The 123885-nt window shown below is 39.4% G+C and overlaps 3 protein-coding genes across 5 annotated transcripts; 2 read left to right on the forward strand and 1 right to left on the reverse strand.

The window, feature by feature from the left end:
- The first annotated feature begins 22379 nt into the window (after positions 1-22379).
- Positions 22380-36818, forward strand: DDX18 (DEAD-box helicase 18). 3 transcript variants are annotated; one of them, XM_074910839.1, is made up of 15 exons: positions 22380-22566; positions 22703-22869; positions 22969-22970; positions 23860-24003; positions 24513-24648; positions 25124-25224; positions 25340-25539; positions 25626-25740; positions 27273-27412; positions 28279-28440; positions 29435-29587; positions 30293-30406; positions 31106-31162; positions 32512-32689; positions 33329-36818. In XM_074910839.1, the coding sequence occupies exons 1-15, from the start codon at positions 22444-22446 to the stop codon at positions 33469-33471; spliced, it is 1935 nt and encodes a 644-aa protein (XP_074766940.1). In that variant the 5' UTR covers positions 22380-22443; the 3' UTR covers positions 33472-36818. The 3 variants fall into 3 exon arrangements, with proteins under 3 accessions (XP_074766940.1, XP_074766939.1, XP_074766938.1); XM_074910838.1 differs by lacking the exon at positions 22969-22970 and having other exon boundaries at positions 22380-22561; positions 22686-22865; positions 23854-24003; XM_074910837.1 differs by lacking the exon at positions 22969-22970 and having other exon boundaries at positions 22380-22561; positions 22686-22865.
- Positions 36819-42721: 5903 nt separating this feature from the next.
- Positions 42722-53368, forward strand: LOC141962547 (5-hydroxytryptamine receptor 5A-like). The gene is made up of 2 exons (XM_074910841.1): positions 42722-43568; positions 52456-53368. The coding sequence occupies exons 1-2, from the start codon at positions 42786-42788 to the stop codon at positions 52786-52788; spliced, it is 1116 nt and encodes a 371-aa protein (XP_074766942.1). The 5' UTR covers positions 42722-42785; the 3' UTR covers positions 52789-53368.
- An 8072-nt stretch (positions 53369-61440) lies between these two features.
- On the reverse strand, positions 61441-109963 carry CCDC93 (CCC complex scaffolding subunit CCDC93). Its single transcript, XM_074910912.1, has 23 exons — positions 109789-109963; positions 108528-108641; positions 106684-106778; positions 104074-104185; positions 99912-100010; positions 98506-98562; positions 93727-93827; positions 92007-92046; positions 90563-90655; positions 90045-90095; positions 88875-88961; positions 84087-84203; positions 79690-79752; positions 79423-79496; positions 78786-78867; positions 77392-77463; positions 76226-76297; positions 75855-75963; positions 72525-72607; positions 67868-67905; positions 66397-66481; positions 62816-62929; positions 61441-61621 (listed from the first exon to the last, which is right to left on the reverse strand). Exons 1-23 carry the CDS (start codon positions 109828-109830, stop codon positions 61568-61570), a joined length of 1854 nt encoding a protein of 617 aa, XP_074767013.1. The 5' UTR covers positions 109831-109963; the 3' UTR covers positions 61441-61567.
- Between the last annotated feature and the right edge of the window lie 13922 nt (positions 109964-123885).

Here is a 123885-nt window from a genome sequence, read left to right on the forward strand (position 1 = left end):
TAGACAAGCATCCCTTTGAAGTGGGAAGAAGTATAAATAACAGAACTTTGTATTTTTTACCCAGCCCCAAACTTACATCCCCATAGTCAATTTGTCAGCCATTCTATGGACACATCTGCTAATCCCACAGGCCCACACCACAGGGGTCTGGCTGCATTTGACTGGAGGCACTTCTGAATTCAGAGGGTATCACTGGGCCCTGAAAGACTCCCAGCCCCTTGGTCAAACAAGCATTTACCAAGGAGCTAAAACTGATGTAACCAGTCATTTCCTCCCCAACGTGCTGCCTTTGTGTCACCTCTGACTTCACTTCTTCCCTAGAAGCCCTTTAATACCTATCATGGCATCTACATCACATACCACACCCCAGCCATTAGCACCGGGAAAAGTTCCAGAGACTTCATTTAATTCTTATTTGAACTAAATTATGTGTTTCTGTGACAGAACAGTCTTGCTATCTAGAAAGGCAGAGATCTAAACCTTACACTGTCTCTTTATTTCTTGTACGACATCATCATCAAGGGGGGAGGCTGTGTAGGTCAGATGCGGTGCCCAGCTTCACCTGTGTAACATTCTGGCTGTCAGTGTATTTGCACAGCTGTGACTTAGCAAATGGGTCTAATGTTGAAGAGGGACGAGGAAAAAAGTGTTTTTCTTTGTGGTACTGGCTGAGCAAACCTCACAGGCACTCTGCTAACAGAGTAAAAAATCATTCAAAGCTTTCTCCTGTCACACGAGCCAGTGAGTATTATTCTCTGACTGCAGCCTTGTTGAGAAGGAAGAGGATATCCTTACATAGATACTTTTTGATCTACAAATGCATTTTAAGGTAGAGGTATATATTTCAAAGTGAGGACACAGAGACCAGTCAGAGAAGAAAGAAATGCAGCATGTGCTAGAATGAAACCAGCAATGGCAAAAAAAAAAAAAAAAAAAAGACAGGACTATGATGAAATACTTTCTTTTACAGCATGGATATCCTGCTGCAGAATGCCCTGCATAAAGCATGGAGGGCTGACCCAGACCTTACTGAAATGAACAGCAGACTTCCACACAGAATATTGACAGTTGCACCCTGACTTGACTGCAGGTATTTATACATTTCTTGCAGCAGACACAGTATTTTGTACCTACTGAGAATCAGCCATTGTCATTACCCAGCCTGTGGGTGGTTGACTGCTTTTTCATTATATATTTTAAAAATGTAGAACTAACTAGGCTGTGATCTGGCTGCTTTCACTTACCTGTTTATCCTCATGGCAGTGCTGTATGACTGACATCAGACAAAAAACAGTGTAGGATGATTCCTAAGAGTGCTTTTTGCCAAGTCTCTTTGTTACAATGGTGCAGTTGCCCTCCCCGTGGTCCACAAGAAAGCGTGTATAGGAATGACCCTGCAGGTCTCCAGAATGGGCTGTACCCAGCCTTGTCTTTTGGTTTCACTCGCACAGATGTTAAAATGAGCATTGCAGCTTCTTATTCTATAAAGTCACAGTGATCAGACAGGCCACCCTCCTGAGGCAGCAGGAGTGAGTGGTAGAAAGACTTTTTGACCTATGTTGGCATTATATATATTCTTCCTCAAGTTAAATGTAGAAACTAAAGAAAGAGCTGGAAAAGTATAGCTGCACTGAGCAGAAAAATTGACATTCATTTTACACAGTCGTGGTTCCAGTTCAGTCAAGTACAGTCTTATCTCCCTAGAAGAGTCTCCACAGTGTCAAGGATAAAAAGATCACTGGAGTTCCAATCTGCAACGTGCAACTTCGTAGTGCACCAAAAGCAGATATACAGTCAACATACACAACGAGTGGAAAAATATTAGTAGTTAGCATAGAGTTTCTTCTCCTAAGACTGGCATATTTTAAAGTTTTCTCTAGAAATAGAGAGCTCTAGCTCCTGCTCTAGCAGGATCACACTGAGAAACAAGGTAAGTTTAGCCATTTTCCAAAAAAAAGTTTTGATTTAACAAAGTAGATTCAACACTAAAATGAACTACGTTTTCTGTGATTTTGAACATATTTGCAAAAATATACTAGTGTACTCTTTTTTCCACAAGAAGCAGTTGCTATGTGCCAAAATTTCCATTTCTCTGTTTCCAATAGAGAAAGCATTTCATGTGTCATTTCAGTGCCTTCATTTTCGGGTTTTCAGCTTGTGACACTTCAACGAAGTTTACTGCTTTTCAAGGCAGATAGTGCTGTCAGATGGACACTTACCAATCAAAGCACCAACTACCTCCTTTCTTTGGAAAACACAAGTCATGGTTTTTTATAGTAAGAACAGAGCTACAGGAAAATGGCTGTGTCAGTTGCCCCACCCTAACAAAATGTTTGATTTCTTACAAAAAAAGACTTGAAATGATGAAAACCCACTATGACAAAGTATATGAGGGTGATGGCACAGTAAGGGAAGAGGTGCACACCTGCTGTGTCTCCCCCACACTGAGATGCCATGGGAGCATTCTGACTCCTGCCACCCAGCGCACTCTGCCATGGGTTAAAAGTCTATGAGTGGACTCAGGCTGCCTCTGCAGCCTCTTTAGGGTCTGCATATTTTTCATTTCTTAGGCAAAAGTTACTTCTTAATCTTGTTTCTGCAAATATAGCCAAAACTAAAAGGATTTCAACAGACTACCTATTTGAGAAATACAGTGTCATTTTTTATATTTAAAAAGGAATACATATGCAACATAAATATGAAGCCAGAGGGTGCTCTTTTTATTTACAGTGTCCTGGTTAAGGCTGGTTTCTATGGCAGCACAAGAGAAGGTGATTTTTTTCCCATACACACACCCCCCAGAGGAACTATTTGGCTATTGAATTTAGGGAGATTCACTTAGCTCATTAAAAATATTTTTTCTTCTTTGATGATATGCCAGAAGTGATTAAAGATCAGCTACTTACATCATATCCCACTTTAAATATTTCCTTCGATGTATCTGCAACTATATTTTCTTATTGCTGTTCTGTGTTTCAAAAGAAGCATTTAGAAATGCAGCAAGGGCATTTGATTATTCAGCACCAGTTGAGATCAGAAAATCACACTGATTAATGATATTAAACTGAGGAGAGTCACAAAATTAATTATAACTTTACAAGCAGGTAGCTCCAGGTTCATAAGAATGACATTAGGTTTTGGATAAACAGCTATATAGCTGAAGATAATTTCTCCTATTAAAAGTATATGGATTTACAATTTCTATTCTTATGTCTGATAGCAAAAGCTATAATCACCAACTCATTATGCAGATATCCATTGTGTAAAGTTCCATTCTAACATGTTTGGGTTAGGTAAAATGTTGCAGAAAAAAAGAAATACAGTCCATTTTAAATTACCACCTCACAGCCATGCATTAGTAGGCAAGTTCGAAGACTGTGGGCTATTTAGACTGCTATGGAAGACTAATATACTCTCAAAGGGCACAATATGTAGATCCATGGTAGAAAAAAAAAAAAAAAAAGAATACAGCCTGGCATTCAACAGTGGTGAACAACTACAAGGGCAGATTTAGGATATTGGATCAGGATTATTTAGACTGTTAGGTATTTGGAGACTGATCTTATTTCCACTGAAGTCACTAATTACATTTCTGTCCACATCCATGGTAGAGATTTGACACCTTGACTAAACAGTTTCCCTGTTGTTTGATACTCTTTTACAATAACATATATCAAGTTGCACAGCTTTCCAGCATCAAAGGTATGCCTGTATAATCAGCATCTGGTCAAACTTGTGCTCACTCCATACTACCACTGTGTCCACATTGTGTGGACACAATTTTGGTTTAAGTCTACATAATCCCTTGATGTGTATTGAGGCAAGACAATGAGAAAATCTGGATCCCAAGTGTCCCTTGGCCCACATGCAAATACATCAATATCCAGTGTGTGTAGGACAGATTAACCTGGCTGCTACCACATATCCCACTTGCTCTTGCAGCAGTGTCTCATGGCTGAGGTCAGGAAGAATTATCATCTGCTAGGTCTTTCCTGGGATGCTTTTGTTTGTACATAGCAAATATTGCAAGGACTCCTGCACTCCAAAGCAAGCACTTGCTATAGGCAACAACTTACATATACAGCATATGTACAGCTCTAATTTTACCTTCCTTTTAGGTGTCTGCATGTCAAACTCCCTTAAATTCACAAAAGCACCAGCTCTGATGCAGTGAAGATTATCTATGCAGATCCCTTCCACTCTTCATAGGACTCCTTCCATTTTCTCTGCAGCACCAGACTACCTTCTGGGACACAGCAAGTAAATAAAGGCCATATAATTTCTTTGGTGTTTTCAGGAGGATTCAAAGAAAAATGTTAGCATTAGCGTGAACTCGAGTCAGATAACATTGTTTTATGGAATTTGTATCCTGTATTTGTAATTCTCTGCAAACCTGACCTTATAACCTCCAATTCTGATGTCAGAAATATTTATACAGATAAGCAGTTTCTGAGATAATCCAGTTTTGCTCCAAATGCAAAATCCCACACATGGAACACAGTTCAGCTATCTAAATATATGTGTAAACAAATATTGCTTAGTTTGGAGCACTACCTTTACCATACCACTGTACTTAGCACTTCTTTTTTATCCCAGGATGCCATACTGCTGAAACATGATCTATGTTTGTTTCAAAAACCCAGCACAGAGGAGGAGGGGTTTGGTTCAGATCCTGCCATCACACACGTTCTTTCATTGACCTGAATGTGAGCTGCATTGAGCCTGACAGATACATCTTCCACTGAGAAGTTCTAGTGGACAAACAGTTTTCCTTCAGTGTCCTGCGAAGACTTTCAGTTCTGCAACTGCTTCAGTGCAAGACTCTTCAGGTACAGAGAAGAGTGCCACCTCACTCCCATTGACTACAATATGAATTACACTTTATTCCTTTACAAACCTCTCTCTTCCCTCTCTCAGATGGAAACTGTCCAATTTATAATGGAGGGTGGAGAAAAAAAAAAGGCATTAAAAAGGCAGCAAAGTGTATGGTGATTGCCTTTTTCCCTATCTAGTGAACACTGTCCCAGAGATGTTCTCCTCAAGTCAGATGAAACTGAATAATATACTTTAATATCACTGCAGGATAAGTTTGACCTTTAAATATTAATATTTAAATATTAATGAAATAGCAGGAGGAAAGCAGACTGACAGGTGTAATACAAGTCATACAAAATAGCGAAGTAAAATTATATGCTGCATTGAAATTCTCATTAGTGATAATGAGATATGCACATATAATCCATGATCTGAAAATGTACTCCAGAAAATCCGGGTAGAATAAATGATCAGAAATTTTTGCTAATAGTAATTATTCTTATTTCATAACTTTAGGGGTAATTCTTTGAGAGAGAAAAAGTCAGACACCTGTACTTATGCATGTAAATGGACTTTTTTCTTTAAATTGGACCTTTATTGGATTTGTTTCCTAAAATAGAGCTAAGGGTCTATTTCCATTCCAACAAAATTGGAGAATCTTAATCTTTACACAGTTCTTCATATTAGCTCACTAGTCTGTCCTTTATTAATCAAAGTGTATCTCTCAAATGCGCCAAGTACTGCTTATACCACAAAAGCTGTCTGAGATCAGTAGAAAATTACATGCTGAAATTATAAACATTTTGCCATTAAGTGCAGTTTAACAAGATAGAGGCCTAGAGACATAGAGAGGTGCAAAACTCAAGAAGCTCAACAAGGCTAAGTGCAAGGTTCTGCCCATGGGTCAGGGCAATCCCAAGCACAAATACAGGCTGGGCGATGAGTGGATTGAGAGCAGCCCTGAGGAGAAGGTCTTAGAGGTCCTAGTAGATGGAGAACTGGCTATGAGCCAGCAATGTGCACTCACAGCCCAGAAAGCCAACTGTGTCCCGGGTTGCATGAAGAGCAGTGTGGGCAGCAGGTCGAGGGAGGGGATTCTCCCCCTCTGCTCCGCTCTCGTGAGACCCCCCTGCAGTGCTGTGTCCAGCTCTGGGGGCACCAACATCAGAAGGACATGGACCTGCTCGAGTGGGTCTAGAGGAGGCCATGAGAATGCTGAGGGGGCTGGAGCACCCCCCTGTGAGGACAGGCTGAGAGAGTTGGGGGTGTTCAGCCTGGAAAAGAGAAGGCTCCAGGGAGACCTTAGAGTGGCCTCCCAGTACTTAAAGGAGGCTACAGGAAAGATGGGGAGGGACTCTGCATCAGTGGTTTAGGAACAGGATGAGGGGTAATGGTTTTAAACTGACAGAGGGTAGATTTAGATTAGATCTGAGGAAGAAATTCTTCCCTGTGAGGGTGGTGAGATACTGGAACAGGTTTCCCAGAGAAGCTGTGGCTGCCCCCTCCCTGGCAGTGTCCAAGGCCAGGTTGGACGGAGCTTTGGGCAACCTGGGCTAGGGGAAGGTGTCCCTGCCCATGGCAGGGGGTTGGAACTAGATGATCTTTAAGGTCCCTTTCAACGCAAACCATTCTGTGATTCTATGATAATTCTGAAGTAGGATCAGTTCTTCATTCAGCACCTTCACTGCAATACAAAAAGGCAAAAATCACAGAAGTGAGATAGGGACACTAAGAGCTTTCAAATTATTCACACTTAAAATCATGTGTGCAAATCTACAAGATGGTTTTAAAAATGTGACTCAAAGAATCTATCTTAAAACCAATAAAACCAAGATATTAATAATGAAGGAGAGCTTAACTGATTCACAGCTGCTGCCTCACAGGTCTGTGTCTCTGCTAAAGCTGTGCTGTTTAATGGAAAGATATGATGTTGGAAATTATGTAATTAAAAAAATTATTTACAATTACCTTGTTTATCCTTTCTGAAGATAGCTACCTACAAGACGTAAAGTTGTAAAAGTCATAAATGTGTAGAAATGTGTGGTGGAGGTGAGGTTTAACTCCCTGGAAGAACTAAATATTCTACAGAAAAATCAGGCTGGGTAATGTCCCTCAGCATCACCTGCAGGGACAGACTTATTCAATGCTTTATCTTCTTCTGTCAGAATAAAAAGTGACTAATTCTAATTCTATGGCACAGCACAAATGACTTTACTTTTGCAGGTAAATTATTATCCTGAGCAATCAGACTACAGAGAAAGTCTCACAGCGGCCAACAAATAGCTGTACAACACCAGCCAATGTGAGAATACTGCAAGACCATAAATGTAGAAGAAAACTGAAGAAACTGAAAATGCTGTTTTCACAAGGCATGTATATTCTGAGGAGGCCGAGATCTGTGCATGTCCTAAGTCTGAGCTGCCAGCATAGCAAGTTTTATTTAAAATAGCACCTGTATCTCCTACTCTGTCTTTACTGAGCTTCTGACATAGCCCTTCCAATACTTACGTCCCCACCACCTCACCTGCACTATGCACAACTCCATGGATCAACACACAGCCCAACAAAGTGTCCTGCCAGGTCTTTACTCTCCCTAATGATTCTTCCTGACTTTATTGTGCCAGAATCCTGTAACAGGCTCATGAAATTCACAGAGAACAACTGAGGGAGCTGAGACATGGCATCCTGCTTATCCCAGACACTACACTGCCCAGACCAGTGTGAAATATGGGCCTGGTTGAGGCAGCCTCTTAGCGCAGGGAACATGATTGACCTCATGCCAAAGACATCTCCACTGTCCTTAGTAAGCACCACCCATCAGCAGAGATGCTCATTGTCCTGATGTGACATGACCAACCAGGAGCCATAATTTCAGGATGTAACAGGGCTCTTGAGAAAACACAAACTTATCTTTGAGGATACACAACATATAGATGGTAGCAGCTGAAATGTGGCATGTGCTTGGATGTGAGACACTGCATTTTTGCATCATCAAAGGACTCTCCCACTTCTGTTGTCAGGGTCAGTGAAGGAATGTGGTCTTTTAGAAGAGCACACTCAGGGGAATCTAGGGTATAGCAAAACCACCTCTTTTTGCTGAAGTCAACTATCAGGTTTTTTTAATCAAAGTTTAGTTCTATGGCATTTGAAATAGCATTTTTACAACAGAAATTTTGCTCTACATTTGGTATCTAGACAGAAGATATTTTTTGAATGCTTATGTTTGCAGGGGTGTTAAGACTTAAAGCCTAAGTCACACAGAGATCTGCTTCATTCATCAAAACCTGCTGCATATCTGCAATATATATATATGACTTATGCTCCAGGTTTCCATGTGTATCCTTGCTTCATTCTTCTTGAAATGTACAAATCCCAGCTCAGGATTTTTTTTTTTTTTTTTTTTTTGGCATTTTGCCATCTACATCAGTTAGACATCTCTTCTTTTCTTCCTTTCTTTTGTGAAATTACATAATTACAGATTAATGTCATTTGCCATTCAAGGTTGAGGTAATTCAGGTTTCATTTAAAGCCCTAAATTGCCCTTTTACACACTACACAGTGAGTACATTTGCTCTCTGCCTGGAGCTCACCTATACTGATTTGCTGCCTCCTTCTCTCTGTGTTCGATTATCTTCATTCCTTATGGACGTGGATGGGAAAGGGTACCTATTAACCCAAAGGATGAGCATTATACAGAAGCAATGTCATTCTGAGACTCAAAAAACCTAAAAATCCTAAAAAAAAACCCCTCAAACTTGAAGAGATTAGTTTTCTCTCCATACCCTCCAGAAGAGGAATGAAGGCATAGACACAGAATCACAGAATTGTCTAGGTTGCAAAAACTTCTGCAAAGCAAACTGAATAGCAGGACTCCCTCATGTTTTGAGCAGAGAGGACTGAGGGAGAACAGATTCTCTGAGAGACCAAGGGCTCACCAGAAGGACAGAGGAACAGCCCTAAGCCAGACCCTCTCGATTCCTACAAATTTGATTCCCTGAAAACCCTGGACCTGGGGTATTGTTATTGTAGATAGGCAAGATTGATTGTTATCATGGATAAGCAAGCATAAGTAATTACTGAACTCTATACAAAAGGGTATAAGGGACTGTCTAGGGAAATACAGCATTTCAGCTCAATCAGTTAATATTTAGAGCCTACAAACCCAGATAAACTTTCAGCACTATTTCCAAAACTGCATTTCAGGACCTTGACTACATTAAGAGCCTATTCACTCTGTACTTCCAACAGTCAATGAAGAGAGACAGACACCACTACAGAGCTCATGTGACATTTGAACTGCTTCTTGAAGTGAGTGTTTGTCCTGATTTCAGATGGGATAGTTTTCTCCCTAGCAGCTGGTATAGTGCTGTGTTTTAGATCTAGTGTGAGAATGTGTTGATAAGACACTGATGTTTTAGTTGTTGCTGTGTAGCGCTTATCCTAAATTAAGGATTTTTCAGTTTCCCGCGCTCTGCCAGTGTGCAGCTCTACAGGAACCTGGGAGGAAGCATGGCCAGGACAGCTGACCCGAACTAGCCAAAGGGATATTCTACGTCATAGAACATCACGCTCAGTATAGAAACTGGGGGGGGAGTTGGCCAGGAGGGGCAGATTGGTGTTCGGGTATCGGTCAGCAGGTGGTGAGCAATTGCGTTATGCATCACTTGTCTTTTCTTGGGTGTTATTTCTCTTTTTGTTATATTCATTTTAATTATCATTATTATTATTAATATTGTGTTATTATTTTATTTTAGTTATCAGACTGTTCTTATCACAACCCACAGGTTTTACTTTTTTTGTTGCTTCTCCTCCCCATCCCACTGGGAGGGGCAGGAGTGAGCAAGTGGCTGCATGGTGCTTAGTTGCTGGCTGGGGTTAAACCATGACAGTGCTTTAATACAGGACCTCTGTTAATATCCATAGTTAGATGGACATCATTTCAGTCATGCAGGATGTCTGTGGCAGAGGTAGAAGCTCCATGTGTATTTTCTGAGTCTCAGTCCCATAACTGAGTGACACTAAAATACTTTTGTTTATATTATTAATGTCATTTCTTTACACCTGCCAATTTACATGAGAATAATTTAAGCTGTCAGAGTATGGGGGAGTGTAGAAACTAGACTGTATGCCCTGGCTGAACACTGTTTCAATCACCAAATGCTTCCTTCCTCTACTAATACATATTCTCTAATAAGGCTCTGTTAATTCCCTTCAAGAAAATTCCAATATCTGATGTGCTGTTGCACGCTTGGTAAATGACCTGTGTTTTACCATTATGTAAGTAAAGACGGAACATCTCTCTTTGCACAACTCAGTGATTTAATAATTATTAATGAGAAATTATGCCTTTAAACGTTCCTGGCAGATGATTAAGTGCAAGCTAAATGTTTAACATAGCTTTTAGAAGCTTGTATTATGATGTTGCATATCAACTGAAACTTCATATACAAAGCTAAGGTAAATTCCATTGTAGCTATCTGAGAATTGTTGCTGACATTTTGTGAAGCAGACTGAATAACAAACTTTGGTCAATATGTTCAGTGACATTTGTATATCAAGCAGTTTTGCCACACCAAGGAGTTGTGCGCTCTCAGTGTATCCATATTCCAAACCTATATCCAGATACTCCTTACCTCGTACATGATTCTCACCGGCAGAATCCCAGCTTGCAAGTCCAAAGACATTTGCCTTCTGCTAGATGTGAACAGCTCGTCTTCCTACATGCCAAGTTAAAAATAGAGCTCTGCTTTGGGAACCAGTCATCTGCAGAATGTCTACAGGCATGAATGCTCAGGAAAACGGTGACAAGACATTGAGTAACGTGCATTAAACTGAACATGGTGAGGTGCACAAGAAAGGTTGAGGACCTTTACACACAAACATGACATGGAAGTCTGTTACCACTAACTTAAAAAACAAAAAACCTTTCCCTTATAACACTGACAAATATGACAAGTGAGAATATAGCTGGATCTTCAGAACAATTTATTGTTTTCCCCCTTTGCTTGGTTCCGCAACAAGCTCAGGTAGCAACCAGAATACTTAATAAACATAGCTAGTTTATACATCTGCTCATCTTATTCAGCATTGCCTAAAACAATTTATTATTATTATTATTATTGTTATTATTGCTATTAGTCAGTGAAGGGTTGTTTAAGACTGTCTGAAATGGTTGTAAAGTACAAAGCAAAAATTTCCCCCAATAGAAGACAAACTGTTACTCCAAACAATGTATAAGCCTGATGTGGTCATAAATAATATGTGCTCTTGGTCTCTATACACTTGTCATTCCCATGCACCTTACTGCAGTTTGAGGGAAGGAGTGGTAACACTGAGAAGCAGCTTTGGGAGTCCAAAAGCCACAATGCCACAAGGACTATGGAGATGAAAGATTGTTAGTTTGTTAGAATTAAATCTATCATTTGGTTCTAGTAAATATAATAATGGAAGGAACACCATGCTTTTCTTAAGATCTGTTTGAGTTGGACTGTGACAATAAGGACAGAGTCAATTTAAGCCACTTTTACACTTTCCTCGGAGTTTCTGGCACTTACTTTACAGAAAAACATATAGAAAGGTAAGAAGTTTTTGTTCATGCTTTGAACCAACAGCACAGAGAAACTGATATCTAATACTGCCATACAGCAAGTATTTCTCTCGTAAGAATAGACAATCATGTATCTTAGTACAGTGATATCCCACAGAGTTATAAGATGATGTGACACCACCTTTTGTCAAGTTACATGAACAAAAGCACCACAGCCATTTAAAACCATCTTGATCCCCTATGGAGGCTCCAAGTTGTCCAAGAATGGTGACAGATACATTAAGGAGCAAATTAACAGAGACATAGAGTAGGTCACACAATCTCTGGATTACTACATTTTTGTTGATTAAACATACATGAATGAATTCTGTTTTGTTTCTAAGATAGTTTTCTCTGAAATAGCCTGCTTTCAGATGAAGTACACAGCCTTAGGAAGGCAAGCTGCACTTCTATGTGTTACCAGAGAGCAGAGAACTGTAGTTCAGGTATGTTGAAACAGCTGGGTAAGAAAACTGCACTAAGGCCAATGTGAAGATTGGGAAGACCACAGTTCCCTCTGGATTTATGTGATTGTTCTGACACCTGAAAGAAAAGGCTCTGGAAGACAGCAGAGGGGTCAAGCACGCAATGACTTGCTGTGCCAGCAAGACAAGAGGTGTGGCTCTTCCTTCGCTTCATTTTAAATTTTGGCATGTTCTGGGGCACAAGAACAGAAATTGTGACCAGTAGAACTTAACTCTGATCCATTAAGAAAGACTGCCATCTCCTGGTTTCTTCAACAGTCTTCCTTAGAAAAAAGGAGTTGGCTTAGTTAAAGCTTATGGCTGATCATAAAGTCATGCTTGCTCTGAACCTTTAAGGGAAAATGTCACTGATAATAAAGGACGGGCAAGTGAACATGGGAAAGGCTAATACATTATGACTGCACTATATAGGTTAAGCCAATATGTGCAATAATTATACCTATCACAGCTTGACACAGTTTATAAAGGCTTGAACCATAAAAGCTCAGAGTCCAATAATATTACAAGCTATTGAGCATTCTCTTGTGGAGTGCTAACTGTCTAAGCTCCCACTGAGTTTCAATCAAAAAAAGCAATATTATGTAACAGACTAAGAATTAACCACTCTTATTCTCAGGAATATTAGAACTCCTTTAAATGGCAGCCTGAAAGAGTCTTAAATCTTTTAAGATCTTACTTACTTAAGACATTACTTAAGAACTTACACTGATTTTAAGGACATGAAGAATTATGCAAAACAGAAGAGTAGCATAAAACTATGGATGTAGGAGCATACTAATAATGTTAGTCAAGGGAGGGGTAAGCCACTTCAAGGAAATCACGAATAAGTGTATTTCTAACTGCAGCTTGCAGAAAATGTGAGAATTATCTGATATTTTCTTGAAGGTATTCTGTTATTCACCATGGGCTAAAAGCACACTCAGGCAAAGGTATCACAGACTACTTGACATGCTCTCTGTTCACTATTTAGATTCCTCTTCTGTCCAGGTTGATGAGAATCTGCTTCCCTAAGATGTATACTTTGTAACAAAATAGTATTTTACTATCACTTGTATATTTAAATTTTGGTGGTTAAGAGTAACACACTTTTGCTTAATCAGTATTACAGTAGTGTCCAGAGCTCCCTGATACGTACAAACATTCTCTGCTATAGGTCCCATACAAACATATTTTTAAATTAGTCTTTGCTTTAAGGGCTTTCTATCTAAATACAAACAGGCAATGTGAGTAAAGAAATATAGCTATCCTCATCTTACAGATGAAGATATTCTCACTGTATGGATGAGATAAATGACATGAGAATTATCATCTAAGGTAACATGAGCATCTACAAAACAACAAGGCATTGAGGTCTGTCCTCACAAGTCCCAGACAGGCATCTTCACTACAAAAGCTTTTTTTATATATACAGGAAGAAGACAAACATCTAAAGCATAAATGTCATTTTGAATATAGGCATGCTGTCTGCATTACTGAAATCAGGAACCTGATGTCAAGGAGTTTAATATCTAACGTATCCATTCCCTATCCATAATCAGAAGGAATGTTAATATCATTGCATTTTCACATAAATACCATTGTATTTTCAATCTCTTCTTCCTCGAAGGAAGAATTTTACATTGTTTAGCGTAAAGGTAAAGGATTTTCAAATTGTTACATAAATAAAATACTACTCTTCAGCACAAAAAAGGTTTAAAAGTTTTAGGAAGAAACATAACAATTTAACTATGTGATGGTATCTGAAAGTTTTTCACAGTAGTTGCCATTGCATCCTCCTATAAGATTTTAGGGTTCTAGGTAAATGTATGAAAATGATTGAGACTCAAGAAAATTCAGAAAAATATTGCACTCTGTTCTCCGTCATCGGACAACTTAAAAAAAAAAAAAATGTAACCTCAATCCTTCATTCTCTTTCCTTGTCAACTAATGGCATTTTTGGGTTGGAGCTGTCTCACAGCTAGGGTGACATCTTGTGTTCATTCCATCCACAAAATGCCACAGACCTGTCTCCATCCAGCAGCCATGCACCCAGAACATCCAAAGCTCTATCTCTCCTCTTCAAATTTTATCTTCAAAATAGTTGCAAAGAATTTTAGCTGACCCTACGTATTTCACTTACTGTCTCAGATTTCATACTCTGAGTTTAACTGTGACTTTATATTATTTGAACAGAGCTATTTTAAATGACGATATGTAAACGATAAGGCAATATAAACAACACATTCCTTCAGAAAAGGAGGCAGTAATATATTTGCTAGGATTCTTTAAATTAATGAAGGCACTGTAAAAGGAAAGCCTTTTATGCCTGAGAATATTATTTTAAAGATTATGAATCTGTCAGTCTGTAAGTTATAAGCTAGCTGCTATACCTGCAGTTTGATTAATCTGTTAATTAATCACTTGATCCTACTTGTAGCCTTTGCAGTATTTTGAAAAACCTTCATGAAGTTTGTTAAAAACAGGAACATATTTAAAAATGGATCTTCATATGTTAAAAAAAAAATCATTAAATGTTATCTTAATAAAAGTGACAGTACTTACTGTCATGTGCAAAACAGGCTATTGATCAACACTTACTAGAGATGGTGCAACAGTTGAAACAAACAGTTGTAAACAGCCTCCTAAAATAGAACAGAAAATATTTGATTATTATTTCATCCAATACAGAAAAGCAGTTTCTGAGTACCCCAAAAGTATCTTGTAAATTTAAATTACAAATGTCAGAAACAACTTGTTCTGCATTGATAAAATAAAACAGAATTTAAACTACTCAGCTCTGTGCCAAGCATGCTTTTACACTGCAGTTATCCTCATGGTACTCTCCTGCCTGCCAGTAGTACATTACAAATTTTGCACTGCTCTTGTATTATGTATTAGTTGTTCTCTCATTGCCTCTGTGAGGATAAAAGTGTGTATAGCACCTTGTTTTCCTAGCGGATTTTTCTGTTTGCAGTGTGTAAGTGTTAAATATAAAACAACTATATATTTATCTTGGAAATGGCAAAGTTTTCTTAACAAAAAAGGGTTATACAATTATAACAGAAAGTCGTAGTGTGACAACAGTGCCAAACAAAAGGGAGGTGATCCTTCCCTCTTCTCAGCACTGGTAAGACACATGTGAAATACTTTGTCCAGCTCTGGGATCCTGTGAGAGTCTGAAACCTCGAATGACTGTCGCAAAGCGTGCTTGTGTCTGTGCAAACCTCAAGGACAAGCTGCAGCCTTTGGATTAGTCTAAGGAATGTCATCCAAGGAAGCAGGAGTGTATCGAAGGATGCATCCCCCACTCCCTTGCAGCTGCATTGTCAAACTCCTTAGACAAGCCTCAAAGGGCGAGACATGGACTGAGTGAAACCAAATGTTTATCACTGGCTCCATCGGGTAGCCATTTGTGGCTCTATTGTGTAGGCCAGACCCCATGCATGCATTACTAATTAACTGATCAGAGGTGAGCATTTCTGCCCCAGAAGCCAGATGATTGCTCAAGAAGCATGAAGTCAGCAAAAAACTGTGGGACCAGAGGAAAAACTAAAGGTGGTCAGATATGCTAATCAGCTGATATCCTGGTTCAGCTAGGATAGGGTTAAGTTTCTCCCCAGCAGGGGGAAGGGATCTCCAGCCGGGTTATTCATACCATGCTGAGCTTTCCTGTGTGGCTTTTGTCGCGGGAAGCACGTGTGACGGGCTGGCTGTGTTCGCTGCGGTATTTCTCTGTATATCTTCTGTCTTGTTTACTGTTATTACTGTTTATTGTTGTTATTATTGCTATTGTTGTTGTTCAGATTGTTTAATACACTGTTGTATTAAATTTCCCCTTATTTCAACCCCGGGGTTTGTGCATCATTTCCAGCCTGTCCAGCCTGAGGGTGGGGGAGGGACCACAGCAATGTGGTCTCTGGTCCTGGCAGGGCTTAAACCAGCACAGCTGATACAATTAACTTAAAAGGCAACACAAAACTTCCCTGTGTGTGCACCCACCACTGAAGAACTGAAGACTGAGGACCAATGGGATGCTTCTGGATCCATGGTGGTGACTACTCTTGCAACTCTATTCTGGATGCTTGCTTTATTTCTGTCTTTTCCTTCCATTCTGTCCTATCGCTACCCCTCTTCCCTTTTAATAATAGGCAATCTCCAGAGGTGCCTTGCAATCTCAACCATTCTGTGATTCTATGATAGCAACTGTCTTCCTCGTTTCAGAGAGACCGAAGTATATTTTAGAAAAACTGGGCCCTAATGGTGATATATTTTGGAGATGAGGACCAAACAGTGACTTTAGCATAACTTTCTGTGGAAAACCAATGCATAATACCTCTTACTACAGGGAAGAACTACAGCATTTTATACTAGGTGTGTTACGTCCCACTGACACTTCCTAAACACTGAAGATCTTTTGCTAATAAATGTCACATATTCTAGCTATAGTCACATCTATATAGCTCACTTCAGTTTAATTAAACTAATTTCACAAGATTAACTGATCATCTTGGTAGAAGCAGTCAATGATGTAGTCACAGATGGTAATGAATACAGACAAACAGGTATTGCCTGCAAATTGCTAGCCTCTGGGTCCAGCTGCCAATGTGGTTGCATTCCATTGCTAGAAAAGGATACAAGGAAATTGATTTTTGTGGGTTTCCAGCCATTAAGAGTCAAGTGGAGTAGGCATGCAGCTGATCATCACTGTCTTTTGGGTGCATCACTTCAGGAAGGGTCCGGACTAGTACAGCCATCCAGCTCATATGACATGCCAGGATTTCAACATCAGCCATGTTAAACTCTGCAGAGAAGTCTAAAAGAGTGAGACTAGACTTTGGTCCTCTATTAGTATAAAAGAGGAGATCATTCATTAGAACAATTAAAATGGTTTCAGTTCTTCACATGATCCAGATTATTCCAACTCTAGAATATTGGCTCCCCTTTTATGAACTAATAAGGGCAATGGTGACAACCTAACACTGAGATGTTGAACTGCTTCTCAGAAACACCAGAGAAGTTTTAAGCTCCAGAAAATCCACAAGAGCAATGCAAAATCCACAAGGTCTTCTATAAAATGCAATTCAACCCATCTCTACTTTCTCATCCTGGCTACAGGTCTGCACTGGATTTGAATTGGAACACATTCAGATAAATGTCCATCTTCATTTACAACTGATACATTGAATAGCTTCAGTTGTAAAATACAAGGTAAAGGAGAAAATTCCTAAAAACCTCACAAATGTGATTTGAATCCATGTATATCCCACGTGTTACACAAGGTGTTGATGATGTCAGTTATAACTGAGACAATACCTTCATATGACACAAGGGAGACATTATTTGAATGTAATATTAAACAAAAAACTAAAAACCTGTGATTATAATAGCCTACCTTCCTGCTTTTTCAAACACAGATATCTTACACTTCTTGTCTTAAACCCAAAGACATACTTTCAACTCCCTTACAGATTCAGTGATATTCAATGATATCCTGTGGAGGTATGATTTACCCCAGCAATTTCTAACCCCTGTTAAACATTAACATGTTCTATAAATCAATAGATTTTAAATATATCTTTTATATATATATATATAAAGATATATATTTATATATTTAAATATAAATAGATTTTAAATCAATCATCTATTCTCTATGTGACATATCTGGATATATCTGTATCTACAGAACTAACATCAGTTCAGGTGTGAGTAACTTTTCTCTGCCAAAGTCCAGATTTCAGAATTATATGTCTCAATTAAATTGGATAATTGATTATTTCTGCAGACACCTCTGTATCCATCACTTGCATACATATACAGATTTTTTTTTCTTACACAAGTTAGACTTATTTGCATAAGCTCATATCTATTTGATACTTGATTTTAAACCAAGTCCCTATCCAGAACTTATTACTGTCTGACAGAAAAATTTGATCTAACAGGGAAAATTACAATCTGTTAATAATGAAAAGACAGCTCTGAAAGGTTTTCCAGTTTGTGGCTGTAAGCAATAAAAGCTCTAGTTTTCTAGTTCAAAACTTTTAGCTTAATGGTGCAGAAGTTCATAAATTACACCAGTGGTGGGTTTTTTCCATGCCCAACCTAAGACGTCAAAAAAGCATTTTTTCAGAGATTGTGCTTCCTAAAAATAAAACTTGCCTGCCTTAATTCAGCTCTGTACCACAACTCTAGTATCCAAAAATGACTACACTCTTTTGTTTCATGATCTTTTCTGTATAAGATTTTGATACCTTTTGTATAAATTATCACCATCTACCCAAAATGATACAATTTAAATCAATGACCACTTTTGTGTTACATTGTTAATCAACACACATTAGTTAATGGTAAGTAGGAGCAAAGATTTTGAATTTGGCTTTAGTGATGAATTGACTCTGGGAGACAAAATACTGAAATTGGCAGCCCGTTAAAAACATCAATCTTCAGAGATAAATTCGGAGTATCTGATATGGACTTCTTCAGCTCTATAAAGTCTTTGCTAACCCACAACATGATTCCCTACAAACCCTCCTGCAAGATCACGTGTAGACAATTTGAGACACTTTGACAACAACTCAATAACCATTTGAGAAAATCCTATTGTTAGTAACGATTGCCTGATAAGTCAAGCAATTAGGAATGAATCTATTGGACAGAAATGAGACATGTACCGGGGGGAATTCATATATCTATGAAATGCCAAACTTCAGAGAGAAACTATTAACATGAGTTAGTGGTTTAAACTATTGTCTAGACCTGTCACAATAAAATTTTCATTATTGTCTTCTGAGTTTTCTTTTTTTGTGACTTCCTACAATTGCAGCTTGAATTAAAAACAAAGACAAAAAGAAAGAAGCTCATAAAACATGTTTTGAAATTTCCAGAGAAGCACACTTATTTGCTAGCTCTAAGCAACATCTTTTACAAGATATTGAGACAAAGCAATGTTGGAGCACGTGATACTTTGCCACCTACTGAAATCTGTAATTTCTGAATTCCTATACATAATGCCATGACATCTGTTTACACAAGTGCAAGATCATTATTTATCTAGAAACACAACAAAGTTTTCATTGTGTGCCATGCTGATAATAGCCAACTGACACAGTAAATATTCTCTGCCCAGTGGGATCTAACATAACTCAGCACAGTTTATAATTTTGGGCCCCGTGCCACACTAATGCAATTTCACGAAGACTTGCCAAGTCAGCCAGGACCCAACATGGACACGGAGGTGAGTTCTTTATTTAGGATTTTACCTGACCAGGGTTTCCATGTCCTAATTCTTGACAGATCTGGCAGTGTGATGACGTGGGTGAAAGCAAAATAATGATCCTGGCACTATCAGTTAAGATAGGAATATGAGGCCCAAAGGACATAATTTTCTCCTCCCTCAACGTAAGTATTAGTGTCAGCTCCCTTCTGCCCAAATTTTTAATTCATTCTATCTGCACAATGACCGTATTCCAGAAAGGAGCACCACCTGGATTAAATCTGGATCCAAACAGAAAACCTAGTTACATACATATAAATCAGTACAGACTAAGAAAAGGAAACCTGTATCCGCTTAAAAACATATTCTGCAGACACAATATAAGGTAGCCAGGGAGAAAATATGTCCAGAATCTAAATTACAATGAGTTGCAGTAAGGAACTTTTACCTGCTTAAAATTCAGCCTTGAACTGGGTTTCCCCAGAGTGTTGTACCAAAAGCCTTTCTTGTTGAGGATGGTTCAGTTTATTTTCAAATGCAGCTGATAGAGATGGCAGTTATCCTGTCAACTTAGTACGTCAGTGGCCAGACCTGTTATCCAGTCTGTGAAAGTCTGGACAATATCATGTGGTTCATGCTCCGCAGTTCTGGCAAACCAAATTTAATTCTCATCCTGGTGATCCATATGACCTTTGCAAGACAATTACAGCTGGTGAGAATGACTTTTGTTTCACCTCTAACATCAGCAGCTCTAAAAAAAAAAAAAAAAAAAAAAAAAAAAAAAGTTGTATGCCATAAACACTTCGTAATTAATATAGTAATAGTTCTGCAGTTTATTCTGTGATACAGCGAGGTAATGCAGGCTGAACCTAACACAATTCATAGTCATCCAGATTTCTAAGAACACGGGGGTTGTTGGTTTAAAACAGCAAAGCAATCTGCAGTAAATTCCTGTACTGTTTGTGCCATCTGCTGGCCAGGAAAGATGTGAAGGGCGCTACACGGCGGCCTGCGGGAATCGCTCTTGGGAAGAGGAAGCAGAGCCAAAAAGCAGGAGGACACGGGAAAGAAAAGTCACACTGCCTGTTCCTGGAATCGAGGTGGAGCTGGGAGCTCCAGCTGGAAAGCGCTGCCTAACAGAGCTCCAGGAAAACATGCCCTGGAAATGCCGGGCTCCCAGATTTGGCCCACTCCCTAGAACTGGTGAAAACCCAGGGGAGTTCCACGTTCCTTGAATCCCATCAGGAGGAACAGGCAGCAGACCAGGTGGCTGCTGAAGATGCAGGACTTCACCGAAGGCCCAGCCGTGTCTTTTATCCCCAGGGTCGGTGCTGGGGATTTTGCAAGCCTGAAAGTTTTATGCCTGCAAGCTGATGCCTGCAAGCAGTTGGTGCCTGCAAGTTGAAGACTGTAACAATTAGTGATAACTGTTCCATTATACCTTAAATGTTAAGAAATTCTTTTACCAAACAATGTTTAACTTTGTATTTAACAAGACCTGAGTGATTAAAATGTACAAAGAAAATTTCCTAACCTTGAGAATAGATACATCCTGGCAGATTTCTGCCAAAAGGTAGATAAGAAAGATTTCTGTGCAAAGGTGGGTAAGAAAGAACAGCTTGGCTGGACAAGACTTGGGAAACATCCAAGAAGAAGAAATTGTCCTCAAAAGGCTTGTGACCATAAACAGGAAAAAGGAGCAGGGGGCTAACTCCCCAAACAACCACCAGTGACTGCCCAAAACCCCCACGCAAGTGTAGTGCAGTTTTGCAACGCCAGTATTTTGTATATGTAATAGATAGGCATAAAGGTGGAGGCTTCTTGGAAAACGTACGAATATTCATGTCTTTAAGGTACATAAAGGATGAACTTTTTCGTGTATGCACGTTAGGTGGAATGATCCCCGCACATCCAGCGCTGCAATAAAGAACGCCTGCTTTCTAAAACTCCAAAAGGAGTCTTAAAAGTTCCTCTACTGGCTTTTACGGGAAGAGTTTCACCAGCTTCGGTGCTGGAAGTCGCCACGGAAGTCTGCACGGCGGCGCGGTGCCTGCCCCGGGGGTGCCAGCGGAGCGCACAGCCGGCGGGAAGCCCCGCTGCGGGCTGCTGCTGCGGGGGCACCCCGCTGGGCCGCCCGCCCCCGGCCTGCACACGGGAGCGGGGCACGCAGGGCGTCCCCAGAGCCACCTCTCCCGGAGGTGCTAAATTTGGAACGGCACGGGTGGATGCCCGGGATGGTTCCTTCCTTCCGTTGGAGTCAGGACACCTGTGACCGTGAGGGGAGGCACCACCGCCGGGCTAACGGGCGCTGTGGGGCAGCGGGTGTCTGTGGCGGACATGGCGGCTCCCTTCCTCAGGGAAAAGGAGGCGTTTTCCACACTGGCTGCCTAAGCTACAGGAGCCGGGCAGGGGGGGGACAACGTCCCGCGGCAGGACAGGCGGTGGGGCCCCCCGCCGTGAGGGACGGGCACACCGCGCCGTGGGGGACGGGCACACCCCGCCGTGGGGGACGGGCACACCGCGCCGTGGGGGACGGGCACACCCCGCCGTGAGGGACGGGCACACCGCGCCGTGGGGGACGGGCACACCGCGCCGTGGGGGACGGGCACACCCCGCCGTGAGGGACGGGCACACCGCGCCGTGGGGGACGGGCACACCCCGCCGTGGGGGACGGGCACACCGCGCCGTGGGGGACGGGCACACCCCGCCGTGGGGGACGGGCACACCGCGCCGTGGGGGACGGGCACACCCCGCCGTGGGGGACGGGCACACCCCGCCGTGGGGGACGGGCACACCGCGCCGTGAGGGACGGGCACACCGCGCCGTGGGGGACGGGCACACCCCGCCGTGGGGGACGGGCACACCGCGCCGTGGGGGACGGGCACACCCCGCCGTGAGGGACGGGCACACCGCGCCGTGGGGGACGGGCACACCCCGCCGTGGGGGACGGGCACACCCCGCCGTGGGGGACGGGCACACCGCGCCGTGAGGGACGGGCACACCCCGCCGTGGGGGACGGGCACACCGCGCCGTGGGGGACGGGCACACCCCGCCGTGAGGGACGGGCACACCGCGCCGTGGGGGACGGGCACACCCCGCCGTGAGGGACGGGCACACCGCGCCGTGGGGGACGGGCACACCCCGCCGTGGGGGACGGGCACACCCCGCCGTGGGGGACGGGCACACCCCGCCGCCGCCTCCCGCCAAGAGGCGGCTCCCGCCCGAGCGCGCGGCGCTGCCTCCGCCGGGCCGCCAGCGGCCGCTGCGGGCCTCCCGTCAGGCCTTGCGGCGGGGGGCGGCGCTGCCCGGGTGTGCCGCTCCGGGTCCCACGTGTGGCGGCGGCGGGAGCGGGGCGGGCGGCGGAGATGTCCGTGTCGGTGTCCGCGAGCAGCTTGCCCATGCGGCTGCTTCGCAGGAAGATCCACAAGCGCAACCTGAAGCTGCGGGAGCGCAACCTGAAGCTGCGGGCGGCCGAGGCGGCAGGTACGGCCGGACCGGGCGGGCGGGCGGGCCTGCGGAGCCTCTCCTCGGCGGAGCCGTCACTGACGTTGTGGGGTTTTTCTTCCTTTTCTTTCTCTCTCTCGAAACGTGACTCCGCGCCGTGCAGTGCCTGCGCCCGACGAGGCGGCGTCGCAGGCCCCCCCGGAGGAGGAGGCGGAGGAGACGGCGGCGGCCTCCGAGGTGGACGCGGCCTCGGAGGGCGCGGATGCTGCCGGCCCCCGCGGCGGGGAGGTGAGGAGGAGGAAGAAGAAGAAGAAGAGGAAAGCGGCGGCTGATGCGGGAGGTGGTACGTTGTCTTAACAAATACAGCTTGTCTCCCGGGGCTGAGTTGTTCTTGGAGATGCTGTCTCCCCTCCCTGTCCGACGGAATTTGTCGGCTGGACTGAGAGAAGTAGCAGGGGTTGGCCTGGGCTACGTTTTAACGCCCGGGAGGTTTTCAGTCTTACCTGTTTTTTTATTCCAGCGGTAACATTTAAATTCTAATATGTACTAAATCCCTAGCAACCAATGTAATTGTTACATATATACTGCTTTGTAACATTAAATTTAGATGTTTTGCTTTTTCTTTATACAGATTATATAGACTATTTTTCAAAGTAGAGCTTTGACAGGTGGATGGTTTCTGTCCCTGCATATCCCGCCAGTATGTCTTGTTAGTAACACATCCAGCCTTTAGCAACATCTGTATATCATGAAACAAAAGTATACTGGGAAACTACCTCAAAAAATTGCATCCTGCAAATATTGCTGGATTTTTGTATATTTTCATACATGTATATACACACATATATATTTCTATATATTGGAAACTTCTCTCTTACATGTTTGATCTCTGTGATGTATCTCATAGTTACACAAAAAAACAGGTGTTTTCATGCAGCTCTTTGAGGATTCAGGTACTTAGAACAGAACAAACATTACATTTCACATGACCCGAGTGCAAACCATGTTGGTAACTTGATGTCTGCATTACAGATAGGAAAGAATTTTGTAAATTCTTTCTCATTTCAACAGAAAATCTCATATCCTGTACATTAATCTTCACTGTTTTACTGTACAAAGTGGATGGTGTACAAGGAACTTCAGAGTTTTTTACTCCCTGCCTCAGAAAGTTTCATGGAAACTTTGTCTGCCCTTCTTTCACCCCATGAAAAAAGCATGACATTTGTGAGTGGTTTACAGAGTGAAGGAATTCACTCTCTGCAACAGTTTTTAGTGGTGAACATGTCCTTCATGTCTCTAACTGACTTGTCTTCTGTAAAATAACACTCTAAATACAGAAACTAAAAAAGCAAAAACTGAAGAAGATGAATTTCTGGAGGTAGAAGATGAAGCAAAGAAGGAATCTGGAGAGAAAGTAGAAGAGGAGGAGGGGGAGGAGGAGGAGGATGATGAAGTGCCCAGTTTACCACTAGGTGTAACAGGTACCTTGTCTTCTCTTTTTCATGTGTGCAAAAATCCAAGGTCTAACGCTTTCTTCCAGAGCAAGTTGCAGTTTTCAAATCAGCTTTATAACTCAGGTGTGTGAATTTAGGTGGCATGAAGCTGGCAGCTATACAGCTATTACTGAGTTACTGTTCCTTGAAATTTTCATTGTGTACACACTCCTATTAGTCTTAAAATTACTAGTGAAAATCTCTTTTAAAATATATACACACACGTGTTTGTAGAGGAAAATCCAACGAAGAGCAAGGTGGAGGTGTATGACTAATAAATTTGGCAGGAGAAACAGTTCATTTTTAACAGCTCTGTGTAGAACTGTTAGGAATGCATTAATACAGAATATTTTGTTGGTATCTTCAGATTTTATGGTAGGAAGGAATAAGAAAAAATTCTCTGATTATGTTTTTATCTGGGTCTGGGTAATCTCAGAGGACAGCTGGAATTGAAGACATAAGTCTCAACATTTTTTTATTTTCCCACCTCACTTCAGGTGCTTTTGAAGACAATTCATTTACTTCCCTGGTTGGTCTTGTCAGTGAGAATACACTGAAAGGCATAAATGACATGGGTTTTACACACATGACTGAAATTCAGCATAAAAGTATTAAGCCACTTCTGGAAGGCAGGTAAGAAATACATCTTTTTAGTCTCTATTGACCCCAAATGTGTAAATTTTGCTAGCAAGCTAAATACATGAGATGTGACTTTGTGCAGCTAAACTGTTTTTTTTTAAATATGTTCTTGTATGGTTTATATATTTTGTTTATAAGCATTAATACAAGTTTATAAAGTGTATCTGTGTTACATGCAAACAGATACTTAGGGTAAGCTCATGGAAACTGCTTTGCATTTGCCTTAGAAGCAGGGAAGTCGGTTTTCATTGGTCTTGTCAGTGTGTCTCAAAGACTGTCTCACAGTCACTGGAGATGTAGTGACCGATTGCTGTGGACCCCATCTGCCACCAAGCTCTTAATACCAACTCTACTGGTTTCCTTTAAGCCGTGTTAGTGTTTTTACATTGTCAGTGTTGTTCAAAATAGGATTGCTCTTTTGTCTGTGCGATAAACTAAATCCTTCTTTTTCTAACTTTGCTGCATACAGGGATATTTTAGCAGCTGCAAAAACAGGCAGTGGCAAAACACTTGCGTTTCTTATTCCTGCAGTAGAGCTCATCTACAAGCTAAAATTCATGCCTAGAAATGGTAAGGCTCTTCATTTCACAGTTGAATTTTACTGTGGTGCAGCCATTTAGGGATCTGGCTATGAGGGGGATTGGACACGTTGTGACTTATTCTTGTCTGATTGATGTATTTTTAGGAACGGGTGTTATTATTCTTTCTCCTACTCGAGAGCTTGCTATGCAAACCTATGGAGTTCTGAAAGAACTTATGAATCATCATGTTCACACCTATGGTCTGATAATGGGAGGCAGTAACAGATCAGCAGAAGCACAGAAACTTGGAAATGGAATCAACATCATTGTAGCAACACCAGGAAGACTGCTGGATCATATGCAGGTAGATAAAATATTGATGTCTAATCTGCATTATTAAAACATAATAAAACTCCTGTCCTTGTCTGACTGAATTTTTTAATCTTCTAGAACACTCCAGGTTTCATGTATAAAAACTTGCAGTGTTTGGTAATTGATGAGGCGGATCGTATCTTGGAGGTTGGATTTGAAGAAGAAATGAAACAGATCATAAAACTTCTACCAAGTAAGAAAGAAAAAAAGTCTTTTCTGGAAATCACTTGACTAACATTATGTCTTCTTCATGACTCAATTATTATAAGAGAACTCATTAATTTTTATAGTTCTGTAAATGCACTTCAGAGTGATTGTCTTACTCTGTCCTTTTTTTTCTGATCGCTAGTATATATTACTTTATTTAACATCATTTATCTGAAAGACAGGGTTTTCATATGCACTTTAGGAATATAATTCGGTTCATATAAGATCCTTCTAGTTTAACATCTGTGTTCTCTCATTCATCTTCCTCTGCTCGTTTATTTCCTACAATTCATTATTTCCTAATGAGGCTTAAATATAAAGAGGAAAGTCTTCTGACTTCAGTTCGAATTTTCTTCATACCTCCAAGAACAGTATCTTAAGGAATTTTAAGTATTTACCTTAAAATTTTCTTTTCCTAATTTTTCATTTAGTTATTCCTTGTAATTGATGTATTAAACACATTCTCAGAGTCAACAAGGCTCTCCCTTTAACTTTCAACATGCAGAAACCTCTCCTCCGTGGAAATAGTATATAAAAAGTCAGTGATAAATATTTTGAGGTTCCACATCTTAAATATTCAGATCTGCATGTTTAGATTTATATATCTGCATTTTAATAAATAACATCCTGTCAAGAGTGTTAATAAACAGTGCTAAAACCTGAAGGGGAAGGAAGAGTGGGGAAAATGACATGTTTATCATAAGGTGGAAAATGCTAGATAAAAAAAATTTTAATTTTGTATAAGTTTGATTTCGTTTTGTCCTGTTAGAAAGGAAATTATATTTTAAAACAAACACTTCAAAATAGGAGAAAAAAAATAATTTAAAATGGTGGCACCGGTTGTTCAGCAAGAACAATTGCTACTGTTCTTGCAGTTGTGAAATGGAACAGGCTAAGTGCATTTTTCCATGTACTCATGTAACAAGAAAATGCTACAGGATCAGGATATATATTTGAGCTTAGAGATGACAGTCAGGCAAGAGATTTCCTACCCCTGCTCAAGGAACATCGAAGTCACTGAGGCTCAGTACAGATGTACTGCCACGTGACTAAAAAAAGCATGCACAAACGTGTATGTTCTAGACTGATTCTGCACGTTAGTTTTGGTGTTTTCTTGCACAATCTCTAGCATGATTCTTTTTCTAAACAAAAACATCGTAATATTCATGGGAATGAAGTCCATTTATAGTTAGAATTTACAAGACCAGTCTCTATTTAAATCATTGTTTTGTGTCTACATTGGAGTGCAAGTGATTACTAACATTTTCCCAGGGAGAAGGAATACTGTGTTTTGATAGCTGTTAGGACTTCGGGGGTGGAGGCAGCCTAAATAAACATCCTGTACAATCCCTAATACAAATACACCTGTCTGTCAGTAGTAGTATGTTTGAATTAGAATTTAGTTGAAAACAGTGGAAGGCTTGCTCAGGGAAGTTTGCAGCTAGAGATTTTATGGACTTGCTATTTGAATTCTCCTTTAAAAAAAGAGGTTGTCTTTCAAAATAAATATTTTTTCAGAGCGCAGACAGTCAATGCTTTTTTCTGCCACACAAACCAGAAAGGTTGAAGATCTGGCAAAGATATCTCTGAAGAAAGAGCCACTATACGTTGGGGTTGATGATAACAAGGAGACAGCAACAGTAGATGGTCTTGAACAGGTAAAACTCAAACGTTATTGAAAGGACACACCAAGTTCTATGTGTTTTTAACTGGGTTGTACAAACGCTATCTTAAAGGGTGTCTACCATCCTAATGGACAAAAGCTATCAGTTGCTTAAAGGGCTTTTTTCAGGCTGCTAACTAAAGTATGTTACAAGCATCTAGTCAATGTTTGCTGGACAGATGAAATAAAATCTCATGAAATAGTGATATAGTTACTTACAGGTGACTATTTCTATCTGTATTACATACCTAAGCTCCAATATATATTACATACATAAGCTCCAGTTGTCTTTCCAACTTTATTTTGCACATTACTGACTAGATATATACTTCAGATAGAATTCATTGTTGCTGCTTCAGACAATAGCTAAATCAGTTTCTGTGTTTTGTACAGTTGACATGATGAGTCTTGTTACAAAAATTACTAGTAGCTGTATATTACCTAAAAAGAGTAAACCAGTAGCAAGATCTGCATAAAATAAAATTCTTGAAATCATAAAAAATTTTAAGAACCCTATGCAGTTTTGTTCATGACTAACATCAGTAATTCAGAGTTCTTGAAATGCATTTTTATTGTATAAGCTAATTACTTTTCACTGAACTTACAGTAGTTTGGAGACTTAATTAAAAATTACTTCTTCAAGTTAGTATAAGTTTCTTGCTAAGCTCATAATCTTGCAGAGTTTCATATACCAAGGTGAGGTACAGATGATAAATCAAATGGTTTGGCCCAATACAGCTGGAAAAATTAACTATCTGGCATATTTGTTTAACAACATAACACTTCCCTGATTTAATTGTATTGCTGAAAGAAAAGTTTGTTCCATACTACTCCATTTAACATTGTTTAAAAATTTTCCAGGGGTATGTAGTGTGTCCATCTGAAAAAAGATTCCTTTTGCTCTTCACATTCCTCAAGAAGAACCGGAAGAAGAAACTAATGGTATTTTTTTCTTCATGTATGTCAGTGAAGTACCACTATGAATTACTCAACTATATTGATCTGCCTGTTTTGGCCATTCATGTAAGTATTTTATTCATTGATTTATTTTTAATTAATCTGATAGTACCTGTAAGTTGTTACCAACCTTACATTTGCCTTGTTTATTTCAGTCCAGTTTCTAATAAACAGACACCTTACTCACAAATTGATGGTGATCTTGATTAGTCTGTAGAGGAAGGGGACAAAGCAAAGATGCTAATAACAACACTTCAGTATTGTTAATCTTGGTATTTTCCAAATCAAGGCAGAACAGTGATATTAGTTTATGTTCTGTGTGTAGAAACTTTCTGTCTTCTTCCAAGGGGTTGCCTTTCACAAGCACTAAAACTCGAGTTGTGGAGCAAATATTGTCAGAGGAATCCAAGCACTCTGATTCCTGAAGTGGTGGGTGCTTTTTCTAAGGTTAGGGTGTCTTTGGTTTTATTCCAATTCTTACCGTTTGGATGAGTATTTTAATTTTGTTGTCAAAACCACAAAATGCATAGTTTAGGAGAAAGAGTTGACTGCAAATGTATAAAACGGTTAGAACTGACTACAAATGTCCTGTTTTGTTCTTTGGGGAATTTTTTGGATTTATTTTGGTAGAACTGTTACAAGTACGGTGTTGGTTGTATTTTTTTAATTTGTAATCTAACATATTACTAGACTTGAAAATGTCCTTTTACTAAACGTCAGGCATTTATGCACCCCTCCTGAGAATAATGCTTATGCAACGAATTTTTAATGCTTTGCAAAGTACAGTGTAACCTCTGAGAGATTCCACTTAGGTAGCCCTGTGCTGTTGGCTGTGGTGGCATTATTTCTTCACTGCAGAATGGTCCTACTTGGTCTGTACTAGTCCATGATATGGAAAGATGCCCCAAATTATTTGGTATTTTTGGCAGTGATATAATATGTGAAATGTGAAATTAGATTTAAGCTTACAAATTGGCAGATTTTTTAAAGGTAGTTTGTTTTTTGTTTTTTTTTTTTTTTAGTTGATATTTCATCCTTAATGTGTTTGTTTTCCTTTTAGGGCAAACAGAAACAAACCAAACGTACTACAACGTTTTTTCAGTTCTGTAATGCAGAATCTGGAATACTGTTGTGCACTGATGTAGCTGCCAGAGGATTGGATATTCCTGAAGTTGACTGGATTGTCCAGTATGACCCTCCAGATGATCCAAAAGTAAGTTAAGGAAATAAAGAAACTTCACAGCAACAAATCAAATCGTATCTATAAACATAATTGCAAAGAAAAGCTGAAACTGCCGCTTGACAGCAGTCAGGATTCAGCTGTGTTCGTATCTAGCCACTGATTTCTTCCACTTCCCTTCACCAGCTCCTAGGACATGCTACACATAGCCAAGACCTTTGTTACCTTTATAGAGTTGCTTTTTAAAACGTTATTCTTTGTGCTGTTAATTTAAAATCTAATCAGCTAAATAACAAAACACTTCTCAGGAGGTTTGTGAGTTTATGTATGCATCTGTGTGTCTCCTAACAGCTTTTTCAGTGGAAATCTGTTTTTTATTTAAAACACGGTATTCTTATTTGAATGTGTCCAGTGTAAACAATCAAAACTCAGAAAACTCAGAAATATACACAGCAAATATATCAAAAGCAAAGTTTAATTTTCATTTACAGCAGACTAAGAATATTTTCCTTTGATAGAAGATAAAATACTTTTATTCAGGGGTTCTGTCTCATCTAATTATCCATTGCATCTTCAGTACTTGGCTTCCCTCATCTATTTGTCAGTAGTAAGAAAAAGTCTTAAAAAATCATGGATGATGCATTACACTACATTAATATTGGATTTGGGGTGGGGCTGTTTGATTATTACGTGTTTGAAAGACTGATTGGACTTGCTGTTTTTTATTCTTTCGAAAAGGAATATATTCATCGTGTTGGTCGAACTGCCAGAGGCATAAATGGTAGAGGACATGCTCTGCTCATTTTACGACCAGAAGAATTGGGCTTTCTTCGTTACCTAAAACAAGCCAGGGTAAACTTAACATTTAAATCTTTTTTTTTTTAACGGTGCAACAGGTTTATAAACACAAAAACTGTACTCATTAATCACTTTAAATTTTTTAGCAAAAAACATTCTATTGCTTAGAAAATATTTAACTGAACATCTGACTTTTAAGTCTAAAGTCAGCAGCATGAAAGTAAATGTTGAGTGTAATTATAATTGTTCTGCAACTGTGCAACTTGTGTTACTGAAGAATAAATAATATCCTATGACCTCCCTGTGGAAGGATACTGGGAGTTTGACCATCCAGAGAAAATTGAAACCCAGATGTTGTGCAGTTTTTATTTTTTCTACACAAAGAGTCAATTGCATTTTGTTCATTTCCAAAAGAAGGGTAACCTTCTTCTAAATGTAATCATTTTAATACGATAGGACTGCACATAATTTCTTGGTTGCTTTCTTTATGGGCTTGTTCACACTCCAGAGTTTTGCCACTTTTAACTAAAGTGGTGTAGCTTGTAAAGCAAAAGCTAAAGTGTTAAGTGTCATAATGAGCATCTTTATGACAAGCTTACTGGCAATGCACTTTACAGATACAGCTGTGGTATTAAAACAAAAATAGCTGTTACCTAGCAGGTCTTTTTCTATTTGTCTTAGGAAATGCATTCACTATTTACACAGTGTAAACATTTTTGATATTTTCTTTGTCTTTTTTTTTTTTTTTTAAAGGTTCCATTAAGCGAATTTGAATTTTCTTGGTCAAAAATTTCAGACATCCAGTCTCAGGTATGAAATGACTACATACTACAGCTACTCAGAATATCCATATAATAATTTACATGGAGAATGTGAGTCTATAACGATTGCAGTTTAAAAATATATATGCTTGTTTGGGAAAGTTCCTGTAGATGAGTACTGTGCAGTAAATTCTCCTGTCATATTGTTCCTTGATGACAGTAAATTGATAAAATATTTAGAAGTTAAAGATTAATATCTATTACTAAATTGTCATTATATGGTGCAAATTTTGCTGGTAAGACTTTTTTTGCATTGCATCATAGAACCACAGTGATGTAAACCTTCTTTCAGGTTTTGAACAGAATGTTCTTGTCTGGCCTAGCAAGGGGAGTTTGGGTAGCTTTTATTGAATAGTTACATATGTTCAGATTAATTGTGAATAGCATATGTCTTATTAAGTGATTTACTCAGACTTTGGTGTGCAGAAAGACATCCAGTACCAACACTTAGAGGTGTTAGTATACAGTCCAGGTGTATTTTTAACTATCTGGTGTTAATAAAGCCCAGAATTGGCTAAACCTGTTTTGTGCTCCAGTGCTACAAAAATAGCTGTGGAGCACAAAGTAGAAAAGAACAGCACAGGTAGTTCTTGTAGATGTGAATTTCTATTATTTAGTTCTGTGAATCATTCTTTTGATAAGAGCTCTATAAAGCTTCTTTGCAGTAACAAATTTGAAGTACAAGAACCAATGAAGACAGTCCTTCCAGAAAGAGGTTCCTAGTTAAGAATAATTAGGAAGTAATGATACCTAATGTAACTTATTTTTAGTATGCTGATGTTAAACATCAAATGAGACGCTTGAATCTGAAGAGCGTTGGGAACTTAGCCCACAACACATAAAATGTCTCAGGCTCCACTAGTGCATCTGCATTTTTGTCTTAGAATTAATACTGCTTATTTTGCAGTGCATTTGCACCATAATAGATAAGACTATATGTAGAATTACATGGAATAGTACCGTTTAGATGTCTGACTTAAAAGTATAAGGTCATCGTCCATTAATTTTCAATGCATGTAGTTTCAAGGTGTGGCTGCAGCTGTATACACCTTCTTGATTAACTTGTTTGGGACAACCCAGTTTAATAGTTCCGTAAATTTTCATATTGCTGAGGATTTGTACTGTAATTCAGCTTTGGGCTTTTTTGTCCCTCTATTTATAAAAGCACTCTGATATATGTATGTGCACTCTGCTGTCACAGGGCAATTTTTCTGAAATGAATATCACTGTAACTCTCACAGTAAATAATCTGCTTCAATATAATTTATACACTTGTTCTAGCTATAATTGGATATGTCTTTTGTTTTGTGTTTTTCTTATTTTATTTGCCCTCACCAGCTGGAAAAACTGATTGAGAAGAACTACTTCCTTCACAAGTCGGCCCAGGAAGCATACAAAGCTTACATTAGAGCTTATGACTCCCATTCTCTGAAGCAGATCTACAATGTCAATAACTTGGATCTTCCCAAAGTCAGCCTTTCCTTTGGCTTTAAAGTTCCTCCGTTTGTTGACCTCAGTATCCTTTTACTGCAGTGTTTCAAAGCTGAATTTCTGTGTTACAAATGTTAAATGAAGCTTACTGAAGCTCCTATGCTACTTCAAATTCTGATTTTTTTAAAAAAATTTTTTTGGCTGTTAATCACAAACTATTGCTGGAGCATGATGTATTTATCAAAGAAAATGTTAAAAGCAAATATTAAAACTGCAGAAATTGCCTACAAACAGCTACGTTCTAGTGCACGTACATGCTGTATGTGCTTCTGTTGCTGGAATGCATATATGCATACATGTTCTAGAGTACTGTTCTCCATGCAAAATTATTGTCATTAAAAGGTAGGTGCTTAAGTTAATAATCGTGGAATACTGAAATAGAGGGGCAAGAGCATGAAATAGAAGACTGTACCTAATTACTGCCAAACCCACTAGTAGATGGAATTTGAAGTGATAGTACTTTGGCCAACTTAGTTGGACAGCTGCAGGAGTAAAAGCATTATTTAGAACCACAGGCACAAAGTTCTAGTTTTGTCTGTAGTTAGCACCTCAACTTTTTGTGTAATGCTTCTATTTTTTCCTCACATTAATAACCCTTACAATACCTAAAAAAGAAACATTTCGTATTATTCTTTTTTGAGTTCTTTAACCAATAAAATTTCAGATGTGCACAGCAATCATGGCAGAAGACTACAGAAAAGAGGTGGAGGTGGGGGATTTGGTTACCAGAAATCGAAGAACGTCCACAAAGCTAAAATCTTCAAACATATTAGCAAGAAATCAGACAGTCGGCAGTTTTCTCGTTAATCGTACATTCATTAAAATGGCTTGTGGCATTGGAATAGACTACCTTGATCAAAACCATCTGGCAATTACTTCCAACTTAAACTGCTCTGCTCACATTTTTCAGGGTCTTTATGGTTTTGTTTCTAGGAGCATCTTTTATCTTTCAATTCAGAAAGACTCTGGAAGGGAGACTAAAAATAGAAAGGGAGAATATGGCCAGCTAGTTTTGCCATACTTGTAAGGAAAAAAGATAGTTGAATATCTTAAGTCAATACTATGGAGTTTTTTATTAAAGACAAAATACTGGTTTTATAGGATAACTTGCTTTACATTTACCCTTTTTTCTATGCACACCTCTACAGATTGTTGGAGTAGACAACACAAGGACAGATCACAGTGTGAGATAAAAAAAATCTTGCTCACATGAATCACTGCATGGGTCTTTAGTACTTCAGAACTCTGGTTTGTCCATCTCATATGCTGAAGAACATAGAAAGATTTCTTTAAAACAGAACATATCTGTGAATAACTAAGGCTGTATGAACTTGTGATTAATTTCAGTCATGGTATCTGTATAACGAGTATAGTGTCCCAACATTGAAAAAAAAAAAAAAAAAATCCCTTATGCCACATCTGGGATATATTTAGTACTGTTTCTTGTAATGTTGTGATAAAATGGTAACACGCTAGTTGAAATGTGTGGGTTTTCTTCATGTTCTCTTTATATCAGAATTTATCCATCTGATAATGTCTAGTGTACCATTATGAATAGGCAAAGAAAATTAACAAAAAGCAGATTACATAAATTGAAGCACTCAGCCCAGATAATGTTTTTAAAAATTATAATGTCGATGCTGTGAGAATTTTTGCAGTTGTATCTTGTAAATTACAAAAATTAATTGCTCTTTAGTCTTAATTTATCAGATCAGTGATGGGCAAAGCCAAAAATACTACCACAGGACTGAGGGGGTGGAGAGACTTGATATGTGAAAGAGTGAAATGGGATATAAATATACTAGAAGGATATTTTAAGGGAGAAATATAAAAGCCTGAAATAGAAGAGGGTGGAATACATATAGCAAACAGAACAAACACAGAGACTAAGTACAAAAAGAATACAGAAGTTGGGCAAAAGTAGAATAACTACATTATGTATATTAGTTTCATATCTCTTACCATTTTAGTAGGTAACTATTCTTATGAGGCAACAGTGGTGGTGGGCAATAGTATTTCAAAAATGTACATCTGTCAATGCAGGGAAAGACTAAAATGTCACAGAATCCTGAAATCTGGGCCCAGTGTGATTACAGTAAGACAGCTTTTAATTTACATCTGAAATGTAACCCAGGACCAACTGTGAATCCAGAAGCATATGTAATTATTCTGATATAAAATGGACTGTTATTCCTTAGGTCTTTTGAAGTAGCATGTCAGATTTAAAACTATGATACCTGCACTGAAGTATTGCAAAAAAAATTGGCAAACTTCCTTTTCACCTTTAGAGAAACAAGATCTTTTTTCTGAGAAAACAGTACAACCATTCAGAACTGAGTGTTGCCTTTTTTCCCCTTTTTTGTGAACCAGCTGACTTTGAGCCCATTACGGACTCTTCAAGATTCTTAATTAACATTAGTCAGATATTAAGAACTATTGATATGTCAAAATATTTAGGTAGATTAATTTTGTTACTAGGATTTGAATGTCTCATGCTTCCAGGGTTGCAATGAAAAAGCAAAATCTGCTCTGAAGGGTAAGCAGTGCTAAGTACATGATGCCTGGCTCATTAAGTTCTAATCTTTGATTCTGGGTTTGTCTATGTATTTATAAATAATGGATATCAAAATAGTTCTCGTGTCTGTTCACTAATAGCACATTTTAAGAATTCTGAGATTACAACATCATATAGTTGAAGGGTTCTGTCTACACCTGCAGGCTGTGCAGTTACTTAAACAGGAATTAATTTACATTATAGTGACATTAACTCTGAGACTCGTTAGATGAACTGCAAAGGTGATTACTTGTAAAGAGATGTATGCAAAGCTTCCTGGCTTGTTCAGATGCAGTTACCTTTTTCTTTGTTTATGGAATCACAAATGAAAAATACTTTCTGATTAAATACCTGTGTGTATTGGGCAGCATCTGTTCTACTGTGGTATTGCAAGAAGTTTAAAAGATTGTCAGACTGATTGGAAATCTACGTTTCCTTTGCAACTTACCCTGCTATCAATCTTGTGAGCAGTTAATAGACCTCAGCCATCAGACTCTCAAGGCTTGTCTCATAACGGTGACTGATAGGTTGGGGACCAATATTGTGTGCCTTGAGAAATTGCCTTCTTTCTCTGAGAACCTTGACAAAGAAATTGGACTCTTTAAACCACTTAAGGGGGTGATCAAAACTGTCCTGCTTGAACTGGAAGATTTTTTTGACAGTTCTTGGAACAGACCCATAAAGGAGAATTCCATTGCTGAGCTACTGCTCATAATCACGAAAAATCTTGTCATGAGTTTCCTGTGCTATAACGCTGCCGAGTTACAGACAAGCACAAGACTAGTCAGAAAGTGTTGCCATCAAATTTTTCAGGGTGAGTGTCACAGATAGAGGGCATGTTTATTGACGGTGTAGAGCAGGAATACTGTCTACTTAGGTCTGCTATAAAGAAGCATGTTTGTATTTAATAGTCATTAGCCTTTATGTTTCACATATGAGTTTGCTCAAAGTAAGCTACCAAAGCTTTAGATAACGCTAATGATTTGCTTTCAAGCCAGTAATCTAAGGCTCAGGGGAAGCAAGCTCTCACAGGAAGGGTGAAAAGGACTATGTGATTAAAAATAAATAACATTTTAGTAGAGGTCTCCAATTTCTTACCCCTGTGAAGGAAAGAAGAGTACTGACAGGATACAGCACAGGTCTGTGACTTTTTGTTTTTAGTTCTACCACTGTCCTGTTAAGGAGATAGTTCTCCAGTTACTGCAACCTGCCAGAAGTTAGAGGGTCTTTACAGAGATCTAAAAATCTAACAACTGAAAAAGTTAGTTATTGGCCCTCAAAAGGTAGGTTGTTTCAGGTTTGGGGTTTTTTTCAAACTAAAATAGCAACGCTGAAAGAAGCCTAGAATAAACTGGCCAGGCATGCAGAATAAAATGTCTCTGCTCTTGACTTTTGCTCTACTAGCTTGATTTCCCCTCAGGATTTTAGCTGCTTGGTTTGACAGGAGAATTCATGCAACTGTTCCCAATGCTTTTGTTTGCTCTAGATTTATAGAAGATGTTGAACTGTGAAAATAAGAATCCAGCCTCTTGAACTGGAATGCTCTTTGCTTCTAAAAAATTTGCTGGCTTGCATCAAAGTCATAAATACTTTAATGCTGCTTGTGTCAAATCTCTTTATTGCACAGCCACGTGGGGAAGAAATTACCTTTTTTTTTTTTTTTTTCCTCCTCTTAGCCACCACAATAAACTGTTGATACGGCATTGTGAGGAGAGGTAGAGGAAGGATGCTGTTAAGAGACTGGAAGACAAATGGAAAATTGGGGTGCTGTCTAGACACACATTCACTTTGTTATATTGGTGTCATCCAGCTTAAGAACTGCATTCACCTTTCAAAAAAATATCTGAGCGTATTCTACAATAGCAGTCCATCTTCCCAAACACTTCTGTAAACTACAACACTGAAAAACATAGCCACCTACTATTTTTTCCCAGTTGGTCAGAATTTAAAATGAGAAAATCATAGGCTCTGCAAAGTCTTGTATAACAGTTCCAAAACTACTTCCTATGTTCTTCTCTATCTTGGCTGTCATCTGAAGATACTTAGCCACTCAGAGCTTTCTGAACTCACCTATGAATGTTGACAATTACAAGAATATTAAATATGTTACTCTGCATAACCTAGATGTTTACTTACAGGGGTTAACAGACCATGTGAATTTGTAGGAGCTATTTAGTCTTCCTTACAAGCTCTGGATAGGTGTTCCTGATATATTGTCACTTCTAATTAATAAAACTCTGTATGGGAAGAGAAAGCAGACTTGAGAAGGAGGTAAGTTCTGCCCAGCACCTTCTAATTGTTAAGGGACCTGAGAATGAATTTATGAAGGTACATAGTAACACTAATACCTACAAAATGTAACTTGAGAACATAGATGTAACTAAAATGACATTGCTTTTTTTTAAAAAAAAAAATAAATAATAAAAAAGCAACTTCATCTTTCCACTGAAGTTGTATTCAGTGATATCTTTATATTCCTCTCTTAATTGTGGTAGAATAAAAGCTAGGTAAATGGCTTGTAGTGCTAAGAGACATTCTTTCATACTAGGAAAAGAATCCTTGACCTGTACTAAGCCCTAGCTGCTGATGGCCTGTAACAAAACTACATGAAGTGCTAAATGAGTATTTAAACACTGTATTTTTCACTTCATTGCAAAATTTCATGAATCTTCTTCTGGTGCTTTGCAAGTATATGCTACTGTAACTATGTAAATTCTTCATAATTTTTTGTCCCACTTTCTACATAAATCCATCAGGGGATTATTTGTAAATAAGGATACTTAACAGCACCAATGCTATTGCAGGTGCAAACAAATTAAGGTGTACAGGTTTTAATTAATGTTAAACTCATTCAAAGAATTCTTTCTATGGCTATGAAACTTGTCTATTCAAAAGTATTGCACAGAGAAATAAACCACACACATACACATTCCAGACTTGTACTCATGGTAAATTCATACAAAGGCCTTGCTTTATGTTCAGATTATAATGGCAGTGGAGTTAATTAGTAGTAATAGGTGGCCCATATGGGGAAGGTTTTGTGAACACTGTCCAAGGAAAGAAGGATGTTTCTACCAAACTTAAGTGTAAAAAGAGTTGCTGTGCAGATTTGATGTGAGCTGGAACAAGAGTCAGAGGCATTTGGGCACCGCAACTTTCTTGGACACCAGTTAGAAATCAATGGATGTGTATTCCTAAATAACTTTGAATCTGACACTTTAAAATATTAAAATCCACAAGTGGAAAACCCATGTCTTGTCAAAATAATAATTAAAAAGAAATAAAATCTGACTCCTCCTCAAGATGGTTAGCAGTAGCAGAAGCCAATAGTCAAGATCAAACAAATCAGATTTACTCAATTATACACTATTACTCGAGGGGTTTTTTTATGTGGCCACTCTAACAGGAGGAAAGCCGAATGTTAGCAAATCTGCTGCTGTATAATTCATTTTGTATTCATGTGTGTTGGCCTTAGCTGTACTAGGACTTATTATCTGTTAACATACCTGCACATGCCCCTGTGGCAAACCTAATTCAGGCAGGTATACAGATCTCTGCTGACTTCCCCTTGTGATTGAAAACCTTGCGCTTAGTGCCTCACATCCTCATAGGTTACATAAAACTGATACTTGAATGGAAATTATCCTGTCAGAATTTGCTCATTAATAAAATCAGTACTAGCTAGTATTTATGTGACATCTAGATTCTCCATCACATTTTCAATCATAAAATTATGGAAACAGCTGTCAAAGGGCTTTTGAGGGCTTGTTTTTCCCTTGAGCTGAAATTTTTTTTAGATATTTACCAAATTAATTGCAGGATTTATAGAACTGATTTTTATGAAAAATACCTTATAGAGGAGGCTGGTGTTCTATTAAAGAGCTAACAGAGATGAGAGGATGGACTAAAACTACAGCCACTAGAAGCTCTCATAGGACTTTTGTATCTAAAAAACTGGAAAATGAGTCAAAACAGTCAAGTTCAGTGTAGTTCCTTTATAACAGTCTGAAAATAATCTGTCTCTATCTCCAACAGATAAAAGCAAACTTGAAAAACGTAAACTATATTTAAATGTTATATATTTGCTATAAAAAATACAGCATCCCTTCACATAATGAGCTGAAATTCTGTTATCTGGATGAATCATCATGCTCCAAAGCTGTTCCTAAGCAGCATGCTGTCCTTGAAAGTGCTTGAAAACAGAGAGCTCTAATGAAGCTGGCCTGGGTAGCTGCTGTCTGGTGAAGACAGGCACTTCTTTAGCACAGCTGTACAAAGGGGAGCTTGGACAGGAATTGTAAGGATGTGGGGAGGGTTAAGCTAAGACAAGTACTTTCAGACTGACAGAAAAAAAAAAAAAAAAAAATTATGATGAGACTGAGTCTGAGGAGATTCATTTCAACAGCTGCAGCCAGAAGAGTGAGTTTTGCAGGTGGGGTTTGGAAAGGTGGTAAGGACTAGGAAATAGGTTTTGCAGTTCCTCCCCTCTGTCACAAGTCCTTTTCTCAGCAATTCGCAGGTCACCAGGGAGAAGTGAGAACAGGTGCAAGGGAAGATGTAAAGTATTTCTACTCTTAGACTTATAAGCAGATTACTATTTTCCAACCTTTTGTGTTTTGCATCCCTCAGCCCACAAAGCTCCAAACATCCAGATGGAAAGATGATATTTTTTACTTACTGTTAATTCTATCATCTAGCTCCAAGTCCTTAGTCACATATTTATTTACTTATTTTAAGAGCAATGAAACAGTTGGTGATATCAGTTATCTTTTGAGGATACACACTGCCGTACCTTGTTGAAAAAAGAAACTATGAAGATGCAAACTGTAGTTTCTGGAGTCATTGAAAAATATCAGTGAATGAAACAAAGGATTTTCAGTGCTTTCATTGCACTTTGGCATGACAGCAATTTGTAGTACTCTAACTGTACTTAAAGTAAACTAGGTTTAGTTTTGTCTCTTTCTTGGTGTTTGGTTTTTTGTTTTGTTTTTTTTTTTTTGTTAATAATGCAATATTTATTTGCTTTTATATTATTTAGAATATGTGAATATATGCAAGTCTCCTCATTTTTTAAAATTCCCTCTTCTCTTTTTCAAAGTGTACCCTGGTTTCTGAGACATTGTAATCTGTTGCCATAGCAATCTTTGAGGAGCACTAAGCCTTTGCATTCACAGGACAAGACAGCAGTGCGGTAATTATCAAGAAAAAATAAACCCCTTTGAGACTTTTCATGCTTCTGTGCTATAGGACTAGTTTATTTCAGCCAAGCAGGAGGAAAAAGGGAGATTTCAACACATTTGATGTGTGAACTGGAATGTAACTATCCAGATGTGGGACATAATGTACACATAATAAATGGGAGTAGAGGGATGGGACATATGGATTCCAGGAAAGGAGGATTTTGAGATCATCTAGGCTGCTTTAATGGTGGCCTACACATAGTCTGCAACTCACAAATGAAGTACCCTCACACAAGAAAAAGACAACTTAATTTCCTGCAGGAGCAGGAACAAACAGATCATATCCTGGCCCATTTGGGCCCCTAAACATGAAAGTTTTGCAGTTAATCTGAGTTGTGTCTGTTGTCCGCAGGCTTTCTTTGATACCTGAGTTATTCAAATGGTGATAAGATTCCATTATTCCTTTATTAGGTTCACAGAACTGGACTGACAATTGTTGAAACATGTAGAAGTGAAAGGGCTTTTTTATCTCTTTCCCTTACTGCTTTTAGGTCTGGGTGCCTTTTAAAGGAATAAAGTGTTTTTCAGTAATTCTTTAGGTGTGAAGTGGCATTAACTAACAAAGTGAGACACAAATTAGAAAGGAGCAATATGAAGACAAAGCATGCGAAGCTGCTTGTGAAGCAGTCACATGCTGTCTGACAACACTGACACATTTTTACCAACGTGTAATTGTTTCAGATGCTGCTTTAGGCTTAATCTGCAGCAGTAAAATGAATACATTTATTTGCTTTATTGTTCATCTGGTAAGTGAGGCGGTATCCAACAGTTAACCATAAAGCAGCCTGGTTATTCTGATTGCAGCCACTGTCTTTCACTTCTGTAATATTTCATCATTGTTCTAGCTTTTGAAGTTGGATTCCCTGAGTAAGGCAAGCTGGACCCTGCTTGCTGTGGGTAACGGTGCTGTGAGAGGTTTGTGTTTTGTCAGATAGTGCTGTTTCTTCAGTGAATGTGAATGTAAGTGGAGAACATTGATTTGAGCAGTATTCATTTAGGCAGGAGTATTCTGACCCAGAAAGTGCTTCTTCTCTACCTCAAAAATGAGCAACAAATCTTCTGTCCCCAAACTCTGCCCCATTACAGTCTGTGACTGTAGGTGTGCTGCAGTTTGCAGGGAAACAAGCTTCACTGACCTTCTTATTTATTTGCTGACCCTCAACAACGTCAAACCCCTTTTGAGAGTTCTCAGCAGCAGGATATTACCTGGTAAGGTAAAAGAGTCTGTGTTTTGTCCGGTAACTCCCACTGAAATAGTCCTGGTAATGGACTAGAAGGGGAAAAAATGGGGTGGAAATTCTGGGGTAAACGTGTTGTAAAGGACCTCAGGAATGAAAGCAGGCTGGGATAAAGGATACCTCCCAAAGATCTTAAATATAATAACTTAAACACACCTTAAATATAATGCCCAGGTTGCTATATGATCCCGCCACCCTTTTACTCAGGAAGTGTAAAAGCTCATTGCTGTGTCTCCTTTATGCCTACCACCCTGTTAACTTCTATTACAGATTTAAAAGATGTCGCGTAACAGGTTTAAAATAATTTTTGAAACATCTTGATTTTAGGGTGGTTACTGGACAGGGCCAGGAGAAAAGTGCGTTTTCAGAGGCTGGGCACATGCCTGTGCCATAAACAGACGCGAAGATGGAGATGTTCCCGGCCACGTAAAAAAAGAGAATTACAGAGATTTTTGTTGTTGTTGTTTAACTGGAAAAATTCCCATTTGAACGCTGCAGCCCAGAAGTAACTCGTGCTCAGCACAGAAACCGTCCCGACCCGTGCAGGCAGCGCCCGGCGGCGGCGGGCAGGGGCCGCTCGCCCGAGGTGAGGCCGCGCTCCGGCGGGAGCCGTGGAGGGGGGTCCCGCCGCCCCGCCGACAGGGGAGAGGGGCGTCCCGTCCCCTCAGCGGGGCCGCGGGCAGAAGCCGGCGGAGGCGGCGCCTCCCGCCACGCCGGAGCGGGCCGGCGGCCGCGGAGGGGCTCCGCCACCGCCCCCGAGGCGGCCGCTGGGGCGGGGCGGGAGCGGCGGTGCCGCCCTCCCCGTGCCGGCCCCTCGCCGCGGTCCGGGCGAGCCTCCCCGCCGGCGCCGCAGCCGCCCGGTATGGGCGTGAGGAGCGGCGGGCGCGGGCGGCGGCGGGCGCCCGGCGGCGCCGCGGGGGGAGGCGCGGGCCGCGATGAGGCGGCGGCACATGGCGGGCGGCCCCTGAGGGGAGGCCCGGCGTGCGCGCCCGCTCGCCGGCAGCGACGGTGCCGGGGCTGCAGGCGGCCTGGGAAGGGGGAGAGCGTTGGCGTGCGGGAGTGGTGAGGGGCCGAGCCCCGGTCCCGGGCATGGCGGAGACCCTGAGCCCCTGCACCCCACGGGGCCAGTGTCAGGCCAGCATGGGCGCCAACGCCTCCGCGGCCAGCGTGGATGCCAACGCCTCCTTGGCTGCCTCCGCGCTGGGGGGTGGCAGCGCGTGGAGGGGCCGGGAGCCCTTCTCCATCTTCACCATCCTCATCCTGACCCTGCTGGTGCTCCTGACCGTGGCCACCTTCCTCTGGAACCTGCTGGTGCTGGCAACCATCCTGCGAGTGAAGGCTTTCCACCGGGTGCCCCACAACCTCGTGGCCTCCACGGCGGTGTCGGACGTGCTGGTGGCGGCCCTGGTGATGCCGCTGAGCTTGGTGAAGGAGCTGTCGGCCGGGCGGCGGTGGCGGCTGGGCCGGGAGCTGTGCCTCGTGTGGGTCTGCTTCGACGTGCTGTGCTGCACGGCCAGCATCTGGAACGTGACCGCCATCGCCCTGGACCGCTACTGGTCCATCACCCGCCACCTGGAGTACACGCTGCTCACCCGCCGCCGCATCTCCAACGTCATGATCGCTCTCACCTGGGCGCTCTCCGCCACCATCTCCCTCGCCCCCCTCTTCGGCTGGGGGGAGACCTATAGCCCCGAGCAGGAGCGCTGCCAGGTCAGCCAGGAGCCTTCCTACACCATCGTCTCCACTGGCGGGGCTTTCTACCTGCCCCTCTGCGTGGTGCTCTTCGTCTACTGGAAGATCTACAAGGCGGCCAAGTTCCGCATGGGGGGCCGCAGGAGGAACGCCGTGGTGCCCCTGCCCGAGGCTCCCCAGGTAAGGAGAACCCCCACTGCCTCCCCCAGGCACCAGCGCTCCCGCTTCTTGTCTGCTCCTAGCCATCACCCCTGCGTCGGTGGTTTCAGCACAGCGAGAAGATTGAGTTGCGCCCTTGGGCTCTCGTGAGAATTTAGCTCTCTTACAGCCCGGATGGGAGTGGTAATTAGCCAGTCAAAAAGCACCACTCTTGGAGAAGAGTTTTATTCACATTTGTTTCTTAAGTGTGCCATAAGAGCAAGTGACAGGTGCATTCGCTGCCGGTCTGGAGAGCCATTTAAAAATGTCTCTTTGGTCTGAACTTGCCATTCCTTGGGGTTGTTTCCTCTTTATTTTTTTTTCCGTGTTGATGGCGTAAACAGACAGAAGCAGATCCCTAGGTCGTGTACAGAGTAAATGCATGCACGCTTATCTACCAGCACAGACTTTGTGTGGAATTTGTCAGTGTCTAAATTGATTTTAATACGCAAATTATACACTTTATTTATGTGCTTGGGCTATTTTACCTTGACCTTACTGGGAACATACTGCTCACTGCATAGTACTGAAGCAATGAGCAATTAATTGTTTCTATTTTAAAATTTACAGCTGTCTTAAAAAAAACATCCTCCTCCTTCTTACCCCAAACATTGCCTGTAATCCTGCAAAGCCCTAGTCATGTGGGAGCTCTCGTTCATTTTGGGGATATGCCTAGCTGACAGGAAAGCTGTGTCCCTGCAGATGGGTTGGGGTTGGCCCCTCGTGTCCCATTAAGTCAGGCTCTCTGCATAGCGATGCTGTCACCCATGCCATGTCGCCAGGGTGCTTGGTAAGTGCTCTCTGTAAACTCTCTCCACTTTCTGTCACATACTCTCACTCCTACCTGTGGAAATGATTCATTGTTGTGATTGCATGTTGTACTTGGTGAAGTCCAGTCCTTCCCCAATAACAAAAGATGAGCTGTGTGGATGTTAGAGATACCTAAAGAGACACGGAACATTTCTGTTCAACTGGGGCTAATCCTGCAGAGCCTCACTCCTCTGCTAAATCCCTCTAACTTTGGAGTCACAGTAGCAAACACATTATTATGGTCACAGATAGGTTGTGTCCCCTGATTCTAGGAAGAGGTGACAGCACTGGCAATTATATGCAGTCAGACTTGCAGGTTTGTATCATAATGTCTTGTAGATGTTTTTAATATCAATTGATTTAGGAAGCTGTCTTCTATGCAAAAGCATAGAATGTGTGAGGAAAGATGAGAATGTTTTCTCTGTTAGCATCCTTGCTTTTTTCTCCTATGGCCTTAATCCCTGGTTTGCACCAAATTTCTTTCCAAGTTGTTGTAAGTATGATGAATGTGTTGCTGGGAGTTAATGTATAATCATTCCAAGCACAAAAGCTAACAATATTTGTAGTGGGTTTGCATGCTTTATCTTTTACATACACACATACTCATACAGGACTAGTTTTTTGAAATCTAGTATTCTGGGATGCTAAATGAGCTGAGGCATTGCTGCTTGAGTTTTAAACTATACAGAGACACACTGTTGATATGTCACTTTTAACATGAAGAAAGTCTGGCTCCTAATTGTCACAGTTCTGTCTGCAAAAGCCCTTGCGTGGGCACAGCTAGGCTGGCAGGTGAGTGCTTTTTGCTGATGCAGTGTCTGGGAGCTGGTCTAGGCTACACTGACAAAAGAGCTCCTGTCAGTGTGAGCTGAATACCCATTCTGGAGGGGTTGCCAGTATAGCTGTTATTGGAATAGCAGCAAATCCTCGAGCCAGCAATTCTTCATCTTTCTTATATTTGCAGTGATTGACATATTGCCTTCTTTTATAACAGTGATTCTTGAATCTGCAATTGATAGATAGTGGCAACCATTGTCCCAGCAGCTTTGTTTGCTGGCTTAAATGAAAATACTTTTGTGATGCACATGCAAACCTTTCCTCATCATCTAAAGGAGGAGCTGATGCCCAGCTGCACACGAGTATGTTAAATGAACCTGTGGATCAAGGAAGCTGGCATTTGGGATGCACTTCTCCTTAGTTTTGTTTCTAAGAAGAGACTGAGACTTACTCATAGTTTTAGCCTGATCTCATTTAGGCTTATAAGAGTGATACCTCTAACCAGTATAAACCATGACAAAGATCCATCATGTCCCCAGGAACAGTAGCAGTTCCCCAGTGAATTCTGGAGAAGAATCTTCAAACACATCATTACTGTTCCTTTAGCAAAAACTTTTTTTTTTTTTTTTTTTAACATGCAAACACAAAGATAACATTACCATGGTATGTAGCAAACCTGGTGAGGTGATCCAGCTTTGCTTCTCCATATCCAGGAGTAATTAGGGTGTCAGTGTCATCAGTGTCCTCTCTGATGGGGCAAATTCTGTTTTGCTCATCTATTCACTCTAATTTTCCATTTCTTTCTAATCTAATGTTTCTCCTACCTTTACTTTCTTTCATTCCTTCCTTCTCTGAGAATGCCCACCTGTCAGTCTCACCCTTGCAACATTTTTCTTTTGTCACTGTTACTCTGGGTGTGAAGTGCATCTCTGCATCTCTGTCAGTTCTCACCGCGGGTGCCCTGCACCAGTTGTTCTGAGTAACATTAGAGGGGATTTTGGCAGCTGATGCCAAAGGCTGGCAGTGCTTCCCAGCCTGGAGGTGGGTGGTCACAGCAGTGATCCCTGCTGGGAGAGACATCCGTGTTGTGCTCGGGAATTAGCTGTCAGGTAGCGCTGGATTGGAACTGCGTGCCAGGGCTGCAGTTTATAGCCTGAGGTATACCCAGCGGTGCAGCTGGTTAATTCTAGCAAGTTAATTTAAGGGGGAAAAGATTTGAGGTCATAGTACTCATATGCCAGTAGAAATGCCTTGAAGAAACCGATCCACCAAGTGGAACAATTATGATGGTACCTTGATTTTTTTGTACAGTGCTTTTCAGCCAATAGAGTCAGGCACCAAAGTGCTTTGCAGGTTGCCACTGCGTATATATATATGTATACACATACGCACTGCGTATATATATGTGTGTGTATATATATACACAGAGAAAGGGCATTGTCTCTAAGCTGAGAGTTGGTATACATATGTTTACAGAGATGCAGAATAGAGTCGTTTTTGGTAAAAATTTTACTTGTGTTTTTTAAAAACACTTTTTAAAGTGTTCAGGTGAGGGTGATGGACATGAAATACCTGAAGTGCTTCTAGTTTTAATAAGAGCTTGTTTCTTACTTACCCTTGAAACAAAAAAATATGCAGATTTGGGACCCTAAATTAGGATGGTGCTTTTATAATTATTTGTTTCCTAATTATGAAACTCCTTAAAAAGTGAATTCTCCAGTCAATACTGATGTGAGTGGCCCTTGTAAAAAAGATAGCGATATACCATCACTGACAGAGAGCTAGACTCTGTCACACTGTGTTGACAATAAATAATAGTTCTCTCTTTAAATAATCCAATTGAAATAAATGAGGCTGCTTGGAAAATGGCAGATACTGCTGGTAGTGCCCTTCTAAATCAATGAAGTCACCTGTAGCATAGGCTTTGCCCAGCAAAACCAAGCATGGCAGAATCTGAATGTCAGGATTACTTACATGTAGCAATTGCAGAGTTGGGATTAAATTTCCATCTAAGGAGTTAAAAATCAAGTTCTCTTGATGGTTAGGAGTTTGGTTTGGTTCGGTTTGGGTTTTTTTTGTCCTTCTCCCCTTTCAAAGTACCTTGTATAGTGTATGAGTAATTAGGTCTGATACAAACCTTACCAGTTTTGTGAGAGTCCATCCCACTTTAGGTAGTGTCAGGTCCCAGAGCTCCAACAACGCAGTGTTGGTCTGCATCTTGGCCTGCTCAGCCTCTCCAACCCGTGTAGCCAGTCAGGACAATATGGGAGAGAAAACAGATTCTCCTTCTCTGAAGGAGACGCAGGCTTTTTATTTCTTATTTCTGTCTCTGACTCTACAAGTAGAAGAGATGGGTCAGGAAGCAAAGTGCAACTGTCCGAAAGAGTGGCAGCAGGTGACAGATAGGAGAAAAGTGAGGCAGGAAACAAAGCGGAGTGGCTAGTGATTTCCTGGGAGAAATGCAGAGCTATTCCTGCTCACAGCAGAAGAAAATCCTGTGAGAGAAAGCAGCTGTTTTTTTCTCTATCAAATGTACTCTTTGTCATATCGGTGGACTATCCCAGAAAGTGTAGACATTCCTATGTTTTGATCCTTCATTGTGCTTTTCAGTTTCTTATGTTCTTGTTCAAAGAGCAAGAAGTATGCCATATCTGCACTGAGGCAGTAATGATCTGTGCTGAACCACGCTGTAATAGACAAAACTCTGAATTTGTGGTAGTAAGCCAGATTTGATTAATATTTATCATCTTTACTGTTGTTTTGTTATTGCAGACCCTGGAGGTACAGTACAAACACATACACAGTACCTCCCATGAAGGACCAGTAATAACAATCATTAAAACTGTAAGGAACATTTTAAATAAAGTGATTTCATCAGAAGCTCCTTGTTGGCTTGTTTTTTATAACACTGCTAGGAGCACGGGAATTGGGAACATACAGCTCTAAGAACATACAGCCATTCAGTAGAATTTACTGGGGACAGACAAACAACAGAAGTGGCATTGAACTGTAACTGCTGATCAAGAAAATCAGAAGAATGAATTCTGAAACTAAAACCAAATTCTTTTGTGTCTGTAGAAGAATTTGTACTAGGGAGCTCTTTTACTTATTTAATTCTCTTTATATTCTTCTTTGGAAAGCAGTCATGTCTGTACTTCTCAGAGCCTGTTGTCCTGGAAATAGCCGATTTCACGAATTCAGAACTTAATTCTGGCCTCAGAGTAGCAGTCCTTTGATACCAGCTTTTTTCATCACTGCTCCTAATGTGCAGGTCCCGGAGCAGAGCCTGGGCGAAGGGAAGGAAATCTGTGCCCAGGGTGTAGTGTGCTGCTAGCCACCGCGTGAGACGGTGTGCAGAGATGCTCACATATGAGAGGTGTTCACAGTATAAACTAAGACATCTTCATGGATTGCTTTAATTTACAGTCTGTGACCACTTTTTTTCCCATCACAGCCTTCTCACTAGAGCTCACTAGTAGGCCTAAAATGAGAGGAAAGGTTTTATACTGGGCTTTTGTTTCACGTGGTGCAGGGCTAACAGTCAGGTATTGTGATTTACATTAGAAATAAGTCATGCAAAGCTTCCAGGATTGGCACCAAAAACTGCAGATTTGGTATAGTCAGAGCTATGTTTAGTTAAAGAAAATCACAACTGGCAAGGCTGGAAAGCAGCTACATAATCTTTTTGGCCTGTGCTCTTCTTCACACAGTGCCAAATTACGGTGGATTACCCCATGCCTGCATGAGGGGGAATCCTTTAGCGTGGTTCCCCTGCCAGCACTGTGTACCACAACAGGGTGTGGTACTACTTTGTGTGGGTTGCCTTATAACAAACAGCCTTGACAACATAGTCTTGGGGGCTGGTAGTTGTAGCAAGGATAATCTGGCACCAGCCAGGCCAGGGAGATGTGAGTCAGGTCTGCAGCAAATCATAGAGAGAGCAACAGAAATCAAAAAATTTGAAATTATAATGAAAAGTTGAACTTTCCCAGTTTTGCAATCTGTACTGGTACATATTTTCTGATATGAATGGCACTTCAGATTAAATCCGTGTTTAACTTTAAAAATCTAGTGGGCTTGTCCCCTCATGAATCAGTCCCCAAGCAGGGATGAGGTGCTGGCAGTCCTGTAGTAGGTGTATGTGGTGGCCAGGCAGGGAGGGAGCACAGTGCCGCAAAGCTGACGCACGCGCAGGGGCGCTGAGCGCAGAGGTATGAAGCACAGGGCCTTGCTAGAAACCCTCTGTAAAGTCTGGTCCCCTCTGCAACAGTGGGAGCCGGGAGCAGCGGGCTGCTGGCTCACAGGGGTGCCAAGTGGCAGCGCTGGGGCCGGGGCTGTCACCTGGAACGGTGCCCATGCCGGGAGTGCCCAGGAGGCGGCTGTGTGAGAGCCAGCTGAGCCAGTGTCGCGCACAGCCTGTGCGGCTGGTCAGCTGGAACCCGTCTATGAGGTGAGCATTGGACACTGATGATCACGGAAAGCTGAGCTTTCATCCAGCTTCCAAGGTTTAAATGCTTTGGGAAGTCCCGCTGAAGGAACAGGCTGAAGGACCTTGCTGAGCAGAGGTACTAGTTACCTTTTCAACAACATTTTGTGTATCCTTTTCAAAGGATTTCTTATGGAAAATTGAAGCAAAATATCTCCATTCTGCCAGGGATATTCACACAGTTTACTTAATGGAAGGTTCCATGAGAGATCCCATTATTTTTCCTAAAGCACCAGGCTGCTATTTGCACTTTTATTGTTATTACAATATTATACAGAAGTCCCAGGCAGAACTAGTCAAAAAATAATTGAAAAAACACCTGGGACAACAGAGAAAGTAGAAATTTTGTAGCTAGGAAAACAACTGCTGTCCTGTAATTTACAAAAAATACCATGATCTATTTTCACTTGCTGTTTAGTATTCAGAGGCCTGATCTGACAACCACTGGAGTTCGTGGAAACTCCTCTGATTTCAGCAGGAGCTTGACCAGGCTGTAAATGCATGCTTCATTAAGGAAAACACCTGAGGACTGTGGTATCTTCTATCTAAATAAATTAAATAACTTCTTCTCACAATAGGAAATGAAGTGATAAAAGAGTCGCTACTAGTAAGTTCTGCAGTTCAGTCACAAACCTAAAACCTGAAGTACTGAAAAGGCTCTGATTTGGTGATGGCACGCTGGAAGCTCTGTGTTTTGAGTAAGAGTTGAAGGTTAAATACAGTACCCAACTATGCCCGGTGCTGGTGACAGAGTCCTTTGTATGGCTCTTCCCAAGAGGCATACTTATGTAGCTGTTCCTCAGGGCTAAGACGTAATCTTTCAGGGTTGCTTGTCACAAATTTGTCCTTATGTCATACATTCATTCCTTTTTGCAGAGTGTGATTAAGGATGTGCAGAGTAAGTCCTTCTGCAGACAAATGGTGTGATCCTTGCTACGTGAGGGGTGTCCCATTTTAATTGTCAGGACAGATGTGATTTTCATTTTCTTCCATTATTTGCCTGTGCCCATAATCTGCTGCTCTTCCATTCTGCAGCCATGTCTCGTGTCTGAGGGTGGAGACAGGGATATCCATCTTGAAGAGTGATTGTCTGGCCATTGCCAGTGCTTCCTTCTCTGAGTTGCTGTGCTCATATTGAATAGAGGCCTTCCATCTGTTACAAAGCTTGCACAAAGGTGGCACACGTATGTGGAATATGTAGCTAATTCAACAACAAGCCATCTCTGGCGTGGTGTCAAAGTCTTGCAGGCCTGTGAATTATTGCTTAGGCAAATTTTAGAGTCTCGGGTTGCATCCTCAAACTGTTTATTTTATTCCACTCTCTTCATAACTGTAGTGCCTAGAAGAACTTTACACTCACTTTAATCTTCCAATTAAAATTGCAAGGGAGTATCTTTTTCTGATTAGGCTCTAAGCATATTAATAACCTGTGCCCAGAACCTGTTTACCACAGTCCCGCTGCCACCCAGAGGACTGTGCTGTTCTCACTGCACAGATGAATGTCTTGCCCTCAGCGAGAGAGGAGACAAGAAGCACCGTCTTGCCTGGAGCAGCTGACATTTTCCCCTCTCTTGTGTAACTACTGCTGAAGCTAGAGTTTGAACTGAGGGCTGATTCAAATGGTGTTTTGCTGGCAATGGAGTACTTTTTGTGAGAACAAGTAAATCTGACTGAAATAAGGGACAGGTGACAGAAGAGAGAAAGTGAGGATGAGGAAATGCTGCTTCTCCAGCAAAGCTTTTCTTTGATTACTACCAGAGTATTTCACAAGCTAATTCAAAATGGTGGCACAGTGCCTGAGGGTACATCATTCAGGTGTGTCCTTATGTGCCCATTGTCATATAGTGTGTTGGCACTGTGACCAGGCTGCAGCTGCTGTGATACACTGCTCAGTCCCTCTCCAGCAGGGAGAAGTGCCTGTGGTGAGATAGCCTCTGACAAGGAGGAGCAGAAGGCACCTGAGTTCTGTCTTTCGTAAAGGACTCTTCTTGTTGGGTTTACTTCCCACTGAAATATTTCAGAAGTATTCAATATTATTTTAGGCATTTATGATTTTTGGTGGTAATAAAATATCACCATTTCCCAAAGATCAGACATGTCTTAAAACTTTCCTTTAATTGAAATCCTGTTATTTCGTTAAAAAAGGTTCCAATGGAAAATTTTCCCCACAAATTTAGCTGTTTTTTTGCAGTATGCTGTGTCCCTTCTGCAGAGCAAGTGGTAGTGCCAAGCTCCTGTACCCACCAGAGATGGGATTTTGAGCTCTGTGTTCAGGCAATTAGGCTGAAGAAAGTAGCTTTACCTTGTATAGTTGACGAGCAGACATTTGTTGCAGGTCCCTTCCTAATACCGTAGGGAAGTCACCCAAAGGGCCTGCAATGGAATGAAATTAATTTATGATGCAGGCCTGAAAAATCTTAAAGGTCATGTAGCTGTGTAGGAGAGTCTGGTTTAGGGATAGGCAGAGGGCATGTGCCTTTGTTAGCCTTCCTAAACAACGTGATTTCCCACTAGGTATCAAGGCATCCAGTAAAATAAACTGAAAAAGTATGGCCACAACACACATGGCATCAGTTACTCTTTATTTAGCTTTGTTTGTCAGTCACAGCAGCTTTTCCAACATAATGAGAAGTCTGGTAATTTTGGCACTCTGGGGCATTTTCGTTCTTTTAGCATGGAAGGAATGGAGTTGGGGCCTTTTGTGGTGGGTGCACAGATGTCGTGCTGTCATGTAAAAGTAATACTTCACTCAAACAAATTGTCTTGGTAAGAATCCATGTTTGCTTTTGTTTTGAGGTGAAGGAAGCTTCGCATGAACCACAGATGGTGTTTACAGCTCGTCATGCAGCTATCACTTTCCAGACAGATGGAGAAACATGGAGAGAACAGAAAGAGAAAAAGGCAGCTCTGATGGTTGGCATCTTAATTGGAGTTTTTGTACTGTGCTGGATCCCTTTCTTCATCACAGAATTAATAAGTCCCCTCTGTTCCTGCAACATCCCACCCGTCTGGAAAAGCATCTTTCTTTGGCTTGGCTACTCCAATTCTTTCTTTAATCCTCTCATTTATACAGCATTCAACAAAAATTACAACAATGCCTTCAAGAACCTTTTTGTAAAGCAGAGATAAAAGGGGACACGGAGGAGAAAATGATTCCTTTATTGCATAATACAGATTCTTGAGGGAAACATGCCTGTGATACGTACAGTTTTCATGCACAAGAGCTACTTGAGGGGATTTTTAGGAACAATGAGAAAGAAGATGGAAGATGTTTGGATATAAACCTACTGACAGTTTATCATTCCCCCTTGGAAATACATATATGCTACACTAGGGTTGGGCAAAGATTGAAGCAGTGAAACACTCCCGTCTGCTCTTTGAATCAACATGTGTTAAGGTCTGCAAGCGAAGCACTGTACGTGCCTAATGCCATGACTCTCAAATCTAACTGGACTGCTCTTTAACCAGCTACAGGTGCCATTCTGTAGCATCCTCATCATTAGCAAAGGCACCAGTGGGAACTGCTGGTTGAACAACACTGAAATGTTTGTGATATGGGCAGGATGCCAACTTCATTTTTGAGATTTATGTGGAAGGGAATAAACATGCTGGATTCAATCAGTTGTTGAATTGATGTGAAATTAAAATGGATGACTAAGCAGCTCAAAACCACGCCCTAATGTGATTGAAGGGCTGCGTGTTCTCCAGCAAGGAGCTAGAGCTTGGTGGGAAGTCTTGGTAAAATACAGGTCAGTTATGTCCCATGGGGTTAAGTGACATTTTAGAGCCAAGTGTAAAATTATTCAGAGCTACTGAGAATGTGCTTGCACTGCTTGTGCAGGAGGCAGATCTAGCATGGAGTTTTCACCTGCATTGTACTCCCTTACTCTGCAGGGCTCAGGCTATCCCTGTTTTCTGAAACCCAAGATAGATGCCCAATACCTCCAAGTGCAGGGGGACCGTATGCATTATTATTTCATGTTATCATAAAACTAAGCATCCATTTGTGTTACAAACACCAAACATGTTGTATTCAATAGCCAGGTTTGCTGGCAGCAACATGTGGCTGCTTGGCAGTGGTAGGTGAGTATGTACACTGAGCTGTCTGGGGTCCTCGATCCATAAATGTTGTGCTCATCACCCTACCTGAGTGAAGCCCACAGTTTGCCAGCGTGCATCAGCTTCTTCCTACTGTAAGAAGGTACTGATGCCATCATATAAGCAACTCCAGAAACTCCAAAGTGAGTCAAAACCAGGCCTTGAATTCTTTTTCCAAGATCTGTCAAACACCCCTGTCCCAAAAATATATATACACACATAAATTAAAAGATAAGTATTTCCATGCGTACTGCCAAGTCTTTCTCTCTGTATTTGTTCCTCCAGTGGGTTTTATTTCCTCCCCTTTCCTGAGGGGAGATGCTGATAGCATCTCTAAGTATTTCTAATGTGGCAGCTTTTTACTGACACAAAGTCCCAGCACCCTCTCCCATCTCTTCCTAAAGCTCCTTTAGGTACTGTAAGGGCAAAATGTCATAGCTGTAATGGAGCTGGGCAACATCACAACTCCTTTTGAAGCTGAGGTTTGACCTTCTGCACTGCCTTTCTCTGCCAGTTTTGTGTTTTCTGCTGCTTAAGCAACCCTTTGATTCAAAGCCTACCCTCAGGCAAATAGCGCAAAACTGCACAGAATGACTAAAAGTCATGGCTTTCAGCTCCAGCAATATACACCACTGGCATCTTGATTTCACCGCAGCGTATCACACACAGCCTCCTCTCTGACTGTTACCAAGCTAACGGGCATCGCATCGACGCCAGCGCTGACCACGAAGCTCCTACCACAGCCCTGGTATCCCGGCAGTCTTTCACAGGCCCTGGCAGCTAGGTGTATTTCTGTCAGCTGGGGACTGATGGACTCAACAGCCCTGTCAGAGGGGTATTATCAAGCTTGTGTATTCTGAAAAACAAATGATGCAGCCTTTACTTGCTTAGCTTTAAAGCGGGGTTTAGTGCATAAAGTGATTCATGCACCTGCTGATGTCAAATTGAGCTTAATGTCAGGTGTATGGGCAAATTAGACAGAGGCAAGTTCCAGCTCCTTTCTAAATATGTGATTTAAACAAACCATCAAAGCACACGTTCCTCCAGTTCCTTAAGGGAACCACCTGGCCTCACTTCACTAGCACAGTGTATGGTGAGACAGGCGCTGCTGTACTTCACACCCTGCAGTACTGTGACATTCCAGTGCGACCCGCTGTGTCTGCAGCCACCGCCACCAGTGTATTTTAGGTACTTGCAGAGGATGCTTCTCCTCTCAATCTCAGTGGGAATTAGGAAATTTTAATTATCTAGGATTTCAAAGAGCTGTTAGATCGTGGCTCAGGCTTTTAAATGCCAACTTAAATAACTTTTTCCCTTGTGAATCTCAATTTGCCCTCATATAGAATAGCTGTCAGTTCAAACTGAGTTTGGAGGCTTAATTAAACTGGAAGGAAGACACATATGTAAGGCTAAAAGTTACTAAAACCTGCAGGCCTTATTCAGAACCGTCAATGAATTTTTCAAGTGAATTGGATTTTTCATGTAAGACAGGCACTGCTCTCAGAACCTTAAAGTCTGAACAGATGACATGGAAGGAGAAAATGAAACAGTCATCTTAAACTGATTGTTTTAAAGCGTACAAATCTCCTGCGTGTGGCCACTCCTGACATTTCCAATAATCATGTTTTGGCCAAATTTGAGTGCCTGTGCCACATCTGCCTGGTAAGGCAAACCATTACTAGCATGCCAATCTAATACCAACCCTGCTGCACTGAAGTTAAGCAGCAGCAGCCGAGATATTTGTTCCAACTGTATGTGCCAGCAGACTGGAAAAACACCAGGCTCCTGTTCTGGTGCAGGAAACCTTCCAAGAAATGACACAGATTTTGGGGTACATTTTACCATGGCTACTCATCTGGATGTTGAGAAAACACCTTAAAGCCCGAAGAGTACCGTGCATCTCAGCGTAGCTGTGCCCTGCGCCGGTATTACTGCCAGTGCTGAAGCTGCCCAGGGCTGTCTGCAGCTAGCTTGAGAACTGGGAGCAGGGCTACTGATACAATATAGCTCTCCACCTCCTCAAAGATGAATTTAGCTTCCTTAGGAGGTGAATCTGAGCCTCTGTAATTTTACTGGGAGAAGTTCTCAAGATAACTAGCTTAGTGCTCTGCCCACCCAAGCATCTGTGACAGCAGTGAGTTGTTACAGAATGACAAGCTTCCACTGAAAGCAGCCTGCCTTCATACTCACCCAGAGGCGACGAGAAACAAGCAGAGCTCTCATTTTGCTACAGTGTAGTTTTAGAAAGCTCTTCACAAAATTGGCTTCCCACACTGGCTCTGTGCATGTCTGCCTTTAGAAGAGCAGCAGCACATATTCAGGATTTAAAATGCTGGATTTTAGTCATATGGAATCTGATCTTACTGTGGGGGAAAGACATACATTATCTGAAGTTATGGCCTAACCTGCTGGATGCTGCTTCCCACCTGAAGCCAGAAAAGGCATTGCCAAGCCCTGGCCTTCTGCACAGCAAGCAGAGATTTACCCACGGATTTTTGTGCCAAACCCAGGCACTTGGTGCAGTGGGAGCATAACTATTGGATAGTCATCAACCATGATTAAAAAATAGTTGGAACTGTGGATAATTGTCCACCTCCCTTGGTACTTTATTTCTTTGATTAATTACTCCAATTATTAAAACTTGCAACTTTATTTTAATTGAAAAAAAAAGAGGAAAATCAAGCATGCAAGCATTCCTCTTTCTGGCACTTCAAGCATTAGAGTTTAGATCTTACATTATTGCTGTGTTATCCTTGTCTTCAAGACAGACCAAAGAAAATATGGAAAATACAACTCCCGTGTGAACTAAGATAAATGATATAGTATCTTCAATATCCAAATAGAAAAAAAACCCCAAAACATCTGCTATTCTAAAGAAACATCATTTGGCAGTGCTTAGATGTATGGTCATTTATTTCCTCAAACAGAAGTTGCCAGTTTGGATTACACCAGTCACCTCTGCTTGTACACCATGGACTGGTAGTTTTAATTTTATTTCCTGACACTGAATCTGCTCTTAGAAAAACTCACAGGAGACTGTTGCTCAGCAGAAAGGCATTGCTGTATCCTGCAGCAAGGCTCTGAGAGCCCTGCCGCTATATTAAAATTGAGGCCTCAGTTTGTTGTGCTGTTGGAATCCAGATTGTGCAGAAATCAAGGAGCTTTGAAAGATGAATGTGAACAGAAAATGCTAATAGCTTTGTATGCTCCTCACTCCAAAAGACTCACATCCATGCTACAGCCTCCTCCATGAAAGCTCTTCAGTAATTTATTATTGTACCCAGGAGTTCCCGATCTTTCAACCGTACTTCAGTCTCTCCTTCTAAATAGCTGTTTTTTATGAGAATGCCCAAGCCCTTCCTACATGAAGATTGATGCAAAAAGAGGTGAGGGGTTTGGCCCTGAGAACACACACAGTCGATCCCCTGTGAGCAGTACTTCGTCAGCTGGCCTACACCAGTCACCAGGTATGAGGAGCAGCTGATGGCGGGAAGGTGCTGCTGGGCGAGACGTGGCCACCAGTGCTGCCTGGCGAGTGGGGTGAGGAGCTGGCACCCGCTGCCAGCTCCGGGGCCCAGAGCCTCAGCGGCTCGGGCACTGGCTGGCCGAGTTCACCCAGGCTGCAGCCGTGGCTGTGTGGATACTGCAGGAGTAGACACGCTTGCGTTCATACATTTTTTTAGATAAGACTACCATAAGAGTCTGTCATCCACCACCCAAACGAGTCAGATTTGCATACCACCTTGCACATGTGCCCTGCTTACATGCGGAATTTAGCAACACTGGCTCTGAGGAGGTGGGTGTACCAGCAAAGCACAACTCCCCAGCTGTCTGGTTTGCATAAGTACCAGCAGCTATACAACGTGGGACCTAAAGCAAGTAATACCCTTTCTCTCATGCAAGCAATTTTATGTTTCTAAAGAAATTCAGCAAAGTTTTGCTATGTCGTATAGGGCTGGGCATACCTGTACCATAGCATCTCTGGAGAATAAAGAGTACAGCCTTCTCCTTTGTCACACAGTAAAATGCTTTTGCACGCCATACGTGAACTACTGTTTGGTTCAGGAACCTACACACTAAGGTCACACTTCAATAAGCAGAATTTTCATTAAATGGAGAGGAAGGGAAGAAACCTTAAAAAATCCCCATTGGTCACTTTTTAACTTGCCTTCAAAGATTTTCTTTTACTCAAATCAGTAGTAACAGTGCAGTACTCCATTCGTTTTGATATACTGTAACAAAAAGATTGTCTGGATTTTGTCATGCTTGGATTAAGCCTAAGTCACTAATTTCACTCTCAAAAGGTATTTTACAAGTACACTTGTGGAACTGCATTTAAAGAAAGCTGTCACAGTCTAAAAGGTGTGTGCCTTAGGTTCAGAGACTGTATCAGCTTCTGAAACAAACAGCAGACTTACTTAACAGCAGAGTATTCATCAGCATATCAAAATCATTAGATTTATTGAAATGCAAATTAAAGCTCTGAGCAGGCTCTATCAAATAAAAAAAGTTTTACTACAAGTCCTGTAAATGTTATTTTACCAACCTGGTAACATCAAATGAATTCAGGGAAAGATTTCTTTAAGCAGTCGAAGAAATCCAGCAATGCTGAGATGAAATTCTGGGAAACTCTTAGCTCCCCTCTTGCAGCGAGCTGAAATAGAGAATTAAGAGATTCTGCTTGCTATATCTTTGTGTAGTTCTTTGCATACACACATCTACACTCTCATAATTTAATACCTCTGCTGCATAGCTCCAGTCACCAAACTCTGGGCATTAAAAAAAATGTTTAATTCTGTACATTAATTTTTTAATGTAATAATTATGCAAAAAGGACTTAAATCTCCAGCAAAGACATAGCATATATTGAAGCTTATTCACTTAAAGAAAATAACCACTTTAAAGCACTGCCCTCCTTTGAAAACCCTACTTAGGAGTTACCTCCTGACACTGCTCTTCACTTTGACAAATAGCTCTTACCATTTTACTGAAAGCCAAAATTAACTGAGTTGTTTCTGTTTAGCAGGATTGTCATGTTTGTAGTGTCAAACCATCTTGGGTACAGTTCCCAAAAATCACGTTCCCATGAGTAGCCATAGCATGGTCCTTGTTCCTCCATGCTAAACCTGACTGGGGCCAGCCTGATCTAGTGGTTAAGCCTGGCAGTCAGCAAGTTAAGCAGAAGGAGGAAGGAAGTTGGCACTGCAGAAGTGCCTCTTTCATTTTGGTTCCTCCCCAGGTATTAGAAGAAACAGTTCCCCCAACATATACAGCCTGCAACAGAAAGCAAGGAACAGCTGATGTAACTTTTTTCATACCTCTCCAGCCTCTTTCCTCTCTTTTTCACACCAGGATCTGAAAGATAGTGAGTGTCCCTCTACCCTGGATTTTAATCTAGTGTAGAAAGAAACTGACTCCTTACAGTAAATTATAATCTGGGCTCTAATTTATTTTCTATGAGCAATAACTAGATCTTCACAAACCTCAGTTTTGTATCTTAGTCAAAATCACTAGCTCTAGCCAGAGCAAGCGAGCTGAAGTTTTTATATTCCATGTTGAAGTTTCCACATTACTGTTTAACAGGTAAACATGAAGTTTAATGTTATATGAAGAAATAATCACATTGTTTATTTTACATCTAAGTTCATTAATTACCGTACCTACGAAATTTTGCTTGATGCTAAAGCAATTTTGATGAAAATTGTAAATCCCAAATTGAAATGTCTATTCAAGTTATTTTTTTAGAAGTGCATGGTATGCAAATACATCACAGCTTGAATTCACAAACAAGTTATCTTGGTGCCAAAGTTAAATTATTTGATTTACAAATTAAAAGAGAATTACAGTTTTATAGAGGGCAAAATTTTTAGACAGAAATAATGCCTCCTAATATCAAATCTGACTACAGAAAGTCTGCCAGTAGCACTAAGTGCAAATCTCCTCCTTTGAAGGAATTCTGAATGCAATTTTTTCCTTCTTTGAAAGGTACTTGGCCTGTAGTTCTGCCTTCATTATTTCACTAGCTCTAGGAAAACTGACTTCTGGAACAGGCACAAGAGGAGCAGCCTCTATATATTCAGTCACTAAGGGGGAGCAAGGTACAAGCTGGCTCAGTAGAAAGGTTTTCTTTCTGGCTGTAGTGAAGGAACAGGAAGAGCATTTCAGGTTGTTACAAGAACAATCTCATTTATGGGAAGGTACATCACATTGAACCTGGTTTCAGTGTGTTCTACCTAGATGGAATGTCAACAATCTCCTCATGCAAGGCTTAACAAATGCCTACGCTTCTCCATTTTCAGTGCTACAGAGTTTGAATAAATTCACATGCTAATAATCAAACCTTCCATTTTAATAAAAAGAAGTGGAATCAGGTATTGTAGCATGATGAACTTGTGCCATTTCCACTGAGACTTCCGTTCCTTCAGAGGATGCTTATGGAAGACAAATACAAGCTTCCATGGACATCCTCTGCATACACAGGTGTGATAGTTTACCAAACAGCAGAACACACAAGCTTACCAAAAGCAGCAAGAGAAAATAAAATGTTACCATTTGCTCTGTGACACAGGAAAACATCCTTATGAGTGAAAAATGACAGAATTAATCTTTTAATGCACTTGTAATTCAAAAGCATATTAAGGGTTCTAACGCAAGTTGCACCTTAAAAACACAATCGCAGAAGGTCACTGGATTCCAAACATTCTTTATTTTATATTTGCTGCCATAGAAAGTAATCGAACAGCACTATCATCAGTGTTATTGGGAAAAAAGAACACGGTTTTTCTTCTCCTGAAGATGTGACGTACATTAAGAAGTCAGTCCAAAACCCTGATGTTAAGTACAAAAAGCAACTGTTTGAATTATAAAATACTGTATATACAGATATAAAAATGTTTCAGAAAGTGTTTCACAAAGTTTCTAAACTTTCAAGGGCAAATCTTCAGCAGGGTAGAGAGGTGGTTGTCTTCAAAAGTGAGCATCAGTTCATTTGAGCAGAATGTCTGAGTATTTATCTTCCTATGTTACAGGTGACACGGACTTTGATTTTCATCCCAGCCAGGGATAACACGATGGTCCTAGTGATTAAGGTGTTTTTTTCCTGGAGCTATTAATTTAACAAGCACACTCTCTATATATAAAAATGAAATTTCAAATAAATTTATACAACAGCTAGACTTTATAAAAATATAGATCTATAATTTTACACCAGGAATTATCCAAGGTAAGTTTCCGTTTTGTTATGTCTTAACCATTAGAAATTAATTTTTATCCTTCGGAATCTTATCCATGACTAGAGTATAAATGAAAATAATGTGGAGTTATTAGCTGGTGAAGACAGTTTCAGGAATCTCATTCTGTGGGGTTTTTTTTTTTGGCCAAAATTAACAAAGCACTGCATTCTGCAGTGCTCATCTTGTGGTACTGGACATATTACAGAGTACACATCTACTTATTCCAGAATCTTGACTTAATTCAGTGTTAAAACCCAAACAAAAAACATCCCCATTGTCCTTACTGTGGAAAAAAACCCAAACCCAAATAAATAAAATTAGACAATATTTCTATTTTGCTGTACTGCATTAACTCTTTACTGTGTAGTGAAAGCAATAATGAATAATACAGCCATGTGATGAAGGAATGCAAAACTGAATACATACTGGAAAAAAACCAGACTTTTACAGCTGTGTGTATATATTTTTATATATATATATATCTATATATATATCTACATTGCAGTTATAACTGTCACCTCACAAAAGAGATTCAATGGGCTGAACAATCATTTATAAACTTCACCAGCTGGAGTTCTTCAGGAAGAACTAGCTTTCAGCTTGGACAGCAGCATTTCATTCTTACGGCATTCCTGTTAACAGAAAGCAAACAGATAAGGAGGTAGTTGCTCTTAACTCTACTAGGTGTATCTTCACATCAGCAAAGCTAAGCCCTTTTAATCTGAACGATCTCCAAAATCCAAAGCAGTCTGAGTGATGAGCTGAAGATAATTCAGATTCACCCACAATGTTATTCCAGTGGCAATATTCATTAAACTGTATGACATTCAAGCCAAAAGGAATTCTGCTTGAACATTCATCTAAAGTTCTCACAAGTAGCTAAAGCAAATCCACCTTTTTACTTATAAATTGATATATCTGAAATTGAGATTATTTTTAGATGATATGGAATTTCACAAGACTGTGCAAAAAAGTCAGTGTTCGGGGAACAACTCTAGGTCAAGAAATATATTTACAGAAGTACATTATCACCTATTTTCAATACCACAACCATGACTTCATTTATTTTTAAGGATAGCAAGGTTGAGTACAAGTTCCCTCACAAGGCAGTGGAAGAAAAATGGCTTATTTATGCCTCCACAAAAAAAAAAAAAATTTCCACCCAACTTCTGCAACTAGGATGTAAAATTCTGTATGTCAGAAAAGGAGCTGAACAGTGCTTGTCCTTCTCCCAGAGTACATTGTCTGAAACAGGAAGGAACTGTCTCAGAACAAAGCAGGACAGATTACAGGAAGATGTTTTTCCTCAGCCATCTGAAGCCAAATGACAATTCTGCCTGGCAGCACTACTTTGTCATTCATTATAATGGAGTCAGTAATTAACAGAAACACATTATGATGAAAAGCTTGGGAAAGGCTAAACTAGTGAAGTGTTAAACAGTGCTTTCCCAGTGGTTAGAAAACAAGGCTGGTTCCTGAAGGTACTTATACTACTGAGACTCCGGATTCCCTCCATTATCCACAACCCTCTTTGCTCCAATACCTAACTGCTCACAGATCTCAAGAGATTCCATTTGGAAACCAAAATGTGCAGCTTGCTTGATAACAAACTGTCCTTCCCCTGTAACATGGAGGGGCTCGAGTCTATCAGTGAAAAAGGAATTTCCAGAATCAAACTTAGAGTCCCAGAATCATGTGGAGATTGGTGGTTACCAAGGGACATCATGACCATGGTGTGATAATCATCATATCAGGAAATCCTGTACATATATTAATGCACAAGTCAAACCAAAATGGGTCACTGAACACAGCAAAAGTGTTCTTACCTCTTTAAATTCTTTCACTGTTTTAAAGTAAAGCCTCTGTTTCTCTAGAAGCTCTAAGTATTCATCATTCAACTGGTCTCTTCGCATTTTGTTTTCTTGCTTTTTCTTTTCCATCTGTTGGTGTACAGGAAGGATAAGAGATCATACACTGGATGAGGAGTACACATGCACACACACACGGATACACTGCATAAGGATCAACTACCTATAATAGACAATGGGAGACAGATGCTTCAAAAATGATACCCCTGGCTTGTGCTTTAAACGTAACATACATTTAGGCCAGCTCTTAAAAAGCTAATGCTGGAGCCTCAGGACCAGTGGCACTATAGGCAGCATTCCAAGTTAAACTAAGGCTCACATCTCTGCAAGCCAGGAATCCTGCTCACTGAACAATCCTACTGCAACAATGCCACAGTGAAACTGAATTAACAAATAAAAAAAATTAAAAAAAAGAAGATAAAGTTTTTGATGCAACACTGAGATCTTGTTTTGGTTGTTTGCTAGTTGTATCAAATGGGGATGGCAGGAGGCGTCTTTGCCTTCTTATGCAATGCTGTAATTGCTCAAGACCCACACGTAAGAAATCTCTTTTCTCCTTGTGCCAAAGTTGTGACAAACATAACAAGTCCTTAAATGTGAACAGGATTGGTTCTTATTATAGAACCTTCCTCTTCCTTCCTCTCAGGGGTAGTTTTAATGAAGTTCTTCCATCGCAGCATCACAGACAAGTTTGCTGCTAGTCTTGAGAGTAAATTCCACCCCCCACCAGCTCTGGTCCTAGGGCACAATCACATTAAAAAAAGCCCCGCTGTATTTCTTCCCGCCCCAATCATGTTTCATTCTCTCTGACAGGCTTTTGCCTCCTAAATTTTGACAGGGAAAAATGCAATTCCAAAAACTGCAAAAATGCCCTAAATCCCAAACAAGCAGGTATGGAATGGAATTAAAACTTCTCCATTCCTAGATTTATGTATCAACACTGATCTTACTGATTCTTAAGCCCAAAAGAAATGAGCAGATTCCAAACTTTCCCTGAGTATGAACCCTGCTAACAAAGTACATCCCCTTAAAGCCAGCTGCTGTCCAAACCATCTGGGCATCTCTCCTAACATAACTTATCAGGACCAGTAGGTTTTTAAAGTTATGCCTGAGGAAGAAAAAGCGACAAATGTGTTAATACAGAAAAAAGCATTAAATGTGTCCCATTTCTTTAGGATGAGACTAAAACCAGCATTGCCACAACATCTAGGAACTAGATTCTTGTGAAGAGGTAAGGGCCTATTACTGTCCTTTGATAAATTGCTTCCTTTATGCATGACCATGACAAATCTCTCTACATACTCCTCTCAGCAGAAATGGCCTGCTCTGCCCTCAGGAAGTCTCATGGATACCTGTTATCACACCGAAATCCTTGTTTGCAAGTTACTCACTCTTTGTAACAAGTATGTCTGATTTCTCCTTAGGCCTCTTCTACAATGCAGTTACAGTATCACGGGCTTTGAAAACTGAAATTTCTCTCAGGTATATGTCTTCAGAGTTGTACAGAAAACAAAAGTGGATGTACTTTAAGTGTGAATTGTGAAACTGACTGTGAGCACTTCTAATGCACCGCAGACAGAAGTCAAACAGAAGACTAAACCATCATGGGGATGAATAACCCTTGCAGCATACAACTAGCCTGTCTGTTGAAAAAGTCATCCAACAGACGTTTCCTAGGTGAAGAATAAGAAAACCTTCCCTTTTGCTGCAGAGCTGTTCCTCAAGGTACCTTGTGAATTGTTAAAACTTCCTTATCATCCATTTGTTGTCAGTATCTTCACTGGCACTGAGAAATCAACTATTAGAAGGTACCAAATGACTATCTACTCCATCTCTATCAATCTTTTTTTTTTTTCTCTCAGTCAAGATAAACTTAGCTTTTTCATTCAGAAACTCTTGTTTTTCTCCATTATTTGTAACTGCCACCTCCTGCTGATCCAGATACCTACAACTAGGAATGAAATGTCACTGTGAACTCTGTCACAATATGCCAGTGGCCAAACTGCCGGTGCAGGAATACAGCACAAGTGATGTGAGCTGCCATTGCTTTTGGCAACCATCGGAGATGCTGAAATTGTATTTTCCACCAAAATAATGAGCCATCTGACATGATCGCTCCCATTCACTTCCCTCTCCCTTATCTGTAACATGAAGCAGCTGAAACTTTTGATTCTATTTGAGAATATAGTGAGAGAGTCCAGAATGATTTTATGGACTTCAAAGATTGAAGAGTTCAATTGCAAGAACCTGAAGTAAGTCACAGCAGAGCTCTCAGCCTGCTTTCACTCCTTGCATTTTCTGTGCTGTTACCCGTTTTCTCTGTGCATAATGGAGGACAAGACAGAAAACAAAATGCTGAACTCCTGGGCAAATGTCATAGATTTTTATAGTAGAGTTTATTAGTGCAAAAACCCTTTATTACGGCTTGAGTTGCATCCTGTTCTGGTTTTTCTATACACCCATGCTTATATTTTGTACTTGAAGCTCTACTTAGCTATCAAGATAGAACAGCTCAATACCTGGACAGATTGCATTTTCAGTACACACTCTAGTATATATTGATCCATAGTCTATCATACTTCCATTTAAACTCAAATAAAGAACAGCTATCATCCACTACCAAGAGCTTCCTGGTTCTATAGAGAAAACAATCTCAGAGCCCCTTTGTGGGACATAGGAAAATATGAATATTTTCACACATGAAACGAGTGAAACAACACAATAGCTACAAGTTAGTAACTACCATTATCAAGAAGTACTGAAGCCTATCCCTTGTATGCAAATATGCCTGTGGACAGCTTTACTTGGAGCTGCTGCTGTGCCTCATGCTTGCATTGCCCCAAGACCACTTAACACAAGTCCACTGAGACTGTGCTTCTGCAGAACAGCCCCTAAATGTTACCAGCAGCAGTTCTTTCTTCTCTGAATGAGCACTGGAGCTCTGCTAACCCACAGACCGTTTCCACTTGCTATGTGGACACAACACACACATCAGCAGTGCTGAGCCTTTTCTAAATCGGGTTGAAAACAGCAAAAACAACAAAAAACCACCAGACTGGATTCAACAAGGTGTGAAGTGAGCGCTGCAACTGGGACAAGAGAAGCTGATAGTTGGGACTCTGAGGTGCTGCTGCCCCTTTTCAGCAGCAGAAGGCAGCTTCAACCAGCTCCAGTGGCCTGAGAAACTGCCTGAGACTCCGCTCTGACTGTGCCCACACAATCCAGATGGAAGAATTCTCATGGACTTCAGTGACATGCAGCTGTTTCAAGCATCTAAATCACCACGCTGCCTATAACAAAGTTAAGGGGTATAAGCTTCCTGTCAGGAGAGAGGTGTTATAATACCTCTGTTCTACTCCATTCATTAAACATTTTAGTGGTGAGATGTTTCTTACAAATGTGAAAAGAAATAATACTTGTTAGTTGCTTGCTTAATTTGCACCTTGCATAATGGATTTTGCCATGCACATTATTATTATCCAAGAGGCTTTTCTGAAATAATTCCCAGGTTCTAGCAAAGAAAGTGAGAAGTCTCAGACCTTCATTCGATTCTGTTTGATGCCTTCTACAATCTGCTCCATCTGTCGTAAAAACTGCTCACGAGAACCAGAAGATGCCATTGCTCTGGAAAGAAAAAAAAAAAAGATAACAATTGACAGGGATGTGGGACAACATGTCTCATCTACAGTTGTCTTGCATGTTTACCCATGTCCAAGAACTCACATTGCTTAGTGTTCTTTGTAAAAATTAATCCTTTTAATCACTGATTTAAGGTAACAGTGAAGCTCTTCAGCTGGTATAAACTATCAGAGAGCTGGGAATAGAGACTATGGAGCTCATCACAAGTGTTCTCCCTGTCAGTTCAAGTCTGTTCCTTTCTCTCATGTGTTGTACAGAAATAAATTGCTATTAACTAACCAAAATCACAGATTTTTAAAAAAAAAAAAAACAACTGTTGTGAATATTAAGAAGGCAAGTAGAGGATTAGGAGATCAGCAAATGTTCTAAAAAGTAACTTTACACCTTAATATGGAAAGCCCAGAAGTAGTTTTAGACTTGTAACATATCTTAAACAGATTTAGAATAATAAACCAAAATAATAGAATCCCCCCTGTACACCCACCCAACCAAACCAAACAATTCCAAAACCCAGCTCAATGACAGTATTGCTTTCTACTGACTGGACAGAATCAAAAGGATTTCATCACTGAGAAAAACAGATCTACAACCCCTGCTTCAAATCATCTGAAATAATACTTTATTCCTGGCTTTTGTTGTAACTAAAAGTTTTGGACATCAGAGTAGGGAAAAAAAACAAAACATAAAAAAAATGTTTAAATTTCTGACCCAACACAGAAGGATGCAAGTGTACAGAAGCAAGTAAAGACATAATTACTCTGGGAAATAAAGCAACTTAGAATTTCACAACAGAATTATAAAAAGATTTAATAGAAAGAATTGTTTAAAACTATTAAATGCCCATCTCCTCCCCCATGACTCTCTTGAACTGTACTGCTGTGACAAAAATTCATACTGGAATTTTTTTTCCAAAGTCAAAGAACCAGAAAAATAAATGCCAGCTGCATCACAGACTGATATTTGATGTCAAACTTCCAAGGGAAACATGATTTTACCTAAAGACTTCATACTATATCAAAGCCTTTAAATATAGGGTTAGTTTTTACTAAACATGTCTGAAATATGTCCAAGTCTAATGTTCTGTACATAATGTAATAACCACAACTTCACAAAATAGAGAAAAATATTTAAATTAATGCCAGGAAAATTGTGACTGAATGATTTCTTTCCACAACTACAACTGAAGAGACAGATATTAAAAACATATGTTGGCTATAAAAGTTAGGTAATTCTAAGTCTGTCATTCCCCAAACACTGGCTTAATTAATAAACTGTTTTATAAAACAGTTTATGTTTACAAAAATTTTTCTGTAACTTATGCCCACTGTACTACTGATTGCAGCTATCAAGAGAAAAAGGACCATTACTTACTGATGAAAGTTGTCATGAATAGAATTCAGTAAGTTAACCTGTGAATCAGAAAAAGAAAAGAAGAAAATATACATTTGTCCTTTCTGGTATGAGTTTTCATGGACAATAAAGTAAAATTTAGTTTAAAAAATTGACTCTATAAACATTGCCCTAACAAGCAGCCAGCTGTATGAAAATCACCATGAGCTTTCTTTCAGAAGAGAAACCACAATCCTTTTGTATTAGTAAAATCTACCCCAGTGGAGAAGCCACAGAAAACAGAAGCAAGTCTTCGACCACAATTAAGATTTTTAATTTTACTAACACCCAGTTAATGTGATGACTTTCCAAACTAAAGTGATGAGATAAAATGGTTAAAACATGTGTTGAGAAACTTGACATACAAGAAACTTACAGTGAACAAGCACGGGTTATGGCCATGTTAGCTTTGTATAATTAGGCTTATTGTAGTGATAAAGCAGAACTGTTCCACTTAGGCATATCCCTGACTATACTTACAAGGATAGCAAATGAAGAAATATAAAAAAACACCCCACCAAACACAAACAAGACCCCCCAGCAATTAACTCCCCACCGCCCAAGCAGAAGAGACCCAGGTTATATTAACTGTACTGAAGGTACAGAGTACTGAAGATGCTAGCCTTGAAGCTATTAGCTCCTTAGCTCTGTCAAGAAGCTGCAACTTAACTCATCAGCCTAAGCAAAGCATTCCATCAGGAAAAAAAACCAAACCAAAACCCCAAGCAAACAAGAAAAACCCCACTATGGCTTCTGAGACTGGAACCACTGTCTCCATACAATACTGTAAAGACTCACCAAGCAGTGCAGGAACAGCAGGCGAATTTCTGCACTGCTTTCATTGTGCAGAGGAGTTTTACAGGTTTCCAAACGACCATGCATCATTACTTATTTTGCTTACAAGTTATTTTACAGGCTGTTAAAAGATGAACTTCTAAAAAGTCCAGAATGGCATTTCACATGCATGGCTTCTCTTATAAGCTACTAACATTGCACTGAATCAAGACAGAAATAAAAATTTGTAACAGCATCACAGGAATATTTTGTTGCTCTCAGTATAAACTCCTCCAACTAATTAAATTATATATTGAGTATTTTCTAAGTAACCACCTTTTTTTTTTTTTCTTTCTACATATTGCTGAGAGCACTAAAATTCACCAAGTAGCAATTAACGTGATTCGCTCCTGGCTTTGAATGCTTCATACAAGTCTTCTGTGGTTAAATCTTCCAAGCAGTTTCTCCTTCTGATGAATATTTGAAAGTGTTCTGTACTAAACAAACCTAAACGTTGCAGTCAGAATCACTTCCCCACTGCTATGGAAAGCTAAACTGATGTCTCTCAAATCCAGTATTTTCTGTCTGGATGAGCCAGCGATGAGCACATGCATGGCAGAATCTGCAGTTGTTCCTGACCCTACTTTGAAAAATTTAAACAAATTCCTAACAGACTCCAAAGCAGCTGCTTAAGAATTCCTGTTACTCAGAGGAAAGAAATTATTGCCAAGTCCACATCCCTGCCTCAAGATATTTCCAATAAGCCTGAGTTTAAGATTGTGATTACAGTTTATACTTCAAAACATTCATGTCACGAAAAGTAACACTGCACAACTACTGCATGGCAAGAGTGCTAACGTGTTACATTAGAAACAGTACAATCAGTGTATAAACCCCCAAAGCCAAAGGCTTGATAAAAAAAATAGTTTAAAAGCATTTTAAACAATAATATTTCACAAAATATAGTTAAAATATGAACCATATTCACAGAGACCATTCATGTCAGAACTATAAGCTTTATAGCCAAAATTACACTGTATAACAACTCCTGCTATTGTTATTTTAAAGCAATTATACTCGGTGTATTTTATGAAAGGGTTGGTTTTGGGAGGAGAAAACAAAAGAAAAAAAGAAGGAGGATAAGAAAAAGCACATTCCAGAAATCTTTGTGAGGCACAGATGCCAAAGGCATCTTTTGTACATTACTAGAAAATATTTACTTGCTGAAACCTTGGTTCTAATATTAAAAGCAACACAAGGAAACCTCAACTATATTACACATTTAACAAAGTTAAGACTGCATCAGAGGACATTCAGACCTCTCTTTTGTGATTGACAGAAGCTAAAAGAAACTCTTGATCAATTTGTCTTTTGAAATTATATCCACGTAAGTGAAGTTTAGAACTGAAAAAGAAAAAAACCCAAATCAAAAACCAACCAAAAGCCCCCCAAAAGGCATTGAATTATACTGTCAAGAGAGCTCCCAATTTGAACAACTATGAAATACATCTGTTCTGTATTCTGCTGGCCATTTTTATGTGCGCATTTCAAAAACAATCTCTGTATGCTTTTTGAATTTTCAGGCTTGCCCTCAAAATAATAATAACAAAAATCTGTATTAAATTCTAACCTAGGGGAGAAGTTAAAGTAGAGTGAATTCTATAGCTGCTAATTAACACAGTATTTTAGATCTGGTACATCGTTATCTGCAACCTGCTGTATTATACATTATGAATACATTTCACCATTTGGAATAAGAAAACAAAACCAATGAAAGACCACAGAAAAACAAAGGATGTGATAATCTTCTTACAGACTTAGGTAAGACATTTGCCAGGACCCCTGGCAGCCACTATGCCAGCCACTCTTGTCCAGGGATGCAAGTTTTACAGCGAGGGCTCCTGAACAGTCAGCACAAAACTGACATTACATGGTACCATCACTGCTGGTCTGTAAGAAGTTGATGTTTGAAAAATCTTCAAGGAAAATTCTTAATGGTATTTTCAGGAGAGGAAAATTTAAGTTACACCACTAATTACAAGATAATTTATTTGAGGATTTTAGGGACCATCAGGTAGGATAATTTTTAGCAGCAGAATTGTCTCATGCTAAACTGAAACCTCCCCCTGAAATTAGGCCCTTCCAGAGCACATGAGAATAATCACCACAGGTCAAACTCCGGTAAGATCCTGCTTTGTACTGATCACTGAGCTACTCAAAATGTATATACACATCAGTAAAAAAGCCATAAGGCTCAATTCAGTGCAGAACTTGAGATGTTTTTACATATATTATTTACATGTGTTGTTAAACCACCTAGTCACAAAAGTTACTTTTAAATTTATTGTGATGTAGTTTGGATTCTGACAACATTCAGAGTGGCATAATACTTTTATGCAAAAGAAAAGGGTTAGATCTACCCTGACACTGCAGTCACACTTTCAAATACTGCTATCAGGGTAAACTGAGGAAAGTTAAAGTTTATAATGGTAGTGTGAAAACACTATTCTGGGTTGTGGGTTTGGGTTTTTTCCCATCATCCTGGTCTCCAGAAAAATCTATCAGAAGCCCAGTCTTGTATGTTTGCCAATGGAAAAAGATAATATATGTCCAAATGTATCTCTTAAATTGTGCCCAGAAGCAGAACATCTGTGAGCTTTCCAGCAGGCTCACATGGGGCACTTTTTAATGTTATCAAAAGCAAGTAAACTGTACTCAGTTACTGTAGAACTCAGCAGCAGAATCAGGAAAGGATAAAGTCAGTTTTTTCTCCACAGTTAACGTGCTCTTGTACGTGCCTAACATTCTATCCTGAAGGGCTGCTGTTTGGCCAAAGTTCCCCCCTGCTCCACTCCCCACACCCCAACTACCTCTCCGCACAGTCTTACCACAGGCACAGTACATGCAGCATAGGTTAATTGTTAAAGAATATTTCTGTATTTAAACCTATTCCTTCAGCAAGCAACTGACAGGATCACACATCCTCTAAAGCAGCTACACAATGACTTCTCTGAATTGAAAAACTGAAAACTATCTAGCACATGTATTAGAATCAGCTGCTTAAGGGAACGAAATGGTTGCTCATCATCTTCAAAAACAGGAGATAAAATGTCTTTACAGTCAGAAATTTGACTACTGCTTCTCTCACAAACTAAACAAATATACCTAAGTAATGCAGAAATAAGCAGTTCTTATTTTATTAGAATAAACAGAGAAGCCTGAACTATCAAAACATTATATATTTTAAAAGTAATGTCATAATTTTTATCAAGTCTTGACTACTCTTATTTCTCTACCTTTACTCAAGTCACATGCTTGTTATTGCAAAAAAGAAAATAGAAATCACTTGATTAAGTCATCCCCAAGAAAGTGAACTATATATAGTAAGGAGAAAGGGGAGGGGAAAAAATCAAGTTGCTTTCATGAAAACCACTCTTCTGATCCAGATCCAGTAAAATCACCAGGCTCAGACCCTGAGAACTAACTCTGATGCTGCTGAAATCAGCTGGAATTTGCTCTTCAAAGTTACTGACTTAAGCATCGGTTCATAATAAAAGATAATGATGCAGAAGAGAAAAAGAGGGTAATTTGGTCTTGTGATACCAAGACAGAGATATTTGCTAATCAAATGTTATTCATGTTTTGTGAACACAGCGAGTAGTTTAAACACGCTGCACTTCTTTTACAACACAGACCATTAACCCCTCAATATTAGAAATATTCTTACGAACCAGTTGTTTCATTTTTACTTACAAAGACTGTTAACTTTGCTGACATGACTGATTATGGTGAAGGCCACGTAAAAACTCTTTATCTCCTTGTCCACAGAATGAATATTTAGAAAACAGTAATAACATTTTCTTACCTCCTTTTCCAAATATACTTTCTTATCATCCAGTGTATTATAAAGAGTAAAGAACTGCTTCGTTTCTTTGTGAGTTGCTGAGACTGCAAACAAAAAAAGGGTAGAATAATAAAAGAGCATGAGGTGAAATGGAATCTGTAAAAATACTCCATAGGCTTTATATAATATACTTTCCACTATCAATAATGGAACACACTCTTCAATACATGCTGGTAGAATATTCCCTCTGCATGTAAACCTCCAGCAGGGTTTGCGGCTATCAGATTTTATGAGAACAACACAGCACAGTGTATAAATTAAGCCTCAACTGCTGGCAGTCCTCTATGCGAACATATGTTGGCACTACCAGCTGTGCTTCCTCACCACTGTCTGTTCATCCTTCCTTCACCAGCTTTACCCTTACACCACGGCGCCTGCTGTGCTGCTAACAGTTGCCCTCACATAGCTTGCCCACGGCAGCAGAGAGGCACAGGCTCGGCAGAGGCAGATAGAAAACATCATCTGATAGTACTCTGTGGGAAAACTGTGCGTTGTACTATGTATTTCAAGCTACCCATGTGCAAGATGCCCAAGAAAGCTTTTACTCTTTTAAAGCCTTTTTTTTTTTTTTTTTTTTTTTCCAATTTATTCATGCTGATAGAATTAAATAATGCTTTCTTTTCAAATAATACTTTCTAGTTTAGGTGATTATAGCAGATGTTGGTCACGGCTCAGTGGGGAAGGTAAGGCTCAGACATGCATTCTCTTCGGGCCTAGATGATGATGACTGATACTCAAATCTGCTGTTAATCTACTCTTTAGTCCTTCAATGCCTAACGAAACCTAAGATATTTGTGATTCCCAAGGAAAGAGTTCAACAGAGAAGGACAGCTGGCAAAAATTATTATGGTTAATATATTAAGCACTGTCTAGAACCCTGAACCTGGAAAAAACGTATGGGTTAAAGATAAACCTGAGTGAAATCATGCTCATTACATGAAACTTATATTAAGCTTAACAAGTTGCCATCTTTAAATAAAACCTTTACTGAACTGATAAGATGGACTAAGCTTTTGAATGGGAACATTTACAGACAGCATGACCCACTGAACAATAGAACATAACATCACCACTGAACATGCAAATTTTGAAGAAATTCCAACTTTAGATTTGTACGATTCTGTTCTCTAGCTGAAGCCCAACAGCAACCCACAGCTCAAAGTTGAATGTTTTTGTGCCAGAAAACCAGCAGTGGCTACTTCTGAAGTAGTGAGATCTTTGGGACCAAGGAGCTTTCTCACTGCCACAGTATGATTGTGACACATGTTCTGCACATGCTGCAGCCTCCAGAAACATACTGAGTACTGGAAGCCCGAAAGCACTGAGGAATTCGGGAAAGCCTGGGATAGGTTGGCACATTAGTAGGGCTGTTCAGCACGTTTCACAAAGATTTTCCAAATGCTGAAATCAGGCTGCTTCTTCAAAAACTGCACGAACACAAGGATCATCAACAGGTTTACTTCAGGTGTGCTCTCTCAATGAGTTCGGTTTTTGCAGGACTGCTGCCAAACAGAAGAGGCCTTTCCCAAATTATTTCATTTATGCAGCTCTTCCCTGTCTTGCTCTGGTAGTCACAGATCTTTCATGAAATAATTCCACATACCAAGTCAGAAGAAAACTTTTCAGGATTTCTACTGGGTTAGAAGGTTGTACCAGCCTTATGGGCACACAAGAGAGCCCGTGTGAGGTAAGACAAAGAAGAGGAAGGAGTCGTCAACTGATTCTCTTGAAATCACAGCTTAATGTTTTCAAGGGAAGAGATTCAGTTTGGCCAAAACCAAAGCACAGAATACTGGAATTTAAAAGCATTCTAGTACGGAATCACTGAGGTTGGAAGGCATCACTGAAGTTCATCTTGTCCGACACCCTTTGGATCAAAGTTCAAAAAAAACAGGTTTTGGCAATTTTGAAGATCACCTGAATTTGGCTAAATTAAAAGTCTCTAAAAAATATCACAATACACAGAAAGCTAGAGATTTTCAGCTCATTCTTCCAAAAGCTTAGCCTGTACCACGTAGGTTACTGGCCACAACTGAGCTGCGTGTTTTTCTAAGTTACCACACGTATTTCTACTATAGAAAACAAAAGTCCCATAATATTCAAAGCATCTTAAATCTAAACCCAAAGCTGCACAAGTCTCTTTGACCTTAACCTTTCTCTACTTCATATATAAATGAAGCCCCATCTTCTGAGCAGGTAGATGCTCTGACCACAGACTATTTATCTGAATTCACTCAGACATGACAGAGAAAATAACCTGCAGAAAACTTAATGCAAGACAACAACATTGTCTTTATAGCTGGACTTGATTAAATAAGCTGCATGGCATAAGCAGCAAAGCAGGGGGAAGGAAGCACTGGATTTGCATGCACTAAAGAAGTACATCTATTCCATGCATTGAGATAGATATCACACATGGAAGGCAGCACATGACTATGTCACTAGAGATGTTTCATCAGGGCAATGGATTTGAATCAAAGTTAGATAACAATTTTAGAACTGCTCAACCTTCCAAGAGCTTGGTTCACAAACATTCAGTAAGTGCAGAATATCTTTAAAACATTAACTAGTTCTTCTTGGTATAAACTTTTTTTAGCTTATGCTAATACACAAACTACATTAAATAAAAACCAGTAAGTATACTGGTCTGTTATTAGTTTAATGGAACAACTTTAACATTTTATTCAGCTTGTATGTTCCATACTATCCAAGCACAGCAAACACATACCTACCTGAAGAGTCAACACAGCACATTTCCCCATTTTATAACTTCTTTAAAAAAAAAAAATTGAAAGACAATTCATATTCTGATCCTAACCAAGATATTGCAGGATATTTATAAATCAAAAATAAAAGAAAACAATCCCTTGAAGAAATTGCCTTCACTTTGTTGTCATAGTTTGGTTCAGAACCAGATATCTCACATCAGTGAAAACAATGAAATCAATCTTATGTTAAGAACAATTAATTAAACATGACTCAAATTTACAGCAACCTCATTTGTGAATGATGAATTAAGGACTTTCTGAACACACTGGTCATTAAATGACTGAATCTGTTGCAGACAAAATTTACTTGAGAGATCTTGTGCATCAAGTTTCACCCTCAGGAAGATTCTTATAGCCAGCTTATAAATCCTTGAAAATAGGGTGTATAACATGAATACCAAAAGACCCTTAAAATACCACAAAATTAGCAAGTGCTGTTGTTACACGCCATATGCTTAAAATGTGACTGCCCTTCTTTCAGGGCTTTAGCCTTCAGCAGGATGTTCCTGCTTGATATACATACCCTGACTGTAAAGTTCAATAAATCTCTTCTGATACTGTGTTAGCTCAGCTCGGCTGGGTACTTCATCAATCTTGCGTTGTAAAATGGCTATTTCTCTGTTTCTTCGTGCCTGAATAAAAAGTTAGGAGGGGAGAAAACAAAGCCTCTTCTTGTTCTCTTCTTAAAATGGATGAAGTCCCCCCTCCCAGTAATATTTTGTTACTAAATAATTTATTTTTAAAAAAAAGTGTTGGCTGAGGCTCAACTTTTTTTGTAATTGATTTGTGAAGAAAATATTTTTAAAATTAGAAGAACAAAAAGAAGTATTATAAGTTACAAGATAAGAAAACGTCAATAATTTTGTACAAGTAAATTTTCAAAGAGTTACTCACCAATAGTAGCCGTATCTTTTGAAGCTTATCTTTCTCAGTTTTGTACTGCTGTTCTATAATCTTATTCGGCTCCTAGAATTTGAGAACCCAACACAATTGTGTATTACAGTAGCACACGAGAGCTGCAGAGTAAAAATGTGCAGACTGGGTTTGTTTTCTGCATTTGTCTGTCTTCCATTTAATGGCTCCCACAACAACACCACCATCAGCTGTTATTTTTTTAACAATGATTCATAATCTGCATTAAAAAATGATATCTTTTACTGTAAACAAGTGCATTTTGCTAGCTTTTAAGCCTTTGCCATTTTAGTTAAGATTTGTCAATAGTTCTTCCACTGCTTTACAACAGTCACACTTCATATGAAGACAGGTATCAGAAGACTGTACAACTTGTCTGAATGTTTATACTTTGATTCAGTGGCAGGGTTCAAGACAGAACATAAACCCTCTGACATGTATTCTAGATTTCCTGGATTGTGGACTTTAAAAGAAATTTTTTCTTGTTTAAAAATTTAAGATTTAGGTTTACATTTTAATTTTTTCATGCTGTGTTCAGGACAGCAGCATCATGGAACCTGTAATCTACCTCATTTCAGAGACATAAATGTATCAAATGTTTACCCACTGAAAATAAGTCATTCAAGCTTTTCCTTTTCTGTTCATTCATTATTCATTGCCATCAGCCTGGATGCACTTGTGTTAAAGCCTAACTTCTGACAGCTGCTCATGACATGCAATGTACTAAGCCACTGAAAACTTGTGCTTTCATCCTTCAAATAAATACTCTTTTAAGAAAAAAACAACCAAAACAAACACGCTTTCTGAGGAAGTCTTGTTTTTGTCAGAGGTATGCACTGCTCGTAACACAACATCCAGAGATTCTTCTCTGATACTACAAAGAAAGAAGTGAAAGGCACAAAAGATTCTATGAGTTAGCCCCACAGATTCTGCAAGAATAATGAAGAATGCTACAGCTATTTTCAGTCTACTGTATTCCTATGAACATTAGCCTGAACTGTGTCTTCCACAATGGCAGAACCACCGAATTTTTTCAGATATTGCAACAGATACTTTAATGCTTGCAAGAATGTCCTGAAAGTCAGAAGGACCTAAACCAACATTTTAAAACACAAATTGAAACTAAGAACTTAGATTTTTACTATTACCTGTTCCTCCCCATCTTCTACTGCCTCGGCTTTCAAATTCTCAATATTTTGTTGAAGTCTCTCCATTTCTTCCTTTAAAACAAACAAAAAAATTATGTTGCTTTTAACTGAGACCTATCCTCTTAAGAGGGGAGAACAGGAAGCTTGGCAACATACCACTCCAACAAAATTATGGGGCTGACCACACACTTTAAATCTGCAAGATTAAACAGCATTCCCTGCTTAAGGGTAAGGCATCCATTATTACTCACTACATAAAACTGTCTGCTTTTCTCAAACATAGGAACAGATTTATTTCTTATTTGCAAATATACTAGATCCAGCTAAGACAACTAATAAGTGACACAGAAAATGAAACTGAGGAAGTGAAGGAGTATTACAATAGCAACAGCATGACACAGGAGTGCAACATACAGCATTTGTAAAAACGAATGAACCTAAAGTTACTTGCAAGGTAGTTTCCATTACAATCCTTTAGAGCCTTCCAAAGAACTATGTATGGGAAAATGAGGTTCCTATGCTCAGTCTGTGCCTCAGGGCACTATTTCTTTTTACTTCTTTTCATTCTATTAAATCTCATACACTATTGTTTAAATAGAAGAAAATGAAAACAATTCTCTTCAGTCATATTTCTAGGCAGGCCATAAACACAGCAGTATACAGGGCAGCAAAGCATAGCAATTAAGCAGTAAAACTGAAACATGCTCTGAAAAAAGCAGTAGCTTCATCTCAGTCTTGTCTCTTTTGGTGGGTTGCTCCAAAGCTAGGGGCCTTCATGAAGCCCTCCTCTTTGGCCCCGTACCTCTCCTCAGGTGGCTGTTGGCTGCATTATCCAAGAAGAGACAATCCATTTCAAGCTGTGAATACCACAGGTGAGTATCTAGTCCAGCCCAATCTCAAAGTTACGTTTTAGTGCTCCCTGTTAACCCACCCCAAGTTGCTCTCAGCAGAATGGTAATGGGAACAAGAAGTTCATCAGTACTAGGCTGATCTGGCACTGTATGTCTAGGAACTGCCCTTGTATTAGAGAGTCCCAGGCACAACAGAACATTGAAGGCCACACTAATCCAGATGCCTTGGCAGCCTTCCTTGCACCTCCCTGCCTCAGGGCAGGGGGCAAGTCCTTCTGGTTAATCTAGTTCCAACCTTCTTGGTCATGAGCCTTGTTGCAGATATAATACACTGCAGAACTTGGCAACTGTCCAATAATTCTGTCGCAAATCAAGCTGGTGGCAACAGTCAATATAAACCTGGAAATACCAGTAAATGGGCAGGGGAGGGTTAGGGGAACAGATGACTGACAGGGACATACAACACAACAACAAATCAGGAAGAAGTATAATGCTTATTTACCAAGTTTTAAATGAATCCTTATAAAAGAAACTAGAACTTACCCTACAATGTGCTTTGAACTCTTGCTCCTGACTTTTTAGGTTTTCATTCATGGCCACCAGGGCTCGCAGACTCTGTAATACGCTAAATTTGAAGATCCAGCAAACCACATTAGATTTTTAGTTTCTAATTTAAACAGATGGAGAACTAAAAGACATTAGAACAAGCTTAGTTCTAAATAAATTTCCAGTAAAATCTATGGAAATTAAAACCAAATATCACCACTGATATACTAAGGTCAAAATAAAAATGTAGTGTTACACTCAGTATTTTGATGGCTTTGCTGTGTTCTCACCTCATTATTGTGGAAGTTTTGAGAGAGACTTCTATTTAATGTATGTGAGATGAAGGCTTCAAATATGAAGAAAATAAATTAGGAAGGGCTCATCTACTTGTCAAATGTGTCTAGGGTTCTTCTACTTTAAACACCTACAATTATTTTCAACTACAGATTGACACTTTTCATTTTGACTGAATACTATGGTAATATTTTCCTACCCTTGAAAAGCAAGCCGAAATATTATTGAATTTTTAAAGTTTTAGTTATTTGTTTACACTGACAAAGCAAGAGACATTGAATGATTCATTTTAATCCCAGCATCTTCCAGAATTTCTAAGGTCACAAAGGAAGAAACTTACCTAGAATCTGCTTGGGATTCTATTGTTTCTAAGGCTGCCAGTTCCTTGTCCAGCTTGTCACTGTAACTTTTAACCTAAGGGTTGCAATGAATAATAAACTCAAATACGCTTCTACATATAAAATGAACCATGGTACTTAGCTTTCCCACCCCATGGGATCAGTGAGTTAAGTTGTCAAACACTTTCACCGTTTAATACATCCCTCTACACACGGAACTTCTCAAAAATTATTCAGCTAGAAACACAGCTAGTACAAAGAAAGATTACCTCAGTTAACGTCTTTTTTGCTTCGGTACATTTTGCCTGCAGATCAGTACATTTAGCTTGCAACTATTATGAAAGAGAAAGAAAAGAGTTTGATTCTGTATTCACACTAATTGTATCTGTAATGGAGAATAGCAATATTTAAACTGTTAGTAATGGTTGTCTACTGAACAGTAGACCAACCATCACACACACTGTCTTTTCTTGTCATCTACTCTGAGAGCATTTCATTGCAAGAATTCTGATTGAATATTTAATAACAGCAAACATTATCTACCTGACCTTCTAGATGTATTAGGTCCCAGAAGAAACAGCAGTTTTTACAGAAAAGATGCCAACAGAATGGCAACTTATTGGATAGAATCTCTGCTAAATTGCTCAAAGTTATTTAGCTTGGTTATACCGACTTAGTTTCACACTGGGTTAAGAAGAGAGTCCCTTTTCATATTTCTCCAAAGAAGTTAGGATGATTCAAGACTTGCATAAAAGTGCCATTGCACCATACCATAGACATGTCCATACCAAATAAGCAAGCTGGTTTATGACTTTCTTTTGGGCAACTATGGAAAATCTAGTAAGAAGGCCGTTAGGAAAACACCACCGGATATTTCACTTGTCCAATATTTTACAGAGGCTAATTTCAGAACATCTTCCTTTAAAATCCTTAAGATCACACTGCAAATAGTAACAACAAAAATGGGGCATGGGTTACAAAAGTGGAGCAGTAGTGTTGCAAAGATAGGCACATTTGGCTTCCTGTTACACTTCTTTTCATGCTAGTGTAGTTTGCTGTTCACAACACTGAGCTGTGACTCAACACTCCACTCATCCTTTTCCACATCTGAATTTATAAAAAGAAAGCTTTTTCATTGTTTTTCATGTTTTTCACCAATAATTCACCAACAGACTGAATTCTAACTAGCTAAAAAAAAAAATTAAGCCTGCAGTTCACATCTCATGAAAACTGACATAAAGATTAAAGAACTATTTGTGATGAGAACTCTTGCTGAAACTTACTGCAGTATTGAAGCCAGAACTTCACAAACATTTTTTTTAAAAAGGGGGTCTTGACTGTCACTGATTTCAAAAGCTGTCTTTGGCAAGTGGTAAAAAAATTCAGCCAGGAAATTTTTACTTTACTAAAGTGATAAAAGGATTATATTTGGCTTATAGCTGTCAGTACTTTTTTTCCCCATAAAAAAATATAGCACTGAGACTGTTATGTACTGGAAATAAGCAAAACAGAATTAAAGGGCCCTCAAATCTTAAAATCACAAATAGCACAATAACAGATTTAGAAAATACTCTATGTCTTCCTATGGATTGAGAAGTTTGTTTGGCAGTTAAAAGTAGATCTGTAATGAAGTACGGCCTCTACCAATTTTGTGTTGTTTACAACCATGTTTCTTCCCCATCCCAAATTGCTTTCTTCATCTCAGCAGTATGTGGAAGCTAAGCAAATCCATTCATTCATATGCCAGGGAAACTGGTAAAGGAAATTACTTGCACAAGGCATGAAAATGTAATCCACTCAACACATATCAAGTTATTCTTCAAGGCATATTCTGTATGACTAACTCAGTAGCCACACTATGCTACAATTCTCTAGAATATAAGAGCCATCTGCTACAGAAAAAATGCTTTTGAACATTTCAGTCATTGAGACTGCATACAGACATTGGCAAAGCCTTTCTGCTTTCCAGATCATAACGGCACAACACAGAATAGCTGCAAAAGCCACCCACAACTGCTAAGCTCATTTACCAGCCTCTTACTGCTCAACTAGGCAAGAAAGATCAAGGAAGCAGCATGGCTGGAGAACTGTGCTACTGCACATTTTATTTTTTTGAAATCTGAGCTATCTGTTGCAGTTTCCTGATGCCCCTCTGGACCTCCCCAAAATTAAGCTTGAGTCTACTGCCTCCAAGAACACAAACTGTTCTCACAACGCAGGGGCTGTGGTGCAGTGTTCTAGTACATTCAAACTGAGCAAGCCTCCAGTATGTCTATGTACTGCCTGCAGAAAAACTGCAGATGGATGTGAGCTGGTGGACACAACTAAACCTGTTCCAAATCTGTAGAACTGTACTAGAACACCCTTAAACATGGGCAAATGTGCTCCCTTTTATAACAGGGCAGTGCTAAACCATTACCAGTCATGACAACAAAACTTTTAATCTGGAACAGATTTGCAACCCACTAGCTCAGAGTGGATGCTGAGAGAGCCTGCCTCGATCTCCATTCTACAACACACATACAGCTCTTCTTCTAAAGCACAAAAGCTGTAAGACAAATACATATGAAGGGAAATAAAGAAGAGTTAAAGCATGACAGAAGCATACTGCAATGACTTAGGAGACACTGAACATCTTTTCCCTCACATCTGAACTTCCAAAAGATCTCATTCTGTAATTTGTGTTTCTACTTCAGGAAAAAAAAATTGAAAACGACATGGGAGTTAACACAGGATTTAATTGACTGTAAACCCATATTATGAGTATGAAAGCCTGACACTTCAGCCTGCATTTAAATGCTACGTATTGTCAATATTTTTTTACTAACAGTCATCATTTTGACAGGGCACCAAAGTTATGTTTGAAATAAACAGACACGGAAAATTCATATTACCAAAGTGTTAAAAGACTACAGACTTAAGTAAAAAAATTTAAAAAATCTCATTTCAGTGTACCATAATTATAGTATATACATTATAATATTTCACTCTAGAATGGTGAGGAATTGCAACAGACATGGTTTACATTCAACATAGAGTACAAACAATAATTGTGTCTTCACTGACTATGAAAAAATTCTATTTTTAACAGAGGGGGCATGCCAGAGGATAACACAAACAGAAATGCACCAGTTTAAGAAGAATGAAACTAGCTCAGCATGTTCCAAAGGAAATGCATTCTAATACTCACCAGTTAAACCACTGTCATACTCTACTCTTTGAAAGTCTTTTTTTTTTTTTTTTTTAAAAATGCAAAACAAATTAAGAAAAACCTGCACCGGTTCTTCATAAAGCTTTTTCTTAAAGTTGTAAAAAAAGAAGAGGGAAACAAAGAACAGGATAGGCAATTAGTCTTTCCAATTTTTTGTTTGTAAGTTTTACTTCTATGTCTTTATCTGAACTTGAACCAAAAGTTCACAGCATATGCTTTACTGAAAGGAGATTTAAGTTTTGAAGGGATAGATATCCTTTAAATAAAAGACTTCATTGCACTGTTAAGAGATTATTTTATTCTAATTTTGAAAACAAATTTTGAAAAAGTTAGGTCTAGTAAGTGGCTGAGCAGGAAGGTTTAAAATCTAGTGCTCCCATAGTTATAGGACAGTAAGGCTTTCAAAGCTACCATTCTTTTATGTCTGTCGTTTGTAAGACTGAACATGTCACTGTCTCATAAAATGTGCCATACAGACACTTATCTTTTGGGGCCTTTGTACCCCCAGCATTTAATAGGTAAAAACAGTTAAGATGTAAGGTGTTACGATGTTACTGATAATAGCAGAGCAAAACAAAACAAAAAACAGATGAAGGCTGCTGGTGTAGTGCTGTACTTGACAGAGTATCAACCACAGAAGTCATCAGCAACAGTTTTTCCTTGAGTACTATTTGGGTTTTGACAAGCTTTTCCAATTACTGACTCTGATGCAATATGTTTTCATCAGATTCTGCAAGCTAAAGATGGCATGGTGCCGATTACAGCAGTATGCATGATTAAAAGCAGCATTTCATTAATGGCACAGCTTTTCCACTTAACGTTTCTGCGTTTAAACGGTAACAGCGTAAGTAGGTTGAAATACAGGAATGGTGGTTCTTGCTCTTACTTATAGATACAAACAGAACATAAGTCACAAATTCAAGAGCCTTTCTCCCCTAAAACAAATGTGAAGACGTGAAGCAAGCAGTGACTCTGCAAAACCACCCCCAAACAAACAAACAAGTGAAAAACCCACCTTAGTCGGTGAGACAAGCTGGCTCATATAAAGGACAGTGAGTGATAAGAAGTTATTTGTAGCATGTTTTAGAGCAACTTCCTAAATTGTTTCTTGAAACTGTGAGAACAGCCCATTCAACACTATAGCTAACAAGTCAAATGGAGATACTTTGTTTTTCTTCAGGAGAGGTATGCAAAAAAAACAAAGGAAAAGCATGTTTTGATTAGCTAGCTCCCTCCTCATGGACAGGGCTATACAATTTTTTAATATAAAACCAGCCACATTGTCTTAGTAATAACTGTGCAAGCAAGACATTCAGAGATGCTGAAATGAATGTTCAACATGACAAATTGCTGGTACAGATGATATCTTGCAAATCTTTTCTGGATGGCAAAAACTTTGTGATCGACCACATATATCAATGTTTTCTTCTTTATTATTACACTCACAACACTTACCTCTTCCAGGAGTTTGTTTTTTTGCAAAATCTGCTTATTCAGAGATGCCACCTTCCTCCTATGTTGTTGGGCAGCTCCAAGCCTTTCTGGTCGCTCTTCAGTGGAAAGCTCAGATTGCTAAAATGAACAGTAACAGCAGCCTGTTGGACCTCATGCCATTACTTTTTGCTTCTTCAGTAGCTCAGAAAATACCGAAGTGGAACACACGTGTGATATACCTTACCAAGAACAGTGTCCCACTATCCAACACAAAGAATGTTTACTAATTTATCTTGCATCAAGATAAAGAAGCAGCTGAACAACTGAATTATATCCCAAAGGTAACACCTAAAAATAAAGTCAGCTGCCCTGGAACAGATAGAAAATACTATAGTATGCTAGAAAAAAAAAAAAGAAAAAAAAATTCTTTGGTATCATTATTACAGTTAAACCTGGTAGAGTTCTCAAATGAAAAAAATATAAACATGCTAAAAACACCTTAAGCAGTGGCATTTACCAAACTTGTTGAATCAGTGATGTTCCATACCCTGATAAGTAGATGCAGAACTTTCAAGCGCCTTGAATAGTTGTGTATTTAGATTCTGAAATACTGGGCTTAGATTCCTCTTTATGCTGAACAACAATAACATACTCAGTGTGGTAGATACATTTACCACTCTAAACTTTTTTTGCATGCGTGCGTACTGTGGACACCAGTCTTTGAAGACTACTCAATGCAGCCTGCATTGCCAAGACAGCGACTTATAAATACACAAGACAGCAATCTGGATTCAGTCTCCTTATCTCTCTGAACTGTGAAAGGGAAGATGCCAGAAACATTCTTTACCAGGAATAACATTTATAACAAATTGTATATTTGCAGTAGACAAAAGAATGATTAAGAAGTCAGTGATAGCTATACACCTAAGTGATTATTTGCCTAAACATTATCTGTACCCTTTGTAAGTCCTCACTTTAATACTTAAAACCATCTATGTTGGTAATTTGTTTCATGCACTCAGACTTTTTTTTTCCCAGCTAATCCATCTTCCAATATTTAGTTAGAAAAACAGTTAATTTTCAAGTATTTCAGGTGCTAATTTACTGAGTCTGTCAAAGACTTCAATACTAAGTGCTTTTTGAGTAATTACCAAATGTTGACAACCACTCCAATGTATAATCAGAAAAAATGTTACAGGCAGTATGAAATACTCCTCACTCATTTGCTCCTGGTATCCACTCTAGGCAGATGGGTAGGCAGGTCTTCATTAACAGCTTAATTTTAAATGAAAATAAGAGGCAAAAACCTGTCTTCCTCTTCTCCATTTTCTACGTTATTCATATTGAAGAGCAGCTTAATGATTTGTTATAATTTTACACCTACAGCAAGAAAAGACCAATTCTGACATCTTAACACAACAATTCATGTACTTTCTTTCCATTTGTTAGGAAAGGAAAAATGCCTCCAAGCAAGACCTGTAACACTACATTATTCAAATGCACACCCAGATTTACTTATTCCTCTCCTTATTTAGCCAAATAACATTTTCTCATTATGTCATGCATTCTAAGACCCCATTTTATCCAATATGCATAACATGTAAATCAAGAAAAGTAGAAATGTAGAGAAACATAAGCTAAAGCAGTCTGAGACTGATCTTGCAAAAATGCAAATCCACATAGTACAGCTCTGGCACAAAGAAAATGCCATGTGACAAGGACTATTAAAGCTTGCTTTTTGAAAATGGGAAATAACCTTCACTATAATACTGAAGAAGTATTAATGATTAATACTGATAATTAATACTGAAGAAGAAATAATGAAGAGGTTGCTTCAGAAAAATCCTTCTGGTCTGCAAATAAAAAACCTAGGAGTAAGCCTTGTGCAGCCAAAGTGGGCTAAGGGTTTGCTCTGCAGCAACACTCCAGCTTTAAAGTTACTGAGGAACAGGGTTCAATTTTTGAAGAAAAATGCATCTTTCAGCACAGAAGGAAGAAAGCACAAGTTATAGAGGCTACTTTGCTTTTGACACTATTGTTGTTACCTGGTCTCTTACTAGACTGAAACAGCAGTTGCCTTTTGAACATAATTTAAGAAAGCTGTATCTGAGCCCTAGTGTCTCTGACTGAATCAATTTGCTACTCTAGCTCAAAACAAGAACTTCAATTACATGTGACAAAGAGGTATACGTGGACACATCCTTCAACTTTTCTGCTAAACACATGTTATCTCCACCACTGACAGGTATAGATTCACTTCTCCCTTCTTCCCCATTCCCTACAACTGCTCAATTGCCCTAAAAAGATTTAGCCAGTTCAAATAAACAAGTTAAACAAAAAGTGTTCGCAGTCTCATTTTCTATGACAGAATTTAAGTTAAAACACTGTATTAATGATGTATGAGGATCACTACTCTATGGCAACTCAGAAACTGCTAGCCAAAATAAATGGCTGATTATAGACTTTAAGAGCCTGACTCCCACTGTTCACATGTAAAAGTTTTAAATGGAAAGGGGGAAGGAAATATATGCCATCAATGTTATTCTTTGTAATGAGATTCTCTCTCACACATTAGTGTTACAAACTTACCAATAATTAAAGATAACTCAATCATTACTCTACAGAACTTCATTCTTAAAGTCTCTGTACAGAACCACAAACTTCGTAACAGTAAATCATTTTGTTTATCTCTTCATGTTCAACCATCTCCTACTAGCAAACAGACTCCAGATGTTTAGATCTGTAACTAACTCCATCATAGCTGCCTCAATTTGAAGTCCACTGTCCTAAGCCCACTGGGAAAAAAAAACCCAAATGACAGTCTCCACCCAGGTCAAACCTGTTTTCATCAGTCAAGTTCCATGTAGATCTTTAGCAGTCATTTCAATCTAACTTGCTATCATTTTTGTGGACACTTTCCTGAGTCTCAGGAACATAAAGATAAAAATCACTGCATCTCACTTTATCTTTGAGTGTTTCTTCAAACCAAAAAATATAAAAAACATCCAATTCCGTATCTTCCATGAATGACAACCCCTAACCATACTAAATAGTTGAAATGCTTATTGTATGCTATTTCAACTGACTGCGCAGGGCGCATAGTAATCACCGACAAAGGATTCTGTAAGTCCAAAATTATTCTGAGTCAACTTTTCAAGATAAAAGCAACTCGCAAACAGCATTTAAGACTGCTGAAAAGGATCCCTCTTCAGGCATTTTTGAAGGGGGCAGTTTTGAGACAGCATTTCTTTAGTTTTAGTCATTCTCTCATTTGACCAGGGAACAAGCTTTTCCTCCTATTCTACTCCTAGCAAAACCACTTGTTACATAGGACTATATTTGTAAATTGAGTCTCAGAGGAAGCATCCTTCTAACACAGTAAAATAAAAGCTCCTTTGAGTAACTGGCCTTAGAAAGCTGGTGATGAATAGACAGATAAAAGCCACATTAGTAATTTTCTGCCAGGATTTTTAAAAAGTGAGGAATGACACTAGAATCTTCCATCCAGTTTACCCAGCAAGTTAACACAGCAGCAGAAAGGAGGGGCAAATGCAGAAAACTGTATGCATTGATTGTCCACAGAAATGCCATCTTCCAAGAAAGATCCTGGCACATGGCAACATCAAATCTAGAATTTTCTTTGCCAGCTACCTTCACTGGGCCTGTGGATTCTATTAAGACTCCGGTAGACAAATAAGCACTGCTGTATTCTTCAGACTATATATAGTTACAAGGGGTTAAAATTATTATAACTATATCAAAACACTGATGATGATTCAGTAAACTGTTTGAGAACATCCTTAATTCTCTTTTCCTGGTGCATGCATGCACACAGAAATTTTGTTTTGGTCACATATCAAAATTTGAGAAGCGATATATTTTTTGTTTGACTTGAATCAGTTCTTGCTTTCCTGAGTATTAATCATTGTTCTACTATAATAGTCAAGGTCCTGCTGCCTTCTTTCAGTACAGAAGAAATGTAACATTGAAATATGACCCTTGGGCTTCTGTTCTTGCAATCCTTTATAATAAAGAAAGGGCAAGAATTTACTATAGACTCTGTTGAGTTATAGGATTTATCTCCCAAATGGAAAAGCTCCATACCTCATACGTGTCAACAAAAAGGAAGAAATATGAGAAGACTATTGGACAAATAAGAGCGACCTATAACTCATATCTGGCAGTGATGCATTGTATGTATTAATTGCTTGGAAGAGCCAGATTTTCTTTTCACATTACTGTAAAAACAATCACGGTTCAACATATTAAATGAAGCTAATATGCACAATTAATTGCCTTGACTTTTAAAAGCAACAGAGGTTTGGTTTTCATGATAGTAGATTCAAAACTAGAGATCCAGGGCATGACTGAGAATTGGGAGACCAGTGCAAGAAGATCCAGTGTCTGAAAATCTGAATGGAGGCCACCTTAGATTCTTCTCTGAGCAAGCCCACAGAACTGTATTTCTGTGCATTACACTAAATATTTTAAAATGCATTAAGAGTTTAGGACTCCAGTTTGAATAGATACCAACTCAGGCCCTTCTTTGTTCATGAAAACATTTAAGCAGGTGCTTAACCCAAACTACTGGTGAATGCAATTCAGGAATATGTACTATCATGCCAAAAGCTTGTGCATGTTTAAATCTCATTAAAATACTTTCTTGGATCCTGACTGTGCTCCTATCCACAGCATATAAGAGACGGTGTTGTTTCAAGAGAACCATGGCAATTAAGTTGGAAGCTTAAGGCCTAAATTAATAAGCTATCAAACACAACGTGGTAAAACACAGTCAGGTAGCTCACTTACCTTTTCAGCATATTCCGACACTATTTGCTTGATCTCATCTGACTGGAGTCCAACAATCTGGCCAACTGTGCTTGCTGTCAATTTGCCCTGCAATTGTGTCAAGAAAACATTTTGAGTTTTGGAACTGCCTGTGCTTTTTACATGGCAATTTCTCCAAGCTCTAATTTCAACAGAAATGTACAAAACCTTTACACTGTGTAAAAATCTCTAATCATTAAAAAAAAAAAAAAAAAAAAAAAAATCAAGAAATATTCCATCCCCCAAAAAAACTTTGCTGATAGAAATTTCTCACTTACAACTTTTTAGCAAATTTGAGCTCAGATTTTCAAAAACTTACTTCTAATTGTATTTTGCACACTGAATTTTGCATGCGCAGTAATAAAACTCACTATTAGACCACATTTTGAGCCAATCTATAACAATGCAGATGTGTGAAAGAACACACCTTTCAAACTGGATGTGTGTACAAAGACGATCTTCAAGTAGAACTGAATTCTGCAGTGGTTTTTCAGTAGAAAGCATGTCAATCAACTTTGAGACTAAACTGATTACTACCTTCTCTTCCGTGATTTCAGCATAAACAGAAACAATGTTTAACAACTGAATCTCGTACCAGTCCTCTCACCCAGAAATCAAAATGTAAGAATTTTCAAAATTACAACAGCCTACAAGTTCCGTTATATCACTGACTACAACTAATCAAGAAAACAAGATACGTATCCAGTATTTTCAGTGTCTTAGACTAATGGTGGTGTTTATAAATATTTATCAGTGCTTTGAAAAACATCTTAAAACCCATACAATCTTCCTCCACTCTCACCAGTAAAATAATTACTCCTCTGGATATCTTCACAAGATGAATAAAGTAAGATTATACTGCATCTTGGGTAGCTGCACTGTGATGTCTTTCCCCTGAAATTCTCATTTTAGAAACCATTTGAAAGAGGCACTTACTTATATAGCTTTTATAATTTAAAGGCAAATTATTAAGTCATCGGCGTCGTAAAAATTACTGACTTCCTAACTGAACCATCTTTTCTTGCACTCCCTTCAAGAAAATTTAAACACTGTCACTCCAAGAGTTCAGACTTCATTAACCTGATTTTAGGAATAATTGCCATAATCAACCATAATTTAAATAGTGCTGGATGAGTTTTAAATGCTGCTTACCTCTTCTGTTGCCATTGCAGCCATTCCAGTCATCAGAGTTTTAATGCGAAGCTAGGGCAAAAGATGAGGAATTACACATAACAATTTATATTTCATTATTTAACTTGGTTCTGCCTAGTAACAGGGACACATCTGTACAATTAGTATCATATAACATGTATTTTAATGTATGTAATGGGTCAGTAAGTCTATGAAAGTTAAAGAACAGGTGGCTAAAGTTACCAAATTTAAGGAGAATTTCTCATAATAGTGCAGGTTCATTGAAGAGTATCCAGCTCCCACAGTCAGTTGAACACTGGCCTTTTAAAAATGCTTGGATTCCAAACCAAAAGTTGAATTTTTTGGTATTAAACATCAACAAACATTTAATTTTGTGCATCCAATCAGGTTCCATATTCCCCTGTGGGAAGCAACACTCACTTTAGCTACACATGGAAATTTTCCTTCTCACAGAGAAGTGGTAACAGCTGCCCTCCCCCCCAGGTAGTAATATCCATGCTACTACGTATGTGGCACACCTCTTCAGCAGCCTGAAGATCATCTTCATCACAAGGCTCAGCTTTTCCTGCACCTGCAAGGCCTGGAGGTAGCGCAAGTTTTTTATCTTCAGCCTTTTAAAGAAAAATATTATATTTAGTTCTAGTATTAAGAAAGACAGCAAGAAGGAAATTGGAACATAGCTGTTCTGTTTTTATAAATACATTTCAGCTACTGGAACTTCCTCACACTCCAATTCATGCCAACTGACATGTAATCCTCACTGATTTCGTAAGTATTCCAGCTGTTTAAGACAGTGTCTCTGGCTTTCTATGGACACATGTGGGTCAGAGATCTCTTACTCTCCAGCCTTCTGAGAACTACCAACCTCACAGGACAAATAGCTACCCCAGAATATGATGTCTGCTATTTACGAGAAAGCTGAAATTTTTTTAACAGGAAAAAAAAGTGTAAAATTGCCTAGTTCAGTCAGAAGAACACATATCACTAAACTAATGTAAACTGATGAGACAGACTCAATTTCTGGGTCATTCTCTTGCACTACTAACCTAACTATTTCATCTTCCACTTTGGCCTTACTGGAGACTCAATTCATACAATAAACATGATGACTATCTAATATACAATATTCTGAAGTCAGTAATATTTCTGAAGAAACGAAATGAACTCTATAAACATGACTGCTGTCTGGTAGTTACTTTGAGGGAAAGAGAGGTATACCTGGACTGGGAAACACCTCCATTTATAAAATTTAAATGTTAGATTTGCACGCAGAATATTGAGATAATGAAGAAAAGCAACCTTAATATACTCAGTGCATTGCTGTGTCCATGACATGCTTAGTGCATTTCTTCATTATCTCTGTCTGCAATAAAAACTTGTACCTAAAGTAACATCTGCACTGAAATAATAAAACTGCAGATACTCCGACAAGGACATTTTATGATTCCATAATCACCAAAAGTACAGCCAGGATGCTACTTTTCAAGAGGCATTATGATTTATTTATAGCACTGTATCATGTTTCCCTAGCACATTAAATAACCTGTTATGTAATAAATGCCTACAACATTTCTTACCAAGCTGAATGGTTCTTTAAAAAGAAAAGGAGAAACTCTTTAACAATCACATCATGCAACACTTAGTTAGAAGATTAAACATACAGGATGTTATTACCTCACATTAAAAAACCAAAACACCCAAACAACCTTTCTAAGACCAAACTGTGATCTTTCAGTACAGATGAAGGAAATCCTTTAAAAAAAAGAAGACAGCAATCAATTGCATCTTTCATGGCATGAAGATTTTTAGTTCCAGTTAGCCATTTTTAAGAGATGGTAATAATAGAAGTTGAAGATGTTTATTCTGTTGTATTCCTTAAAGATCTTAGAGTAACCAACACTTCAATAAAAACAATGTAATTCCTCCCACAATAGAAGTATTTAAAATTAGTATATTTTTTACCTGTTCTGTTTTTCCTGCTGGTCTGCTAAATCCATATCTCCTGAAAGAAAACGGTAACATGAAAGAAATACATTGTTGTTTACAACTTTCACAAATACAGTTTTCAACAAAAGAAATACATTAAAAAGTGATTTGTTTAACAAAGACAACAGCCAGGTTCCAGTTAGTTTTGGAATGCTTCAAATAAACTAAATAAACAGGAACTGCAGCGTATTTACAGACTAATTTCAGGTCCATCTAGTCCGTCCATCACTATCTTCAAATCTAGGCTGTTCATAAAATACTGTCATGTAAAGCTCATGAAAGGAAAAAACAATGTTCTCTTTCCATTTGGAAGTTAATCCTGAGCTATTAGCTGTATACTACTGAATTCTGGAAAGGCCTCAGGAAATTGTCAGTGCAATCTCTACTCCCAGAAAACCATTCATGCTTGTGTGCTTTGATGAATCTGCAATTTCCTTCTGAAGCATGTCATTCAGAGCTTTAAATATATACTCAAATGAACTTCTTTACATCTTTTTTTTGAGGGAGAGGAAAAAAAAATTAACATTTGAGTTATATTGTTATTTTTGAAATATTATCTTAAAGAAAAAACGGGTATAAAGAAATTTCAGGTATCATCAAGCAATTATCTTCAGTATTACGAAGCACTAAACCCAGCACTATACAGATACAGAAAGAAGTGGTGTTCCTGACTGACTAACTTAAAACAGTTTAATTCCTTAACTACTGCAGAAGCAGGACTATTTATAAGCCTTTTATGGCTAAAAGTGATCCTCGGTAGCAGTATTAATTGTCACCAGTTCTCCATTTATTCAACACTAATGAGTAAATTCAGTCATATCTAACTAGAGCATAACTTCAAGTATTGACAAGAGGGAGAACACTTGCTGATTTCAACTGCGTGTCAAGAGAAATGCACAAAAAGGGTAAAAGGAAGAAGAGGAAGGTACTCAAAATATTGAGACCAAAAAAAAAAAAAAAAAGGAAATCTATGGCTCTGGGGGAGAAGCCACCACAGAAGACAAAAAACCGAATTCAAATGTCGTTTGCACTCCTTAAGTATTAAGAGCTCAGACAGCAGACAAGCTGTACATATCACTAAACTATGAAAATTGGAAGTAGAAACTAGAAGAAGCTCTGTAACCTTATTTTTATGTGTTTGTAGAGCTCTCATTAAACCAGAGGGACTTCCAAAGGTAATGGATAAGTGCAAACCCTGCTAACTTGGTCTCTATATTGAAGTTTGCAGAAAATAAGAAGACAAAGCACTAAACCATGATTCAGCTTCCTGATTTAGCAACCATATTAAAACTACAAAAAGAAGCAACAACCTCAGCTCCTTTCTTCCCCATTTTCAGGGGACTCACTGCAAAGAGGCAATATTGTTTGACAGACACTACACCCAGAAGCATCATGAATTTAAGCCATTTTTATGAAGCAAAGAACAAGTATGTTAAATAAACATACCCTACTAGCAGCATAAAGTCAGAACTTGGGCTCCTATTGTACAAAACATTGGTCACACGTGAGGACTATTCAGTCCCCAGAGAACTTACAGGTTAAACAGACAAAATCTGAAACAAAACAGGAGTAAATCTGAAAAAGTTTGATTCTCGAGTAGTACAAAAAACCCTCCACAATCCAAATTTTATATAGAACGAATGCTTCTAAATACACACAAAACAAAACCCCCAGACAATTAAATGAAGCCTTTCACCTGCCATATTCCAGAAGCGTAGCATGAACCTTTGATTCCTCGTCTAGCAGTTCTTCAGCTCCCTTCTGACGTTTATATTTTCTCTGGGGTTTGTAAACCTCCTGTAAGACAGTGAATGAATTTGAAGCTTGTAAAAGGCTTTTCTAAAATAAATGATGAATTGTTATCTCGAGTGATATATACCACTGTTTGCTTTCCAACTCAATATGCTTACCCAAATAAATATCCTCCACTTTCTCTTTTTGGAATTACATGATAAGATCTTACTGAATTTAATTCTAAAAAATTTGCCATAGGAGCTGTCTTTCCAGGTTTTAAAAGAATTATAAATTGTTATTTAACAACAAATATGATTTCTTCAACCATCTCCTCTATTCCATTTGAAAGGGGAGTCAAAAATAGCACAACCAACATCTATTAAAAAAACCACCCTATGATTTAGCTGATAATGCCAGCATCTAGAAATGTTACCTCCTTTGCAAGTCAATTCTATTTTTAATCTATTAGATAACTAAATGTAATTATTATCTATTCAATGATCACAGGTTGCAATGGAATTAAAGCAGATTTCATTGCAATTTAAAGAACAAAAGTATCTGAAGAAATTCGGTTCTAAAATAACTTGATCTTATGCTATCCCAATGTGATCGTATAGCTGGACAACAGCCCACCAAATAAAACAAGGATTCACAAGTACTATTTTGTGCTAATAGAGCTACTTCCAATTTAAAAATAAAATGAAAACAAAAGGACAGAGCCGCTATCCTGACTGTTAACATAGGCACAACTGTCGTAACACTATAAATATGGCCTGTACTAAACTACCTTTTTTCATCCTCCTTCCATATAGATCAACTATGCCACCACAAAAGACTATATAGCAACATTAGAAAAATTATTCTATGTCAACCACAAACAAAATAAAACCAAAAGCCGAACAAAAAATAACCATGAGATGCTCAGCTTTCCCCAAATTATAAACTGGAACCAAGAACACATTTACTGTGACTGGAATTATTTTTGCTGTTTGGTGAAAGATTAGCATGCAGTCAGTCTGTATTGAAATATTGTTGTTGCTGGAATAAAGATTTTGAAGTTAACTGAAGTCTAGTATTTAGTGCTATCCTGCTAGCAAGGATACTGAAAAAAACCTAACCAAGAACCTGTGATGTCAAATATTTTTTTTTTCCTCTGATTAATATTTTTTAAAAGTGTCCCCCTCAATCAATTAGATCACAGTTTTTCATCTCCTTTTTCTGAAATAAAATTCCAGCCCTCGTCCCAGCAGAGAAAAACTTCATCATCACTTCCAAATAATCAGCATCAAAACCAAACACCCCCCTCTCTTCTAGTCTGTTTTAAATTCATATATTTTAAATCCTTTGAGGACCAGGCTCAGAATGCTTAGGACAAATACATTACAAAAACCAAAACTTGAAATCAGAAATTGGACTTTCCATGTATACATTTAACTTCAGAAAATCATATTCACATAGGACAAGTTTAATGCAAGAAGTTTCAACGATTCTAAAAGAAATTAAAAGAGGAAATTTTTTTTGTTTGATCTGACTTTGTACAATACAAACTATTACTTTCAACAACCAATTCCTGCACCATAACATTGCCAAAATAGCTTTCAATCTTTTTCAGACATGTAAGACCAAAGTAGAGATCTCAAACAAGTGAAAATAGACAGTATTCTGGCGAGTTTCTCCTGAATTTGTCAGCTGCCCTTTGCAATTTTTACTTCATCTCTTATCTCAATTTCTGTCATTTTTCTTTCCAGCTATCAAATCTTGCTACATTTTTGACTGTCATATGAAAAAGCTTTTTAAGATCAAAAATCTCCCACAAAATGTACTTTCACACCCACAGAAAAGCAATGTAAGTCATAAAAGTAATTATAGCTCTATATTATACCTGTGCTATATAAAGTGTACGCATCATACCATAAACATTAGTCTTGGCATCAGATAATTGAGCAGTTGAACAAAACCACTGCAAGATAATCTCAATTCACTAGACAGTCACCCTTCAGCAGCAGTAGTTCCAATAACCATTGCTGATATTTAGTATTTCCTTTTCTAACCTTTAGGCCTGATCGTGACCATAAATCTCACTGTATTGTCCCCTTGGGAAGAGAAGGGTAGGTCCTTAGATCAGAGTTATAATAATGAATTCAGACAACAGACTAATCTTTCACACTTGCTGGTCCTCTTAGGAAAGTGGATTTCTCTTCCAATTCCAATGCACAATGATTTAAAGGTGACCTGAAAAAGAGCCTTCATTTAACAGCTGCCGCCTTCTTCCAATTCCTATGGACAGATAGGAAAGCTTGTGCACTTTCTCCCCTGAAAATTCACTGTGTTCTTCTAGACTGCACTCATGCCTCGATGCCTTGAGAGATCTCATGAACTAATCTTCCATTAAGAAAATCAGGTTCCAGCTGTTGATCATATAATCCTGACAGAGCTCATATATTTAAGAGGCGTTTGTCTAATGATATCCCGAGCAGTGATGAACAAATGTCAAAACTTTATCTACCATGAAGATGCACCTAAAAACTAGAGATCTGTGATCCAGAGTAGACAGAATACACCTTTATCAACCCTGCAGATAGATACAAACTGGGGAGAGCAACCAGCACACCTAAAGGCAGGAGAGCTGTTCAGAGATATTTAGACAGTCTAGCTGAATGGTGCAAAATGCTATCAAACTTTTAAGACTGTACCTTATTTTCCTTACTTTCCATTATCTGTTTCATTCTTGACCCTAAATACAGAACTATTCCCTTAGCTGCAGAAGTAGACACAGTCATATCTGATTCCAGGATTGTGATCTATGAATTTTAAAGTAACAGCCCCTGATATACTGGGCAAGTGAAAATCAATTCACTGGCTTCAACCAGCAAACACCTGATCTGGCCTACATGTAGCTTCTCCATCTTGACCATGTCATTCTCTTCACGCTCTAAAAAGCAATTTCAGAACACATGCTGGTAGATATGTAAAGCACCATGGGACTTTGGACAAGACACTTGACACATACTAGGATCCCTTCAACAGGATCTCTTATTCAACTGCTAATCAAATATCTTCTGAATTTTTTTAAGTGACACTAAAAATTCTAGGTACTAGTGCCTCCTAACAGCATTGTGATTACTTTGTTTCTGTCTCTTCCCTGACAAGGTTAGTATCAGTTACTTGGATACGGAATCTTTAGCACTATTTCAAGACAATGCAGGTAGAAAATGGGCATGCTTGAAACACTTGAAAAATTAGGACAATTACTCTGAAAATTGAAAATAAGCAGAAGCTCATTGAATATCAAGCGCTAATTGATACGATACACTTTTGCCATTTGCTTTCTTACACAGGTTTGCATACTCTCTCAATTTAAAAGGTTATACAGGTGCACAAACAAAACAGTACCCATTTACTTGGGGAGTTAACTTGTAAAACAGAAAACAGATCTCACCGAAAGACAAGTATTGCTGGTTGGAGTAAGAGACTCATTGCAAGTCTGCTAATAATTAAAAAAACCCAACCAAACCACTGGGAACAACAGTTAGGGACTGTAATTGAAATTTTCAAAGAAAGAGTAATTATTCAAATCAATTAACAAGGGATTTGCATTGGTCATCACCTAGAGACTTTCACAGCAATGTTTTTCTATAAACTTACACCATAATTCAACCACATATATTAGGCTCAGCAGCACTTAGGTCATTAATAGGGAAAAACTACCTCCAAAACATGACAAAAGAGTAAGATGACTTGTCTGGCCCTTTATGCAAGCTATCATATAGCTCATTACACTGGCACTTAACACCTCTATACATGGCTGAAGAGTTTAGGGTGTCTGGCTAGAGCTACATGAAATAGCCTTTATTTTCTCAGAAGAGTGGGGTTTCACCATCCATTGAAGAGCCTTGGAAGCATCCCATTCAAAGCATACCCAGATTTCTCATCCCTTCTCAAATGCTGACCTGTGAATTTATCTTATCAAGATGGTCCAAGAAAAAAAAAAAAAAAAGAAGGTAGCGAACTGTTGGGAGTCAGAAATGGTGACTTGACAGTCACAAGCAAACAGGGAAATTAGAGAGAAATCAAGGACAGAAACTCAAGTTGCTAGCTAGGCATCTAAATTCAGGTATGAGACAGTGATATAGCCAATGTATTTTACATGTCACTCCTGGTAGCATTCATGAACCAGCTTTCAAAAAACATAAACAAACAATTTATTCAAGAGGTAAGATGATCTGCATCTGAAGAGGGAGAACACAAATGATATCACCTTTCCCAACCAACATTTGCTACTTAAAGAAAACGTTTCCAAATTAGGGTATTTTCACTGCTAATTACAAAAAGTAAAACAGACAAGTTCTGAAATGCAGACATTTAAATTGAGGAGATCATTGCCATTTTGATTAATTTCAAAATAAACAGCCCAGCCGCTGATACCTTCTAACAAAATTAGTGCACTGAGGGTTTAATAGTCTGTAAGCTACCTTGTGACTTCTGTTTGACAGCGTGGAACTCCACACTCTCTGTGCAGGCAGTTGATATGGTTTATCTACTCATACAGTGCACACTTAAAAGGTTCTCAATCTGGTATGTTGGTGTTTGAGACGTGGTCTAAGAATGAAGCTCGACGTGTGACTTAATTGGGACCTTCTTATAAGAAAATCCAGGATTGGCTGCATTACACAGAATTAACTACCACCATTTCATTACTAAAACCGCTTGCTTCTTGATCATAAAAATCTAACATACTTACAAAGATATCAGTAACAGTTTTGATAGCCTTCTCTTTTCTTTGCATGAATTCATCATCCTGCAAGACATTAACAGAGGTGATTAAAAATACCAGAAATGGAGACTAAATCTCAAGCATTGCAATAAGTTTAGCAAACAAAGTTGTCAAATAGTTTCTAATTGAGCTGCCCAATTAGTTGATGAAAGGGTAGTGATTTCCTATAACACATAAAAGTATTTGCTCCTCTCACCAGACAGGTAGGCAGGTCTTTAAACTGTATCCAGATCAACAGTTTCTCTGCTCTCCGCTTAGACAGTACCCAACACAAATGCAATCCCAGCCCACTATCAGGATTTCCAATCATTAATACACTACGAACAAATGAAGTGGGGATGGGCTTAATGCGGAAAAGAGGTTTCTAAGCATTAAAAACAATTAATAAAAAAAATCAAAACAAAATTCAAACCACCCCAAGCTAATAAAATCCAGCTGTCTTTCCTAATACTAGGGACATCTACTTTTAAAGCTGTTACTGAATTAAGAGACAAACTTGGGTTCTAGGTTTTAAATATGGAATTGCCATGGGTATGCATGAACAGAACCAATGGCTCTGTACTACAGGCACAAATCCAAGCTCGGTCCAGCTCTCATCCTACACCAAGAAAACTTCATATCGTTACTGCAGAATAGGAAGAAGAGAGGATAACAACACTGTTCTAAGCACACAGCTCCAAAGTGGGCAGCATTTGACTATTATCAGAAGGAGAAAGCAGGTGATCAAGGTATGTCAAACAGTGCAAAATTACTCTTACCACTACACTTCTAGACAAAAATGCACTTCTCACTCCTCTGGTGATCATATTTTAGAGAAAAATGTATTTCTTTTTAACCCAAACCTGTCACACTCTGTCCTTCCCCAAGTTCAGTTTCTGAATGAAGTTTTTTAGGAATCTAGTTTTCAAGAACAAATTTTGAGGTTTGGATACAGGGAGACAAGAGATGACTCCCAGCACTCTAAAACAAAGCCCAAGTTACAAAGTATTAACAGCATATCACTTCTCATTTAGCTAAATCAGCTTCTCCACAGCACGCCCGGTGTTTCCCAACACATTTCAGGCAATGCAGCTCCAGTCACATGGTTACCCTGGATACGCTGCACAGAGCTCCATATTCACTCCACCACCTGGCAAGCCAGACTGACGGTATCAAATACTGCAGAAAAACTAAAGCCATCAGAAAGCAAAAGTTAACCAGTATCCATGAACTCTCTGTCATTGTAACATTTACATTTTTTTTCCCAGCTGAATTTGTACACGGATTCCTCTAGGACCACTTAACAAAATGACAGCAAAGGCAATTCTGGTATATTGTGCTAATGCACCTGAGCATTTGACATAGAATAGAAATAAGAACTGTCTTGATCTTACCTCTGGTAGTCTATGAGCTTTTTGAAACTGTGATATAGAGTAAGAACGGATATAGTCTCCCATTTCTTCCCTTGTTTCTATTGCACGTTTCACCAGCCACTGAAAAAACCAAAAGTGGAAAGGGGAAGAATAACAGGAGCAAACACTGAACTACTGCATAATTATTTTTAATACATCATAAAAGCTACAAGCACATTTTAAGCACACAAGCAAATTTATCTTTAAACATGGTAATTCAGGGACCTACTATCAAAATGATACATATTAGCTATAATATTTTATAAACTTCACGTTTGCTCTTCTTCTACATACTAAGAAGCTCAGTAGAGCGATCAGATAACACATAAGGTAAGAAACCACATGGATCTTCTTAAAATCAAAGTTTTACATATAAAAACTTTAATGTTTTTCATCATGTTCAACTACATTGAACCATACAAACCTTAATGAGCCATACTGTTCATGCTACAGCAGGATTCAATAATTCAAAGATCAAACGGCCTTCCTTTACAAGCTCCTTGGAGCAGAGCCTGGTATACCAAAAAAACCCCACTCTTCTGAAGGTTATTTGTAAATACCGTATTGCAAAATTAGTTATTTTATTGCATGATTTTCCCTTCAGCTTGCACTGTAACTTCTCATGTACTGAACTGCTTTTACATTTGAATTAATTTCTTACAGTAAGTATGGCAAGAAAATTTTATTGCTAATTTCAACTATTAGGAATTCTTAGATGACAAATTCATTAATAAACAAAAACATATGAAATTTCCACAAGCATAAGCAAAGCTCTTTGAAATTTTGCCAAATGAATTTCTGTAATCCAAATATTTGTATCTTCAATGAAATCGTTCCAAAAAGGAAAATTAAGAGCATCTGTGGAACAGAAATGGATGTGGGCCACTTTAAATATTATTCTTTTAGCTTGCATCTTTAAGGAAGAAAAAAAGAAAAATACACACACCCCCAAACCCTCCTAAAGTGTCCTTCCAAAAATCTGAGTCACATAAACCCTACATCCTAGCAGAAGAAATCTACTACTTAAGCTAAAAATACATGTTAACAACGTACATTTCACCACACAAAGTGTTATATTATCTACCAGTATTGATTGTTATTACCTGTTAAACATTAATAACATTAGGTTATCAAAAGACAGAAGAATACATAATACAGAAAAATACACATCAGCAGTACACAAAACAAAGGAGTGTTAATTTTCTGCCTTTTTGTTTTCATCTACAGCATGGAATTGCCAGCACACCTCACAACTCACCAGACCAAGAGCTCAGTTGTACCAGCCTGCACAACACATATCCTGTTCTATCTTCAAAAAACTCAAAAAAACCCTCTACTGTTCTCTACAAGCTATCAAAGTTGTCCTTCTGAGCAAGCCATACTGAATAAGTAATAAATCCTTCAGTTCTAGGAAGCATTGATTTACAGCACAGATACAAAAATATACTCTGCATGTCCACGGGTTTGTCCCTCTCTACTGCCAGGCAGCCCTGGGGAGCATACTTTATAAAACAGTCCAGGTGGCTTTTATACAGTCTGTGGACTATGGCATGGTCATCCTTCTACAAAGCAAGCTTGAACTGTTCACAGCACCCGTCTCTATCAGTCTGAGTGGGAGGAGATAGGCTGGAGCTCTGGTGGAATATGAAGTAATTAGAAGTTGAACAGAAAATGTTCTGGGCTCTCAGTGCCAGGACCCAACACTGAACATGTCTCGTATCATTAGTCCATTATACTCCAACAGAAGACACCACTTGGAACACAACCTCATTTCACTAATCTTGGCTGTACCCGAGGTAGAAGCTATTACAACTAGGTTATATGCATTTCTATCAAATTTTCCTATTGTAGATCAGTCAGTTTTCAAGAACTACAGCTCCACTGTGAAAAGACTTATCTTGGAGCCTTCTTCAAGAAGAAGCACACGCCCCTATGAGAAAAGAGACTTCTGACATTTATAAGACCACACAAAAAGCCACAAAATATTGAAGTACATCTTAAATAACGTTGGAGAAGATAAATCTTGTGGGCTGCTGACAGCCCACCCAGGAGATCACATAAGAGATCGGATCAATCCTGGGATCCAAGTTTGAACCAGCAACTTTTTTCTGTGCTATAACCATGAACCCCTGGAAAGTAGGGTAAGATGATGACAACAAGAGAGATGAAAATGCAGACTATTAATTACAAAGCACATCTCAACGCAAGATTGTCTACATACTTTTCTCTGTGAACATAAGCAGAATTTACTAGGAACAGCTGCCCACTGGAATCTTTTTCTTTATTTTTAATTTTTTTTTTTTTTAAGGTTCTGCCACTACAGTCTATGGCAGTAAGCCAACTCAATCTAATTTCTTCCTGAAGGGAGGGACTCATCTAAATTTCTCCCATTGAGTTCACCAGACTAGCTTGCATAGTGCAAGAGCTATTGGGACACAATGCCATGTGAAGGAAAGAGCTTCTGTATTATTTGGGAACTGATCTGAGATTTACAGACTGCAAGTGAAATCTTGAACTGAACAGCGCATTGAGCAAAGTGTCATTATCAAATACACAATTCCAACATGCCATGGTCTGGTCAGCCTAATATAGCTCTTGCATGGTCTTCTTCAGAACACAGTATACTGGTGACACCAACAGAAATTTTCTTGAAAGCCTGTCTTGGTCGAGATGAAATGAGGAAGCAAGAGTATCTGGAGCAGGTAGAACTTCAGAGACCTGAGAAAAAGCCACAATTTCTAAAAAAATATCCTCTACATGCAAAATAACTAAGCTCATCAAAAAGGACTTCTTCACCAAGTATGGATTAGATATACCACCTACTGGCCAGCTACTAATACTGAGAATCACCGCTCTCAGAGAAATCTAGAAGCTGATTGCCTCCCTGCATAGAATTAATGTTTCTCCTTTCCAGAGGTAATATCCCAAATCAGGACTTTGGATAAAGCAGGACAGAGAAAAGAACACCTAGTGCTATAGTTTTTACAGCAGAAGTAACAGTTCATGTTCTCACTTTAGGAGAGGAATTGCTTTTCCTGTGAGAGAAGTCTCATATTTAATAATCATTCATTATCATCATCATTATCATCAAGTGAACTGGGCAAGAAATTAACCTGGGTTGGGATATTTTTTGGTAGGAAAATAAAAGTTCAGAAGTAAAAACTCACATTAACAAGACACACACTTTACACCTTAGGCAGCATCAGCACAGCTTGAAAGCTGTGTAACAGTAGTACACACCGCATAACTTTTTGTGGGGAGTGCAGTTAAGCATGGTTTTCTCAGGAGCCTACTAGAAGATAACAAGAAAGAGACAACAAGATGTTTTCCCCACTTCTTACAAACTGAAATTTAGATTAAACTCTTACTTGCTAAATACTTTCACAGGCAGGAGGTAAGGAGATATTTAACAAAAAAAGCACGTACTTAGCAGTCTTCATTTTTCCTATTTATCAAAGATACATATCTGTGTGCAGATGAAAGTAAACTAAAAAAATGATAACGACATACCAAGGATTCTCAAGATACCACACATAATCGGAACACATCACGTGTTAGCCTAATCCTTAAGAAAATGGAGAACTATGAGCATGCACGTGGTCAGTTAGCGGTGCTTAACAAGCACACAGTAATAGGATCCCATGTCAGAGCAATTTCTTTTTCCACCCATACAGTTTTTAAGTGATACAAATGAAGGATGAATTACACTTAAAGAAACAACGCCAACTGGTTAAAGACTTATTCATACCCTTCTGATTGGATGACTACCTGCGTAATTTAATCCATAAACTTAGACTGTAAAACATCTGTTCTATTTCCTAGTCTGACAAAGTAGATTATCAGATTCTGAAACAAGCTTAAAACTATTTTTTAAGCAGACATTCCACAAATGGCAGAATCTGAATCTATTTCAAAGAATTTAAAGAGTTTGTTCTGTGTTTTTATTAAATGTGGATCAAACAACACTTAAGAATGTTATCATCCACATCACCCAGTTCTTTAAAAACATTCATTCAAATCACTTCCCTGTGATTATTCATTACAAAGTTAAAGAGCCAAACAATAATACAGATCTTCGTTAAAATTTTTATGCAAGTTTCATGGCCTTTTTCAGGAAAGTATTGATTCAACACAGAATTATTACCTGTACAACAGGAAATATATGAATGAAATCCAATCCCTGGATCTGATGTGGTTCCAAACGATGAGGACATTTCATTTTTGGTAATACTGACACAATTTTTTCAGTTAAGGCACTATTATAAAACAACAAAAACACACATTATATATGCTACTACAGTTTTCTTTGGTAAATTACAAATTATTTTTGAAAACACAGTTAGTAGTTAGAAAGTTCCCTCTAGTGGCTTCTGCTGCACACAGCTGTGAAAAGCAATCAAACTTTCATTTACAAAATAGCTTTTACACTGTACTATATATATTATTAGTCTGTGAAGAGGTGGTTAAATCCCTCTTGCAGGCTCCTAGCTTATGATTACATCTATAGTATTACACACAAAATTTTAAGATCTGCGTGTCTGGTCAGATGAAACGCCCACGTAAGATATATCTACAAACACCTCTGCACATTATAATATATGCACACACGAAGAAACACTAGCCTTAACAACAGTTCTACTAAGTAAAAGACGGGCAATCCAAGAAAGTCCAGAATCAAATATAAATACTTAAAAATTTGTTTTATCAGAACTCCCAGAATATATCTTGACATTACTACTGAAACTTTATGAGTTCAAATATATATTACACCCAAAAGCTAAATACACAGTATACTCCACATGGTTTTGAAGTGAGTAAAACTGAATTTGCTGGCAACCATCCCATTCTACAGCTCAGGTACAAGCTGGTAAAGTGAATGGATTATCCTCTACAAGAACATCATCCTGCTTCCACTGAATCCTTTCTTTTAGGGCAAGGTATTTTTTGCTGCCAAAGTAGGTGTCAGCACTGAGGATGAACACTGTACAGGAAAAACTAGAACTGTTTTTCCATGAAGGAAGAAAATTAACTGGTCCAGTACTGACCACAATGATATTCATCAGTATTGCTCAAATGGACAACTGATATTCTGGAAGAACAAAAGGGGAGCAAGAGATATGAGACAGAGATCAAAGTCTGGGAACAGAGCCTGGAAAGTTATACTGCCTGAAAGAAGTGAAAACTCTGACATAATTCTTATAAGGCAATTTCCACTATGGCACCATACAAATACTCTACAACATGAAAATAGCAGTGCTTCTCAGCACAATCAAAGCAAATGCAATTAAAAAAAAGTTATTTATCCAACAGATGCAGGATCCTCTCCTAACGCACATTTCCATGTTTATTTCAACCCAGCAATTAAATAATAGGACACCACAATACTGAGAAAACACAGCTTAACTTTTCCTTATCTTGAGAGCATCACAGAAGCACAGAGCCACCACCAATATAAACATTACAAGGACATCAAAACAGCCTATGCTTGTGTGACTCTAAACACTTTAGTTCTACAAATAATTCATTGTTGCTGTTTTGGGAGAGGAGCCTGGTTTTTGTTTTGCATCCAGTCAGCTGGAAAAATAACATTTTCACAGCAACTTAACTATTTCCCATCCTGCTGTTCTCAAGGATAACAAAGATGGTAGTGGTAGCTTTTATAACCGTTGTCTTCGTTCCTAGTCTCTACTTAATTCTGTGCATTTAACAATGCTTTTTGTCATAAGTTATCCAGGACGATTTGAGTGTCTCCAAGTCCAATGGCAATAACCACAAATCTTTATTTCTAAATGTACTACAGTCTTGCCAATGCCAAATGGCTTTCAAGAAAACAGCACAGGAAGATGTTCTTTTCAACCACATTCAGCAAACAAATCTCTTCATGCAACTGTAGCTGTTATTTCCTGCAAATTTTAATTATGGCTCTTATCACAGAAATGCATAAAGAAATAATGTGGTTTAGAATGTATTCCCTTTCTCAGCATAAACAAATTTTACAACCTCCTTAATGCAGGAATTAGCTGCCTTGTGAACAAATTCCATGCATAAGAAATGGATCAATCCGAAATGGTCTCACTGGGTCACTATCAGGAAGAAACTCCTCCTCCTCAGAATGGGGCAGGTAATTTCCAGCAACAGTGTTACGCTTTAAGTTCTGTCTGTTGATGCCTACAATTCCAACCCAGAACCATAAAGGAGAATCAGAGAGTACCTACACAGCAAAACTGCAGACATAGAGAACTCAAGGAAGGCCGCCTAATGTTGCACTTCACTTTCCAGCAGCGTGGTCTCCCTCTGCCCTTTGTTTTGGCCTCTGCATCATCCCCTTGTGCCAGCACAAGCATCTGTGCAGCTGCATAGCGAACTGGATCCAGGAACTGATTCATGTTAAAACTATTTTCCTTTTTTTTTTTTGATAGGTTTTAATCTGGATCAGTTCCCAATCCAGTTCGATGTGGAGCCACATAAATGCTTTCACTGCTTTGTGGGGACATAAGAACATGGTAGTTCAGAAGGGAATAGCACTGCCTTTCCCGGAATAAGCTTATTTCTGGTTTGAGAGTCTGTGGAACTAGAGTCTAAGAAACCCAGAAACCAGTGCAACGTTTTGCAAACAGGTGGTCTTGAAAAGCAGGAAACCTGGACTAAATATCTTTCTTATAAATAAGCAAACATCAGGTAACTTCAATCCCCCGCCCACTTCTTCTTTTCTAAGAAGAAAAAAAATACCACACTTGCCATTTAATCAACTTACATTTTTTGACCAATAGTAGAGTTCTCCTGAAACAATAAATCAACATCGATATCAAAGCTGCAAGTAGTGATACACCACGTCATGCCGCCTACCACCTAGCAAAGGAGCAACAGCACAGTTAGTTCCATTTTCATTTGAAGAGGTAAAACCAGATACATCGTAAAGGATTTATTTATTTTATTTAGAAATAAATTTTATTTATTTTATTTTTATATTAGAAATACTATGCAGCTTAGTATTTTCTCCATCCTCAGTATTCTTATATTAAGACTGGAATACATTTAGCTAGCGTACATATATCAACTTCTATACACAATACACATACACAAGACAGAAAAAACCCAGCAGACAGTGACATTCTAAATTCTTCTCTTAGCTTTACTAGAAACAGCTCTCAGATTAAAAAACAAACAAAAACCCACAACAGTATGTTAAGTGTCATGATCTTTAAAAAGTGACCACATAAAAATTTTATTAAGGATCATCATTTTTGTATGCATATATTTACCTTTATAGGTACCTTTGCTACTATTATTCTTTTCTTGCTGACATACGCAACACCAAGTGCTATGCACAGCATCAACATAGTAATGAAAATTCCCAGCTCTACAGAAGTCTGTTTCAGGCCTTATTCCTACAGATACTTAGGCATATTTAAGCTCCTGAGCCACTTCATCAACTTTACATAAATTACATAAATATTTAAAGACAACCTTGCATAAACATATACAAGATAACCCAAATGTATGCAAAGGGAAAGAACAGAAAAAGGGATTAAACGTGGAATAACTTACCAACATCACACAGTAAATTAGGGTGTTCTATACAAGGTCTTCTAGAACATTACCCCTCTCACACTCCCCTCTGAAACAGTTAACCAGTGTCCTTCCCTTTTATACTAGCAGCTAGATCATTTTCAATACCAGTGCTCATTTTTGCGAAGGTTGGGCATTGTCATGAAATGGTAACTTTGCAACTGCATTTAGGCAAGTATAAACCTGATGCATCTATTTCTACACATAAACGCAACAATATTACATCCTAAGGCAGTCTCCTTAAAACTCACTTTGTGTCTGTGTGCACAGCCTCCTGAGCAGCTAAGGTCAGTAATACCAAGCAGTTTTAAGAAACTAAAATTGCATTGCAAAGTAAGGCTGTGCTATGATCAAAGAAACATCAGAAAACAGAAGAGTCCATTTCAAGGCTGCTGTAGTTGTGTTTTCAAACCATAGAGAGTCAGCACTAAAACAATTCAGACGTCTCTTTTCAGCCTGAACTTTGCTCACTGTCAGTATCACATACTTCCTGTCTAGGACAATGATAGGTTAACATACATGACATTCTAAAGATATGTAAAACCAGCCCTAAAATAATCTCACTAGGGTGTTTCATTCTTATACAGAGCCTCTCAAGACAAATATTTCCTCATTTCTTATTAATAAATATTTCTTTTTAAAATTACCATGGTATCTCCAAGTATCAAGTCTTTCCAACTATTCTAAGTGCAGCTGGGAGACATGAAAAAATTCCTATATATGAGACTATAACTTAAGCCATAACACCCACAAAAAAACACACCAGCAACTAGCTTGCATCCAAACTGTCTCCTTCAGAACAGGCCTTGCTACCAAAATCATTTTTCAAGACTAAGGAGGTCCTATCTGTCTGAAACTGGGTCATTTGCAGGATCATTTACAGAGGAAAGCCTCAAGTGTTGCAGGTGTCGTCTTTTTTTTTTTTTTAACATCACCTAGAACTGCTAAACTAACTAGCAAAAAATATGTAATCCTCATATACTTACATATACTTAAAAAAGGTTTTTAAAAATACTGCATTGGTCTCACCTTGTCAAAGGGTGATAACCCCTTGATTCTTGCTCGAAAATACCCAGCAGCCACCAACAGTTCCAAAATTTCAGTCAACTTGATGTTCTGTTCCTCATCTTCTCTTGTTTCAACCTGACAAATGAACATTGCAACAGTAGTTCAGTTTTTCTCCTTCATTCTTCAAATTAACATTTTCCAAACGTCATCTTAACATAGACCACGTATCAGGAAAACCTTGACTTCCATTAGCAATTTGGTTCCTAATTTGAAAGTCATTGAAGAAACAGGTAATGCATTTCTACATGGGTTTAACAAAATGGTTTTTTTCACCTAAATACTTTAATCTTCTTTTACTGTCCTAGATCACTGCTTGCCTCCAGCTACGCAGAACTGCTCCTACTGTTGTAAGACAGTTAATTTAGCCTCCATTTTGCACATTTCTTTCAATTTCAGGGTTCACAAAATCAAACACCTCAATTTAACGCTTCTATAATCCTTTCATAAAAAAAAAAAAAAAAAAAAGAAGAAAAAATGGAAGAAATTCACGTGGAATTCCACTTTTTGGGTAATGCACTTTTAAGCTAACCTAAAGTATGGCAGTAACAAAAAGTAAACTCTGACGGGCAGCCTGGACCGCTTCAGTGCTCCAAAGCCTCATCAGCACAGCACCCCTGTGCTTCTGTCCCCACGCTGCAGGATGAAACCCCACAGCCCCGGGGACGTACGGGATGCACCGGGGCACAGAGCACCCCAACACCTCCGCCCTGGCCCGGCGACACAGCCAACACGGCTTCAGGTGTCCCCCTCAGGGGCTGCAGGGACCCACCTACACGCCCTCCCCGCCTCCCCTGCCCCCAAATCCTTCCGAGTCTCCTCCTCTCCCCTCCCACGGAAACCTGGAAAGCCTCGCAAGCAGAGGGGACAGGGAAGCGCAACGGTGCCCAGGTGGTGACCCGCACAGGCGCTGCCTCCAGCCCCACAGGGCCTTCCCCGGAGCGCGGCCCGGCTCCCCACGCCCCGAGGGACGCCCCGGAGCGGGGCCGCGGGCGGGGGCCGCGCAGGGCCGAGCCGCCGTCCAGCGGTGACCCCCGGGCTCCCGGCGCTGCCCCAGCGCGGCGGCGGGAGCCGCTCAGCGCCCCGGCCCGCGGGGAGGGAAGGAGCCGGCGGGGCGCCCGGGGAAGCCAGTGCAGGGGCCGGGGTAACGGCGGGCGGCCGCGCCTCGCCACCGCCGCTCTGCCCGCGGAGGGGAGGGGGCCTCCGGGAGACGCCGCCGCGGTACCTCCTGGGGGGCCTGGTACTCCTGTCCCCTGGGGACGACCATCGCCCTCCGTCTCCGGCAGCCTGCGCCCTGCCGCTCAGCCTGTCACGTCCTCTCTGTGCCCCCCGCCCCGCCGCAACGCCCGGGCGAAGGGATGTTCCCAGCCGGCGGCTGCCGGGTTCCCCCGCCCCCGCTCAGTGGTTCGCCCGCACCCTCCTTGCGTACAAGCGCATCCGGGCCGTGCCATTCCCGGCCGGGGGGGTGCGGGGGAAGGGGCGGAGGCTGCGCGGCTCCCCGGCGGCTCATGTGACTGACTGATGCACGGAGCGCAACCGCCGTCCCGCCCCCCCGCGGGCGGCGCCCTCGGCCCCCCCGGTGCCCCCGAGCCCGCGGGGCGGCCCCTCCCCGCCCGCTCGCACCCGCCGGGCCCGGGCGCTTCCCTTCCGTTTTACTGACGTTCGCCCGTCTCGATCGCTTTTTTTTTTTTTTTTTTTCCCCCCCTTTCGCAAGGGGACCGCAGGCCTCTCCCCAGCATGGAGGACAAGTCCGGGAGCGCGCTGTGACCCGAGGGATGATGCCTCACGGCCTCTCACGGCACTGCCGCTCCTCATGACCCGCCGGGTTTCATCTAGTGACCTCACACCAGCGGGGAATTGAGCCGTATTTCTAACGCCCTACTCTCAGGAACCTTTGCACCGCGTAACCTCTGGCTCTGGCAGCGGTGCGCCTGTGGCCGGGGTGTAGGCGCAGCCCTGCTGGGAAGGCCGGCGGGGCCGGGGTGCCGCAGCCTGGCCTCCCGACCCGCCTTCGCCAGCCCCGGGCAGGCCCTGCGGCGCGGGGGACGCGCGTTGGCAGGGCCCGGGGCCGAAGGCTGTGTCCAGACACCGCCTGGTCACTCACACGCTTTGGACTCATTAATAAAATTACACCGATGCACAAGGATTTACTGGGCGATAACAGCCTGGTAGTAAACAAACCCACAGCTTGCAGGCGGCGTAGCCTTTCTTGTTGATCACGGCTTCGGAAATACCTGACAGTGATCCCTTTTCAAGTCTACCCCAGGCGTTCAGTTTCTAGGCTCTTCGCCATGCACAGAGCATTATAAAAACGCTAGGCTGCGTTAGGCTGTGCCTAGAAACATCTCACCGAGGTGAAGGAGCAAGAAAAGCCACACGAGCACGTTGCTTCCATCCGTTGGAGGGCAGCAGTGCGTACACGAGCCAGTCCACACCGACTGCTGCCCTGACAGAGGGACAAAAACAATCGTAATAAACGCAAAAAGATGCCAGACTGGATCGGGCTGTATATTGGTTTAACCACAGGCCACGTCTTAATTAGCATTGCAGAAAAGTGTTATGCAGCCCCAGAGGCTAACGTGCTCACCAGAGCTATAGTGGCTTTCTGCTTTTTGCCTGCCTTCTGCTCACAGAGAACTGTACGTCTCTGGTTTGATTGTCATGGAGAGGAAGACGGAAACAAACAAACAAAAAACAGGGACAAGAAGAGCTGAAGCAGAACAGTGTTCGGAAGGGATGTATGTGACCTTAGGACGCCGTGGCCAGCGCAGGTTTTAAGATAACTACCAAAAAGAAACATCAACTTGGAAAAAAGCTTCCTGAGCCATGATAACGCCATAAAAATTCCTTTTCAAAGAAACACGTTAAAGGATAAATTAAAAGTCAAGGGTAGTATAAACTAGGGGCTTAAGTAGTAACTGGGTATCAGACAAGGGAGGGATCAAACCTACACTGGAGAACTTAACCATTTCTCTAGCTTTTTAAAACATAATAAAGGAAAGGAGGGAGACAGGGCCAATTAACTCCTATAGACTTTAAAACACATGGAACTGGCACCCAGAATGACAAAGCTGGCTTGAGATGTTATACTTACAGTAATGCAATAGGTTCTTTTAATTTCCTTCATGTCTATGTGACCACAAGGACGGGAAAACATTTTTCTCCTTTACAAGTGAAAGCTGGATTTTTCCTTCACCTTCACCAAATGAAAAGGAAAGGCATGAAAATACAAAAATGTATCTCTGTTGTCATTACAACTCATCTTTGCTGACTTGAACCTCAATAAAATACTCCACAAAGGCATTGCTTCCCAATACCTAATTATGATGCAAATTCACCCAGTTATCCAGACAGAGCTGTTGTCCCCTATGACATTCGGATAATCAATCTTCTAAATACCAATTAGGTTTAAAAAAAGTCCCAAGAGGGGTACCGTCTGAAAAAGAAAAACCTCACTTCCTTCAGATCTTTAGATTTTATGCTTGCAAATCTCTAGCAGGTTCAGCTTTAGTCTTCGTTTTCCCTTTCCCTGCTCTATTTTAATCTATGAAGGTAAGCAAGCTCTGGCTTTCGGTGCAGCTGCTTTGAACAATCCTGTCTTGATTTTTCAACTTCATTAACCTTGACCCCATGAAGCTGAGCTAAAGAGCTTCCTTCCCTTTTTATAACCACGTTATTTATTTCACTGTTCAGCCTAGACTTCTGACATCAGACTTGGTCATCACTGAAAACTAGCAGTAGTTATCTTTCAGCACGTATGTTTTTTCTCATAACAAGAATTAGAATGTGAGAAGGGGTTGTAACAGCAACAGGAAGGGATTCACCCTTTGTTGGCCTGGCACATTTAGATAAATAAATAGATATACTTAATTTTCTATGCTGAGGAGGCCTAAAAGATTTACTTCCATAAATTCTGCATGATAGATTAAGTATAACTCCCTGTGCAGTGGTACTTTGTACAGTGTCTTTTCGTTAGGGTAAGATATTCTTTTATGTATGCCGTAAAACAAAGTGTCATGGACAGATCTTGGAGTAAAAGGAAAGGATCCCATTGATTGCGTTGGGCTACGGACCTCAGCCATGCCATGACTCCATCTTCTGAGTTGTATTCCCAGTTACAGGAGAAGCTGAAGCCATCTGTAGGGGACTGAACCCCAGCCTTCCAAAGTCAGTATCAATTTTTGCATTGTTTTCTGTGCCTCATATCCTGGATGAGCTTTGTTTTCAAACCATTTTGTTGCCTGGCAGCTCCAGCACAGCAATCACTTCCATCCCGTTCCCTAATGAAATAATTCCCGCCGTGAAGGTTTTCATCTAGATTTCTGGAATTAGCAATACTGCCAGGCACAGCAGCAGTATCTTCCTCTGTGCACATTTATTCTTCTTTTTTATTTGTTGTCTTGGAAGTATCCCATATCCTTATAGTTATTCAGCTCACCTTCATTTATTGCTTGAGTGTAGTAGGCATAAGGAACCGTTCAGTAGGCAGTTGCAAATTCCCAATTATCATCAGTGGAACTGAGACTGTGCACTGTGAAATGAAAAAGTAACAGGCGCCTGTTACGGTAGCCATTGTGTTAGAGGCTGCAGCAGACCATTGCATCCCATCAAACAGGCTGATATGTTTTGCAACGTATAGTGCCCTTTCAGCAATCACATACAACATTAAATAGTGATGTTTTAAACATGCCCATGATCCCATCCATTGATGACATTTCAAAGGGACAGTCCAGGCAAGATCCTATTCAGTCTGTCCTCCGAACGATTCCTATTCTCAGCATTTAATAGCTTAAAACATAGAGGGAGACCAGAAGACATTTTCCTTGAAAATGATGTTTGTGTTATTTTTAATACTGTTTTATGAAGATTGGCAATAACACGAACATTTCTAGATCACTTACCAAGCTGTTAGTTCACCCCAACAAAACCCAAGGCAAACACAGGTAAAACAGATGGGAGTAATAGTTGAGAAATTGGAAGAAGCTCCTGTTCATGGCCACCTTCTTGGTGACATGGTTAGCAAAGGGCCACTCAACAGTTCCTCTTCTAAGCACGAGGAAGAGGCAAGACTTTATGGCCTGTGGAATTTGTAGAGCACAAGACAGTCCAATAGTGAAAATGCTGATGTGCTGGTAAGAAAAAAATCACAGCTCTCTTGTGGTCTACATGACAGAAGTTGACAAAATTGGTAGCTGGTCCTCTCTACAATTTCATCCATGCCAGCTCTCCCATAGCAGTCTGTCTGGAGAATAAGAGGATATTATAACTATCTGATTAATACTGAAGTTTTTAGCAGACTTCTCTTTTGCAGTGTCATGATTTTGGTCACATCACTCAAAGACTATGGTCAGAATATTCAGGTAACTAGCCATTTTGGGTACTTTGATTTTTGAGAAACTTTATGGGAGGCTTGATTTTCAGAGTGCCTACTGTGCCCTCTTTGAAAATCAGGCTACTAAGGAGTTTCTCAGTTTCTACATGGGTACACGTTACAAAGTTCAGGCAAGGACAGGCACAGTACACCCTGACACAGAGTAATTACCTAGAGTGAAGTTTGTTCGGGCTAGTGCCATTACACATCTTCTGAAAGTCTCTGGGCATCTGTAGCTGTTACAGTAAAGAGAAATTAATCAATGGGAGAATGAAGTGGGCTTTTCTGACTCACATATCATCCATGGAACAACTAATTAAATCTGAGTCATCGAGCCTTTACCTGAGAAGGTACAAAAAAAAAATGAGAACAATTGCACTGCGTGTCACCCAGTCCTCGATTTGGACCAGGATATTAAGTTTCAGATCGCAGCTGTGTCTGTGGTGCTAGCGCCAGGAAGAAAGGATTTGTTTCATTTTTGTATTTAGGCTGAGCAAATCTGATTTGGAATTGTTGGAAAACAAACAGCCCAGGAGCATATACTTTTAAAAGGTAAAACTTTTCCAAAGAGAATCACACTTTAAGATTTATTTGATATTGAAAGAACAAAAGAATATAGGTTGTTGGATTACTGGCCGTTTTGGAACAGATCCTTACAAAGGGGCAGAGAGGTATCTATTTTCAGTGCATCTTTTTTAGGCAAAAAATATGGATTTAGACTTTACCTTCTACATGTCATAATAGCGTGGCACATTCTTCACTTAAAATAGTTGTAAGAATGAACAGTTAAGTTCTCAGATGGAGTCAGATAATCTGAAACAGTAATAGAGTTCTCACAGGTACACCTCACTCCCAAGAGAAAGAAGATCTAAGGTGGAGTTTCTCTGGCTTTTCTTCTTCCGTGTCAATTTCTGTGAAAGAGAATTGAAAAGGCAGAGAAGGAGTAAGAGGATCAAGAGAAAATAGCAGTGATGTAGAGGTAGAAGAGACAGAAAGGGAGAGATACAAGGTGAGCACTTGAAGTGTAACCTTGAACAGAGCTAAGCAAAAAGGAAAATAGGCTGACGACTGAGTGGAAAGGCATGTGAAGTATTGAACAAAGACATTCCCACTTATCTGATGCCTTTTTTATTCAAGTAAATAGGACTTCGCCTTTTCTGTGAATTACAAACACTGCATCAACAATTACTTAACTTCATTAGCTTTAAAATAATCTACAGCCTTTTTAATGAAAAAAACTGGATGAAAAATGTTAACTTATATAAATCCTCCATCTTCTTATACTAATGTCTCATCATGATGCTAATATCACACCTTTAAGATATCCAGGACCACTTACAAGCTGCTTTACAATGCACTTTGCCTGCAGAAAAAAATTAGCTGTATACTGTCTGGGTAGACATCAAGTTTGACTTGAGTAATTTATACATGTTTGTGTTCTGAAATGAGACAGTCCCACAGAGCAATATTTTTTAGGAATTTTAGCCTGACCTCAACGTAACCCTAAATGAAAAGCAAACTTTGCTACTGTTCACTCTACTCCCTCAATCTTAAGCATTGGATTCTGGCATAATCCAAAACTGCCATTAGAACAACATAATCTTTTTAAGAATCAAATCTTGCTTACACTAAGGCAAACACTTTGACAAATGGGAGAAGAGCACCATCTGGTGACACCAGGCACATCACTATATTCTGCTGCCATTAGGAAATATATTCGCGGTGTACAGCCTGTATTTTGGAAAACCTGTCTCAATGTGTTTTAATTCATTATTCAGTTATGCATAAGCAATACAAGAGTGAACTGCCTGAAAACAAACCTGAGCTGACAGTGACCCTATCACTACTGTCCCTTAAATCACTGAGAAGTTCTTGTAATACAAATCAAACATTTTCTGAATTGTTCTGAGCCATTGTTTTAGGAGGCTTTGGAGCAGATTTTATGGGCACCATGAAATGCAGCCCCAAGTTTTATTGCTCTGGACATTTCAAGGTTTTTCTGTGTGTGATCCAAGTATTTTCTTACAGTGTTCAAGAAACTTGGCTTAGCTGTCTTTTCAAAGATTTTCTTTTTCCCCAGAAGCAATTATTAAGAAAAATGAATTACCTTTTGCCATTCTAGCTATTCAGAGGTAAGGAAAAAGCATGGATCTTAACCTGACTATTATTTGCAAATCATAGCTAATTTCAGCATAAATTGAACCTGAATATGCTAACAAATAATATACTTGATTTTTCTGAATAGGTTCTTTTTCACGATGATGATGGCACCCATTTCATTAAAGTTTAAGGGCAAGTTAATGTGAATTAATTTAGGAATTAATAAAAGCAGTTAGTAATTATAATAAGCTTAGAAAACATTTTATGGAATTTTAGTTTGAAAAGAACTAGTTTTCCAAGGCTGTGGTTTGTGCAGATTAACTCTCTCAAACTTCAGAAGCTGTGCAAACCCCCTAAAGCTCAGGGAACCTTGCCAAAAATTAGATAAAGGTCAAGAATGTGGGAACCATGGAAGTTCTTAACTGTTACGTGGGACTCAAGTATATAATTCATGAAAAACAGGGTCATATAATTACCAAGTTATTATTTTATCATGTGAACCTGGTCCACATAATACTGATTTAATCTTTTATTCAATAAGATAATAAAGCATTATATCTCCAAAGTGTAAAGTTAATCATCAGAGTCAGCTTCAGTGGGGGTTCTTGCTTTTAGAATCAGGTGTCTGCAATTCAGTCTTGCCAAAGATGTCCCATACCAGAAGGATACGATTTCTCTGTGGTAGATTTATGTGTTCCAGACAAGATTATTTCCTTTTCTGTGTGCCACAGAGTGATACTATGGCCATTATATCGTGCATCTAATGTCGGTCATGTGGTAACTCAGTTTGGAAACAGCCGTGGATGCGTGATCCTTTATACTGCACATCCTGCTTAGTTGCCGTCATACAGGTAACATTGGCTATCAGTGCTACCTGCATTTTTTTCCTGCACAAGTGCTATCACAAAGGAATCAACTGACTTGAGTTTGGATCTCTTTGAGGCTCTTTTGTTGCTAATTAAAGGACGGGTCATTTAAAAAAGAAACCTCTTCTTGAGTTTAGCATCAGTAATGTTACTAAACAATGAACATTAAAAATCCAGTCTCTCTAAGTAATGTAATCAACTTAAATCAGGTGATTTAATATATCTAAATCATATATCAATATGAAGGTTTTTCTATCTGCTTTTTTTGGCTATTGCACCCTTGGAGATTTTTTTTTTTTTTTTTCCCCAGAAACCACAAAATGAAGAAAACCTTTCTTGTTTGTTTCTTAATTAAAACAGAGACTTTCACCTAATCTCTTGATTCTGGGAGCTGGTCTTTAAACAAACACTGAATATTGCGAGGCCTATAATAAAAACAGGGAGAACTGGCAATGCGTTATTACACAGCTTCACATCCTTTATGCAGAGCCACCTAGGATAAAGATTTACCTCTAAGATTGTTAGCATTTTTCTTATCAGTCAACTCAAAAGCAGCTGTTTGGCTGACTCCAGTGACTGTGTTGGATTTTTTTATGGTTCAAGGCTAATGAGGTCTTTTTGTTGTAGAATTCTCCTAGCAATTTATCCACTGTCTCCAATAGTTCATATTTGTGTGAGTTTGAAAGGCTGGAAGTAATATGTTTGGAGTTATACTGCATATCCCCAAAGCATGCCCTCTTATCAGTGACTATGCCTTTTAGAAACCAAAGATGGAGAAGGATGCTTTGTAACTTTCCATGACTTTTGAAATTAGGAAGAAAGCTCCTTCAGGTACGCAGACACCTGGGCTATGCCATATGCTGTCCAGTCTAGTTTGTTCGGAATAGCTATTAAAATTGCATCTCATTCACAAAGCAAGCATTAAAAGCTCCAGCAAGCTCTGCTTGCCATTGCTGCTGCCTTCTGTCTCGGGATCCATGTTACTTTTGCTTAGTATAAAAAGTAAGTGTGCAACTACCTCTTCTCTCCTAAATCTGCCTCTGTGTGAATTATAACCTCTTCTCGCTTCTTATCTCTTGGCTCTTAGAACTTACTGGTACTCCTTTAGCACCGTACCCCTGGCTGTGAGGGTCTGTGATTGCAGAAACATGTTCTTTCTCTTATTCAGACCTTTGGTAAATTAAAATGCCATGCTATAAACCCATCCTTTCCCTGCAGATGGACTTAGCAGCAATTACTTCCTTTCACTTTGGGAAGCCTAGGGCTGGTGGGAAGCTGAGCAGTGAGCTCTGAGCAATGCTATAAATTGGCAGTTCAGCACAGTCCATATGGAAAGAAATGACCGAATCCAGTAACTGCTTCTAGGAGGAAGATGCAGTTGCCCCCTTTAATTCAGGGACTATAACTTCCACAGAGAGAATAATTAACCTTTTACTTTGACTATTGTTCTACTGAGCTTCAAGCCACTTCTCTGTCCTCCTCTCTTCTGACTACAGCCTCTCCCAGCTCCCTTTTTACTGCAGATTTAAAGAAAAATCTGACAATACATTTTCTTTTTTTGTCAGTCTCTGCTTCCCTAGCTGTCTGCCTTGTAGTCAATCCTTCTGCTATAATTCCCCCTTTGTATAGCAGAAAAAAATCCTCCAGTTTTCTGATTTAGAAAGTAGGATGAAATGAGCTGCATATGCTGTATCAGAACATCACATCAGGATTCACCTGGCTTTATTTCTGGAAGCGTGTATGAAGTGAAGCAGCATGCTTCACAGTTGCTCAGAGAAAACAGGTCGGTGCTGATCTGTGAGACAGAGAAACGTCAAGTCTTCTTTCAGTAAGATGAAGTGAACTGGGGGTTCCAAAGTGAGATGGCAAGCAGCAGCTCTCATGCCATGCAGTAAATCAGAAGTACCAGTGATTTCCCATAAACTTGCCAGCAGAGGCAGAATTTCAAATGTTGAGCCGGTTCTGAAGAGAGACTGGTTTATGAAAGTCTGCCTGAATATATGCTGAAAGGTTGTGCAAAAAAGTCTCCTGTTTCACAAGAGAAATCAAAGAAAAAAAGAAATGCATGGTGAAAGGGTTAGAGTCAACAATTTTTTAAGTACTTTATTGAGAAACAAAACATGAAGAAAAAAACTCAATATCTCTGGTCTTCGACCTTGGTCAGCTCTAGACCAACCTCTTTCCAAAGTGTTTTACGTAACTCTTTCATTTTAAGAGTATTTTATTCCATGTCTCATACGGAGGTTCCTCAGGCAATCTGGACTTGAGTCTGACTGTTAATATATTCTGTCCACCAGAACATGCTCTGGTGCTAACAGGTAACCCAACACTGGGTAATACTATTTCATACAAATCTGGTTGCCCCACGAGATGTTGTTCTGCTTGGGAACCAGCATGTTGATGAAGCATCCATTCTGATGCTTTTTCACTGAATTCCACATCAAATTCACTCCATTTATAAGGCAAAATAAGATTTGTCTAACTGCCAGGTCTGCACTTGATAGAGTATCTGAAAATTTAGCTACATTTTTTTTCTGCCATGTAGTTTGTAACTTATCTTTGATAAGAACAGATACTCTGAGATCAGGACTGAACTGTAATTTTATTGCTAAAGCATAAGGGGAGATAGACTGTATCTTGCTTTTTCTATAGTAGTATTGATTATCAAAACTTTTAGTAATTAAAAAAAAAATCAGAAAAGGAGATAGTAGGTGTTGCAATGGGGAAAGAGTTAATACTAGAGTAGTAATCTGATTCTGCGAAAAGCCTACCCTTGACACTGCAGAGGAAAACTAAACTACTAGTAATAAATGTGTATAATTGTGTAAGACCATCATTTAACTTTCAAGGCCATTAGGTTATCTGTCTAAACACAGTATTTAGATTAATCTCCGAATATCACTTTAGCATGTGCAGTAGTTTTAATGACAGTCTTTTCCAAAGCCTACTGACGTCAAAGTAAAGTTTTCTGTTACTTTATATTGAAGCAGGCCAAAGAATTAAGCCATTGAGTCAAAGCTGGATAAGAGTTTGTAGGAAGCAATAGAGAATATCTTGCTTTTACAGACTTCCTATCTCTAACTGCACCCATCAGTGGTAGAATATTTTCCATGTTTTACATCTTTTCCATAATCAAACTCTATTTTTAAAATTCATAATCTTTATATATGGCCTTGTTTGGTTTTGTCTGTTTGTTTGTTTCTGGATGCAACCCATTACCCCTAGTAAGTGTACTTCTATTTGTTAAATAAAGTGAAAACGCCACATCAAGTAATTAGACTGGAGAGAATTGCCTGACGTACTGAATGACAGGAGCTGATGATCCGTCTGGTCCGGTCCTCTCCACGTAATAAATTGCTGGTGCTTCCATTGCACAGAATGAGACATGTTATAATTACTGATTACATTTCAAGCTGTTCTTCTAGGTTCTTTTAAGTTAGGTGGAAAAGATGGGATTTTCCAGGACCTGTCTGAAGGAACATAGGGCAATAGTGCTGTGGAAAGGGTTACAAGGAAGGCTTTCTAGAGCAAAAGGGAGGGGAAGATGCAGAAGGGGAAACATGCACAAGGAATGAGGCTTTACTTAGGTTCGTGGTGTTGGAAATTTCACAAGATGTGATGGTGATAAAATGCTGCCGTGGGTGAGGTATAAGCATGCACAGGATGGCACCAAGCAGAATCTGTACTAGGGGCCAGGCTTGCTCCAGGTTTAGTCAGTGGCCATTGTAACACCTCTTTTAGTAGTAACCCAGCATCTCCTAGTCTATCAGAACTCCTGGCAATGGTAGCGATAGCACAGTGTCCCCTGAGACACAAGCCTTATGGGCAAATATTTCCCTCCTGTCCCTTACAGCACATTAAAATGTGGAAGAGTTAGAAGTGCTATGGCATTCCATACCGGGGCACATCACAGGTTATTTCCCGGGCCTGCGGTACAGTTTCCCTTCTTTAACAGCAGATGGCAGTGAAGTTAAACAAATGGGTGGAGAGAACCGAGAATAAATGTGTTTTGCCTGCTGGATGGTGTTGCTGCAGATAACTCATCGAGCTCCGTGCATATTCAGACAGTGCTGGGTTCATTTCCAGTGCACAGATCACCCATGGCACATTCAGGTAGCAGAAATATTAATTCATCCATAGATGTTTGTAATTCAAGTCATGTTTATTTTGTTCGTCATGTGTTTGGTTGTCGAAACAGTGGAACAGATAAAATCTGTTATTATTTCCATCTTACATCCGTATTTAAAACCTATGAATAGCTGAACAGATGAGGATGAAGCTCAGTTTCAAGTGAGTAAACTCTTATTCTTTATTACGTATCTTGTGCTACATCTGAGAGAACAAAGATGTATCACCATGGGTTGTTTTTAAAACTTTTATGATGCCAGGATTTTTACCACCAAAAAAGCTGTATGAAAGGGTTAATAGGATATCAGTTTAAAGCCACGAGAACAAAGAGATTGAGAGTAAACTTTTACAGTCCTGCCTTACACTTTACATTAATCTCACTTCTGGTGGAAGGATGGGAGAGGAGGATGTTTGTTTTCCAACTTCCAGCAGGAAAATGATGGAGATGTCAGCACAGATATTTGATTGCAGCTTTTAAGTTCCCTGCCTAAAGTGAAAAAGGGATGAAAAGATATTATGGATATCTACTTAATGTTATTAATATCTTAGTTCCATAGCGGTATCATGAAAAAGTACATGCTTGTGGGGTTTGTGATTTCCAATCAGATGCTAGACTATCAAATACGGTTATCTATTTCCCTTATTTACTGATCAGCACTTGATCCACCTGAGGAAACCCAGCATGCTTCTCCCTCCATCACATACCAAGTTAATTACTCAGCCCTGTATGATTATTCAAAGCGCTTGAAGAGTGCCTTTCATACAGCACTCAAGGCCCAGATCTTCATTTCAAAACCTGTTCAAGACCGTAGCAAGCTCTGGCTAAAGTCCTCAGCTATTAACAGTGCTGATCTGAATGTCAATACTGTGAGAGCAGAAGGAGAGGAACCTTTCTTGTCCCACTCTTTTGGAGCATTAATGCTCTGTAACACAGATGTGGACTCTGCAGCTCTGTTCCCAAGAGAGGTATCAAGCTAGTGGGACTGCTCAGAGAAGAGAGGGCTTCAAGGCTGCTCTCAAGAGTTTGATTGCCCTTATCATAGCATGCATAACTACATATTGTCTTTCAAAGCTCATATTTACATGTACTATAGCCTGAGTATGCTTTTAATCTTCCAGTTATATTAGAATTTTTGCTTTAAAAATGTGCATGACACCCCAGCAGACATATTTATAACAAGCAAGGGCACAAATCTCAATCATTTGTGAAGAAGCAGCCCTTCTTAAATCTGTCAATCAGTCCATGCACAAAATGCACAGAGCATCAATTGCTTTTTAGGTTATTTACTGTGACTTATCTGCCAATAAATCTAAAATACAGGTCAAAGAATATGCAGCTCAAGTAAATCCATAAAGCTTTACTAACTACCCCAGATTGCCAAAGCTGAGGTCATTTCCTTGTTGTGAAAAATACTGAGGTCCATAAATTATTTTTATCACCTCTGGGGCAATGCAAACAGTTTCCCACAGATGCTGAAAGTATGATATGTTTTTTATTTAATATCAGAACACCACTTTTACACAGCTCTTAAAATATGAGGTCCAAGATTCTGCTTGTGCATTAAGTCCCCAATTCAGCAACATATTAAAACAGATGCTTCAGGTCCTGACATTAAACACGTGCCAAAGTGCTTTGTTGCATAGTCAGAGATTGCTGAATTGGAGCCTAAAGACTAAATCTTTTCCCATGAAACTCAGAATTTACCTTTCATTTTCCTTCAAGGAAAACAAGGCATTTATTAAAAACAAAATAAATAAACATTTAGAAACACTCAGAAAGACTTCTCTTTCAGAGATCTCTGGGTGAGCAATACCTCTGGAGGTAAACCTTGGGCAAAAGTCGATGTACTCTTTTTTTCAAGTGGTGTTTATTTAAGATTTAGTTATCATTGTTTCCATGAGGAAAATAAAACCACCTTGAACATGTAAAGAACATAGGGATGAATGGTGAACATCCTACAGAGAACTTTGTTGAAAACACCACTGAATTAACTTACAGTACATTTGTTAAACATGAGCAGCTCTAATAATGACATTTCATTTAACAATGCCCTTTGTCTTTTCAGTTCATCAGTTACCTATTTCAGTAATGAACTGCAGTCATACCATTCTGATTTTCTCCTAATGTAAAGGCTGAGATCACTTCACTTGCAGTGGAGCGTGATGCTATTATTCTGTTTGTTGCTTAGGAAAGAAGCTATAGAATATATCACAATTGTAATTGGCTAACAAATATTAAAGTCCATAATTGGTAAGGATACCAATAATTTCATTTAGCTTTTCATGAAAACAAGTAAAATAAATTAAAAAAAAAAAAAAAGAACAAAAAAGAGGCAGAAATGGTTGAAAATGCTCAGCATATCTATTTCATGAGCAGAGCAGTAAGTATTCAACTGGGAAAAAAAATGAGCCACGCATTAAACGTTATTTTAATTTTTTATCAACAGTCCATGCATAGAACTTAACAGCAACGTTTTCAGTTAGGATGAATAATCTCAGTCACAAAAATAAAATGGAGTTGTCTGCTCTATTTAAGGAGGATTTTCTAAAGAACTAGTGGAACTCAGATTAAGTGGGTAATGTTCTACTTATACTATGTAAACACGAGACAGATAAAAAATATCATAGGTCTACTTGATATGATCCCTAAGTCTTACAAGGGGTAATGGAGCCTATTTTCACTCATTTGCCTACTTCTTTTGGGGGTTTCTTAAATTTCAAAAGCTTTTTCATTGCCTTTCTAGCTGCAAAGAGACATATTTTAAACCAAGGCTGCTGTTTCCACCTTTATATTCACCGTGATCCATTCAAAATATTTTGAGAGCTCACCAAAAACATTTAATTAGCAGAGACTGGT

This window comes from Athene noctua, chromosome 7 (genome assembly GCF_965140245.1).
Source record: "Athene noctua chromosome 7, bAthNoc1.hap1.1, whole genome shotgun sequence".
Taxonomy (NCBI): Eukaryota; Metazoa; Chordata; class Aves; order Strigiformes; family Strigidae; genus Athene; species Athene noctua.

Bases quoted from the DNA above. Each gene is read 5' to 3' on its own strand.
- DDX18 (XM_074910838.1), top strand. From the start codon at position 22,444: ATGTCCGTGTCGGTGTCCGCGAGCAGCTTGCCCATGCGGCTGCTTCGC. The intron at 24,004-24,512 runs GTACCTTGTCTT...ACCTCACTTCAG, and splicing joins TTTACCACTAGGTGTAACAG to GTGCTTTTGAAGACAATTCA. The intron at 31,163-32,511 runs GTATGAAATGAC...TGCCCTCACCAG, and splicing joins TTTCAGACATCCAGTCTCAG to CTGGAAAAACTGATTGAGAA.
- LOC141962547 (XM_074910841.1), top strand. From the start codon at position 42,786: ATGGCGGAGACCCTGAGCCCCTGCACCCCACGGGGCCAGTGTCAGGCC. The intron at 43,569-52,455 runs GTAAGGAGAACC...TTTTGTTTTGAG, and splicing joins CCCTGCCCGAGGCTCCCCAG to GTGAAGGAAGCTTCGCATGA.
- CCDC93 (XM_074910912.1), bottom strand. From the start codon at position 109,830: ATGGTCGTCCCCAGGGGACAGGAGTACCAGGCCCCCCAGGAG. The intron at 108,642-109,788 runs GTACCGCGGCGG...TTCATTTGTCAG, and splicing joins AGTACCAGGCCCCCCAGGAG to GTTGAAACAAGAGAAGATGA. The intron at 98,563-99,911 runs GTAAGATCAAGA...AATGTCTTGCAG, and splicing joins AAGCTCATAGACTACCAGAG to GATGATGAATTCATGCAAAG.